The 115,704-nt window shown below is 41.1% G+C and overlaps 4 protein-coding genes, 2 long non-coding RNA genes, 19 other non-coding genes and 1 pseudogene across 27 annotated transcripts; 13 read left to right on the plus strand and 13 right to left on the minus strand.

Moving 5' to 3' along the window:
* Positions 1–10,276: 10,276 nt before the first annotated feature.
* LOC117968371 (DELTA-stichotoxin-Hcr4a-like) lies at positions 10,277–32,153 on the plus strand. 2 transcript variants are annotated; one of them, XM_059007310.1, is made up of 3 exons: positions 10,277–10,342; positions 27,397–27,554; positions 31,301–32,153. In XM_059007310.1, the coding sequence occupies exons 2-3, from the start codon at positions 27,418–27,420 to the stop codon at positions 31,722–31,724; spliced, it is 561 nt and encodes a 186-aa protein (XP_058863293.1). In that variant the 5' UTR covers positions 10,277–10,342; positions 27,397–27,417; the 3' UTR covers positions 31,725–32,153. The 2 variants fall into 2 exon arrangements, with proteins under 2 accessions (XP_058863293.1, XP_058863292.1); XM_059007309.1 differs by lacking the exon at positions 10,277–10,342 and adding an exon at positions 24,132–24,176.
* A 10,126-nt stretch (positions 32,154–42,279) lies between these two features.
* Positions 42,280–42,503, plus strand: LOC131705372 (small nucleolar RNA U3; annotated as a pseudogene).
* Positions 42,504–43,176: 673 nt separating this feature from the next.
* On the plus strand, positions 43,177–43,258 carry trnal-cag (transfer RNA leucine (anticodon CAG)). Its single transcript has one exon. It is a non-coding gene; the product is annotated as a tRNA-Leu (tRNA).
* A 542-nt stretch (positions 43,259–43,800) lies between these two features.
* trnas-uga (transfer RNA serine (anticodon UGA)) lies at positions 43,801–43,882 on the minus strand. The gene has a single exon. It is a non-coding gene; the product is annotated as a tRNA-Ser (tRNA).
* A 1,069-nt stretch (positions 43,883–44,951) lies between these two features.
* LOC131705560 (small nucleolar RNA U3) lies at positions 44,952–45,157 on the plus strand. Its single transcript, XR_009310513.1, has one exon. It is a non-coding gene; the product is annotated as a small nucleolar RNA U3 (small nucleolar RNA).
* A 1,066-nt stretch (positions 45,158–46,223) lies between these two features.
* On the minus strand, positions 46,224–46,296 carry trnak-cuu (transfer RNA lysine (anticodon CUU)). The gene has a single exon. It is a non-coding gene; the product is annotated as a tRNA-Lys (tRNA).
* Positions 46,297–48,438: 2,142 nt separating this feature from the next.
* On the plus strand, positions 48,439–48,644 carry LOC131705561 (small nucleolar RNA U3). Its single transcript, XR_009310514.1, has one exon. It is a non-coding gene; the product is annotated as a small nucleolar RNA U3 (small nucleolar RNA).
* A 716-nt stretch (positions 48,645–49,360) lies between these two features.
* trnal-caa (transfer RNA leucine (anticodon CAA)) lies at positions 49,361–49,471 on the minus strand. The gene is made up of 2 exons: positions 49,434–49,471; positions 49,361–49,406 (listed from the first exon to the last, which is right to left on the minus strand). It is a non-coding gene; the product is annotated as a tRNA-Leu (tRNA).
* A 347-nt stretch (positions 49,472–49,818) lies between these two features.
* Positions 49,819–49,891, minus strand: trnak-cuu (transfer RNA lysine (anticodon CUU)). Its single transcript has one exon. It is a non-coding gene; the product is annotated as a tRNA-Lys (tRNA).
* A 2,824-nt stretch (positions 49,892–52,715) lies between these two features.
* LOC131705562 (small nucleolar RNA U3) lies at positions 52,716–52,921 on the plus strand. Its single transcript, XR_009310515.1, has one exon. It is a non-coding gene; the product is annotated as a small nucleolar RNA U3 (small nucleolar RNA).
* Positions 52,922–53,987: 1,066 nt separating this feature from the next.
* On the minus strand, positions 53,988–54,060 carry trnak-cuu (transfer RNA lysine (anticodon CUU)). The gene has a single exon. It is a non-coding gene; the product is annotated as a tRNA-Lys (tRNA).
* A 2,771-nt stretch (positions 54,061–56,831) lies between these two features.
* On the plus strand, positions 56,832–57,048 carry LOC131705438 (small nucleolar RNA U3). The gene has a single exon (XR_009310394.1). It is a non-coding gene; the product is annotated as a small nucleolar RNA U3 (small nucleolar RNA).
* A 678-nt stretch (positions 57,049–57,726) lies between these two features.
* trnal-cag (transfer RNA leucine (anticodon CAG)) lies at positions 57,727–57,808 on the plus strand. The gene has a single exon. It is a non-coding gene; the product is annotated as a tRNA-Leu (tRNA).
* A 298-nt stretch (positions 57,809–58,106) lies between these two features.
* Positions 58,107–58,180, plus strand: trnai-aau (transfer RNA isoleucine (anticodon AAU)). Its single transcript has one exon. It is a non-coding gene; the product is annotated as a tRNA-Ile (tRNA).
* Positions 58,181–58,350: 170 nt separating this feature from the next.
* trnas-uga (transfer RNA serine (anticodon UGA)) lies at positions 58,351–58,432 on the minus strand. Its single transcript has one exon. It is a non-coding gene; the product is annotated as a tRNA-Ser (tRNA).
* Positions 58,433–65,405: 6,973 nt separating this feature from the next.
* Positions 65,406–71,745, minus strand: LOC117395243 (reticulon-4 receptor-like 2). The gene is made up of 4 exons (XM_059007413.1): positions 71,529–71,745; positions 67,717–67,943; positions 66,980–67,237; positions 65,406–66,250 (listed from the first exon to the last, which is right to left on the minus strand). The coding sequence occupies exons 1-4, from the start codon at positions 71,743–71,745 to the stop codon at positions 65,420–65,422; spliced, it is 1,533 nt and encodes a 510-aa protein (XP_058863396.1). The 3' UTR covers positions 65,406–65,419.
* A 4,935-nt stretch (positions 71,746–76,680) lies between these two features.
* Positions 76,681–80,494, plus strand: LOC131705099 (uncharacterized). 2 transcript variants are annotated; one of them, XM_059007311.1, is made up of 13 exons: positions 76,681–76,802; positions 76,883–76,944; positions 77,036–77,125; positions 77,565–77,692; positions 77,770–77,916; positions 78,029–78,109; positions 78,767–78,937; positions 79,042–79,138; positions 79,232–79,452; positions 79,528–79,679; positions 79,773–79,981; positions 80,097–80,214; positions 80,299–80,494. In XM_059007311.1, exons 1-10 carry the CDS (start codon positions 76,777–76,779, stop codon positions 79,606–79,608), a joined length of 1,104 nt encoding a protein of 367 aa, XP_058863294.1. In that variant the 5' UTR covers positions 76,681–76,776; the 3' UTR covers positions 79,609–79,679; positions 79,773–79,981; positions 80,097–80,214; positions 80,299–80,494. The 2 variants fall into 2 exon arrangements, with proteins under 2 accessions (XP_058863294.1, XP_058863295.1); XM_059007312.1 differs by having other exon boundaries at positions 76,886–76,944.
* An 87-nt stretch (positions 80,495–80,581) lies between these two features.
* On the plus strand, positions 80,582–87,525 carry LOC131705167 (zona pellucida sperm-binding protein 4-like). Its single transcript, XM_059007414.1, has 6 exons — positions 80,582–80,690; positions 80,815–80,984; positions 81,670–81,722; positions 81,798–81,925; positions 82,003–82,186; positions 87,522–87,525. The coding sequence occupies exons 1-6, from the start codon at positions 80,636–80,638 to the stop codon at positions 87,523–87,525; spliced, it is 594 nt and encodes a 197-aa protein (XP_058863397.1). The 5' UTR covers positions 80,582–80,635.
* Positions 87,526–93,840: 6,315 nt separating this feature from the next.
* Positions 93,841–99,286, minus strand: LOC131705100 (uncharacterized). Its single transcript, XR_009310187.1, has 5 exons — positions 98,552–99,286; positions 96,317–96,851; positions 95,136–95,204; positions 94,887–94,916; positions 93,841–94,112 (listed from the first exon to the last, which is right to left on the minus strand). It is a non-coding gene; the product is annotated as an uncharacterized LOC131705100 (long non-coding RNA).
* A 1,215-nt stretch (positions 99,287–100,501) lies between these two features.
* trnam-cau (transfer RNA methionine (anticodon CAU)) lies at positions 100,502–100,573 on the plus strand. The gene has a single exon. It is a non-coding gene; the product is annotated as a tRNA-Met (tRNA).
* Positions 100,574–101,022: 449 nt separating this feature from the next.
* Positions 101,023–101,096, minus strand: trnan-guu (transfer RNA asparagine (anticodon GUU)). Its single transcript has one exon. It is a non-coding gene; the product is annotated as a tRNA-Asn (tRNA).
* A 2,747-nt stretch (positions 101,097–103,843) lies between these two features.
* trnal-caa (transfer RNA leucine (anticodon CAA)) lies at positions 103,844–103,954 on the minus strand. Its single transcript has 2 exons — positions 103,917–103,954; positions 103,844–103,889 (listed from the first exon to the last, which is right to left on the minus strand). It is a non-coding gene; the product is annotated as a tRNA-Leu (tRNA).
* A 1,018-nt stretch (positions 103,955–104,972) lies between these two features.
* Positions 104,973–105,044, minus strand: trnaw-cca (transfer RNA tryptophan (anticodon CCA)). Its single transcript has one exon. It is a non-coding gene; the product is annotated as a tRNA-Trp (tRNA).
* Positions 105,045–105,673: 629 nt separating this feature from the next.
* On the minus strand, positions 105,674–105,746 carry trnav-uac (transfer RNA valine (anticodon UAC)). Its single transcript has one exon. It is a non-coding gene; the product is annotated as a tRNA-Val (tRNA).
* A 139-nt stretch (positions 105,747–105,885) lies between these two features.
* Positions 105,886–106,096, plus strand: LOC131705594 (small nucleolar RNA U3). Its single transcript, XR_009310543.1, has one exon. It is a non-coding gene; the product is annotated as a small nucleolar RNA U3 (small nucleolar RNA).
* Positions 106,097–110,306: 4,210 nt separating this feature from the next.
* Positions 110,307–113,689, minus strand: LOC131705101 (uncharacterized). Its single transcript, XR_009310188.1, has 3 exons — positions 112,148–113,689; positions 111,780–111,851; positions 110,307–111,237 (listed from the first exon to the last, which is right to left on the minus strand). It is a non-coding gene; the product is annotated as an uncharacterized LOC131705101 (long non-coding RNA).
* Positions 113,690–115,704: the final 2,015 nt, after the last annotated feature.

Raw genomic sequence — 115,704 nt, forward strand, 5'->3', positions numbered from 1 at the left:
TATATATATATGGCAGTCCTGACATCTGTAGGAAGGTGTGACAGGCTAGCTGCAGTGATGACGTCAGACCAGAAAAGAATACACAGAGAGACAGTAGTGTAGTTGAACCTGAGCTGCAATGGCTGTGCTCAGCACGTTTTATTAAACAAACAAAAGGTTTTAAACAGAAAACAGGATACGGCACTTGAGGCCAAAATAAATAGACAAACAAAACGGACTAAACCTTAAACAAACAGTGGACGGACAGACAAACACACACGGTGAGTAAAAGAAACTTAAATTTACTTTCTCCTTAGTTTTTAGTTTTTCAAATTCTCTCCTCTCCACACTCGTTCTCCACTCACTGAACACACAACCCAGAGTGAGTAAAACGTGCATCTATATATACTGTTGTGCGGGATTCAAATACTAATTAATTATTCACTTGAATCCCAGCACGTAAACTAATTATGTGCAACCTCGTGCTCATATATTAAATACTTTAAATGCACGTGAAGTGAAGTGCAATCCCTGTGCCTAAATGCAATTATACATTTTAAATAACTCGTGCTGCACACACCCAATTATATCCCGTGTACCAACTACAATACACCAACATTAACACACACAACATACAACATAAAACACAAAAATACACACAGGGGCGGAGTTTATTGCCACATATACCCCCCCCCTTGTGCGCAGCACACATGACCTCAACGGCCACCTCCTCCCTTAAAATCCCAAAAGTCTCTCTCAAAGTCCTGGGCCAAGAACAGGGACTTCAAGGGGTTCACCGGCAGCAATGTTGCCAGTAGCCAGGCTGCTGCTACTGGCAATGCTGACAGCTCCCAGTCTGACTCCTTCAGCCGGGGCAGTCCTGGCAGGGAAAAACTGCTTGGGGGTGGTCTCCTGACCTCCCCCCTTCTTCATAGCTGGCAGCTCCCTTTTGTGGGGCTCTGGCCACAGTACTTCCTGCAGCGCAAGTGCTGCAGTGGGAGTAAGTCTCCTGACCTCCCCCACGATCTCCGGCAGCGAAACTGCTGTTGGCGTTAGTGGTCTCCGGATCTCCTCCCCCTTTTTCAAAGCCGGCAGCTCCCCTTGGTGGGGGTGTATCATGTATAAAGCTAATGTTGTAATCAAAAACAGAATTCAAAATTAAACCAGCTTTGCTAGTTTATTTCATGGCATTGCACATGGTTGAGTATTTTATAGGCAGTCCGTGTGAGTGCTACGTGTCTCTATATATACTGTTGTGCTGGGATTCAATTACTAATTAATTATTCACTTGAATCCCAGCACGTGAATTCATTACGTGCAACCCCGTGCTCACATATTACATTTTAAATGCACGTGAAGCAATCCCGTGCCTAAATATAATTATACAATTTAAATCACACGTGAAACACAGACCCGTTTATATCCCGTGTACCAATCTCTATACACCAACATTAACACACGCAACATACAACATATAACACACAAATGCTCCTGCTGCTCTGCTCCTGGTGGTGTCGGAACCAGCAGGTATTCACCCTCCTCTGGTGGAGGTGGCAGAGGCAGAGGCAGCTCCTGCTGCTCTGTTCCTAGTGGTGGAAGCGGTGGAGGTGGGAGCAGCGTGTAGTCTCCTGGCGATGGAGGTGCGAGCAGCGTGTAGTCTCCTACTGTTGCAGGGGACTGGTGCAGCTCTGCCTCTCTTGCAGGGGACTGGTGTGGCTCTCCCGCTCTTGCAGGGGACTGTGGTGGAGGCAGTGGCGATGGTGCTGATGCTGGCCACTCAGAGGGAGGCTGTGGTGGTGCTGGCTCCCTCTGCTGTGGCGGCTGGGCTGGTGTGCGCCGTGCTCCCTTCAGCAGCATAAATAGAGGCTGCTGGGGGACACCAGCATCCTGCCCTTCTCCCCCCCAGAAAAATTCAGGGGGTTGAGCCTGTAACTCCTCCCCTTCTGGCTTTTGGGGCGGCAGTGATGGCTACTCCCCCTTTAGCTCTCGGGATGGCAGCAGCAGGTGAACCAACAGGCATGCTTCCTCTTCTGGTGGACACTGGGACAGCAGGCCTTGTTCCTCTGCTGGTGTAGATGGGGACAGCAGGCATTGTTCTTCTGCTGGTGGAGGTGGAACCAGCAGGCATTCTCCCTCTGCTGGCAGCTTGGGTCCTAGGGCTGTGGAAGCCCCAACTTCCCTCTCTTTGTGCTGTGGATGCACCGACTCCTCCCTTTTGGGCTGTGGACGCACCGACTCCTCCCTTTTGGGCTGTGGATGCACTGACTCCTCCCTTTTGGGCTGTGGACGCACCGACTCCCCCCTCTTGGGCTGTGGACGTTCGGGCTCCCCCCACTCAGGCGTAGGACGTTCGGGATCCTCCCACTCAGGCGTAGGACGTTCGGGCTCCTCCCGCTTGGGCTGTGGACACTCAGGCTTCTCCCGTTTGGGCTGTGGACGCTCTGGCTCCTCCCACTTGGGCTGTGGACGCTCAGGCTCCTCCCGCTTGGGCTGTGGAGGCAAAACCAGCAGGCATTCTTCCTCTGCTGGTGGAGACGGGGACAGCAGGCATTCTTCCTGTGCTGGTGGTGATGGGGACAGCAGGTACTCCACTGCTGGTGGACCTGCTACCTGGGCTGCTGTTGTGGTTATAGCTGCTTCCAGGTAGCTGAGGACCAACTCCAAACCTTCCTCCAAGGTGTTTGGGGTGTGTTCCCTCTCATAGGTCTCCCATCGCTCCCTGTCCATCAGCCACAGGATCCGGATGGCTACTGGCATAGACTGGGCATCCAGCCAAGCATTTTCCAGGATCCAGTCCCGGTAGTTTCCTGGCGTCTTCTGCCATTGTCATTTTTTTTCCTCCAAAAACACTGCATTTTTCTTTCCGGCCTGTCTGGGGGGCGCTGTTATCCCGCTTCTGACAAACATATGTGGCAAAGTGGTGAATACATGCAGGCCCGGAAGAAACAGACAGACAGAGACAGTGAGGTTGGTGAAGCTGAGCACTTGGTTGTGCTCAGCATTTAATAAACAAAACAAGAGAACACAAAAACAGGAAACGGCACTTGAGGCCAAAATAAATAGATGAACAAAACGCACTAACACACAAAACAAGTGGATGAACGTTAAACAAGTACCGTGCTGGCACTTCCAGCACGCTGTAGCAATTGTTATTTCATCTTAACTGTATTTCTCCTTTCTCTCTCTCCCGTTCTCCACTCTCAAACACCCAACCCGAGTGAGTGCTACGTGTCTCTATATATACTGTTGTGCTGGGATTCAATTACTAATTAATTATTCACTTGAATCCCAGCACGTGAATTCATTACGTGCAACCCCGTGCTCACATATTACATTTTAAATGCACGTGAAGCAATCCTGTGCCTAAATATAATTATACAATTTAAATCACACATGAAACACAGACCCGTTTATATCCCATGTACCAATCTCTATACACCAACATTAACACACGCAACATACAACATATAACACACAAATGCACACAGGGGCGGGGCACATTGCCACAAGGAGCTACAGAGTTCAGTGGCTGGGAGTGGAGTAACTGGTGCACCAGTTTGCCAGAAAGCATGAGAATGACCCAGCTGCGATGTGGGAAAAGGTTTTGTGGTCAGATGAGACCAAGATAGAGCTTTTTGGCCAAAACTCAAAGCGCTATGTGTGGTGCAAACCTAGCACTGCCCATGCCTCAAGACAAACCATCCCTAAAGTGAAGTATGGTGGTGGCAGCATCATGCTGTGGGGATGCTTCTCATCAGCAGGGACTGGGCATCTTGTTAAAATTGAACGAAGAATGGATGGAGCAAAATACAGGGAAATACTGCAAGAGAACCTGCTTCAGTCCGCTAAAAAACTGAAGCTTGGGAGGAAATTCATCTTTCAGCAGGACAATGATCCCAAGCACAAGGCCAAAGCAACATTGGAGTGGCACTATTTGAAAATTGCGGTCCACAAGCGTCGTCCAACCAACCTGAACAACCTGGAGCAAATCTGCCAAGAAGAATGGGCCAAAATCACTTTGACACTGTGTGCATAGCTGGTACATACTTACCCCAAAAGACTTAAAGCTGTTATTGTAGCGAAAGGAGGCTCTACCAAATAGTAATGTGTGGGGGTTGAATACTTATGCAAGCAAGATATTTCAGTTTTTTTTTTTTTTTTTTTTTTCTTAAAAAAATGTGAACCCGGTCAGACAAACCAGCATAAGAGAGAAAAGAACCTCAACGGGCACAAGCCTGGAGTTAAATGGCCAAGAGCTTGTGAGAAAACTGCATGGGACACAGTAAACACAGATCTCTGCGTTGCATTGGAAAGATTAAGTGGAACAGTTGAAAAGAAGCTGGATAAATTTGGGGACATCATCTACGCATATGGAAGTGAGAGGTTTGGAGTTTAAAAAAGGAAGGAAAAAGTACAAACTATTCCTGGAAAGTCTAGACGGCAGCAGGAGATTGAACGCTTAGTTAGAGAAAGGAGACAGCTGAGGAACCAATGGAGAAGAGCAGAACAAAGTCAGAAGGAGGGACTCAATCTCTTACAAAAGGTCATAAAAGATAAGCTTGCAACATTGCGCAGAGCTGAGCGCCTACGGAAACGCTACAAAAAGAAGGAGCGTGCGAGAGCTAACTTTTATAAAGACCCATTCAAATTTGTAAAGAAGTTATTCACCAGTGAGAAGAATGGCACACTAAAAGCATCTAAGGTTGAGCTGGAGAGATATTTGGAGGAAACACATACAGATTCAAAAAGGCAGGAGCCTATGTCAATTCCGTCAGACATCCCACCTATCAATCCACCAGAATACCAAATGGAGGACTGTGCACCTAAGTGGAAAGAAATAGAGCAAGCTGTGAAAAAAGCAAGGGCTTCATCATCTCCAGGGCCTAATGGAGTTCCGTACAGAGTGTACAAGAGTGCTTCAGGAGTTCTACGAATTCTGTGGAAATTGATGAAAGTGGCATGGGAAAAACAGGTTGTACCAAGAACATGGCGCCGAGCAGGTGGAGTCTTTATACCTAAAGAAAAAGATTCTACAAGCATCAGTCAGTTTCGTCCCATTTCCCTATTAAACATAGAAGGCAAGATTTTCTTCAGCATTATTGCTCAGAGATTGTCAGCTTACCTATTAAAGAACTGCTTCATTGACACTTCAATACAAAAAGCGGGCATTCCAGGTTTCCCAGGTTGCTTAGAACACATCAATGTGATCTGGCAACAAATTCAATCAGCTAAAAAGGAGAGGAAGGAGCTCCATGTGACATTCCTGGATTTGGCTAATGCATATGGTTCAGTGCCACATGAACTACTTTGGGCAGCATTTGATTTTTTCAGTGTACCGATGACAATAATAAATTTAGTGAAAGCCTATTTTGGAGATTTGCAATTCAGTTTTTCAACTTCAGAATTCAGCACTACATGGCAATGCCTAGAGGTTGGAATAATGGCAGGATGCACCATTTCTCCACTGGCTTTTACCATGGCAATGGAAGTAATCATTAGGGCATCAAAATGGGTAGTAGGAGGAGAGCGCTTGGCTTCTGGAATGCGACTACCACCAATTCGAGCATACATGGATGACATGACAACCATGACTACAACAGTAGCCTGCACTAATCGATTATTGGGCAAATTAACCAATAACATTGAATGGGCACGAATGCAATTCAAGCCCACTAAATCAAGGAGCATCTCTATAATTAAAGGCAAAGTAGTAGATAAAACATTCTTCATTAATGGTGAGGCAATACCAACAGTGTCTGAGAAGCCAGTGAAGAGTCTTGGGAGATGGTACGACGGGGATCTAAAGGACACAGTTCGTGTGGGAGAAGTTAGACAACAAGCAGTGGAAGGGTTGAAGAGCATAGACAGCTGCGCTCTACCAGGTAAACTAAAACTCTGGTGCTTTCAGTTTGGTCTACTGCCGAGGTTGCTGTGGCCACTGACTGTGTACAAGGCTTCTTTGACAACAGTAGAGAAGCTGGAAGCTTTAATCAGTTCATACATCAGGAAATGGTTGGGAGTTCCACGCTGCCTCAGCAGAGTGGGACTTTATGGTAAAGGAATACTGCAGCTACCAGTCTCTGCTCTAACTGAGGAGTTTAAGTGCGCCAAGGTCAGACTGGAAATGACATTAGTAGAGTCACGCGATAAATGCGTAAGGGAGGCAGCACCTGTGTTGAAAACTGGTAGAAAGTGAGCGGCAAAGAAAGCTGTGGAAGATGCAAAGGCTGCCCTTCGAATTGGTGATATCATGGGGCAAGTTCAGCATGGAAGAGGGGGTCTTGGTTTCAGTTCAACTCCTCCTACATGGCACAAGGCGGCCCCAGCTCAAAGGAGGAAGCTGGTAGTCAACGAGGTGCAAAAGCAGGAGGAGAGGATGAGGTGTATAAAGGCCATTTCCCAGGCCAAACAGGGAGAATGGATGAGATGGGAGAGTGTGGAACAACGCAAGATTGGCTGGCAAGACCTATGGTCAATGGAACAGAGCAGGATCAGTTTCCTCATCAGGTCAACATATGATGTTCTCCCATCACCACAGAACCTAAACCTCTGGGTAGGAGAGGATCCCTCATGTCCTTTGTGTTCATCACCTGCAACATTAAGGCACATTTTGACAGGATGTAAGGTGGCTCTTAGCTAAGGACGGTTTACTTGGCGCCATGACCATGTGCTGCGATGTTTGGCCTTAGCATTGGAAGACAAGCGTAACATGACCAATAAGTTGCCACCTGTTCCATCAAAACATTACACACAAAAGACAACATTCCTCCGCCCAGGAGAGCAACCACCAAGAAAAGGTGTTAAAACCAATCCTCGCCCAGGACAACTGGAAGCTGCTAGAGACTGGAATATGCTGGCAGATGTTGGTCAACGGCTTATTTTTCCACCTGAGATTGCCACCACTAACCTTCGACCAGATATTGTCTTGTGGTCTTGATCAGCACGCCTTGTTCACTTGGTAGAGTTAACAGTGCCATGGGAGGATGCTGTAGATGAGGCGTATGAGAGGAAGAAACTGCGGTATGCTCAACTAGCCACTGAAGCGGAACAGCGAGTATGGAGAGTTCGGGTTTACCCAGTGGAAGTGGGTTGTCGAGGATTTGTGGCACACTCTACAACCCGGTTTCTCAGAGACGTTGGATTCAGTGGCCAAGAGTTGCGTCGCACAGTGAAGAACTTATCTGAAGCAGCAGAGAGGAGCAGCAACTGGCTGTGGTTGAGACGGAAAGATTCTGGCTGGGGACAGGTAAGTAAGCTGGGCTGAGTTGAGTGGGGGACGGAGGGGGGTGATGCTGGGACGCCAGAATCACCGTCGAGCCCTCTTGAGGTGTCGTGGGCTAGTCGACGAAACACTGAGGATGGAAGGTGCCCACTTGAAAACCCCAGAGATGTACCCTACTTAGCTCAATCCAGACGGTTGTCATGCTGATGCGCTGGGGAGGCCGCACTTTGGTTGATCCCCGGAGCCAGCATCGCAGCCGTTGTGTGTGCTGATGCGCCAGGGAGGCAAAATAAGCTGATCCCTGGAGCCAGCATTACACTTCAGCCATTAACACCAGACAGAAGGATATCTACATCATCATATGGAAGGAAACGTAAATGGATGGAGACACATATGGATCACATTAGTTTACTGTAAAGCTACGTCTTAGTTGGTGCTTATCTTGGCGAGAGCCGAGTTCAAATCAGCATGAAGTTTTAACATCTACTCTTGTGTAATGGAAATCATCCCAACATAAAACCAATGTCACCTTACAATAATTGATTTTGAGTTTCAGTGTTTTAAAATAAAATATCAAACAGAACAAAATTTCAATGTACCATTTGTATTCAGTAATATGAGAGAATTGGTCAGGAGTCTGAATACTTTTGCAAGGCACTGTATATATATATATATATATATATATATATATATATATATATATATATATATATATATATATATATATATATATATATATATATTGTAGCGACCTGGCCAAATTGAAGGGATGTGTGTTTGTTGTGCGTCTAGTTCGTGTTCTGTGTATTGTGAGGCGAGCCCATGCCAGGGTGGGGCAGGACTTGTGTATAGTTAGCCAGACCTAGGTTAGGTTGCGCTATGCCAGGTCAGGAGGGCATGCAGGCTGGTAGAGCGCAAGGATTGGTTGGTGTGCATGACGGGGGTGTGTGTCAAGGGGGGGAGAAGAGTAGTGTGTGGTTGAGAGAGAGAGAGCTGGAAGCGGCAGTGTGCGTGGAGAGATAGAGAAACTGAAAGGGAGATACAAGAAACAGAGAGTTTTCATTTTATTGGGGTGGGTCTCAGACGATAGGGACCTTTAGAGTTTGTTCAAAATAAAGAAAATCCGGTTGATTTCACTACCTTTCTGCTGTCTGTTCGTTTGAGAGGAAACGGAGACCACCGCTCGTTACAATATATTATATATATATAATACTATTTTTAATTTCTTCATATTACTGTGATCTCGGGCTGTACAGACACTGTGGTATGTCAAATTCGCGCCACAAAGACGTTTCTCAATAGTCAGTTTCCCAAGTTACTCTGTACTCTGGTTTACAGTGCAACACTAACATGAAACGGAAAAAAAGCATTTCTTTCTAAAGAAGCCAACTCTTGGTAAGAATCAATGTTAAGTGAATTTATCATTTATATTGTTGTTTTTCCCCTGCGCAATGTGATGTTTAGCTGCAATACGTTTTGATAAATCTTTTTTTTTTCATGTAGAATGTTTTGATGCCAGCAGAGCTGTTTTTATGATGACATTAAATGTGTAGCTAAACCAGGGTAGCTGGCTGTATGTTTTTTTTTTTTCTCGTTACTTTAAATGGACAGTCAGCTTGTCCAAGTATCACCCTACCTGCCATAACATAGCGTTTTATTATAGCATAGTGGCTGTGTATTTGCATTTATAGTGACCCGGCCTTTGTGCCAGGCAGCACCAGGACCTCTGCGACCGGTTTCCCCTGCCTGAAGTACTGTACTACTTCCTATCATCGATTTATACAGACAAAAGAATATTAGAATTGAGTGAGAAACTGTGTGCTAAACTCGTTCAAAGCAGGAGTCACAGTGTCAGCACCAGTCCCAGTGTCAGCACCAGTCCCAGCAGTATCAGCACCAGTCTTACCGGTCAGCAGCAGTTACCAGTCCCAGCAGTGTAAGGCAACTTAAGTAGCAGTGAAACAAATGCAAGTCAATAAAGGTATGAACCCATCTACTTATTAATATTGATGTTATATTCTTGTCCTTTTAAAATCACATTTCTGACAGTGTGAATATGGTCATTTTAGGTTGCTGTGGTTTTGCTGGGAGACAATTAGTTAATTAATTCCGAACTTAATTAATTCCAGACTTTGTTTTCACTGCCTTTTGTTAATAAAAGATGATGTTGCTGCTAACAGGTCCCTCTTTAGTCTTTACATGTTTATTTGCACATTGTATGTTTGCTCGTACATATGTGTGCTCATACAAACGTTTACAAGACACTAGGCTTAAGCCTATGTTGGTTTGATGTCGTACCAAGTTGAGTGGCTTACAGTGAGGGGGGGGGCCCTAAAAGGCTAGAAATGGCCCTGACTACTGTAGGTATCAGTCGGGGGCCTGGTTGCAGTTAATAGTAACCACCCTGCATATTGTCTTAGGGAGAGCAATGTGGCTGCTTGCTGATGTCAAATCTCATTTAGAAGTAGTCTGCTCCTGTATGTTGCACTGGAATCAGAGATTGAGGAAAATAATGTATTGAAACTTCTATTTCATTTGTATTTAAAATATAAGATATACAGCAGGCCTACATATTGAGATGCTTGGAACAGAGCTCTCTCACCACTCACAGTACACTCTGCTTTACCACGTGTTCAGATTCCAGAACATTAAGAAGATTTTGTAAATATTAATGTTATATTTTACTGTAGCTGTATTTTACTATAATCATGTTTTACTGTAACTGTTTGCCTTTCATTGACTGCTTTATGGGCTGGCTGGTCACTGTATAGTTACTTCTATTTTCTATGATCACTCACAGATCCAATGTGTTACTCACTGTGAATGTAGTTATATAGTTTGCATAACAATACTGCAACGGTTCTTTGCAAACCACTTGTATTTGACCTAATGTTTAATAATTTACCTGTACTGCTTGTGGCACTTACATTTATCCACATCATTTCTTAGAAGATGAAGTTCTTAATCTGGTGTAGCCTGAGTAAATTTACATGCCCAAATACCAGGGTTATCTTCCTCTGCCGCACCCCTTGCTTGTGTAACAGTATAAAGCTGACAGTTTTGCTTCACATTTTACTCGGCTATGCACACCTGGACTGCGCTGACATCCTCCTAGTTCCAGCTCCTGCTTCCAAAGTACAGGTTAGAAATCTGTTGGGTTTACAACCTAAACTTTGTAATGTTCATTTTAAAACACTATAATAATGAATTGTAATGTGTATAGTGCTGCAGACTAGCAGTTCCCTTTGATTTGTAGCTGATTAAAAGATGTGATTGTGGGTCTGTGGGTTCAGAAAGGAAGAGGAAAGTGGACTGAGTGTCTTTGTTAAACAAACAAATAAAACAAAAACAAAACAAATTGAATGCATAACAAGTCTCGGTGAAGTTAAGCTCCAGGTTTGGTTTGCTGTATTCTGCTACTGCTCTCAATTCTAACTATTTTCTGTATCTATACTTGATTTAACTCCCGTATTCATGTTTTTTGTAATTGCTCTGATTTGAAATCATTCTTATCAATTTATTGCACTGACTACATGCACTTAATGAAATTTACTCTTATAAGCAAATCTTTTTACTGTACGTGGTTAACTGCTGTTAGTCAAAATCGCTCTCAAACGTAATTATTTACTGTATTTCTTCTTATTTGAATTGGCTCCTTTTTATACTAACTTTATTGTATTTAGAACTGCTCTTATCTCTAATGTGATATTTTGTAACAATTGTAAGTCACCCTGGATAAGGGCGTCTGTTAAGAAATAAATTAATTAACAACAACAATAATAATAATAACAATAATAATAATAATAATAATAATAATAATAATAATAATAATAATAATACTCAGTGAACAGGCTACATTATGTTCCGTTGCATTATAAGGCACTGTGGAAGGGTGATGGGTAATTCACTGACACTGGGGAGACAGAAAGGTGAACTTGAAACACCGCAAAGGTGCCCAGTTTTATTGAGGGTGGGTGCTCCCACGTTTTAGCCCGCAGAGGGCGCTGTTGAGCATAGTCTGTCTACCAACGATGGTAGACAGAACCACAGCAATACCAGAGGAGGTACAAAGATCAAGTGCAGGTGAAAGGATAAAGGAAAATAAAACACAGTAATCAAACTACAAATAAAAGGTGCTGCACTCGGCAGCGTTCCCCCGACCGTCGCTACCCGCACGGCCTGGGTCTCCGTCCTACACTCGCTGCTCCCTCAGCCTGCTGTAAAACTACTTATGGGGTCTGCCCAAGGTTTATCCGCTACCACTACTTTTGTTTTATTTTCTTTTGGGATTTCTTTCCCAGGTTTTTCTTTCTCCCGACCGTTCTCGGTCCTGGATCAGAGCTTCTGCATGCTCAGCACGTCTTAGAAGGGCAGAGCTGAGGGAACAGCAGAATGTTATTTTATAGTGCCAGCAGTCCCCCCCAAGACCCGCCTCTCAGAGAGAGGGAAAGCCCACACACCCTCTCTCCCACCTCTCCATGTCATTGCCATGACCAACAGACGGATATTGAACAGCTGCTGCCCTCTTCCTGCAGCACTATGAATACACCAGAAGAGTCAGCACAGATCCGCTTTATTGTTTACATTTTGTGTTGCTTTTCAAATGGATAGAATATAAATATATAAGTTATTAAAGAGTGCAGTCTCGAACAGTTCAATGAACATCAATCTGCACCAGATCAATCTAAACCAGATCAATCTGCACCAGATCAGCAGTGTGGAGTAGTGGTTTGGGCTCTTGACTCTTGCCCGGAGGGTCGTGGGTTGAATCCCCGGTGGGGACACTGCTGCTGTACCCTTGAGCAAGGTACATTACCTTGATTTCTCCAGTAAAAAAAAACAACTGTATAAATGGGTAATTGTATGTAAAAATAAAGTGATATCTTGTAACAATTGTAAGTCGCCCTGGATAAGGGCGTCGGCTAAGAAATAAATAATAATAATAATAATAATAATAATAAATCTGCACCAGATCAATCTGCACCAGGGATCTCCAACCCTGCTCCTGGAGAGCCTCTATCCTGCAGGTTTTCTGGGTGTCTTTAATGGCTAAAGATCTGGAAGACCTATTAATATGACTGATTAAGCCAATAATTGGTGCAAATAAGTAACTTTGAGCTCGGTTGAAACGAAAACCTGAAGACCCAGTAGCTCTCCAGGACCAGAGTTGGAGACCCTTGATCTACACCATTCAATGTCAGGGTTTAAATAAACTCAGAAAAAAACCTGGTTTCAAGAAATGCTAATTACCACAGTGTGACAGGATGAACGCAGTGTGGTGTAAAATAACAGACTCCAGTCCTTTTTCCAAGTAAGTGCTTGGGTTTTATTTCCTGCAAACAGGTTACCAAAACGCACTAAAAAATAATAGAGACAAATAAACAATAGGGAAGCCGGGGTACACAACGATGTGTAACCCGACAAAATAAAGAGAAAACGGGGGTTGCAGTCCCAAATAAACAAACAACAAAACAGTCCGTCTTCCTTTTGTAATCCGGGGGGTAATAAAACCAGCACTTCCGGGTTGTCGCTCCTCCGGCGTAATCCTGGAGCGTCCCGTTAGTGCTCTAAAATACAAAAATAGATGGGTTAGCAGGTAAGTCCACACAACAAAGACGACCCGTCTTCCAAATCCCTTCCTCTGTTTCCCTGCTCATTTCTCTCTCGCTCTCTCGCACTGTACCTTGCCAGAAGGAACATAACCCTGGGCCACGCCCCCCTTTTGTACGCTCCATCCCGACCCCATTGGTCAGCGAGGGCAACCGCCATCAACCAATACATGATTGCCACCGTGCTTCCCGACCGGGTCGATGACGTTGCGCACTGCCGCTCCGCCCCCTTTCCAGGTGGCCGACTTCCACCTCCCCTGGGGATGTCTGCTCCTCCTCCCTAGCGCCCTCACCGGTCAGGAGGGAGATCTAAAACAAGAGTTAATTCTCTCTTTGTCACATATCCCACTGCTCAGAGTGGAGCCGAAGGAACACTCAGCCAAATCTACCATTCCCATTACTCCCCCCTCCCGGGAAAAATAATCCGCATTTTGGTGATCTTTCCCTGCACGATGTACCATATGATACATATAAGGTTGCAATGCCAAATACCACCGAGTTATTCGAGCACTGCTATCCTTCATGGTGCTTAACCATCTGAGTGGGGCGTGGTCCGTGACCAGATCAAATGAATGTCCCAGTAAGTAATATCTGAGGGAGTGGGTAGCCCATTTAATGGCCAGGCACTCTTTCTCCACAACCGAGTAATTGTGCTCCCGAGGAAGCATTTTTTTACTGATGTAGAGAATGGGGTGCTCCACCCCATTAACTTTGAGACAAGACCGCCCCCAAACCAACCTCTGATGCGTCGGTATGGAGGAAGAATCTCTTGCTAAAATCTGGCGATATTTGCGCAGGAGCCTGGCACAGTTTTTGTTTAATGGTCTCAAACGCTCCCTGACACTCCGCTGACCACTTAACTAAATTTGGCGCACATTTCTTAGTGAGGTCTACCAAGGGATTGACCATGGTGGCATACTCGGGGATAAAGCGGCGGTAATAACCAGCCAATCCCAATAGTGACCTCACCTGGGACTTGGTTTTGGGGACTGCCGCGTCCACCAAAGCCTGGACCTTGGTGGCCACGGGTTTCACCCGTCCATTTCCCATGATAAATCCTAGGTACTGGGTCTCTAATTTAGCAACCGCACATTTCCTCAGGTTGGCTGTCAGCCGGGCAGTCCTTAGAGACTGAAAGATGGCTGTGAGTCGACTTACATGCTCTCTCCAGGTGGAGCTATATATAACCACATCGTCAATATACGCTGCTGCATACTCACGATGGGGATGTAGCATTTCGTCCATCAGTCTCTGAAATGCGGTGGGCGCACCATGTAGCCCAAACGGCATGGTTTTAAAATGGAACAGTCCGTCCGGAGTTGAAAATTCTGTTTTCTCACGTGAATTACGGGTCAAACGGATCTGCCAATATCCCTTCGTCAGGTCGAGAGTTGATAAACCTGGCCATCCCCAGTCGGTCAAAGAGTTTGTCGATCCGAGGCATGGGGTAGGCGTCGAACTTGGCGATAACATGGACCTTTCGAAAGTCAACACAGAAACGATTAGTGCCGTCCTTCTTAGCCACTATAACGATGGGACTGCACCACTCGCTTCTGGAAGGCTCAATGACCCCAAGTTCAAGCATCGCCCTCACCTCGTTCTGGACGCCACTCCGCCGGCTTTCTGGGATCTGGTAGGGCCTCTCCCGAACAGTGATCCCTGGCGGAGTAATAACAGCATATTAGGTAAGGTTAGTTCTGCCGGGCACGTCAGAAAACACATCCCCAAATTTCCCGATCAACTTACGCAATTCCACCTGCTGATCCAGAAGTAACTGTTCCCCCATTGAAATATGACTGGGGCTAGGGGTCTCTATGCAGGGTCCTAGGTCATCCTCTATCTCGCCTGGGGCTATGAATAAGACCTACCTTGCCTTCCAGGGCTTTAATAAGTTGACATGGTAAATTTCCGGTTTATTATGGCGATCGGGCTGCCTAATTTCATAATTTACTAGTCCTACGGCCCGTATCACCTCATATGGCCCCTGCCATTTAGCACACAGTTTCGACTCCAATGACGGAAGAAGCAGCATTACTTTATCTCCTGGTCGAAAGGTTCGAATTTGTGGATTAGTATTGTAATGCTGCTGTTGCCGATGTTGAGCCGATCTAAGATTGTCTTGAGCCAAGCGACCAATTAAATCAAGACGATCCCGTAGTAGGAGCACATGCTGCACTACATTTTTAGAGTAGCTTTTGTGTTCTTCCCAACCTTCTCTCAACAGGTTGAGGATGCCCCATGGCTGCCAGCCATATAACAACTCAAAGGGGGAAAATCCCATTGAGCTCTGAGGCACCTCTCTCGGCGGTAAGGAAGAAGAGTAGCCCAATGTTTCCGCTCCTGACTCACAAACCGTCTCAACATTTGCTTCAATGTTTGGTTAAAACGCTCCACTAGACCGTCCGTTTGGGGATGATAAACAGACGTCCTGATGGGACGTATCTTTAGAATTTTGTACACCTGCTGTAGCGTTTTTGATAAAAAGTTTGTTCCGTGATCAGTTAATATTTCTTTGGGAATCCCTACTCTAGCCATAATCTGACTCAATTCTTTCGAAATTGAAGTGGCACTAGTGGACCGCAAAGGAACTGCTTCCGGGTACCGCGTTGCATAATCCACCATCACTAATATGTGCGTGTACCCAGAATCAGAAGGCAGCACTGACCCAACTATGTCCATTGCAACACGTTCGAAGGGAGTGGAGACAATAGGCAGTGGGACCAAAGGGGCGGGGCGCACTCGACCCGGCGCTACTCTCTGGCATACCGGGCAGGTAGCTACATATTTCGCCACCTCGGTGTACAGCCTACCCAATAAAATCGAGCCAGTTTTCGGTCCCTCATTTTGTCAACACCAAGGTATCCTGCAAAGGGAACGTTATGCGCCAGCCTCATGACGTCTGGTCGACAGGAAGGGGGAACCATCAAATGTTTGACAGGCTGTCCTGTGCCCGGGGCTAGATTTACCCTATATAGCAAGTGCCCCTCTACAACAAAGTGGGGATATAACAGCGTCCCGATGCCATCAACATCCTTACCCTCAATAGACCGAACCTGTTCCCAAGCGTGCACCAGTGTGGGGTTGTTGTTCTGCTCCCACACTAGGTCCGCGCTTGAGGCCCACACGTCCGGGATATTGACAAGGGCTGGAGCAGTGTCCACCCTCAAGGGTCCAGTAACCTCGCCCACCCGGTCACACTGTGTTCCCACCCCCTTCGATTGTCGTTTGGGACCATCAAACCCTTCCCCCGCCAGGCCCCAACCATGTCGGATCAATGCGCCTTCCCACTTTTCCCTCCGTCTCTCCTTGTGTGTTTTCCTAGGACGAAAAAGTGGAGAAAACAGTCCTGCATGGAAAGGAAAAATGGTGCCAATTACTTCCATTCCCCGGGGGTCTGCCATGTCTACACGTGTGGTCGAGGCTGCCAATACTTTTACTAAATCCTTATATTGTGGCCAGTCTCGACCCAGAATAATCGGGTGTGGTAACTTTTCGGCCACCCCCACTACCAGGTGGCGCTTTATCGGACCTACCGATAGATATACTTTTAGGGTGGGGTATGTCGCCGTGTCTCCATGGGTTGGTTTTTCCTACCTCTTGTGAGCTCTGTGAGGGGTGTAGCGTGAGTGGGGAACTGTGGTTTAAACCTCCTATAATACCCCGCTAACCCCAGAAATGCTCGAACCTGTTTGAGTTTTGGGCCGTGGGTAACTGTGAAGGACCTCCACCTTCTTTTCTTGTGGCTTCAGCCAGCCCTGCCCCATAGTATACCCCAGTTACTGTGTTTCGGAGAAGGCTAACCTACATTTCTTTGAGTTAGCTGTCAATCCGGCCTCATGTATGGAGTCCAGTACTGCCTGAAGCTTTTGTAGGTGAGTCTGCCAGTCATCACTAAAGATGACGACATCATCCAAATAGGCTCCAGCATATGCAGCGTGAGGACACAGCACCTGATCCATTAACCGCTGAAAAGCAGCAGGGGCTCTGAAGACCAGAATGCAGAACCACAAACTCAAATAAGCCGTCCGTGGTGGAAAACACCGTTTTTTCGAAGGAGCTTGGGGACAACCGTACCTGCCAGTATCCCTTGGTTAAATCCAGGGTAGAGATATAGTGGGCGTCCCCAACCGCTCCATTAGCTCATCCACCCGGGGCATGGGATAAGCATCAAATTTAGATACCACATTCAGTTTCCTGACTATGCAAAATCGAACTGAACCATCTGGTTTATCCACCATGACCACCGGGCTGCACCACTCACTGCGTGACTCCCGGATAACCCCCAAGTCCAGCATTTTACACACCTCATTGCGCATGACTTCCCGTCTAGCCTCTGGTAACCTAATGTACCTTTGCTGTACCTTTACTCCCGGTTCGGTCTCGATCCGGTGCTGGAAGAGGTGTGTTGACCCTGGGAGGTCTGAAAAGACTGCTCCGTTACCCTGTATCAGCCTATCCAGCTCGGCCTGCTGCTGTTTATTCAGTTGGCCGCCGGTGGCTACAGTCAGGGAACCCCCGGGTCGCGCCTCACTTCCAGGTCAGGTTGTCTGAAAAAAGTAAGTCCCGGTCTTTCCAGGGTTTTAAAAGGTTAATATGATATATTTGATAAGGCTTATGCCTCCCTGGTTGATGTACCTTGTAATTAACTGGGCCTACCTTTTCTACAATTTCTACCGGTCCCCTCCATTGTGCCAGAAACTTATAGGGATTGGACGGGATGAGCACCAATACCCTGTCGCCCACCTGAAATTCACGAGCGCAGGCTCCTTTGTTATATTGACGCTGTTGTGCTCCCTGCACTTCCTGGAGATTGCTGGACACCAGATCTGCCATCTCTGCTAGCCTACCCCGCAGTAAGGTTATATCTTCAGGAACCGCTTGTCCCCTAGTTGGATCCGCCTCCCATGCTTCACGTAGCACATCCAGAAGTCCTCTGGGCTGTTGCCCAAACACAAGCTCGAATGGGCTAAACCCAGTGGACGCCTGTGGAACTTCGCAATAGGCAAACATGAGGTAAGGTAAAAAGACATCCCATTCCAGCGATTGGTTAACAGTGACCCTCCGTAACATCTGCTTCAACGTTTGGTTAAAACGTTCCACCAACTCATCAGTTTGTGGGTGGTGAACGGAAGTGCGTAAACTTTTAACCTTCAGGAGGGCACAGAGCTTTTTAAACACCAGAGACATAAAAGGGGTGCCCTGGTCGGTCAGGACCTCCTTGGGTAACCCCACCCTACAAAAAATATGTAACAAGGACTGTGCTATAACTTTGGCCGAGGTGTTCCGTAACGGTACCACCTCGGGGTAGTGTGTGGAATAGTCTACCATGACCAACACATGCTTAAAACCAGACTTAGTTTTAGGAAGGGGCCCTATTAGATCTATCCCAATCCTCTCAAATGGGACCTTTATGATCGGCATGGGGATTAGCGGGGCTTTAGGCGGTTTCTTGCCGGTCACACGCTGACACTCAGGGGCATGCCACGCAAAAGTCAGCCACATCACGCCACACCCCTAACCAGTAAAACCTGTGCAGAATCCTAGCCCTCGTTTTATCTGTTCCCAAATGTCCCCCAAGTAAGTGTACATGTGCCAGGTTTAATACAGTTTTCCGTCCTTCCCTTTCTGAGACCTAGTTTTCTTTTCGCCAGTAGGCGGCATTATAACCTCATTATGGAAAGGAAAAAGCTCCCTCTCTGGTTCAGGATTCTGAAGTGAGGTGGATGGTTGGAGATCAACCATTTCTCCTCTTGACTTGGGCTTGAGGTAGAATGTTGGGGCACCTCCACCTGCCCCAGTAACCCTGCCCCTACCCTAACCAACTCTAAAAACTGCGGACAGTTCTTTCCTATAATCATTGCAACTGGTAGGCTAGGAACTACGCCAACTTTCACTAAAAAATTTTGGCCTGCTATCTCTACCCTGATTACTACTGTGGGGTAAGGCTTAATGTTACCATGGATACATCGGATATACACATCCTTACTCTCCTGCGTATACCTCTCCAAGGGTACTAGGTCCCTTGTGACTAATGTTTCTGAACTACCAGAGTCTATCAAAGCAACCATATCTTGACCCTCCACCCGCACTGAAACAATAAAGGGATCAGTACTCACCGGGCTGGTTTGGAGACAGGGGATGCTCTTTCTGGAGATTTCTTCCTGCACTGTCTGGTGATATGTCCGGTAGTGCCGCATCTAAAACACCTGATGGCTTCCCTGTAGTCTGAGGTAGCGACAGGTTGACCCTGCTTTCCCAGATAGTGCCTTCGAGGTCTCTGCGGCTCTCTCTGGAGATCACCTCGGGGTGACTCTTTCGGGGTCAGGTTGGAGGGCTGCTTGGGTGCCGTGGTCACTCTTCCCTTGGACTGGCTGATCCGGCTGTACCAAAGCCTGCGCTGCGGTATAGTGTTCCAATGTGGCCATGGTGGCATCTAAAGTACTGGGGTCTGCTTCACCCACTCGTTCCCTTGCTACAGCGGGAAGGCTCCGGACAATCTTATCCATCACCAGTAAATCAACAACCCGTCCTGCTGGGTTGAGTTCTGGGTGAAGCCACTTCTTTGCCAGGTGTAGCAGGTCAAACTGGGAGCGACCAGGATGCTCAGGGTAGTAACGCCACTCATAAAACCGCCAGGCTCAGACCACCATGGTCACCCCCAGTCTGGCCAGGATCTCCGTCTTCAGCTTGGGATAGTCGCAAGCGGCTTCTCGGTCCAGATCAAAATAGGCTTTCTGCGCCTCCCCACAGAGGAACGGAGCTAGGATGGTTGCCCACTCCGCTTTTGGCCAGCTCTCTCGTTCAGCGGTACGCTCAAAAACCGTCAGGTAGCTTTCCATATCATCTTCTGGTGTAATTTTAGTTAGCACCTGGTTAGGTCCAGTAGGTCGATAAGACCCTATTTACTTCAGAATAATGTCCTGGAATTGTAGCTGCTGTTGCTGCATGGCTGCTAACAAATGCTCTACAGTAGTGGCTAGTTCCCCTGGCCCTACTACTGCTGGGCCGACTGCTCCCTCTGTCCCCGGGATGTCTTTCCATGACATTGGGGTTAACAGGAAACATGCTGGCTGGCTGGCTGGCTTGATTCTCTGTGTGACATGCCCCACTTCTGGCACCACTTGTGGGCGTGTGGGTGCACACAGACGAAGCAGACAGTAATTTCTAATCCAAGTTTGTTTATTAAACTTCACAAAAGTAAAAAAAAAATAAACTTGCTCGCTTACTTCACAAAAGAAAATAGCATCCTGGTTGCGAGATGAGATGTAAACAAAATAAACAGTTCAAACAGGATTTGTTTAACAAAAAAACAACAATGTAAACTAACTGGACAGTTAGCCACATCCAGTTGAATTAATTGGTTCCTGGGTTTTACCAGGTTGTTTGTTGGCTTCAGCTCGTCTCCAGCATGTGAAAACCAGCGGTGTCTCTTTCCTCATTGCTGTATTCCCTTCCAACAGCGCCAGCCCAGGAAAGAAGATTTCAGTCGCAAAGGCAGTTTTTAAGCTTCTGTTTTATATTCCCATTCAGTCTTGGTTGTAGATAAGCTCACACTGCTCACTGGTTGGAAGCCAACCTTGACTGGATGTGAAGGCTTTCTTTTAAGGGTGCTGATTCTCTGGTAATTGGACGGTTACAGGCTACAGGTGAGGGGCAATTAAGGCTAATGCGAATTAACCATGTTACAACCTTGATCCCCTACCTAACCTCACCTGCAGCCTGTTTACCCGTTAACTCCTTGACGTCATGGCAGGCAAGTATGCTGACCACAGGTCTATCATTGTGTTATCTGCAACACCTGTGGGCTTGTTCCTAGCCTGCCATAAACGCCTCCTGCTGGTGAACCTGTGAGCTGGCTCACAAAACGTATCATGATTCTTTGATCTGGAATTGTGTTCACATTTTCATTTTCTGTGATTTTGTTTTGAAATCTCTGTTTATAATATTTGATTAAATCCATTAGACCTGAGTGTTGCGTTTCTGTTGTGCATCAGTGTATATATATATATATATATATATATATATATATATATATATATATATATATATATATATATATATATATATATATACAGACGTGCTCAAATTTGTTGGTACCCCTCCACAAAAAATGAAGAATGCACAATTTTCTCTGAAATAACTTGAAACTGACAAAAGTAATTGGCATCCACCATTGTTTATTCCATATTTAATAGAAATCAGACTTTGCTTTTGATTTTTTATTCAACATTATATTGTAAATAAGAAAACAAATGAAAATGGCATGGACAAAAATGATGAGACCGCTAACCTAATATTTTGTTGCACAACCTTTAGAGGCAATCACTGCAATCAAACGTTTTCTGTAGCTCTCAATGAGACTTCTGCACCTGTTAACAGGTAGTTTGGCACACTCTTCCTGAGCAAACTGCTCCAGCTGTCTCAGGTTTGATGGATGCCTTCTCCAGACTGCAAGATTCAGCTCTTTCCATGGATGTTCGATAAGATTCAGATCAGGACTCATAGAAGGCCACTTTAGAATAGTCCAATGTTTTGTTCTTATCCATTCTTGGGTGCTTTTAGCTGTGTGTTTTGGGTCATTATCCTGTTGGAGGACCCATGACCTGCGACTGAGACAGAGCTTTCTGACACTGGGCAGTACATTTCGCTCCAGAATGCCCTGATAGTCTTGAGATTTCATTGTGCCCTGCACAGATTCAAGGCACCCTGTGTCAGGCGCAGCAAAGCAGCCCCAAAACATAACTGAGCCTCCTCCATGTTTCACTGTAGGTATGGTGTTCTTTTCTTTGAAAGCTTAATTTTTTCGTCTGTGAACATAGAGCTAATGTGATTTGCCAAAAAGCTCCAGTTTTGACTCATCTGTCCAAAGGACATTCTCCCAGAAGGATTGTGGCTTGTCAACATGCATTTTAGCAAATTCCAGTCTGGCTTTTTTATGTTTTTCTGTCAAAAGTGGGTCTTCTTCCATGGAGCCCACTTTCACTCAAAAAGTGACGGATGGTGCGATCAGAAACTGACGTACCTTCACCTTGGAGTTCAGCTTGTATCTCTTTGGCAGTTATCCTTGGTTCTTTTTCTACCATTTGCACTATCCTTCTGTTCACTCTGGGGTCGATTTTCCTCTTGCGGCCACGCCCAGGGAAGTTGGCTACAGTTCCATGGACCTTAAACTTCTTAAAAATATTTGCAACTGTTGTCACAGGAACATCAAGCTGCTTGGAGATGGTCTTGTAGCCTTTACCTTTACCATGATTGTCTATTATTTTCTTTCTGATCTCCTCAGACAACTCTCTCCTTTGCTTTCTCTGGTACGTGTTCAGTGTGGTGCACACAATGATACCAGACAGCACACTTACTTACTTTTCTCCATTTAAATAGGCTGAATGACTGATTACAAGATTGGAGACATGTGTGATACTAATTAAAGAAACTATTTAGTTTGAAATATCACTATAATCCAATTATTTATTATCTTTTCTAAGGGGTACCAACAAATGTGTCCAGGCCATTTTAGAATAGCTTTGTAGAATAAGCAATAATTCATCTCTTTTCACAGCTTCTTTGCTTTATTCTATGACATATCAAAGGCATGCAAGTATACATGATAAAATAGCTTTTAATTTCATCACTTTTCAGGAGGAATGAAGCATTATTTCAATAAGCTGTAAGGGTACCAACAAATTTGAGCACGTCTGTATATATATATATATATATATATATATATATATATATATATATATATATATATATATATATATACACACTGATGCACAAAAGAAACGCAACACATATTTCTCAGTCAGCCTTGGTCTATCAAAACTGCAGTATACCGTGATACAGTTTAACACAATTAAGCAGGTTGGTGATTCCCAGTCCTTACATAAAATATGCCTTTACCATTAACAGAATGCATTATGCTACATGTATTATTTTACTGAACTAATATGAAATCACGGAAACATCATAACTTATAACTAGGCTTGTACTTTCTATTTTTTATTTTTTTTTTACCAAATCGATGATTAATAGCGACGTTTATTTTTGAAAGAATTTACCGTTTTTTCCGATCTTTATTTTTCAATTCAAGCAGAGCATGAGTGAAATCGACCTTTATGCTTAAACGGTGAGTCATATAGCATTCGTTTGTGCTATGTTTGTACCGGTTTGTGCCGTTGAAACGAATGTTTTTGCAATTATTTTTTTCTGAGATATTAACTGTATTTTTAGGGTAGTGATGTCAGTATTGTTTGTGCTACGTTTGTGCCGGTTTGTGCCGTTCAAACAAACGTTTTTGCTATTATTGTTAATGAGATATTAGCAATATATTTTAAGGCGAGTGACGTCACTGAGCCCCCTTAAAATAACGGAATTCAACCAAACTTGTCCCATTCGTTTGTGCCGTTGAATCTAACGTTAGTGCAGCTATGGTTTTTAATGATTACTTTGTAGGGGAGTTATATTGTCAACAACACACGAGAAATACATATGCATGTATGTGTTTGTTTGTACAGATGTTGGTATACCACCGCAAAATAGAATAGGCTACTTGATGCATTTCATCATACAGAATTATCCCAAAATGCAACAAAACAAGCTTTGGTGTGGTGAAATGTATTCTAAAATGAATCGCTAATTTTGAAACACGTCAGAATGTGATAAGTATTTCACTACTGCATCCCATCTAGCCTATCGCTCATTGTACCTGCCTTTTAGTTTGCAGTTGTGTTAAAAAGTCAAATCATCTATTGCTTTTGCTCTGCTGCTGCTAATAATGACCTTTACGGACAAATAATTGAAAGAGTGCCACTGTGATGATTTATTTAGTTGCAGGAAACCACGCATCTGTACGAGCATAAAGTTTATTAAAAATGAAGTGATTGGTAATGGCTGCGATTACAACAGAAACAAAAATAGTCAAACCTCTGTCTCGTTGCCAAACGTTTGTTTATTTATTTATTTATTTATTTATTTATTTATTTATAATCGAATTGATATCATCATCATCGTGGGGAAATGTGGCAAAGCACCCCGCCCCTGTGTGCATTTGTGTTATGTGTTGTATGTTGCGTGTGTAAATGTTGGTGTATAGATTGGTACACGGGATATAAACGGGTCTGTGTTTCACGTGTATTTAAAGTGTAGATTTGTATTTAGGCACGAGGAGAGCACAAATCACTTCACGTGCTGGTTAAATGTAATATGTGAGCACGGGGTTGCACAGAATTAATTCACGTGCTGGGATTCAAGTGAATAATTAATTAGTAATTGAATCCCAGCACAATAGTATATATAGACGCACATTTCTTGCACTCAGGGTTAGGTGTACGGGAGTGGAGAACGGGTGAGAGAGAGAGGAGTAATTGAAAGTAAGATCGTAAATATAATAGTTGTTTGTACTCACCGTGTTTGTTTGTCTCCGTGCACCGTTTGTTAAGTGTTTAGTCCGTTTTGTTTATATGTTTCTTTTGGCTACCAGTGCCATGTCCTGTTTTGTGCTGTTTACAACCCTTTTATTTGTTAAATAAATGCTGAGTGCAGCCATTGCACTCAGCTCATCATCATCACCACCGTCTGTCTGTGTATTCCTTTTCTGGTCTGACGCCACCCACTCTGGCCGTCTTTGTGACAGGAAAATATGCTCTTCTTCTTCTTCTTCTTCTTCTTCTTCCGTTTGGCACATAACTCTCAGCCACAGGCAATTGTTTATGTTTGCCAATCTAAATACTCTAACTTTATATTTTCAGTTTTTATCTATTTCCTTTGCATTTTATAAACATGTCCCTTTTCAATAAATACAATTTATTTTCTGCTATATGCATACATTCAATTAAACCTTGAAAGTGCTGAAAACATTCCTTTATTTATTACACACTGTTCAATAATATGCATTTTCAATTGGCATTTAATTTTCAATGTGACATGGTTCCATTAATCGGCTGCCTTTATACTAATATAGATGGAAAATGAATACTGCAGCTACCAGCATCAGCTCTAACCGAGGAGTTTAAGTGCACCAAGGTCAGACTGGAAATGACATTAGTAGAGTCACGCGACAAATGTGTAAGGGAGGCAGCACCTGTGCTGAAAACTGGAAGAAAGTGGGTGGCAAAGAAAGCTGTGGAGGACGCAAAGGCTGCCCTTCAAATTGGTGATATCATGGGGCAAGTTCAGCATGGAAGAAGGGGTCTTGGTCTCAGTTCAGCTCCTCCTACATGGCACAAGGCAGCCCCAGCTCAATGGAGGAAGATGGTAGTCAACAAGGTGCAAAAGCAGGAGGAGAGGATGAGGTGTATAAAGGCCATTTCCCAGGCCAAGCAGGGAGAACGGATGAGATGGGAGAGTGTGGAACAACGCAAGATTGGCTGGCAAGACCTATGGTCAATGGAACAGAGCAGGATCAATTTCCTCATCAAGTCAACATATGATGTTCTCCCATCACCACAGAATCTAAACCTCTGGGTAGGAGAGAATCCCTCATGTGCTTTGTGTTCATCACCTGCAACATTAAGGCACATTTTGACAGGATGTAAGGTGGCTCTTAGCCAAGGATGGTTTATTTGGTGCCATGACCATGTGCTGCAATGTTTGGCCTTAGCATTGGAAGACAAGCGTAACATGACCAATAAGTTGCCACCTGTTCCATCAAAACATTACACACAAAAGACAACATTCCTCCGCCCAGGAGAGCAACCACCAAGAAAAGGTGTTAAAACCAATCTTCGCCCAGGACAACTGGAAGCTACTAGAGACTGGAAAATGCTGGCAGATGTTGGTCAATGGCTTATTTCTCCACCTGAGATTGCCACCACTAACCTTCGACCAGATATTGTCTTGTGGTCTGGATCAGCACACCTTGTTCACCTGGTAGAGTTAACAGTGCAATGGGAGGATGCTGTAGATGAGGCGTATGAGAGGAAGAAACTGTGGTACGCTCAACTAGCCACTGAAGTGGAACAGCAAGGATGGAAAATCTGGGTTTACCCAGTGAAGGTGGGTTGTCGAGGATTTGTGGCACACTCTACAACCCGGTTTCTCAGAGATGTCGGATTTGGTGGCCAAGAGTTGAAGAACTTATCTGAAGCAGCAGAGAGGAGCAGCAACTGACTGTGGTTGAGACGGATAGATACTGGCTGGGGATCTCAAGCACAATAGAAAGAAAGAAACGCTGATGTATGGGTAAGTAAGCTGGGCTGAGTTGAGTGGGTGACGGAGGGGGTGATGCTGGGACACCAGAATCGCCGTCGAGCCCTCTTGAGGTGTCGTGGGCTAGTCGACGAAACACAGAGGATGGAAGGTGCCCACTTGAAGACCCCAGAGATGTACCCTACTTTCCTCAATCCAGACAGTTGTCATGCTGATGCACTGGGGAGACCGCACTGTGGTTGATCCCCGGAGCCAGCATCGCAGCTGTTGTGTGTGCTGATGCGCTAAGGAGGCAAAATAAGCTGATCCCTGGAGCCAGCATTACACTTCAGCCATCAACACCTGACAGAAGGATATCTTCATCATCATATGGAAGGAAGCGCAAATGGATGGAGATACCTAATGTGAACTAATGTGACCTATGGATCACGTTAGTTTACTGCAAAGCTACGACTTAGTTGGTGCTTATCCTGGCGAGAGCCGAGTTCAAATCAGCATGAAGTTTTAACATCTACTCTTGTGTAATTGAAATCAAAACAATAAATAAGGAATTCCCAGAAGGGGCAGACCTTTGAGTAAAGCATTAAACACCTGTGAAAATGTGGTGCAGAGGCAGCCGAAGCAATCAAGTGCACACATTGAAAGTTAATCGAACTGTCCACCCTAACTAGTGAATACTAGGAGTTATAATACAGTGTACATGTTACATTTTATCATTTAATAAAAAGGGCTTCTGTTTTAATATTTGGTAGGTGTAGGTGTTCAACAGTTACAAAAGTAACTGAAAAATAGTACATTTTCTTACAGAATAAAACATACATTGTAAAACTGAGTTTTCATCTTCATGTCCTTCAGCCACGTGTTTGTGCTGCTGCTTGGTTCTTGCAGTAATTCAGATGAAAAGTGCCAAGTATTAAACAACACTTTATACACAATACAATGACAGAAACAGTACCTTCTGTAGTAGGACAAGCATTACAAAGGTTTATAAAGCCATACTAAAAAAGTACTACAGTACCACAGAAGTAGGCAATTTTCATAGCACTAGGAAAATTATTCTGAAAATTATTTTATGAAAAATAGTGTGGTGACGTTGACGGAGATGGACATTTTGCAAACGATAACCCATGATATCCTATGTAAAATGTCCACCCCTGCCACTGCCGCCACCGATTCTGAGGCAAAATAAGCTGATCCCTGGAGCCAGCATTACACTTCAGCCATCAACACCAGCCAGAAGGATATCTACATCATCAGATGGAAGGAAATGCAAATGGATGGAGACACAGATGAATCACATTAGATTACTGTAAAGCTACGTCTTAGTTGGTGCTTATCTTGGCAAGAGCCGAGTTCAAATCAGCTTGAAGTTTTAACATCTACTCTCATGTAATGGAAATCATAATATATAAGCTAATAAACTTGCATTTGTTTGAATTTTAGCACGAGTGATACAGCGTGAAGATGGCAGTGTCAGCAGCTATAGCTGGAGCCTCGTTTCTAGGAGTAACAGCAGAGCAAATCTCCAGAAATATACAGACAAACAGAAATGTTACTATTTCAATTCAAAACAACTGTGATTTCTCTCTAACAAACCCAAGGTAAGTGATCATAATCCTACTTTTTGTTGACACCGAAGGCTGTTTGGCATTTTATTTTTTTAATTTCACTGAAGAATTATTTTTATAATAATACAGAATTTTAAAAAAGCTGTTCTGCAGGGAAGCCAAATTGTTTTATTTGTCCTATAATTACACAGAATAAATAACATTGCTTGCTTTGAAAATGAAATCGGTCTATTCTTGATAATGCATTCATTTGATACACAGTGGGATATATGCATGGAATCTTTAGAAATTAACAATTCTAGCTCAGAAGTACACAAACATGATACAAACCAAACACTAACAAACCAGAAAAACAACATTAAACCTATACTATATCTGCACTGTAAGCTTTTGCTTAAGAAGTTCTGTTAGCAAATTGGATAAACTGAGGGTTCCTCTCTGTTGGAACTTAAGAACATGCACGAGTGAGAGGAAGCTATTCAGCACATATACAGGCGTCCAGTTCCTAGTAGCTAGTTGACTTTGTCGAATTGGGTATTGAAGGATCCAAGTGATTCAGCATCAAAAACATGACCACCAGTACAGGGAACCTGGATTATGAGCTGCGCTTCAGAGTATTCGTTAGTGTTAACTTTGTCAACTCGTTTTAAGATTTTATAGACTTCTGCCCATCTTCTAATTCCTCTAAAACATGATGGGATTAGTCTGCTTCTCTTCACTGGACTCTCTCCAGGGCCACAGTGTCCCTCAGGTACTGTGGTGACCAGTACTGGACACAGTCCTCTAAGTGAAAGCTCACTAGTGCATTATACAACCAAATCATAACCTCCTTTGATTTAGTCGTTAGTCACATTTTGTAAAGCTGTCAACTACAATAATATCGATGTAGAGAAAATCTAAAGACTTCAGCTTTTTGAGTGATGTATTGGATTAGCAAATAACTGAATTTATAATGATGTGGGAGCAGACAAAGTTACGCACCTGTATTAATTTTCCCTATTGCCAGCATGCTCTGTACACAGGTACCATTTTTATAGGACTATTAAAGCACTTTGCATTTTGTTTTACTGAGTTTCATCACAATCAGGCCCATATAGTAGATTTAATTCAATCCTGCTAGATTAGCCAGCTGCAGTTTCATTTTTATTGCATTATTTAAAATAAATATGCTATATATTGAAACACATACATGTACTGCAACACAAAGACTGTGTTCTCTTAGACATGGCTGTATTGGGCTCTGCATTGCTTCAGTCTCTCAGGCTCCTGCTTGATATGATATGATGATATGCAAACTGTGAATCTACAAACCAATCCTGAATCGTTCTGTCCATCTATCCAATAGAATTGTGGATTGCATCTGTCCCCAGATCCTACAGCACTTCATCAATCAGTTCTCTGTTAAACCTGTAATCGAATGGCCCACCAGTACCTACAGTGCCGTGAAAAAGTATTTGCCCCCTGTCTGATTTTCTGCATTTTTGCACATTTTCCACATTGTATTTGGTCAGATTTTTTTGTGGGTTGTAGTCGTATATAGAGGGAGTCTGAGAGAAAGAATGACACCAAAGTTTGGTGTTTCTTTCATTTGTTTGGTGTGCAAGGTAATCAAACATGCAATCTTAAGGTGTGAAAAAGTTATTGCCCCCCCCTAGTTAACTCAACCCAATTAAAGGGATAATAAGGGTCAGCTGTTTGAGTACTTTGGTTAACAACCAGGCCTGATTTGGGCCAGCCCTGCCCAATATAAATCTGACTAACTTACCATCAGAGTGAAGTTGTTGATGCCTATCAGTCTGGAATGGGTTACAAAGCCATTTCTAAGGCTCTGGGGCTCCACCAAACCACAGTCAGAGCCATATTGTCCAAATTGAAAAAGTTTGGGACAGTAGTGAATCTTCCCAGGAGTGGCCGTCCTGCCAAAATCTCTCCAAGAGCAAGGCGTAAAATCGTCCAGGAAGTCATAAAGAACCCTAGAACAATATCCAGGGATTTGCAGGCCTCTCTCGCCTCGGCTGAGGTCAAGGTTCATGACTCCACCATCAGATAGACACTGGGCAAAAATGGGATTCATGGCAGAGTAGCAAGGCGGAAACCATTACTCACTAAGAAGAACATGAATGCTCGTCTCAAGTTTGCCAAAAAGCACCTGGATGAGTTCTGGAACAATGTTCTATGGACAGATGAGTCAAAAGTGGAACTTTTTGGCTGACATGGGCCCCGTTATGTCTGGCGAAAACCAAACACTGCATTCCACAGTAAGAACCTCATACCAACGGTCAAGCATTGTGGTGGTAGTGTCATGGTTTGGGGATGCTTTGCTGCAGTTATTGCTGCTAAAGGTGGTGTAACCAGTTATTGAGTCTAAGGGGGTGATTACTTTTTCACACGGGGGCATTGGGTGTTTGTGGCAAAGTGGTTAGTAAGGGGAACAGGTGTAGCGGTGATGCGATGCAGGAGTGAACAGGCAGACAATGGTATACAGTGGAAAAATAGTGCTTTATTTATAATCCAGGTCTGGTGACCGTCAACTAATAAACCCCCGACTATACACACCAATGTGTAAAGTACGGGGATAACAAAACAGGGCACAGTCCCAAACAAAAAGGAACACACGGTCACCAGTCCTGGGTGAGTGCAGTCGTGCTGGTGCTTAGTGCAAACACAAGTATTTCGTGACGGTTAGTGCAGTGGTGCTCCGGATTGTGCTGACCCTCGGCGACAGCTCCGGAGATGTGCTCTAACTGTCTGGTGAAGTAAAACATAAACAATTACAACACAGACAAACACAACACAAAAACACGTAACACGTCTCTCTCTTTTCTTTATTATTGAGAGCTCCTCTCTCAGTCCTTCTCTCTCTCTCGAGCTTTACCCAAACAAAGGAAAAGAACAGCGTTACCCTGGCCCCTATATGTAATCCCGCATGATATCTAGGTAAACGGTTGCAGCTGCCTTATTACTTGCAGCTGCCCCTCGTTTACCTGTCAAATCAATACGGTCTTACAACAGAGTCTCGCTTCCTTCCAGGCTGACCCACTTCCCGGCCCCGGAAACGAACTGTCAGGCCAGCCCTTCCAGATACTTCTCCTCCCGTTCTTTAGCGCCCTCACAGGTCGGGAGGAAGATTTATCACCAGAACTCATTGTATTTCTGTCACAGTGTTGCATAACTTTCTCTCTTTTATCTAATATTCAGTTTTGGTTGAAGATCTAATAACATTCAGTGTTAAAAATATGCAAAAATGCAGAAAATCAGACATCAAACAATTTTTCACAGCACTGTATGTTATGGGCGGGCATTGCTGCAACATACCTTGGAAATGTTGTTACAGTTTTAGTCCAATCAAATTGAATCAGTCATATTTAATACAAGGTCACTCACAGTAACAAGGCAGTTAATATTTAGTCAATGGTACCCATAATATTCCAGCAGCTTTATGCATACATTGCTTAAATAACTTTTTAAAAAGTGCTATTTATAACAAATTAAAGTTAAAAAAAGAAAAATCAGGTAACTAATTGGCATCCAGCAAAATCCAATCATTGCTTGTATCTTTGCTGGCACAGTGAGGACAGAAGTGTGCAGTTACTGTAAACAGCTTGGCCCATTCTTCCTGCCCATTCAGAAATGACTGTTACAGAATGTACCTTTGTTACGAGCTCAGGGTTCCCCAGTAAACAGGGACAGGTACACAGGTACTCTAGCAGTACAGATCTTTGCTTGCTAGATACAGTTCCCTCGTATGATCATTGTAATGCTGTTCTTTTTTTCATCAGGATTTACACGTTCAGTGGATATAACGTAGATCCTCCTCAGCCAACCATCAAAGAAAAAACCACAGCCGTGTGTTCCTTCAGCAAAACCAGTGATACAGCATGTGGAAGTGTGGGTGTCTTAACCTACGATGTCATCAAGAACAATGATCCTGTCGAATGCACTGCCATGATGTTTTCTGTACCATATGATTACAATTTGTATGAAAACTGGTTCGCTATAGGGGCCATTAGTGTAGGAACGTCCTGTGATCATGCCTTATACAATCAAATGTATAACGAGGGGGGGAAGGGTTTCATCAGAAAACAAGCAACAGCTGGGCTCATAGAGTTTACTGGGGAAGCTGTTGAAATAAAAGCCACAATGTCTCCCGCCGGCAGGTCAGTAATGAAGGTTGAAGTGTGGAACAAACGTACACGTGATTGAGACATACTGTGCTTGCTTTTCAATGCCCTGATATTTGCATGCATGAAATCATTCTTCTCACCTATTGCAAAAAAAGTCATATAGTGAGCACTAGATGTGTTTTACTTTTTATACTGTATAAAAGCATTTTCAACATGTATAACAAACTATGGATTGTGTTGATGCTGTTGATATAAATGAACACTGTACTGTACGTACACTTCTAACCTATATGTTCACTTTTAGCCTGTATGTACACTTATAACCTGTCCTTTATTGGACAACTTGAGGTGAGGTGGTATGTGTTTTTTTTTTTAGTAAACTCAGTAAAAGGCATTTTTCTTCCAAAGAGATGAACTCACTAAAATAACAATTGTACAATGCAAATTAATTTTCTACTTAGCTGCTAAGCCTATTTTCATGCAGTTCTTAGTTATTAAAGCTTGTATTAATAAAGCAATGTGTTTGTTTGATTGTTTCATATCTTTGGAGACAACTTCTAAAGGTGTGGTGGGGGGGAGTTAACTGTGTATAAAATAAGTCACCTTGTGAAGTTGTGTTCTCTATCATTTATAAATTGAGAGGTTGAGTAAACTTGAGGATGGTTCCACTGGTTTAAATTCTCGAAAGCTAGATCTCCAATTCCAGATGTGGACAATGTGCTGCTTTAAAATATGAAGAATCCATTGTGCATGTTGAAGTATCTGTAGCAACTGGAATAGAGCTGCATTCTGTATCAATATAATAAATACACGAATCAGTGGGGCAGTGTGAGGAGCTCAGGGCTGATCCTAAATACACGAATCAATGGGGCAGTGTGAGGAGCTCAGGGCTGATCCTAAATACACAAATCAATGGGACAGTGTGAGGAGCTCAGGGCTGATCATGTATAGATGTCTTTGCTCAGCAAGTCCATCTGAATGAAACAAATGGACAGCAGATTGTTCATCATGAGTTAAAGCAGCTGTGATCCCATTCACTGACAGGCAGGATTACCTTGTGGAGGGTTTTCCTGTCCTGTGTGGGAACTGGTTTGCAATGTGTGTCTTTAAACACTGTGTTCCTGGGAAGATTGTTTGCACACAGCCATCCACCCCAGCATGCAAATTTGGCCATATGGTGCTAGATTCTATTTTTTTTATCAGCAACCATAGATGCTGATAGTTTCTCACTGGGTCTGGACTACTCACATGACCATTGAGGTCGGCAGCCACATGCACACTGTGCGTACCATTGGTTTGCAAAAATTCAGCTTCATCAGTGTGTTGAAGTGAAACACACATTTTAAGCATATAGAATCATGCTGTTTATTTAGTGGTAGTAATGAACAAATGGGAGCAGATAAGTTTGGTTGAATCCTTGAAAAAGAGCAACAATCTCTCTTCTCAGAAGGATCAGAGGGGAGTTTTAAGCACCAGAAATACATTGCTGACACTGAATGTTACTACTGCATGATCTGAATGCTGCTCCAATTTTAAAGTTTAATTAGCATTTTCATTTTATCAGTGTTGTTCTTATATTCAAATTAATTATACATGTTTCTAATCATTAACACATAATTTCCAAGTTGTGTTATTATTATTATTATTATTATTATTATTATTATTATTATTATTATTATTATTATTATTAATGTTTTATTTTTTACTGCCTGTGTGGATTTCTCTCTGGGATTTTCAGCTGTGTTGAACTCAGGCAGTGCCCTTGGTTGTGCATGTCATCAGAACAACTTCAACTTTGAAGGCAGTGTATTTTAATGAGATATTTGGTCATTGTTAAGACATTCAAATACAACCACTTGGAATAAATCATTTTTTAGACATACTGGAGCTGCTTTAGAATTGTACCCAGAGCTGATGGGTTGTGCTGCTGGAACTGGATCACTTGTGAATGAAATTCCATTTTACATTCAGTGACTTGCTCTCTTCAAAGGAAAAAAAAACACTATCACATGGTAAAGCTAAAACCTATAGAGGATTATTTACTTCCCAATGTATGTTTTAATTACACTTCTAGACTACCAGGTGCATTAAACGTGAAATAAAAAATGATTTTACATGAGGGACGTGTATGCAGAAAGAAAAGATCCACATGCTTAAAAAAAACTTCTAATATTTTTTATTTAGAAAAATGTTTGCATTTATAACAATCTGCCATTAATCAATTAGCATTGCCCCTTTATGCATGCCTTTAAAATCATTGCTCCAGCACTGGCTTATTGTTCAGCACAAACACCCAGAGGAATCTTAGAAGCAGAACAATTCAAGTTATTTACTATGGATTGAATTCATGAATTCTGATATGCGCCAGAAATGGGGATTTGGTTACTAATTAAGAATTAGACCAAATAACATTAAAATCATACACATTTTCATCCCTGAACCACTGCTTATCCAAGGCAGTGTAGCTTTCAGATTATAAAAATCCCTGCTGTGAGTTTCCTTGTTATGACAAAAGCACAAGTTGATAGGGAATGCTTCACAAAGCTCTGCTCAAAGCACTAATCTGTATGATAGGAAAGTAAAAGAACTTCTGCTCTCACCTGTTGAAGTAACAGGCAGCCACTGCTCCACAATGTCACCACCATGTGATAGCATTGAGGATTCACACATTACTAAAAGCAAAAGTAACATCTTTCATTTAGCTTCTCATGAAGAAATTGGTAATTGTCATAGTGTACAAACAATGGGAGCATATGTAACACTAGTGGATTATAGGGCAGCAGTGTGGAGTAGTGGTTAGGGCTCTGAACTCTTGACTGGAGGGTAGTACAAACTGCTGCTGTACCCTTGAGCAAGGTACTTTACCTAGATTGCTCCAGTAAAAACCCAACTGTATAATGGGTAATTGTATGTAAAAATAATGTGATATCTTGTAACAATTGTAAGTCGCCCTGGATAAGGGTGTCTGCTAAGAAATAAATAATAATAATAATAATAATAATAATAATAATAATAATAATAATAATAATAATAATAATAATAATATGTTACTACAATATTGTTCATTTGTCTCATTCAATCTCTAGCAGGGGCCAATCAAGGCGCCGGAGGGCCACTCCACTGCAGAGGTGCCTTCAATGAAGCAAACATTTGTAACATTCCCCAAAGTTTCTAAACTTTTTTTCTGTTGGTGGTCTGCTGGTGGTTAACATTAGCGACAGAGTGGAACGGCTACGAGAAGATTAGTTTGACTCTGGGGCGATGTGACAGAATGGCTGGGCTGTGACGTCAGGTCAGAAGCAGGAAGGAAACACACCAGTACTGCAGATCAAAGTAAATGATGCGGCGCGCCATTTATTCAAATACAAAAATAAATAAAAGGTTTAAACAAAAAGAAACTTGCTCACAGAGCACAAATAAATATTTTAAATAAAACAAATCACAAACACAAAATATAAATACAGGTCAGGCTGGGCAGTCGCTGTCACTGTTCCTGTATATTTTAAAGCTTGTTTTCTCTCTCCTCGCTCTCTCCAATCTCGCTCCTCATACACCCACCCCGAGGGTAGAGAGCTGCAGGCTCTTATGCAGGTGACCATCTCCCGATTATCAACAAAATTAATCACTTAATTAAATTTGGGAGATGGCCACTTGTCTTGCGTCCTTCTTGACACCACTACAATATTTGCAATTTTAGAAAACCCAATGTGTTGCTCATCAGTTAAAATCACACACATTTGCTGAATTGTGAAAAAAGATATTAAAAATAACTTTGTACCCCATTCAGATGGGCGCTTGTTTGTTTTCTGAGCTAAAATCATTTGCCAGCCCTGGCAAGCACAATGCACAGCGTATCACGTTTTAACGCGTACCGCAAAATATCACCACACCGGTAATTAGTTCAAGGGGTTTTCATTTAATTTCAAAACCCACAGCCTACTTTTTAAATACATTCTTTTTTCAACATCAGTGAATTATTAAACAAAATAAAACCAAATGTAAAAATAACAACAGACACGTACTGTACAGAGCGATCTTTAGCAGATGCTGGAGAGGGGGGAGTTAGGCTACATGGATATTGTTTTTGATAGTGTAACGTGGGGTTGTCTATCACGGGACCTGGTTACAACCATCACGTAAGTGATAATAAGAAATAACTTTTTGTTTAAAGATATCCCCTAAACAGCAGTTTAAAAGAAACCTTAGCTTCACAACTCAACAGCTGTAAACAAAAAAAAACTCTTTATTGCAGCATGAAATCAAATTAAAACTTTGCTTTTTTTTGTGTTACTGTTTTTTCACCAACAGCAATTATTTCCACTTGGGGAGAAAAGCTGGAAGTCTAAATTTGAACACTGAAGACTTTAACATTTCAAGCTACACATCGGTACTCAATCGGCACTTTCACTGCACAAAAAAGTCAATAGCAGTGTAAACAGTTTTTCTAGTACAATTAACACAGTATTTCTTTCATTTACTGTTTCATTTTAACACCTCTTTTTCTCTTTTTTAGAAAAAAATCGACACAAAAAACACTCTTTAGCTCAGTCCAATCCAGTGCCACAATCTGTCTTCAAAAAAAAAAAAAAAGTTCACTGGAAAGGTCTGTTTTAGAATAGTGTTCAGTAGCACAGTTCGTTTTAAATAAAAAAACAAGAAAATCAATAGCAGTTCTGTTGTAAGAAAAAATGAATTAAAAAAAAAAATGTTTGCAGAAAATGTATGCTCTTCAATAAAGTACGTCAGAATGTACAATCTTACACAGTCCCGTTTCAAACAGTTCAAAAGGCAGTATTGAGAGGAACGGTAGTTCCTCGTACAAGTTAGAAAAACTTTGAAACTCTAAACAGCTCAGAGTTTAGCTGTTTTCATCATGTTGCAGCGGCAAAACTAAATCACTTAAAATTACCATCTGTACCAGTATCAAAAGTCTGAAACTTTCTTACCTCAAATGTGAAAAAAACGTACATACCTCTTATACACAATGAGATATAAGTCGTCAAACTAAGGTAAAATTGTTATTCTCCTTCCTCTTCCGTCTGGTTTTTAAGGGTATGTAGCGTCTATTCAAACAGAAAAGCTAAATAACTGGACATCTACCAATCATGTGATTCCACATGTTGGTCAGCGTCAAAACAAACCAGGGTGTGCAGGCAGTTTGATATCTACACCATTTATATTAAACACATTATTTATGTTTTAAAACAGCACATATCGCAGGAGGGAAAAAAATACAGTGGATTGAACTTGCAACATGACGTGTTTGGTGAGCACACGACTTTAGCCGGCTGCGCCACTGCACAGTTGTTAAAATGCATTCATTTTTTAAGCTTACATCCAAGCCTGACCAGCTTTCGCTGAAAACACAAAGGAGCTACTCGATTCTAGAAATTTTCGATTTCCTGTTTGAAAATTTCTAGTTTCCTGTTTGTTTGGTAGATACCATATAATGGAATTTCACACAAGAGTGGCATGTAGCTTCCTTGTCTAAATCTCTGATCTCTGATAAATTGTAGTTCCTCGTTTAATTAAAAATAAATAAAGGAATAATTTATTTGGTAGAAATAAATAAATGATTTAAACAAATGCATAGAGGAATAAATACATTTAGAAATAAATATTTTAAAATAAATAAATGTAGAAATGAATACGTTTATATTATAAGTGTATAAATATATAGCAAAGAAAGTCACCGAGTTTGAAACATTTAATGGTAGCTACTGAGTCAACATTTACATAGTAACGTTTACAAACAATCTTTTAAAATGTAACAAACAAACAAGCACCCCCTCTGCAAGCTACACTTGTATTTAGATACATAAAGAGCAAATAAGAAGCTGAGCGATTGGCATATGCGGGAAGTGTACTCGCTGTTCTGCCCTAGTAAACCACGCTGAGCCAGGCTAAATACAGGTGTAGCTTGCAGAGGGGGTGCCCCTCGCTGGGTATCTGCAGAGAAATTGGTGGCCCAACGTGATTTAACCCGTTAAATGCAAGGCTACTTATTCAATGTAGATACATAAAGAGCAAATAAGAAGCTGAGCGATTGGCATATGTAGCATGTTTGCCCGCTGTTCTTCCCCAGTAAACCACGTTGGGCCGTGCTAAATATAAGTGTGGCTTGCAGAGGGGTTGCCCCTTGTCAGGTATGGCCAGAGAAATCAGCGGCCCAATGTGATTTAACTAGTTAAATTCAAGGCTACTTCTTCAAGGTAGACAAATACATTTATACACTAAAAGCCAGCGAATAAGAAGCTGAGCGAATGAGAAGCCAACTTCATCCTCGTCTGTAAAACCACAGACGTGTGAAACGTTTGTATGTAAATGGAATGTGTGTATAGTAAAAAAAAGTGCTCTATTCCAAAACAGCAGTGTTTCTACCTCATTATACCTGGACTCTTGACCGGAAGGTTGTGGGTTCAATCACGGGTGAGGGACACTGCTGTTGTACCCTTGAGCAAGGTATTTTACCTAATACAGATAACCTGGATAAATTGGTAATTGTATGTAAACATAATGTGATATAATTGTGACTATTGTAAGTTGCCCTGGATAAGGGTGTCTGCTAAAAGATAAATAATAATAACTTAAATGCAATCTGTTGAACTATTTGCACTTGACTTGGTATTTGTATATTCTAAAATATAAGAATTTGCATTTGAATTTCAATTCATGGGAAAGCTTCAAAAATATTTCAATTTTAAACACTTTTCAATAATAATGCTCATAATAAAGTAGGGAGACTTCAGTATTGCTGGTAAAGTTGATCAACCTGAAAGATGCAAACTAAAGGACACTTTATAGAACTTCATGTTTATTAAACATAACAAACAAAACAAGTAAAAATAATAATTGTGCAATACACACATATATAAATATATATATATATATATATATATATATATATACAGTGCCTTGCGAAAGTATTCGGCCCCCTTGAACTTTGCGACCTTTTGCCACATTTCAGGCTTCAAACATAAAGATATGAAACTGTAATTTTTGTGAAGAATCAACAACAAGTGGGACACAATCATGAAGTGGAACGAAATTTATTGGATATTTCAAACTTTTTTAACAAATAAAAAACTGAAAAATTGGGAGTGCAAAATTATTCAGCCCCTTTACTTTCAGTGCAGCAAACTCTCTCCAGAAGTTCAGTGAGGATCTCTGAATGATCCAATGTTGACCTAAATGACTAATGATGATAAATAGAATCCACCTGTGTGTAATCAAGTCTCCGTATAAATGCACCTGCACTGTGATAGTCTCAGAGGTCCGTTTAAAGCGCAGAGAGCATCATGAAGAACAAGGAACACACCAGGCAGGTCCGAGATACTGTTGTGGAGAAGTTTAAAGCCGGATTTGGATACAAAAAGATTTCCCAAGCTTTAAACATCCCAAGGAGCACTGTGCAAGCGATAATATTGAAATGGAAGGAGTATCAGACCACTGCAAATCTACCAAGACCTGGCCGTCCCTCTAAACTTTCAGCTCATACAAGGAGAAGACTGATCAGAGATGCAGCCAAGAGGACCATGATCACTCTGGATGAACTGCAGAGATCTACAGCTGAGGTGGGAGACTCTGTCCATAGGACAACAATCAGTCGTATACTGCACAAATCTGGCCTTTATGGAAGAGTGGCAAGAAGAAAGCCATTTCTTAAAGATATCCATAAAAAGTGTCATTTACAGTTTGCCACAAGCCACCTGGGAGACACACCAAACATGTGGAAGAAGGTGCTCTGGTCAGATGAAACCAAAATCAAACTTTTTGGCAACAATGCAAAACGTTATGTTTGGCGTAAAAGCAACACAGCTCATCACCCTGAACACACCATCCCCACTGTCAAACATGGTGGTGGCAGCATCATGGTTTGGGCCTGCTTTTCTTCAGCAGGGACAGGGAAGATGGTTAAAATTGATGGGAAGATGGATGGAGCCAAATACAGGACCATTCTGGAAGAAAACCTGATGGAGTCTGCAAAAGACCTGAGACTGGGACGGAGATTTGTCTTCCAACAAGACAATGATCCAAAACATAAAGCAAAATCTACAATGGAATGGTTCACAAATAAACATATCCAGGTGTTAGAATGGCCAAGTCAAAGTCCAGACCTGAATCCAATCGAGAATCTGTGGAAGAACTGAAAACTGCTGTTCACAAATGCTCTCCATCCAACCTCACTGAGCTCGAGCTGTTTTGCAAGGAGGAATGGGCAAAAATTTCAGTCTCTCGATGTGCAAAACTGATAGAGATATACCCCAAGCGACTTACAGCTGTAATCGCAGCAAAAGGTGGCGCTACAAAGTATTAACTTAAGGGGGCTGAATAATTTTGCACGCCCAATTTTTCAATTTTTTATTTGTTAAAAAAGTTTGAAATATCCAATGAATTTCGTTCCACTTCATGATTGTGTCCCACTTGTTGATTCTTCACAAAAAATTAGAGTTTCATATCTTTATGTTTGAAGCCTAAAATGTGGAAAAAGTTCGCAAAGTTCAAGGGGGCCGAATACTTTCGCAAGGCACTGTATATATATATCATCATCATTTATGTCTGTTTTTCACAAACCTGGTCCTGCGGGGCCACTGTGTCTGCTGTTTGTGTTCCAACTGAGTTCTCATTTATTAAATTGATCCCCCAATTGAACTAACAATTAGTGACTTAATACAATGTTAGAAATAACTTGAAATATCCAACGCTTTTGGCTGCTTTCACAAACCATGATCAGCACTAATCTTGGACTACCTTACCTGAGTTAACATTAGGTAGTCCTAGATTAGTGTTAATTGAGACCTGTGCAGCCAGCCATTACTACAAATAATTCAAATGCTCTGATTAGACATTTTATTCATTCAATTGAGGGTTGAATTCGTAATTTAAAGCTCAGTTGGAACACAAATCAACAAACACTGGGTCCTCAGGACCAAGATTGGGAAACACTGTTTTATGTAATTTGCATCCTATATTGGTACATACCTGTTAATTATTATGAACTACGTGATTACTGTGTTTATGTTTATGTTGTTATTATATAAACTGCTTTCCTTGTATGTCACCTTGGATAAAGGCCTCTGCCAAATTCATGTTAATAAATTAACATTTGTTGTATGGGAAAGTATTTGAAGTCCATTTAGCACTTGTCAAATATTTAGTTTGGTAGTAAATGTATCACATTTGCATTTGTATTAAGCAAATTCGCAAGAACATTGACATTGTCACTGGTCTCATCAATTTCCTACTATCTGGAAAACACAAGTATGCTCAAAACCATAACCATCACATTCAACAATGGAGTCACCCATACCTTTCAACATTTATGCTCAAAGTTTGAAATCATGGATAGAGTCTACATTGTTCGAGAGCAGTTCCCAGTCATTGGTGCTCATGCAATCACCATTCTCAAATGTCAGGGGCTGACTCTAAAAACAGTTATGATGGATCTTGGTAATTCCATTTTCTCCTATGGACAAAGTTTCATTGCACATTCCACAGTTACTTCCTTCCAGAATACTTCCATATTCTAGTGTGCTTGTTCAGAATATGCGTGAATCGTGAAAACGTCTTGCCAATATGTGAACAAAGCCAGCATTCACTTTATTGATCACCATGTGGATTAACCGCTATTGGAACACAGATGATTGTGTTAAAGATGTTAATAGACTTTTAATGTACACGTTTTAGAGCTAAACGTTTGTTGAGACAGTTCAAGCGCTGTAGCAGTGTTTAACTATTTCCTGGATGTTTGCCTTTTGGTCTTACTCTGGAAAAAGTAATAATAATAATAAAAAAGTAGGCAAAACCATTTTTTGAGAAACCGCATTTGGGAGAACAACTAACAGTTTGGAAACACATTTGCAAAGGCATTGGATTATATTGTGGTGTTTCCGAACTGTTGAACGTTTCTCATTACATGCAGGTTTACTGGCTTGACAAAAAGGCGATTGACGAAAAGAATGCTGTCTCGATAGCAACATCGCGTCAAGCTGAAATAGCTCAGTTGGGAGAGCGTTAGACTGTAACGGTCCCTGCTTCGATTCCGGGTTTTTGTAAACAGCACGACTAGGGTTATTTGTTCTTAATTAATTTTTTGAATTAAAAAAACAGCACACTTTTTCTTTAGTGTAATTGGAGGAAATAAAAACGTATTATAGTGCAATTTTCTAATGCGATATAGAAAGGCAAAAAGCATCATCTCTGCGTGAGCTTGAAACACCAAAATTTCGATTAACAGCCGAACGTGCTAACCGATTATGGTGTTTTATTAGATAACACCCTGGGAGCTCAACAGAACAGTGTGTATGCATATTGCTAAAATGGAAACCAAATATACACGATTCAAATGGGAATCGTAATCAGATTTTAAGCACAAATTTGATAGACTTCACAGTGCAAAGGAGGAAGGCAGACAATGCAAATGAGGCAACTGGCTCCTACTTTTTAAATCATACGAGAAACTTGAACCCAATTAAGCTTTTAACCGCCTGCAGTTTGGAATGAGTTTGAAATGTTGTTGTAACACCTCACTGGGCAACAGCAATTGCATTATATGAAAGCTCCTGTTTATTTGTCAGTGGCACAGCTACCGGTGCCACTCAGAGTTGGAGGGAGACGGTCGGCCACTTGCCCATAAAACAATACTTTCCGGGATCATTTCTATAGTGATTTGCCAGCGAAATGCGTTTATTAAGTGTTTGGACTCGCTATCCACGAGGAAGAGTGAGAGTGTTCGTTTTTGAGCGTGAAGGAGACAGCGAGTGTTTTTTTTTTTTTTTTTGGCCAACTGCTCCCTGTTATTGATGACCGCTCCAGTGTTCCTTAGGGGGCTGGAGGAAGCGGACACGTTCTGAGTGGGTATCTTACCAAAAGGTACGCAAGACGAACTACAGTTGCAAAGCACTGCTGCTTTTTCGATGATTGATTAAAACTATCAATCTGACTGAAAACAGGGATCACATTAATTGTGATCGGTTTGATACCAATAGGCTTACATGGCAGGTATTGTGTATAGACAATGTCATATACACAGAAATGAACACGGACAGTGTTTATTAAGGGCTGACTCATTGAAACGTTCGAGAGATCTCGGTGTACTGGACAAATATACTGGATTTTTTCCATGTCGTAATTGTGCCGCCTGTGATAATGCGTTTGAAACTAGAGATAATGTGAGATAATGTCTGTTACTGGCGGATAGTTTACAAATGTACTCAATTATGTTACAACTTTTGTGTCTACGAAAAATATCTGTAACATTTATGTAATGCCTGTGTGGTTTTTTCATGAAGTTAATTTGCTAACAGACTGTTCTGATTTGTTTCTAACCGTGAAGCGACTGTTTGCCGTATATTTTCTGTCCGTAAGAGGAGTGTCCTTGTGATCCCATATAGAATGTGACGAAACAGGTCGCCCTCCTTAATATAAACAGATAAAGAATAAGTTCACGCACACACCAGGTGATTTACTGTAGCGTCAGACATTGGAGGTTCAGCAGTGTACTGCAGTGTTGTGCAAAGTCGTCAGTGTAAGTCAGGATGGCCGAGCGGTCTAAGGCGCTGCGTTCAGGTCGCAGTCTCTCTGGAGGCGTGGGTTCGAATCCCACTTCTGACAAATCTGTTTGTTTATTTATTTCTTAAAACGTCCACCGAATGCTTGGTAATTTGATTTGTTTTTCTTGTTAGTATTCAAATCGCAAGGTCGTTAAATGAGAGAAAGTCACCGCAAGCCTGCACCTCACCACATCCTTCACACTGTTAAACTGCCTCATTATGACGAGGCCTCTAATTATGCCTTTCCAATACTTTGAATGTGTTATTGTTCAGTTTAACATGAGAACATCTTGGTAGAACAATCATAATGTCCGCAGGACTTATTTTCCTCGGGTTCTAGTATCAAGTTTTGAGTGTGTGGCCGGATAGCTCAGTTGGTTAGAGCGTGGTGCTAATAACGTCAAGGTCGCGGGATCGATCCCCGTACGGGCCACGGCTTTTCTTATTTAAAGAAACCACAGCATTTGTAATGGTGCCAAAATGAACATTCTTTAACAAAATGAACCGAAGCGATATGAAGTACAACCAGTAATATTTCAGACTTCCTGAGCTTTAAACATGTATTAAGAATGAACACATACAATCAATTAAAAACAAAGCTTAAGTAGTCGTCAGGATTCGAACCTGCGCGGGGAAACCCCAATGGATTTCAAGTCCATCGCCTTAACCACTCAGCCACGGCTACATGCTCTCACGGTTTTCCGTGAAAACAGCCGTATTATTGTCAAAAGAAGCAAACGACACCCGCAGTAATGCTGTAGATGTCAGTATAGGCTAAATAATGAACCCAAGTCAAATGCCTTTGTTGAAACTCTATCAGATTTGTACAAGTCAAGCACACGTGGGAAATAATAATACAATATCCTTTCTGCCAACGTTCATAATAATGAATACATCCTTTTTTCAAAATACGTAGCTATTTAACTGATCTTTTCAAAACACCCATACACAAAAGCCTTATTTCTACTGAAAAACTAACTTGCTTCATGGCTGCTGCTACAGCACTCGGTCACGTTGTGCCTAGCGTTAGCGGACAGGAGATAAGAAGACATACAAAATATCACGCGCTGCAGTTTTTCAGTCCGGGGATTATTACAAATGAGCAGACTGTGCATTAAAATACACATGCATGGTGGGCGTCTCTGTTACAAAGAATTGTCACACTTTGTATTTATCTCCATAATGCGCCGGGACAAAATACGCAGATACTTTAAAATTATTTGGAGAATGCGGGCATCGATCCCGCTACTTCTCGCATGCTAAGCGAGCGCTCTACCATTTGAGCTAATTCCCCTTCAATGGTGCCAGGAATTCTCATAGGCTTCATCGCAGCTTGATACGAGCAAATCAGATTGTCAGTTGTTTTTTATTTTTATTTTGGCAATGTAGTCTGTGATTGCAAATTTAAAAAAAATAATTTAATTAACTAAATAGCAAATATTTCGACTAGAGGTATGTTTTCAATTTCTTTCAAAAGTAGTCTCAGCTCGTTTATTCAGTCGCTTATAAATCCACAATCTGTGTCCCGATGCAGCAGCGCTGTGTGCTGTGGCTCGAGCTTGTTTGACGAGGCAGACGATGCAAAAATGCCAATACTTGCTTTTGTATCACGCGACAAACTTAAGGTATGCTTTAACGGCTTGGCTGTCTCGAGTTAGTTTGTATTGTTAATGTAACACCTCGTTGTTGCCCAGTCATTGTTTCATATGAAGTAGAGCTTGCCAGTTGGGGGCGACGGTCTGCTAATAAAAGTTAAGACTATATTTGCAAGGATCATTTCTAGAATGAAACACGTTTTGAAGGGATTGGTCTCGGTATCCACCAGGAGGAGTGGCAGTGTTTTCTTCTCAGCACCGAGCTGACAATGAGTGTTGTTATCGGGAACCTACTCGCTGCAAGGAATGACCACTTCAATCTTCAGTCGGGGGTTGCTGAAGGAAGGGGACACATTTTGAGTGTGTATCTCATTCCGGTAGAAACGTAGAAAAAAGAAAGCATCAAGCCCACAATTGTTCAGTTGTTTAAATCAATAACCACATTTAAATTGATCATTGCTAATGTCAAAACAATTTATGAACACTTTAAATAGGGCTTGACTAATATAAAAATATAGCAATGTCTTTTGCACTACGCAGGACTAGATTGAGTTTAAAATAGACATTACATCTGAAAATAACTTGTGCTTACCCCCACTTACATGGATGCTGTCAACCTTTGTATTCGTCCTCATAACGTGTTAGAAAATGTAAACAGCAGTTGGAGAATACCAAAGTCGATCATCCTAGCATGTTAAACGAGGGCATTTCTCATGTAAGCTACTTCCACTAATAGATCGTTTGTACTGTTCTCAATGGTCCTCATCCCAGCCCGAGACCACGATCCAGTGGCAGTCGGAGATGTTTTTCAAAGTAATGCATTATTTGAAATATTAAAACAATCTTTAGTTAAATAACACATGTTTCTACACAAAATATTTTTCAGTGACTTCGACAAGTAGCCAATTTACAACAAAAATGCAATCTGTGTTAGGAACGCTATTTTAGTCCGATTTAAAATGGAAATGAAAATGGTATTGAGTGCTGACAAGAGTTTGGTATCAGCTGTTGATTTCCTTGAAACAATCTATAGTAAAATGAACATATTTATTCATTTAAAAAATAAGTAAAAGTGAACTGCAGAAGTGGGATTTGAACCAACGCCTCCATTCGGAGACCAGAACACACAATCGTCCTTGAGTCTGGCGCCTTAGACCACCCGATTGGGTTTATTACGCACATACTAACTTGCTCCATGAATGATGTAATGACAAGTGTAAAAAAAGAAACAGATTGAAGCCAACCCACGAAAGTAAGATTCTTTATTTCAATATCGGTATAGCTTTAAAGGATGCACGCATTTTACAATAGCAATTGCTATATGACAATGACCAATAAGTAATTGTGTTGCAATACTTTATACAATGTGAACAGAATCAGACATTGCTCCGTTGCCTCGAAGAAACATCTACAATTTGTATTTAAAAAGGACGCCCAACGTGGGGCTCGAACCCACGACCCTGAGATTAAGTGTCTCATGCTCTACCGACTGAGCTAGCCGGGCTGTCGGGAGAAAGTTTCTTTCTTTGAGGCGGGGTGAGAGAGGAAGTACCGACAGGTGCGTGGGACCTGAGATTCGGTGTGCTGCTGCTGTAGATGAGTGTTCTGGAGACGCGCTGTGTCTGTGTCTGCGGTGTTACAGCCGTGTGAGTATATTCCAAAAGTAAAGTGTTGGATAATTCGAGAGCTAGTCTGTTGAATAAAGCTCTGAGACGTGTGGTTAAATCCCGGTCTCATCAATTTTGTTTTGTTAGATTAAAAGTGTTCCAGCAGCAGGTAAATGTCCCCACACCTTTTGGTTCTGTTTACTTATGCTACACCGCTGCTAAACCTGAACGTTGCTGCTAATTATCTTAACTAAACTTGTATTGTTGTTGAATTGCTCTATTATAGCTAAACCTGTAATGTTGCAGCTAACGTTCCCTAATACTGTTAAAACGTGTGTGTATTAACAATCTGGCTTTTTTTGTTGTACCCTTGCTGCGAAGAGCTGTTTCCAATCACCTAGCACTCTTAAAGAAAAGTGTAATCGCTGCTATATGTTGGTCTAATACCCCATGCTTTTAAAATGTGGCTATTGGCTGGCTTTATTCCATTTCCCCTCCTTGTTTTTAGTACAACTTTAATACATTTTATTGTTAGTTATTTGAACTGATTTATGTGAATCATGGATCATTGTAATAAAGCGTTGTGAATTGTTATTCTGCCTTTGTCATTCTGTTGTCATTCCTATTCCAAACCTTTTAATTAATTTTTAGTAGTGTCGGTATTAGGACTCTCACTGGGTGTCACTGGGTGTGGCTGCTACAATCCCATATAGAATGCGACAAATCAGGTCGCCCTCCTTCATATAAACAGAAAAAGAATAAGTACACACACACACACGAGTTGATTTACTGCAGCGTCAGACATCGGAGGTTCAGCAGTGTACTGCAATGTTGTAAAAAGACGTGTCTAATTCAGGATGGTTGAGCGAGCTATGGCGCTGCGTTCAGATCACAGTTACCCTGGAAGCGTGGTTTCGAATTCCATTTCTGATAGCTCTGTTTGTTCATTAACCACTCAGCCACGGCTACATGCTCTCACGGTTTTCCGCGAAAACAGCCGTATTATTGTCAAAAGAAGCAAACGACACCCGCAGTAATGCTGTAGATGTCAGTATAGGCTAAATAATGAACCCAAGTCAAATGCCTTTGTTGAAACTCTATCAGATTTGTACAAGTCAAGCACACGTGGGAAATAATAATACAATATCCTTTCTGCCAACGTTCATAATAATGAATACATCCTTTTTTCAAAATACGTAGCTATTTAACTGATCTTTTCAAAACACCCATACACAAAAGCCTTATTTCTACTGAAAAACTAACTTGCTTCATGGCTGCTGCTACAGCACTCGGTCACGTTGTGCCTAGCGTTAGTGACATAGGAGATAAGAAGACCTACAAAATATCACACGGTGCAGTTTTTCAGTCCGGGGATTATTACAAATTAGCAGACTGTGCATTAAAATACACATGCATGGTGGGCGTCTCTGTTACAAAGAATTGTCACACTTTGTATTTATCTCCATAATGCGCCGGGACAAAATACGCAGATACTTTAAAATTATTTGGAGAATGCGGGCATCGATCCCGCTACTTCTCGCATGCTAAGCGAGCGCTCTACCATTTGAGCTAATCCCCCTTTAACGGTGCCAGGGATTCTCATAGGCTTCATCGCAGCTTGATACGAGCAAATCAGATTGTCAGTTGTTTTTTATTTTTATTTTGGCAATGTAGTCTGTGATTGCAAATTTAAAAAAAATAATTTAATTAACTAAATAGCAAATATTTCGACTAGAGGTATGTTTTCAATTTCTTTCAAAAGTAGTCTCAGCTCGTTTATTCAGTCGCTTATAAATCCACAATCTGTGTCCCGATGCAGCAGCGCTGTGTGCTGTGGCTCGAGCTTGTTTGACGAGGCAGACGATGCAAAAATGCCAATACTTGCTTTTGTATCACGCGACAAACTTAAGGTATGCTTTAACGGCTTGGCTGTCTCGAGTTAGTTTGTATTGTTAATGTAACACCTCGTTGTTGCCCAGTCATTGTTTCATATGAAGTAGAGCTTGCCAGTTGGGGGCGACGGTCTGCTAATAAAAGTTAAGACTATATTTGCAAGGATCATTTCTAGAATGAAACACGTTTTGAAGGGATTGGTCTCGGTATCCACCAGGAGGAGTGGCAGTGTTTTCTTCTCAGCACCGAGCTGACAATGAGTGTTGTTATCGGGAACCTACTCGCTGCAAGGAATGACCACTTCAATCTTCAGTCGGGGGTTGCTGAAGGAAGGGGACACATTTTGAGTGTGTATCTCATTCCGGTAGAAACGTAGAAAAAAGAAACCATCAATCCCACAATTGTTCAGTTGTTTAAATCAATAACCACATTTAAATTGATCATTGCTAATGTTAAAACAATTTAAGAACACTTTAAATAGGGCTTGACTAATATAAAAATATAGCAATGTCTTTTGCACTACGCAGGACTAGATTGAGTTTAAAATAGACATTACATCTGAAAATAACTTGTGCTTACCCCCACTTACAAGGAAGCTGTCAACCTTTGTATTCGTCCTCATAACGTGTTAGAAAATGTAAACAGCAGTTGGAGAATACCGAAGTCGATCATCCTAGCATGTTAAACGAGGGCATTTCTCATGTAAGCTACTTCCACTAATAGATCGTTTATAGTGTTCTCAAAGGTCCGCATCCCAGCCTGAGACCACGATCCAGTGGCAGTCGGAGATGTTTTTCAAAGTAATATGTTATTTGAAATATTAAAACAATCTTTAGTTAAATTACACATGTTTCTACACTAAATATTTTTCAGTGACTTCGACAAGTAGCCAGTTTACAACAAAAATGCAATCTGTGTTAGGAACGCTATTTTAGTCCGATTTAAAATGGAAATGAAAATGGTATTGAGTGCTGACAAGAGTTTGGTAGCAGCTGTTGATTTCCTTGAAACAATCCTTTATAGTAAAATGAACAAATTGATTCATTTAAAAAATAAGTAAAAGTGAACTGTCAGAAGAGGGATTTGAACCCAAGCCTCCATTCGGAGACCAGAACACACAATTCTTTGGAAAGACAGCGTCCTTGAGTCTGGCGCCTTAGACCACTCGGCCATTCTGACAAGCTGCGTTTGCTTTAGTAGAAAACCGCATTATTTCATTTCAGCACGGACTAGGGTTGTCTATTGTATCAAGGCCCGATTGGGTTTATTACGCACATACTAACTTGCTCCATGAATGATGTAATGACAAGTGTAAAAAAAGAAACAGATTGAAGCCAACCCACGAAAGTAAGATTCTTTATTTCAATATCGGTATAGCTTTAAAGGATGCACGCATTTTACAATAGCAATTGTTATATGACAATGACCAATAAGTAATTGTGTTGCAATACTTTATACAGTGTGAACAGAATCAGACATTGCTCCGTTGCCTCGAAGAAATATCTACAATTTGTATTTAAAAAGGACGCCCAACGTGGGGCTCGAACCCACGCCCCTGAGATTAAGAGTCTCATGCTCTACCGACTGAGCTAGCCGGGCTGATGGGAGAAAGTTTATTTCTCTGAGGCGGGGTGAGAGAGGAAGTACCGACAGGTGCGTGGGAGCTGAGATTCGGTGTGCTGCTGCTGTAGATGAGTGTTCTGGAGACGCGCTGTTTCTGTGTCTGCGGTGTTACAGCCGTGTGAGTATATTCCAAAAGTAAAGTGTTGGATAATTCGAGAGCTAGTCTGTTGAATAAAGCTCTGAGACGTGTGGTTAAATCCCGGTCTCATCAATTTTGTTTTGTTAGATTAAAAGTGTTCCAGCAGCAGGTAAATGTCCCCACACCTTTTGGTTGTGTTTACTTATGCTACACCGCTGCTAAACCTGAACGTTGCTGCTAATTATATTAACTAAACTTGTATTGTTGTTGAATTGCTCTAATATAGTTAAACCTGTAATGTTGCAGCTAACGTTCCCTAATACTGTTAAAACTTGTGTGTATTAACAATCTGGCTTTTGTTGTTGAACCCTTGCTGGGAAGAGCTGTTTCCAATCACCTAGCACTCTTAAAGAGAAGTGTAATCGCTGCTATATGTTGGTCTAATACCCCATGCTTTTAAAATATGGCTATTGGCTGGCTTTATTCAATTTCCCCCTCCTTGTTTCTAGTCCATCGCCTTAACCACTCGGCCACGACTACATGCTTGCACGAGTATTTGTGAAAATATCCAAAAGAAGTAAACGAAACCAGTAGTAATGCTGTAGATGGCAGTATAGGCTAACTAATGAACCGAAGTCAAATGCCTTTGTTGAAACTGTCAGATTTGTAGAAGGCAAGCACACGTGGGAAATGTAAATACAATATAATTTTTGTTAACGTTCATAATAATGAATACATCTTTATTTCAAAATACGTAGCTATTTAACTGATCTTTTCAAAAAACACCCCCATCCACAAAAACAAAGTAGTTATTCATTTGAACTGAAAAATTGACTTGCTTCATGGCTGTTGCCAGAGCACTCGAGCACGTTCTGGCTAGCGTGAGCGGACTTAGCAGATAACAAGATCTACAAAATATTTCATGCTAATAAAACATACCATAATTATGTTCGTTTTTATTATACATGGCGACTTACAGAGACTAGGGTGTGTGAACTATGCATCAGCTGCAGAGTCACTTACAGTTACATCTCACCCGAAAACGGAGCACAAGAAAGTTAAGTGACTTGCTCAGGGTCACACAATGAGTCAGTGGCTGAGGTGGGATTTGTACAGGGGGACCTCCTGGTTACAAGCCCTTTATCTTTAACCACTGGACCACGCAGCCTCCTATAACAAAATCACACCTCAGATTTGACTCGAACCCACAATTCCTGGCTTAGGAGGCCAGTGCCTTAGCCATTAGGCCACAAGGGCTGACACGCATCACACATTTGGTAGTACTAAAGAAAGTGGGAACAATAGTATCGTGGTTTAATACATCAAATCCAAGCCATCATTGGTGTTCAAACACAGCAGAGTGTTACATTGGGAAAGGGCCGTACTTGTCAGTACGTATTTGACATTCATGTGGGAAGATTTAAGATTGTGAAGAAGTTTAAATATGCTGCGTATTTGCGCATTGGGAACCTTACATAATTAGGTTTCTGATTAATGCCACTTCTTACGGACAGTAATCAAGGTGACGATACAAGACCAGAGCCAATAAAACAGTTATTTTCCTGTGTGCTTGTTCAGAATATGCGTGAATCGTGAAAACGTCTTGCTAATATGTGAACAAAGCCAGCATTCACTTTATTGATCACCATGTGGATTAACCGCTATTGGAACACAGATGATTGTGTTAAAGATGTTAATAGACTTTTAATGTACACGTTTTAGAGCTAAACGTTTGTTGAGACAGTTCAAGCACTGTAGCAGTGTTTAATTATTTCCTGGATGTTTGCCTTTTGGTCTTACTCTGGAAAAAGTAATAATAATAATAAAAAGTAGGCAAAACCATTTTTTGAGAAACCGCATTTGGGAGAAAAACTAAGAGTTTTTCTTTAACTGATCTTTTCAAAACACCCATACACAAAAGCCTTATTTCTACTGAAAAACTAACGTGCTTCATGGCTGCTGCTACAGCACTCGGGCACGTTGTGCCTAGCGTTAGTGACATAGGAGATAAGAAGACCTACAAAATATCACACGGTGCATTTTTTCAGTCCGGGGATTATTACAAATTAGCAGACTGTGCATTAAAATACACATGCATGGTGGGCGTCTCTGTTACAAAGAATTGTCACACTTTGTATTTATCTCCATAATGCGCCGGGACAAAATACGCAGATACTTTAAAATTATTTGGAGAATGCGGGCATCGATCCCGCTACTTCTCGCATGCTAAGCGAGCGCTCTACCATTTGTGCTAATTCCCTTTTAATGGTGCCAGGGATTCTCATAGGCTTCATCGCAGCTTGATACGAGCAAATCAGATTGTCAGTTGTTGTTTATTTTTATTTTGGCAATGTAGTCTGTGATTGCAAATTAAACAAAAATAATTTAATTAACTAAATAGCAAATATTTCGACTAGAGGTATGTTTTCAATTTCTTTCAAAAGTAGTCTCAGCTCGTTTATTCAGTCGCTTATAAATCCACAATCTGTGTCCCGATGCAGCAGCGCTGTGTGCTGTGGCTCGAGCTTGTTTGACGAGGCAGACGATGCAAAAATGCCAATACTTGCTTTTGTATCACGCGACAAACTTAAGGTATGCTTTAACGGCTTGGCTGTCTCGAGTTAGTTTGTATTGTTAATGTAACACCTCGTTGTTGCCCAGTCATTGTTTCATATGAAGTAGAGCTTGCCAGTTGGGGGCGACGGTCTGCTAATAAAAGTTAAGACTATATTTGCAAGGATCATTTCTAGAATGAAACACGTTTTGAAGGGATTGGTCTCGGTATCCACCAGGAGGAGTGGCAGTGTTTTCTTCTCAGCACCGAGCTGACAATGAGTGTTGTTATCGGGAACCTACTCGCTGCAAGGAATGACCACTTCAATCTTCAGTCGGGGGTTGCTGAAGGAAGGGGACACATTTTGAGTGTGTATCTCATTCCGGTAGAAACGTAGAAAAAAGAAAGCATCAAGCCCACAATTGTTCAGTTGTTTAAATCAATAACCACATTTAAATTGATCATTGCTAATGTCAAAACAATTTATGAACACTTTAAATAGGGCTTGACTAATATAAAAATATAGCAATGTCTTTTGCACTACGCAGGACTAGATTGAGTTTAAAATAGACATTACATCTGAAAATAACTTGTGCTTACCCCCACTTACATGGATGCTGTCAACCTTTGTATTCGTCCTCATAACGTGTTAGAAAATGTAAACAGCAGTTGGAGAATACCAAAGTCGATCATCCTAGCATGTTAAACGAGGGCATTTCTCATGTAAGCTACTTCCACTAATAGATCGTTTGTACTGTTCTCAATGGTCCTCATCCCAGCCCGAGACCACGATCCAGTGGCAGTCGGAGATGTTTTTCAAAGTAATGCATTATTTGAAATATTAAAACAATCTTTAGTTAAATAACACATGTTTCTACACAAAATATTTTTCAGTGACTTCGACAAGTAGCCAATTTACAACAAAAATGCAATCTGTGTTAGGAACGCTATTTTAGTCCGATTTAAAATGGAAATGAAAATGGTATTGAGTGCTGACAAGAGTTTGGTATCAGCTGTTGATTTCCTTGAAACAATCTATAGTAAAATGAACATATTTATTCATTTAAAAAATAAGTAAAAGTGAACTGCAGAAGTGGGATTTGAACCAACGCCTCCATTCGGAGACCAGAACACACAATCGTCCTTGAGTCTGGCGCCTTAGACCACCCGATTGGGTTTATTACGCACATACTAACTTGCTCCATGAATGATGTAATGACAAGTGTAAAAAAAGAAACAGATTGAAGCCAACCCACGAAAGTAAGATTCTTTATTTCAATATCGGTATAGCTTTAAAGGATGCACGCATTTTACAATAGCAATTGTTATATGACAATGACCAATAAGTAATTGTGTTGCAATACTTTATACAGTGTGAACAGAATCAGACATTGCTCCGTTGCCTCGAAGAAATATCTACAATTTGTATTTAAAAAGGACGCCCAACGTGGGGCTCGAACCCACGACCCTGAGATTAAGAGTCTCATGCTCTACCGACTGAGCTAGCCGGGCTGATGGGAGAAAGTTTATTTCTCTGAGGCGGGGTGAGAGAGGAAGTACCGACAGGTGCGTGGGACCTGAGAGTCGGTGTGCTGCTGCTGTAGATGAGTGTTCTGGAGACGCGCTGTTTCTGTGTCTGCGGTGTTACAGCCGTGTGAGTATATTCCAAAAGTAAAGTGTTGGATAATTCGAGAGCTAGTCTGTTGAATAAAGCTCTGAGACGTGTGGTTAAATCCCGGTCTCATCAATTTTGTTTTGTTAGATTAAAAGTGTTCCAGCAGCAGGTAAATGTCCCCACACCTTTTGGTTGTGTTTACTTATGCTACACCGCTGCTAAACCTGAACGTTGCTGCTAATTATATTAACTAAACTTGTATTGTTGTTGAATTGCTCTAATATAGTTAAACCTGTAATGTTGCAGCTAACGTTCCCTAATACTGTTAAAACTTGTGTGTATTAACAATCTGGCTTTTGTTGTTGAACCCTTGCTGGGAAGAGCTGTTTCCAATCACCTAGCACTCTTAAAGAGAAGTGTAATCGCTGCTATATGTTGGTCTAATACCCCATGCTTTTAAAATATGGCTATTGGCTGGCTTTATTCAATTTCCCCCTCCTTGTTTCTAGTCCATCGCCTTAACCACTCGGCCACGACTACATGCTTGCACGAGTATTTGTGAAAATATCCAAAAGAAGTAAACGAAACCAGTAGTAATGCTGTAGATGGCAGTATAGGCTAACTAATGAACCGAAGTCAAATGCCTTTGTTGAAACTGTCAGATTTGTAGAAGGCAAGCACACGTGGGAAATGTAAATACAATATAATTTTTGTTAACGTTCATAATAATGAATACATCTTTATTTCAAAATACGTAGCTATTTAACTGATCTTTTCAAAAAACACCCCCATCCACAAAAACAAAGTAGTTATTCATTTGAACTGAAAAATTGACTTGCTTCATGGCTGTTGCCAGAGCACTCGAGCACGTTCTGGCTAGCGTGAGCGGACTTAGCAGATAACAAGATCTACAAAATATTTCATGCTAATAAAACATACCATAATTATGTTCGTTTTTATTATACATGGCGACTTACAGAGACTAGGGTGTGTGAACTATGCATCAGCTGCAGAGTCACTTACAGTTACATCTCACCCAAAAACGGAGCACAAGAAAGTTAAGTGACTTGCTCAGGGTCACACAATGAGTCAGTGGCTGAGGTGGGATTTGTACAGGGGGACCTCCTGGTTACAAGCCCTTTATCTTTAACCACTGGACCACGCAGCCTCCTATAACAAAATCACACCTCAGATTTGACTCGAACCCACAATTCCTGGCTTAGGAGGCCAGTGCCTTAGCCATTAGGCCACAAGGGCTGACACGCATCACACATTTGGTAGTACTAAAGAAAGTGGGAACAATAGTATCGTGGTTTAATACATCAAATCCAAGCCATCATTGGTGTTCAAACACAGCAGAGTGTTACATTGGGAAAGGGCCGTACTTGTCAGTACGTATTTGACATTCATGTGGGAAGATTTAAGATTGTGAAGAAGTTTAAATATGCTGCGTATTTGCGCATTGGGAACCTTACATAATTAGGTTTCTGATTAATGCCACTTCTTACGGACAGTAATCAAGGTGACGATACAAGACCAGAGCCAATAAAACAGTTATTTTCCTGTGTGCTTGTTCAGAATATGCGTGAATCGTGAAAACGTCTTGCTAATATGTGAACAAAGCCAGCATTCACTTTATTGATCACCATGTGGATTAACCGCTATTGGAACACAGATGATTGTGTTAAAGATGTTAATAGACTTTTAATGTACACGTTTTAGAGCTAAACGTTTGTTGAGACAGTTCAAGCACTGTAGCAGTGTTTAATTATTTCCTGGATGTTTGCCTTTTGGTCTTACTCTGGAAAAAGTAATAATAATAATAAAAAGTAGGCAAAACCATTTTTTGAGAAACCGCATTTGGGAGAAAAACTAAGAGTTTGGAAACACATTTGCAAAGGCATTGGATTCTATTGTGGTGTTTCCGTACTGTTGAACGTTTCTCATTACATGCAGGTTTACTGGCTTGACAAAAAGGCGATTGACGAAAAGAATGCTGTCTCGATAAGAAACTCGCGTCAAGCTGAAATAGCTCAGTTGGGAGAGCGTTAGACTGTAACGGTCCCTGCTTCGATACCGGGTTTTTGTAAACAGCACGACTAGGGTTATTTGTTCTTAATTAATTTTTTGAATTAAAAAAACAGCACACTTTTTCTTTAGTGTAATTGTAGGAAATAAAAACGTATTACAGTGCCATTTTCTAATGCGATAAAGAAATGCAAAAAGCATCATCTCTGCGTGGGCTTGAAACACCAAAATTTCGATTAACAGCCGAACGTGCTAATCGATTATGGTGTTTTATTACATAACACCCTGGGAGCTCAACAGAACAGTGTGTATGCATATTGCTAAAATGGAAACCAAATATACACAATTCAAATGGGAATCGTATTCAGATTTTAAGCACAAATTTGATAGACTTCACAGTGCAAAGGAGGAAGGCAGACAATGCAAATGAGGCAACTGGCTCCTAATTTTTAAATCATACGAGAAACTTGAACCCAATTAAGCTTTTAACCGCCTGCAGTTTGGAATGAGTTTGAAATGTTGTTGTAACACCTCACTGGGCAACAGCAATTGCATTATATGAAAGTCCCTGTTAATTTCTCAGCGGCACAGCTGCCGGTGCCACTCAGAGTTGGAGGGAGACGGTCGGCCACTTGCCCATAAAACAATACTTTCAGAGATCATTTCTATAGCGATTTGCTAGCGAAATGCGTTTTTAAAGTGTTTGGACTCGCTATCCACGAGGAAGAGTGAGAGTGTTCACTTTTGAGCGTGAAGGAGGCAGTGAGTGTTGTTTTTTTGGCCAAATGCTCCCTGTTATTGATGACCCCTCCAGTGTTCCTTAGGGGGCTGGAGGAAGCGGACACGTTCTGAGTGGGTATCTTGCCTAAAGGTACGCAAGACGAACTACAGTTGCAAAGCACTGCTGCTTTTTCGACGATTGATTAAAACTATCAATCTGACTGAAAACACGGATCACATTAATTGTGATCGGTTTGATACCAATAGGCTTACATGGCAGGTATTGTGTATAGACAATGTCATATACACAGAAATGAACACGGAGTGTGTTTATTAAGGGCTGACTCATTGAAACGTTCGAGAGATCTCGGTGTACTGGACAAATATACTGGATTTATTCCATGTCGTAATTGTGCCGCCTGTGATAATGCGTTTGAAACTAGAGATAATGTGAGATAATGTCTGTTACTGGCGGATAGTTTACAAATGTACTCAATTATGTTACAACTTTTGTGTCTACGAAACATATCTGTAACATTTATGTAAGTCCTGTGTGGTTTTTTCATGAAGTTAATTTGCTAACAGACTGTTCTGATTTGTTTCTAACCGTGAAGCGATCGCTCTGTTTGCCGTATATTTTCTGTCTGTAAGAGGAGTGTCCTTGTGATCCCATATAGAATGCGACGAAACAGGTCGCCCTCCTTAATATAAACAGAAAAAGAATAAGTTCACGCACACACCAGGTGATTTATTGTAGCGTCAGACATTGGAGGTACAGCAGTGTACTGCAGTGTTGTGCAAAGTCGTCGGTGTAAGTCAGGATGGCCGAGCGGTCTAAGGCGCTGCGTTCAGGTCGCAGTCTCTCTGGAGGCGTGGGTTCGAATCCCACTTCTGACAAATCTTTTTGTTTATTTATTTCTTAAAACGTCCATCGAATGCTTGGTAATTTGATTTGTTTTTCTTGTTAGTATTCAAATCACAAGGTCGTTAAATGAGAGAAAGTCACCGCAAGCCTGCACCTCACCACATCCTTCACACTGTTAAACTGCCTCATTATGACGAGGCCTCTAATTATGCCTTTCCAATACTTTGAATGTGTTATTGTTCAGTTTAACATGAGAACATCTTGGTAGAACAATCATAATGTCCGCAGGACTTATTTTCCTCGGGTTCTAGTATCAAGTTTTGAGTGTGTGGCCGGTTAGCTCAGTTGGTTAGAGCGTGGTGCTAATAACGCCAAGGTTGCGGGTTTGATCCCCGTACGGGCCATGGCTTTTCTTCTTTAAAGAAACCACAGCATTTGTAATGGTGCCAAAATGAACAATCTTTAACAAAATGAACTGAAGCGATATGAAGTACAACCAGTAATATTTCAGACTTCCTGTGCTTTAAACATGTATTAACAATGAACACATACAATCAATTAAAAAGAAAGCTTACGTAGTCGGCAGGATTCGAACCTGCGCGAGGAAACCCCAATGGATTTCAAGTCCATCGCCTTAACCACTCGGCCACGACTACATGCTCGCACGGTTAGTTGTGAAAATATCCAAAAGAAGTAAACGGCTCCCGCAGTAATGCTGTAGATGGCAGTATAGGATAACTAATGAACCCAAGTCAAATGCCTTTGTTGAAACTCTGTCAGATTTGTACAAGGCAAGCACACATGGGAAAAGTAAATACAATATACTTTCTGTTAACGTTCATAATAATGAATACATCTTTATTTCAAAATACGTAGCTATTTAATCCTAACAGAAACAATAGGCTTCCCAGCCATCAGCTTGGAAGCAGAATGGAGATCAAATCGGACGAATAACGAGTGCAAAATGGAATGTGGAAATCAATGTAAAGGCAGTTTAAATAAGAGCAGCTGCAATACATTAAATAGAGTTATATTTAAGAGCAAGCAGTAACTGCAGTAGAGTATTTAATTATGGATGGACCAAACTTGCAGGTCGCCACTGTCACATTTTCCAGGAAATCACGGCTAATACTGAGAAAGAAAACAGATGATAACCTAACAGAAAACTAGTGAAAAACACTGCACTGATTAACTGAACGGGTCAAACGTAGCCTACTGAATTGCTGAATTGCTGAATTGTTGGGGGGAGCGTGGCGCATCCAGCTGAGGCGCTTCATCTGAATTGCAGGGTGTGCCTTATAGCCTGGAGATCGCTGGTTCCAATCCAGACTATGCCATCGCCGACAGGAACGCCGAGGGGGCGGCGCACAGTTGGCAGAGTGCCACCCGGGTTGGGAGGGTTTAGGTCAGCTTGGTAATCATTGTCTCAACAAGCTCCAGCAACTCCTGTGGCGACCGGTCGCCTGCGAGTTGTGGGCAGAACTGCGTTTCCTCCAACACCGCTACAGCCAGGTGCGGCTGGCTTTGCTGTTGCAGTGTGACAAGAGGAGGGTGGCTGACGGCGTTTCTTTCAGAGGATGCGCATGATGAGTCTTCGTTCTCCCGAGTCGATACGGGAAGCTGCAGCAGCGCCATAAAAAAAAACAATTGGATATTCCAAATTGGGAGATTTTTTTAAAATATTACAAAAAAATAAATTAAATAGTTAAGCTTCAAAAAATCTATTTTTGACTGAGCGAGTTAAGTGTGTACGGTATCCTGACAACACAACACGTTGAAAACACAGAAAAGACGCTGAGAAAAAAAAAAAAAAAGTTTTCTATTTCCTGTTTAATTAAGAAAATGCAATAAAAAAAGATTATTCTCTTACTTGTCTTCCTGCCATATCCCCTCTTTTTTGGTCAAATATTGAATATATTCGTATTCAATTTCAAACGACTGTTCTTTGTTCCCATGATGCATCTGTGATGGGCTGGGTTTTAGCGATCACGATAATTTCTGATATTTTACAGTGGCTGGACTTTATAATAATAAAAAAATGAAAAAGGGTAACGAGCGACAAATGCATTAATTTCTGTCGATTTGTTCTATTTTAATGGGTTATAATTTTACAAATTTAAAAGACATTCATTAAGAAAAGATAAAACTAATTTAATCACCTTTAAGGATTATGTTTTTATTGACAGAAATATATTTGATGTATGTGTGTTTGGCATGAAATCAAATAAAGTCCCATTGGATTTTGCTTGAAAAGAGGAAACACAAAAGATGTTTTTTTATGTTTTTTTTTTTTTTTTTTAAATAAAGCATTTATTCAACATGTTTTTTTTTTTTTTTTTACAAAAATACAACACAATACAACACGGAATGTTTTTATTTTTTTGTTAAAAGAATGACAAAAGTTAAAATATTTTCTCGTTTTTTTTCTGTTTGTTGTTGGGCTGCCATCTTGGTAAGAGCTTGTCAATTGTCGCATGTGAACACAGCCCCTACCAAAATGTCCAGTACAGTACAGTACCGTGCTGTTAGATTAGACTGGACTGTATTGAATTAGCTGGCTCTCAGATCACCAGTACAGTACCGTGCTATTAGATTAGACTGGACTGTATTGAATTAGCTGGCTCTCAGATCCCCAGTACAGTACCGTGCTGTTAGATTAGACTGGACTGTATTGAATTAGATGGCTCTCAGATCCCCAGTACAGTACAGTGCTGTTAGATTAGACTGGACTGTATTGAATTAGCTGGCTCTCAGATCCCCAGTACAGTACCGTGCTGTTAGATTAGACTGGACTGTATTGAATTAGCTGGCTCTCAGATCACCAGTACAGTACCGTGCTGTTAGATTAGACTGGACTGTATTGAATTAGCTGGCACTCAGATCACCAGTACAGTACCATGCTGTTAGATTAGACTGGACTGTATTGAATTAGCTGGCTCTCATATCTCCAGTACAGTACCGTGCTGTTAGATTCGACTGGACTGTATTGCATTAGCTGGCTCTCATATCTCCAGTACAGTGCTGTTAGATTAGACTGGACTGTATTGAATTAGCTGGCTCTCAGATCCCCAGTACAGTACAGTGCTGTTAGATTAGACTGGAATGTATTGAATTAGCTGGCTCTCAGATCATGAGTACAGTACAGTGCTGTTAGATTAGACTGGACTGTATTGAATAAACTGGCTCTCAGATCTCCAGTACAGTGCTGTTAGATAAGACTGGACTGTACTGAATTAGCTGGCTCTCAGATCCCCAGTACAGTGCTGTTAGATTAGACTGGACTGTATTGAATTAGCTGGCTCTCAAATCTCCAGTACAGTACAGTGCTGTTAGATTAGACTGGACTGTATTGAATTAGCTGGCTCTCAGATCCCCAGTACAGTACAGTGCTGTTAGATTAGACTGGACTGTATTGAATTAGCTGGCTCTCTGATCCCCAGTACAGCACAGTGCTGTTAGATTCGACTGGACTGTATTGAATTAGCTGGCTCTCAGATCCCCAGTACAGTACCGTGCTGTTAGATTAGACTGGACTGTATTGAATTAGCTGGCTCTCAGATCCCCAGTACAGTGCTGTTAGATTAGACTGGACTGTATTGAATTAGCTGGCTCTCAGATCCCCAGTACAGTACCGTGCTGTTAGATTCGACTGGACTGGATTGAATTAGCTGGCTCTCAGATCCCCAGTACAGTACAGTGCTGTTAGATTAGATTGGACTGTATTGAATTAGCTGGCTCTCAGATCCCCAGTACAGTACAGTGCTGTTAGATTAGACTGGACTGTATTGAATTAGCTGGCTCTCAGATCCCCAGTACAGTACCGTGCTGTTAGATTAGACTGGACTGTATTGAATTAGCTGGCTCTCAGATCATGAGTACAGTACAGTGCTGTTAGATTAGACTGGACTGTATTGAATAAACAGGCTCTCAGATCTCCAGTACAGTGCTGTTAGATAAGACTGGACTGTACTGAATTAGCTGGCTCTCAGATCCCAGTACAGTGCTGTTAGATTAGACTGGACTGTATTGAATTAGCTGGCTCTCATATCTCCAGTACAGTACAGTGCTGTTAGATTAGACTGGACTGTATTGAATTAGCTGGCTCTCAGATCCCCAGTACAGTACAGTGCTGTTAGATTAGACTGGACTGTATTGAATTAGCTGGCTCTCAGTTCCCCAGTACAGTACCGTGCTGTTAGATTAGACTGGACTGTATTGAATTAGCTGGCTCTCAGATCCCCTGTACAGTATAGTGCTGTTAGATTAGACTGGACTGTATTGAATTAGCTGGCTCTCAGATCCCCAGTACAGCACAGTGCTGTTAGATTCGACTGGACTGTATTGAATTAGCTGTCTCCCAGATCCCCAGTACAGTACAGTGCTGTTAGATTAGACTGGACTGTATTGAATTAGCTGGCTATCAGATCCCCAGTACAGTACATTGCTGTTAGATTAGACTGGACTGTATTGAATTAGCTGGCTCTCAGATCCCCAGTACAGTACCGTGCTGTCAGGTTAGACTGGACTGTATTGAATTAGCTGGCTCTCAGATCCCCAGTACAGTACAGTGCTGTTAGATTAGACTGGAATGTATTGAATTAGCTGGCTCTCAGATCCCCAGTACAGTGCCGTGCTGTTAGATTAGACTGGACTGTATTGAATTAGCTGGCTCTCAGATCCCCAGTGCAGTACAGTGCTGTTTTTAAAATCCATAAAAATGTTGTAAATCTTAAATTCCTGAGATCTAACACTTATGAAAATGAATGAACAAAATAAACAAATAAATACATAAATGAAAAAATCAATACACAACTTTATAAACAAATTCCTAAAATTACACAAATTCAGGCAATCCAACACCTTTAAAAAAAAAAAAAAAAAGTACAAAGTAACACGGAACAGTCCATTATAGTTAGTATAGGGGGGTGATTGGTCTAAGGCTATTGTGCATAGTATTATCATTATTATTATTATTATTATTATTATTATTATTATTATTATTACAGTATTATTACTAGTCCAAACTCCCTCACCCCTCTCTTTGACTGCACCTAAATGGATCAGTCCCTTCAAAAAAAAAAAAAAATAGTCATTTTGCACTGAAATTAAATAAAATACATGCAATTTCAAAGTAAAAAGAAAACAGTTTCAAATTGTAACATCTGAAACACATTTTGTATATATATATATATATATATATATATAATCTTTAAACATCTTAAAACAGTTGCAGAATATTTTGTAGTGATTTTCATAGCAATTAAGAAAGTCAAAGAGAGAGAGAGAGAGAGAGAGAGAGAGAGAGAGAGAGAGAGAGAGAGAGAGAGAGAGAGAGAGACATAAAACTGGGAAAAAAAGGCAAAACACTTTAAAAGAAGTGTAATTTGTAATTCATTATGAACAGAGCTGCACAGAGCAGGTCTGTAGGAAACTCAACACTGCAGAGCTGCACAGAGCAGTTCTATAGGAAACTCAACACTGCAGAGCTGCACAGAGCAGGTCTATAGGAAACTCAAGACGGCAGAGCTGCACAGAGCAGGTCTATAGGAAACTCAACACTGCAGAGCTGCACAGAGCAGGTCTATAGGAAACTCAACACTGCAGAGCTGCACAGAGCAGTTCTATAGGAAACTCAACACTGCAGAGCTGCACAGAGCAGGTCTATAGGAAACTCAAGACGGCAGAGCTGCACAGAGCAGGTCTATAGGAAACTCAACACTGCAGAGCTGCACAGAGCAGGTCTATAGGAAACTCAACACTGCAGAGCTGCACAGAGCAGGTCTATAGGAAACTCAAGACGGCAGAGCTGCACAGAGTAGGTCTATAGGAAACTCAACACTGCAGAGCTGCACAGAGCAGGTCTATAGGAAACTCAACACTGCAGAGCAGCACAGTGCAGGTCTATAGGAAACTCAACACTGCAGAGCTGCACAGAGCAGGTCTATAGGAAACTCAACACTGCAGAGCTGCACAGAGCAGGTCTATAGGAAACTCAACACTGCAGAGCTGCACAGAGCAGGTCTATAGGAAACTCAACACTGCAGAGCTGCACAGAGCAGGTCTATAGGAAACTCAACACTGCAGAGCTGCACAGTGCAGGTCTATAGGAAACTCAACACTGCAGAGCTGCACAGAGCAGGTCTATAGGAAACTCAACACTGCAGAGCTGCACAGAGCAGGTCTATAGGAAACTCAACACTGCAGAGCTGCACAGAGCAGGTCTATAGGAAACTCAACACTGCAGAGCTGCACAGAGCAGGTCTATAGGAAACTCAACACTGCAGAGCTGTACAGAGCAGGTTAAAAGGAAAGACAGATCAACACTGCAGAGCTGTACAGAGCGAGTCTATAGGAAAGACAACATTTCATTTTTTTATATAACTTATTAGATTAGTTCCTTTTAAAACAGTGCTTTCCCTGGGTCTCTCAAACACTTTCAATGAGACTCCCTATCGCACAGCAGTTTCAATGAGGCTCCCTATTACACAGCATTTTCAATAAGACTCCCTATCACACAGCAGTTTCAATAAGACTCCCTATCACACAGCAGTTTCAATGAGACTCCCTATTTCACAGCAGTTTCAATAAGACTCCCTATTGCACAGCAGTTTCAATAAGACTCCCTATCGCACAGCAGTTTCAATAAGACTCCCTATCACACAGCAGTTTCAATGAGACTCCCTATTGCACAGCAGTTTCAATAAGACTCCCTATCACACAGCAGTTTCAATGAGACTCATCCTATTTCACAGCAGTTTCAATGAGACTCCCTATTGCACAGCAGTTTCAATAAGACTCCCTAATACACAGCAGTTTTAATGAGACTCCCTATCACACAGCAGTTCAATAAGACTCCCTATTGCACAGCAGTTTCAATAAGACTCCCTATCACACAGCAGTTTCAATAAGACTCCCTATCACACAGCAGTTTCAATAAGACTCCCTATCACACAGCAGTTTCAATGAGACTCATCCTATTTCACAGCAGTTTCAATAAGACTCCCTATCGCACAGCAGTTTCAATAAGACTCCCTATCACACAGCAGTTTTAATGAGACTCATTATCACACAGCAGTTTTAATAAGACTCATTTTCGCACAGCAGTTTCAATAAGACTCCCTATCGCACAGCAGTTTCAATAAGACTCCCTATCGCACAGCAGTTTCAATAAGACTCCCTATCGCACAGCAGTTTCAATGATACTCCCTATCGCACAGCAGTTTCAATAAGGCTCCCTATTACAGAGCAGTTTTAATAAGACTCCCTTTTGCACAGCTGTTTTAATGAGACTCCCTATTGCACAGCAGTTTCAATGAGACTCCCTATCGCACAGCAGTTTCAATAAGACTCCCTATCGCACAGCAGTTTCAATTAGACTCCCTATCGCACAGCAGTTTCAATAAGACTCCCTATCACACAGCAGTTTCAATGAGACTCCCTATTGCACAGCAGTTTCAATAAGACTCATTATCGCACAGCAGTTTTAATAAGACTCATTATCGCACAGCAGTTTTAATAAGACTCATTATCGCACAGCAGTTTCAGAGCAGAGCTGGTCTATAGGAAACTCAACACTGCAGAGCAGTAATTGAATCGTAATATCTTTTCAATATAGACTTTAAGGGGAAATTCACAAATGCTCTTCACATGGTTTCAGGAAAAAGAAAGTGAAGGGTGAGAGAGAGGGAGAGGGTGAGAGTGAGGGAGAGAGAGAGGAGAAAGAGGGACGCGTCTGGACAAACGCCTCTGGACTTCCCGTTTGCTTCTTTCAAACAATCCAACTTGTAACAACGAATAGTGGAGTCTTCGTTTTCATATTTCTCCCAGTAGTCTTGCTCTTTAACTTTCGTCAATGTGGACTCAGCTTCGTAACTTTTGGTTTGACTTTTATCTGGACTGATGTAACTGTTGTCTTGCTGTTGTCCTTTCTTTCCATCCAAGCCTTTAGATTTGTCCGAATTCCCCCCGCTTGCCTTGCCCGATTTGGGGAACCACCATCTCGTTCTGGTGCTGAAGGTGTAAGTGACGCGGGCTCTCGGATAGTAAGGCATCATGGGGCAGGGAGCGAAATCGATTTCTCTCAAGAACCTCAAATCTAGACCTTTCCTCTCCTCGGGACCGGCGCAGAGGAGCACGGAGCTGGAGATCCGGACCTGACGGAACCATTCCCAGAGAAGGCGGGCCTGGCAGGAGCAGCTCCAGGGGTTTCCGTTGAGTCTGAGGAACTGCAGGGATGAGAGATGAGAGAGGGCCGAAGCAGGGAGGTCTGTTAGGGCGTTGTTGAAGAGGAAGAGGGTGGTGAGGTGACCCAGGTCCCTGAAGGCTTTGCGGTTGACCTGTCGCACTCGGTTCTCGTGGAGGAGGAGCCTGTCCAGGTTGACCAGCCCTCTGAAGACATTTTCAGACAGGACTCGGATTTGGTTGCCGTGGAGGAAGAGGTGAGTGAGATTCACCAGGTCTGAGAAGAGATTGTCCTGAGAGGGGGAGAGAGAGGGAGGGGGAAGGGGCGGGACAGAGATTGATATTTGGCACATGAAAATTCAGTACTACCAAAAAGTTGTATGTTAAATTATATAATTAAAATTATTTGTGTTATAGCTCTCCTGTATGTATCTGCCTCCTGTCACCCCTTCCCCCCCAGGAGCAGGGTTGAGACAGACTGTATTAGATAGGATATAGGGGGCTCTCCAGGAGCAGGATTGAGACACACTGTATTAGATAGGATAGAGGGGGGCTCTCCAGGAGCAGGGTTGAGACACACTGTATTAGATAGGATAGAGGGGGCTCTCCAGGAGCAGGATTGAGACACACTGTATTAGATAGGATAGAGGGGGCTCTCCAGGAGCAGGGTTGAGACACACTCTATTAGATAGGATAGAGGGGGCTCTCCAGGAGCAGGATTGAGACACACTGTATTAGATAGGATAGAGGGGGCTCTCCGGGAGCAGGGTTGGAGACACACTGTATTAGATAGGATGGGGGGGGATGGGGGGGGGCTCCAGAGCAGGGTTGGAGATGCACTGTATTAGATAGGATGGGGGTGGGGGGTGGGGGGGGCTCCAGGAGCAGGGTTGGAGGTGCACTGTATTAGATAGGAGGTCTCTCTCTCTCTCTCTCTCTCTCTCTCTCTCTCTCTCTCTCTCTCTCTCTCTCTCTCTCTCTCTCTCTCTCTCTCTCTCTCTCTCTCTCTCTCTCTCTCTCACCTGGATGTGTTGCAGCAGGTTGTCCTGCAGGTAAAGGAACTGCAGGCTGTAGAGTTTTTTGAAGATGTTTCCGGGCAGGGTCCCCAGCTGGCAGTGGTATATGTGCAGGCTCTGCAGCTTGTCCAGCCCCCGGAAGGAGTCAGGATGGAGGGTGCGCAGGGAGGGGTTATCCCCCAGGTCCAGCTCCTCCAGATCTCGCATGTCGCTGAAAGAATCGGGTTTGATGGAGCTGATGTTGTTGGAGTAGAGCCACAGGACCTGATGAGAGGGAGAGAGAGAGAGGTGGGGGAGAGAGAGGAAGATCATTTTCAAGCTCAATTTCAAGTTACAGTCAAACATGTATTAAGAGACCTGCACTCAAGGGACAGTCAAATAGTGTCTCTTAAAAGATGGACCCCCCCATACATTTTCTATTTGTCTCCAACATCCTACCTTCCTGTAATTATATATGTATGTTTAAAAAACTCTGTAAAAGACTACATATATGAACAAAATAAGTATGTAATTGAATTACATTTAGATTATTGTGTGGGCTTGCACGTTGTTGTTTCGGAGGACAAAAGCTTGAGTGCGTTTGTCTATCTCCAGCCTCTCCCAGCCGAGAAGGAGTCACTGCGGGGGAGATCGCAGCAGCAGCAGCAGTGGTGAGGCAGACATAGTCTTAAAAACAATTTATAAATTGGGGGAGAAAAGGGGGTTACCCATAAATGTGAAGTGTGAACAGGGCAAGACGGTACCTGTGTCTGGAAGCCGAAGGACTCTGCCTGCAGCTCTGTGATGCGGTTGTTTTGGAGGAATACTCTCTGGCTGTCATAGGGAATGCCGGCCGGCACCGCCGAGAAGTTCTGAGACTGGCAGCTGACCATCATCGGGGAGGGGTAACAGACACACAGCCTGGGGCAGGAATAGGCAGGGCTAGGGGAGCAGACTGCCAGCCAGAGCAACAGCCAGACAGACACCAAGCCTGCGTGGGGAGAGAGAGGAGAGAGTGTGAGAGAGCAGAAGGGAGGGGAGAGAGATAGACTGATAGATAAACAGAATGACAGACAAGACAGAAAGGCAGATAAACCAATATACAGACAGATTTGAAGTCATGTCTCAATGAACATTTATTCAGTTGTCTGTCATAGATCTCTCTAAGAGTGACCCCTGACCCCGATTGACCCAATGATATAATATTCTCAGCACATAACAGAACTGACTGGGCGAACAGTCACTCAGAGAGAGGCTCGGAAACTTTGGTGACATTTATAGAGGAACCCGAATACTCGGAAAAACAGGAACGCCTTCTATAATTCAGGGAAGACAATGAATGGAGAAGAACACTGTCAATGAGTGTGTGTGTGTGTGTGTGTGTGTGTGTGTGTATGTCTCTCAATGTGTGTCTGTGTCTCGGTGTGTTTCTATCTCAATGTGTGTGTATATGTGTGTGTGTGTGTGTGTGTGTCTCAGTGTGTGTCTCTCTCAATGTGTGTGTGTGTCTCTCAATGTGTGTGTGTGTCTCAGTGTGTGTCTATCTCAATGTGTGTGTGTGTCTCTCCCAATGTGTGTGTGTGAGTGTGTGTCTCGGTGTGTTTCTCTGTGTGTGTGTGTCTCAGTGTGTGTCTCTCTCAATGTGTGTGTGTGTGTCTCTCTCTCAATGTGTGTGTCTCAGTGTGTGTCTCTATCAATGTGTGTGTGTGTCTCAGTGTGTTTCTCTCTCAGTGTGTGTGTGTGTCTCAGTGTGTTTCTCTTGCAATGTGTGTGTGCTCCAGTGTGCGTATGTGTGTCTCTCAATGTGTGTGTCTCTCTCAATGTGTGTGTGTGAAAGCCTGAACACATTTCACTCCAGATTAGCACTCTCACACAGCAGCACATCAGCAGCACGGTGGAAATGACTTCATCAGGAACAAGAAGCCGCTTTATTTATGGTGGATCTGTTGACCTACAAATCTGATTATAATATTTTATTATCTTTAACAATAATAGGGGACTCCCGAGTGGTGCATCCTGTAAAGGCACACCCTGGAGTGCAGAATGCACTGTTTCGAATCCGGGCCTATGCCACCGCCAGCTGTGGCCAGGAGCTCCTAGGAGGTACCTAGGGGATTCCTAGAGGATTTCCAAGGGGCTCCCAGGGGACAGTGCACAATTAGCAGAATGCCACCCAGGCAGGGGGGCTCAAGTCAGCTGGGTAATCACGGTCTCACCGCACACCAGTGACTCCTGTGGGTGGCCGCCTGCCTGCCTGCCTGCCTGCCTGTGAGCCGGCTGTGTTACACTGGGCTTGCAGTGTGAAAGAAAGAAAAAAAAAACAAAGAAAGAAGAAAGTGGACAGCTTGACTTGACAGTTTGAAGTACGGTGTTGTTTCAGAGGACTAAAGCTTGAGTGCGCTTGTCTTTCTCCAGCCTCTCCCAGCCGAGAAAGAGTCAATGCGGGGGTGGGGGGGGGGGAGGAGGGGAGGTGTGGAGGTGGGGGGGGGGGGGTTGTAGAAGCAGTGAGACAGGGGCTGTCTTAAAAACAATTGGGCATTCCAAATTGGGGAGAAATCACGGGGTAAAAATAATTGACGATTCCAAAAAAAAAAAGAAATTAAACTTTGATATGCTTTGATGTTAACATTTGAGGGGGTGACTGCTTGAAAAGGCATTTGTGACGGGGGACTGCCCCGTCTTTAAGAACGTGGTTGGGACTGGCAGGGAGGGGGTTAAATTCCTCCGTGCCAGGAAAACATGTGAGAATGTGGCTGGAGCCCTAATTGAATAATCAGCAATTATTTATTAATTGGGCTCCAGCCACAGGGGATAAAAGCTAGGGGAGAGGCCCTGGCTAGGGGGAGTGTTCTAGAAGGAGAAGAAACAAGAGTGTTTTGTGTGTGCTGGGTTTCTGTTTGTTTGTTTTTGAATCCAGTGAAGGCAAAGCCCAGCCTGGAAACCTTTATTTTTGTAAGTTTTGCTTTTTTTGTTTTGTGTTTATTTTATGTTTAACCTTTTTGTTTGGCCCTTGTGCCGGTTTATTTTGTATTTTTGTTTATTAAAAACTTTATTTTTGAACATTTAAACTGTCTCTGAGTCTCAACCTCGGTCATTTTATTATTATTATTTATTTCTTAGCAGACGCCCTTATCCAGGGCGACTTACAATTCTTACAAGATATCACATTATACGATATTTCACATTATACAGATATCACATTATTTTTACATACAATTACCCATTTATACAGTTGGGTTTTTACTGGAGCAATCTAGGTAAAGTATCTGCCCAAGGGTACAACAGCAGTGTCCCCCACTGGGGATTGAACCCACAACCCTCCGGTCAAGAGTCCAGAGCCCTAACCACTACTCCACATTTCCTGTCACAGCATCCCTCAGACAAACGGTTATAAACTTCTATCTATCTTTCAGTCTCCAGAATTCCAGGGAGTAATTTGTTGATTCATTCATTAGTTCATCCCTTTACACTTCCAAACGAGTCACTCGTTCTCGCTTTCCCTCTTGCTGTTCTTTCTCTCACTTCCTTTTCCTCCCTCCCTCTCCCTCCCACTCTCTCATTAGTTTGTTTAATTTATTTATTTACACATTCATTCACAATTTGAGTGATTCACTATTGCCCTGCAAGCTGTTTGAAAACCAGAATGATTGGTTTACATCATAGACACGCAGAGACACAGGTGCACATTCTGAAACACGCACACAGTGACACATGCACAGAGAAATACGCACACTGACACACAGAGAGACATGAACACACATACACACAGGGAAACACACACACACTCACTGAGACATGACCACACACACACACACAGGGTATACAACTTAATAATTAGCTTGTCAGCTTGTAACCTGCTGATGAAGCCCTATGCCATAAACTTCAGTTAAAAAAGACTATGCCAGTTTCAATAAGACTCCCTATTGCACAACAGTTTTAATGAGACTCCCTATTTCACAGCAGTTTCAATGAGACTCCTATGGCACAGCAGTTTCAATAAGACTCCCTATGGCACAGCAGTTTCAATGAGACTCCTATGGCACAGCAGTTTCAATGAGAATCCTATGACACAGCAGTTTCAATTATTATTATTATTATTTATTTCTTAGCAGACGCCCTTATCCAGGGCGGCTTACAATTGTTACAAGATATCACATTATTTTTACATACAATTACCCATTTATACAGCTGGGTTTTTAATGGAGCAATCTAGGTAAAGCACCTTGCTCAAGGGTACAGCAGCAGTGTCCCCACCTAGGATTGAACCAACGACCCTCCGGTCCAGAGTCCAGAGCCCTAACCACTACTCTACACTGCTGCCCCAATGAGACTCCTATGGCACAGCATACATTCTACTGTTTAGCAGACTCTGATATTTTATTTCTTAGCAGACACCCGTATCCAGGGTGACTTACAATTGTGATATTATTATTTACATTTATGTTATTAGTTGCTCCTCACTGCGTGTTAAACTTAACAAAGACTTAAAATAAATGACAATAAATAAATAAATCAAACACGTCATTGTCAATGTAAATCCATACTGCTATAAGAATCAGTATTTATTTTTACTTACCTTTGACATTTCGAGTACGGGAACCGCTTCGTAAATTCGACCGAGTCCCCATTTCTACTCTGTGCCGGGTGTATTCGTGTGCGGCGCTGCTGCTGCTATCTCTCCGCTGGAGTCTGGTGATCTCTTTCGGCTCGACTGCGCCTATTATAGAGGGCCACTGCCTACGAAGCACTTGGGGGGCTGCGACGGGAAACCCACACGGGCCAAGCCGGGGCATTGTGCGTAAAGGCGGGGGACAAAACCCGGCACTGTGCCCGCTGACGGAGCTCAGAAGCGAGGGAGGGGGAGGAGACTCCGAGGAGGTCTATAAAAAGTTCAATTTCTCCGCTAAATATCAAAAGAAAAGAGGAAGGGATGAATGAAGAAAGGATGAAAAGAAGACGTCTCGTCAATTTTTAATGCTATTCCAAATTAATACGGATCTTATTTTTTTTTTACTTTGAAGGTTCTGCGCTCTAAGACACGGCTCACACCGCCGTTCACTCGCAGACTGACAGGCGCTCCGATACGGCAGGAAAGTTATAGGGGAGCCGCTGCAGGATTGAGGCTCTCTTTAGGACCATGGGTTAACAACTCCTGCACTAGATGGATGGACAGACAGACAGCTAGCAAGTACTTTACCTCCTAGATTGTTCCAGTAAAAACCCAACTGTGTAAAAGGGTGGCAGAATTTGTATACATTTGTGATTCTTGAAATGTGTATTATTATTATTATTATTATTTTATGTAGGCTGTGTGTGACAACTGTAAAATAAATAATAGGCTACTAATGTAAAAATAATGTGATATCGTCATCTCAACACTTAATGTGTCATGAGTATATATTGTTATTTTCCTTGTATAACACTGTACAACTGCTGCCTCTGTGTGTGTGTGTGTGTGTGTGTGTGTGTGTGTGTGTGTGTGTGTGTGTGTGTGTGTTTGTTTTACTGGTAATAGACAGGACTGTTTCTCGCCTTTTGGGGGCCCTAAGCAGGATTTGGTTTGAACCCCCCCCCAAAAAAAAAAACAGTTGAACAAACCTCTTGCAGATCCTGTTCATGTTACAAAGGTAAAAGTTATCATCTTTCAAAGCCTGGAGACTGTTCGTGTAAACTGCAAAGCAATATTAAGTCTCTTGGATGATGATTTTAATGTTAAAATTTGATGACCCATATTATTTCAAAGATCAAAACTAATTGTCTCCCAGCAAAACCACAGCAACCTACAATGACCATATTCACACTGTCAGAAATATGTGATTTTAAAAGGACAAGAATATAACATCACTATTAATAAGTAGATGGGTTCATACCTTTATTGACTTGCATTTGGTTCACTGCTACTTAAGTTGCCTTACACTGCTGGGACTGGTAACTGCTGCTGACCGGTAAGACTGGTGCTGATACTGCTGGGACTGGTGCTGACACTGTGACTCCTGCTTTGAAAGAGTTTAGCACACAGTTTCTCACTCAACTTTAATATTCTTTTGTCTGTATAAATCGACGATAGGAAGTAGTACAGTACTTCAGGCGGGAGAAACCGGTCGCAGAGGTCCCGGTGCTGCCTGGCGCACAGGCCGGGTCGCTATAGATGCAAATACACAGCCCGAGATTATAGTAATGTGAAGAAATAAAAAATAACATTTATATATATATATATATATATATATATATATATATATATATATATATATATATATATATATATATCAATTTTACACTCTTAAAAAAGAAAGTGGGTACATTTTTTATTATTATTTTGGTCTTCACAATTAAGAATTGAGTCGATTTTTACCGAGGGCCTCGGCTGCCTCAATGTGTACACTGTGACTACGCGCCTGGGCACAGCCAGCATGCAAGCAAGCTACAGCAATAAAAACGGAGCTAAATCAAATAATACAATACCTTTCTCATGTTGTTTTTCTTCCTCAGTTTTTTTCTTTTTACGTTTCTTCGCGCCAGATTGGTACATTCTTGATCTTTTTTCAGTCACAATTTGTTCGCAATCCTCAAAGAAGCCACCGGAGGCAGATATCACCGTGTAACAATTATTATTATTATAATTTTTTTTTTTTTTGGTTCCTGGGTAGTAAGTGTTATTTTCTAATTGCTTATGCCTCAAAAGTATAGAAAATGGCTATTATTCCCCACAAACTTTGCTTTTGTGACCAGGACAGTGATATTTTGAAATTTACCTATTTTCCAGAACATTCCAGATAGATTCAGTGCTGAGTAAACTTGGAGTAACTTCTAGAACTTTCTAGAACTTTCCAGTAATATAAATAGTAGTATAAATACAGGGGCCTTAAGCCCACCAGTTCAGTTTAGTTCCAGCTGCCTAAGTGGATACATATCTGCATTTTTCTGAGATGGCATCAAGAGGCTGCAAGCATCCGGCAGACGCATTTTGCTATGTCTGCGGCAAATTTATCAAGACAAGAGTGAAAAAGTACTCCGTGGAAGCATCTGCTAAGATGTGTGAGGCCTACAAGGCATATTTTGGCATGCCTGTCGGGGATCAAGACAAACCCTGGGCACCTCATTTCACCTGCGAGCACTGCAAAAAAAACTCTGGAAGGTAAGATGGACAATTATTGCTCGGAATTTTATGTTATAAAATTTGTTAAAATTTTTAAAATTGTAAAAGTTTTTAATTTTAAAATGTTTTACAATTTTCAATGTTATTGAATAAATATATCATATATGAAAAATGTTGCGAGAATCTCTTACACATTAGTCATGGGTGAAATAAATGTATTTTTGTAGGATGGTACAGAGGGGAAAAGAGAGCCATGAAGTTCGCTATCCCAAGAATTTGGCGGGAACCCACTGACCACTCAAGCAACTGCTACTTCTGCATGATGGACCCTTCCAAATGTCGGACTGGCAAGAATGCACCTGCTATCACGTATCCGGACCTTCCTTCATCCATCGCCCCGGTGCCACACTGCCATGAGCTCCCCGTACCCACTCCTCCGGAGAGAGAGAGCAGCCGTCTTTAGAAGTAAAGAGAAGGGTCTTTCAGGTACCTTCAAGACTTCTTCCCTAAGCTGTCTGAGGCAAAGTTCAAAGCCGGTGTCTTCGTCGTACCACAGATAAAGAAGATCCTGGAGTGCATTGAATTCCCCAAGAAGCTCATTAGTAAGGAGAAATCGGCTTGGAACAGCTTTGCCGCAGTGGTTCGGGGCTTCCTGGGCAATCACAAGGCCGAAAACTATGTGGAGCTGGTTGAGACTCTGGTGAAGAACTACGGCACAATGGGCTGAAGGATGTCCCTCAAAGTCCATATCCTTGATGCTCATCTTGATAAATTCAAGGAGAACATGGGAGCGTACTCGGAGGAGCAAGGTGAGCGCTTCCACCAGGATATAATGGACTTTGAACGCCGCTACCAAGGACAGTATAACGAGAACATGATGGGAGACTACATTTGGGGGCTGATTCGTGAAAGTGATTTACAGTATAATCTTAAATCTCGAAAAACTACTCACTTCTAAATCTTTTGTAGTCATTTTTGTATTACTTTAGTATAAATACATGTTAATTTGGATTCATATGTTGTTTTATTCTGACTTTATGTGAACCAAAAGACACAAATTCGTCCGTTTTCTCATTGGAAAAAGGTAAATTTCAAAATATCACTGTCCTGGTAACAAAAGCAAAGTTTGTGGGGAATAGTAGCCATTTTCTATACTTTTGAGGCATAAGCAATTAGGAAATAACACCTACTACCCAGGAACAAAAATTGTGTTACATAGTGATATCAAGACGACGGAACAAGCCTGCTTGCTGCTACAAAAGCGGCACTATACTGAACTTTACCGATGCGTTAGGAATAGACACCATTCATTTATTCATGCTTTTACATATCAACTAATTGCATTCCGCATTTACAGAACATACATGATTATCGTGAACATTTGATAAAATCAAACAATCAAAAAATTCCACTGACTTACACTGCTTTCACTTTTTACCATTTACTTCTTAGCCCTTAGCTTGCGTCTCAAAGCGTGATGATGTTGGTTTTGTTGACTCAGTTGCCATGGGAACGTTTAAAACTCCGCGACAAACTTTACTCAAATGCACAGCTGTACAGAACACACCCCCTCAGGCATGTGCTGTCTATTCACGGGAGCAGACTACTGAACCAGTTAGTTCAGATGATCGCTGGATACACAAGAAACAATCTGACAATTTCACAAATAAACCCGTTTGTGTTCAAACCTATGAGAGGTGGAATGTAACAAAAATGTGAACTGCAAAAGCCGGAGCGTCAAACATCAACGACAAAGTTCAACATTTGAATTGAAGTAACAGCTGTCAAATAGACAAAACTCAACATTCGAAGATAATATATCAAATTGAAAATGTTCAACACACTAATTGAATTAATTATACATAAAATAATGAATGTAATTAAGCTCAATAATTGAAATGGGAACTTCAAATCTTAAATAAATTGATTACAATTCAAATTTCCAACACGCCATCCGATTTGTGTTGATTCTGTTCTAAATCAATACTGCGCGTTGCATTTCAGGTTAAGCGCTGTGCTTTCCATTTGCCACTTGGTCATTCTATTCCCCGGGACTGCCCCTGTCATGGCAAATCTGACATGCTAAAGAGATGCTTTGCACTGTTTCTTAAATCAAGTGGCCTCAAATAAATTGTCTACTTTAATATATGCTTAGCCTACCTATCAGTCTGGGGAAATTGTAAAAATGGGTAATTGACTTGTGAATGTTAACATCAGAACTCGAGCTGTCATTCTCGTCCCCTCAATCTGGCGCAGGCAACACATCTGCCTGGATTCCTGCATGATATAAATGTGTTTCTTCATTTGCGCGGCCTGCTTTTTATTATTCATTGGGGTTTGTTTACTACATGCCTCCATAGCTGAGCCTTTAATCAGACAGTCCTTGTCGGTGACAGTCCAGTTTGTTCCGCACGTACTTCTGCCAAACTTAAATTCAAAGTACAATCTTCTGAATGGGTTATTATTATTATTATTATTATTATTATTATTATTATTATTATTATTATTATTATTTATTTTAATTAACGTACTGATTGAAAATTAGAGGACTAATATGAAAGAGGTGCGCGCATCAATTGCAGCTAATTAGCTCCCATTAGCACCTGAACCTCTTTATAAACCCATTGGGCTCTAAGGAACACCAAACTTAACTACTGACGGGTTTGTTTTTATTATTGTTTCTTTATAACGGTGAAAGAAGTTCACGGTTGGGGCTGCCTTGGATTTAATGATGCCGTGTTGTCTTAGATTTGGGTAATTGTTGATCTTTTCTCTACTTTTAGAAACGTTCATTTTATTGTGTGTTTCTCACTTGCGTGTTTTTTTTTCCAAAGCAGAATAACATTGCTGTTAGCAGTGTTAGTCACTGAAGTTTGGACGCAGAACCCCCCTCTAGGTACGATAACGGTCGCTTCTGCAGAGCTGTTCTTTCAGCTTCCTGTTTATTTGCCGGTTGTGTGTTTTTCATGTATCGTTGTCTTCTGCAGGCTCGGTGAGGACAGAATGTCAAGGGAGCGTTATGATGATGATGTTGGATAAGTCTTTTGTTGGAAAGTATTTTCGTATCATTGTGATTGGTGAGTGATCAATTTTCTTGAATGGAAAGCTTTTGATGTATGTTTTTGAAGCGTGTTGACTCGTAATTTAATAACCTGAATTAAGTACAGAGCACTCCTGCGCTGTATGGCATCAACCAGGCTTCGTTTTTTTTTTTTCAAATACAGGGTATGAAACTCTTGCGTTGGCTTTAAAAGCATGTTGCTGATCACACTAAATAGACCTGTGCTGCTACAACCTTAGTCAGATTTGTTGACTGCAAGTGTGCAGAATTAGAAATAATTTACTCTAAACCTATTGTTCCGAATGGGCGTATAACTCTACAAATATAAATAGTTTTTAAAAAAATTGCAAAAAGTAGATGGGACGGGGCGGTGGGGGTGTTCACGTTGTTATATCTCTACGTTGTTTGATCATGTGTACAGTTTCTTAAAAGGCCAACTTAATTTCTTTCCATAGACAATAAGGGGGCGCTTGTGTCCCTCTCTCCAAGACTGGCTGCACAGTGTGGATATAGCTTAACTGTTGACTTCTTTGGAAATGCCAAGTTCCTTGCTTCTGTGCTGAGCTGCTTTGCTCAGAACACAGTGAGTCATCATTTTATTTCTTGTAAACTTGTTTCTAATGGTGACATGCTGGGACTAACTTTAGCCTTTGTTTCCAGAATGATGAGACCTATAAACTGACAGTACAAATCAGTGTCTTCTCAAACAGTGCTATGACTTCAGCTTCCTCCTATGTTCAGAGCATGACATGCCGCTATTCTCCATGGGTGGAGAGGGAGATTCTGTGTGAAAGAAACTACATGGAGGTAAGGGCTATCAGGATGTGATAATGCTGTTCAGTATAACTTGTTGTGTTGTGTGGGTATTTTAATTGTCATTACAGAAGTGATTGTCATGACTAATGTGAATTCTCTTTAGGTTTCTGTGAGAAGAGGTGTGCCACTTATTGAGCCAAACTTTGTTCAAGATGATCCTGATTGGTCCCTTGCATACCCTGAGGTAGAATCATGTGACTTTGCATTTGCTTCATTCACATCCCCTTGGTCTTGCCTAATTGAGGTCTAATCTACTGTCTCATCTAGTTGAAGCAAAATCTAACGGCCCCCTTAACTTTAACCTGTCTCCCAAGAGGGTGGTCATATTGGAATTGTGTAACATTTAAGGCATTGGCTTTGTATACATATTCTGTGATTTGTTGTGGTAAAACATGATTGTGGTGAAGTTAACACTTTCTTGTCAGTGTGTAAGCTTTGTATTTCAACCACTTAGGTAGTGGCTTCATATGTGCAGGGTTACAAACCCTTCATGATATACCTTTTTGAAGTCTGTTGTATAGGAGCAATTAAGTATTGTCCTAAAGATTGGTACACGGATATTAAGGTCCAGTACAAATGAATGGCTACAAACTCTGCCTGTATCCGATCCAGACCACATGCTTTCACGTAGGCTCTTTCGTACGCAGTTGTATTTGAGGATTTACTCTGTTCCTTTAGAGACGTTTGATCATATAACGGTTTCAGTGATACATTGTCAAAATTTCACCCTTCAGTTTTAGTTCATGTTTTATTAAACAAGCCATCTGCTGTGACAAATCCTTTAGACTGGGGATGCTTTGTGTTCAAACTCCCTATTCTAATGGGGTTTTCTCTTTGCTAGGCAACTGCTGCTGACAACAGCATCTGGAAAATTGTGTTCCATCTCCCAGCAAATAGAAAGACAACCATGACTGTTGCTCAGGCCATGACAAATGGCTATGGCATAAACACTACACCAAGTCGAATTCTGGTTAGAGCTGCATACAACTCCACAGAAAGCCAGCCTCAGGTGGTAAGTAGTCTAGGCTTCATTGTTCTCTAGTACAGTATATCCAGACTATGAAGGTAGAAAAGTCTTGCTTTTGTTTTAGTAAAATTCCCCCTTCCCTCTAACAGATCCAAACTGTACCAATGGCTGTGCTAAGGTCAACCACCTTTTATAAGCAAAGATGGATGGTCATGATGGTGGACACTGCAGTTACATGTCCTACTGGTGAGTAAGCTTATTGAGGGTAATGGTGCTCAAGAACTGTTCTATGTTTTAAGTATGAATTTTCTATACCAAGTCTATGTTACTTTCTGTCAGATGGAACAGCCTTCACAGAACAGATGATTACATGGAATGTTTCCCGTGTTCTACCTCCTCTTGTTCCGACACCACAAATTACTTCCCTTGATGTTCAAATGGGAGTTGATGGTCGCAAGCTTGACCCTGCAACGATTCATAATAGAGATTATAAACTGGATGTCGGTCCCCAGCTAATCACTGTAAAAATTCCTGTGGGAGCTGATGGTGGATATTACAAGGTATGTAGAAGTTCAACAACTTCTAAATCCTTCTCATTTTAAAGCTTGCTTCCTAAGATGCTTCTGTGCTTTCAGAGCCATGTATTGGACAACACCTATGTGATCTCTTACTCTATTGAACCAATTGCTGGAGCATACCTGGCAAGATGGGCCTGAGAAGACCAAGTACACAGTACTTCATCCAATAACCACTCCTTTCATGCCTCGGCCTCCAGTTGTCACAAACGGTATGTAGAACTTGTCCACATGCAGTAAATCAAAGGGATTTGTTGCAGTGCTCCACTTCATAGCCTTCATTTAACTGCATGCTTTAATTTCAGACACTGTTCCTAAAGCCAGAGTGTTCAATGTGACCCTGGGGACATTCCTGCCTGATGTGGAGCTGGTCAAAATTATAGTTGGATCAGAGACGTTAACTGTGCCAGAAGCCAACCTAAAAGGTTACAATGTCCAGGAGCATGTCTTTCCCAATGGATCCAAGACCTACACTCTCCAGGTGCCATTTGAGGACCCCAATGTGAAGCAAAAGGTAACATCCCACCTGTTCAACCATCCAATTGCCCTTTGAAAACACTTGCTTCCTGTGGATGTGTTGCTTGCTGTCTGACTTTGGGTTTAATCCTACAAACCCATGTTTCTTTCAGGTAACTCCTCCAGATACCAGAACCTACATTCTGCCCCTGACCTACTTGCTGAATATAGTGCCAGAGAATACACCCTTTACTCATCCTGCTGTAGTCGAAGCCATTCTCAAAGACATCAGTAAGTGCCTGACTGTTTGGTCTACAATTACCCTTTTCTGACCAATCCAGTCCATTGCCCTGACAACTGCTCTTCCTCTTGCAGTTCTACCTATAGTAACTGGCTACTGTGATGGTGCTGCATTCTATACCATGGTAACATATGGTAACATGGGTCGCAACTGGGTTCCTTTTGTGGGCTCAAGAGAACTTGGTGGAAGTCTGCTTGCCCTGTACAAGTATAATGCCAATGCTACCAATTTCTGGATGACTGTGCCATACAATTCAGTTGATGCCACATATGAAGTAAGTGATGGAGCTTTAATGTGTTTTTAGTTGTCTTGGGTTCAACACATTACTGACCTGATGTATTGTCTCTGTAGGTGATCAGTTCTTCAGGCATCAGAAGCAGACTTGACTTGACCTTGAAGGATATTGGGACCATGGTTGTGGTGGCTGACTTCTCCCTGTCCTGCAGTTTCCCTACAAAGATGATTGGTAACTCTCCTGCAGACCAAGCATTCTTTAGAATAGCTGTTTTTGAGATTGGCCAAAGGATGCATGAAGTGGTATTGAAGCTATAATCTGTTTCCTTAACCTGGATCCAAATGCTGTGTTTCAGATTGCTTCACCAATGGAACTATGGCAGCTCTTGCTGTGAAAGTGGAATCTGTCCCCAGCTTGTCTCCAAGTCAACTAACTCTAAGGGATCCGAGTTGCCGGCCTCTTCAGTCTGATGCTATCAATGCAGTTTTCTACTTCAATGTCAACTCCTGTGGCACCACTAGAAGGGTTAGTATTGACACATTTAAAACCATATTTTGAGGAGGTTCAACATATTGACAAGTTGGCCACAACACCCATGGATCAATCTGGGGAGCCATGGTGACTGGTGTTTCCATCAGCTGAATTACTTGCATGAATTGTGTACATCTGAAGGATGCCACCTTTTGTATTGAACTGCTTGTCCAGTTGACAAAGGTGCTGCGACACATGACTCTTGGTTTATGGCATTGCATGTGCTGCCTATAGACCTTTTTGGGTCAATGGCAGTGAACTGGAAGGAGCGTACTAACTGGGGAAGATCCAGTGGTTAGTACGTAGGATGGGACTAAACTAGTACAAGAGTTGATACCAATTGCAGCTCAAGAGTCGCCAGCTGTGTATTCAAATGTATATTTGCATCAAATCCAAAATAACTGCTGTTGCCCTCCTAGAGGTTACTAAAACAATACCAAATTAGTCTAGCAGTTTCTGTAGACAGACTTGTGGTATCATACTAACTGTAACAAACATAAGGTCCCAAAAGTGTTCATAATCAATGCTTTTTATTTTTAAATTGTGAAATTGGTACAAAGTTAGTACACAGCTGGGGATGATCCCGAGTACCATATTAGCTAGTCTGCAACTTGGTATGCAGCTCCATACTAAATCTACAAGTTCATTGCAACCTGAGCCTTTTGTGATTCTCTTCCAGTTTGACAACAACCTCCTGACTTATGAGAATGAAGTGCTGTTCACATCTTACCGGTAAGGATTGCAATCAAAGTGAGTATCCTTTGTGGTTGAGCCTGAAACTCTCTTAACCCCATCTCCTCTTTCCAGGTTGAGAGTTGCCTGTCACTATCTGGTCAATGACACCAAGGTAGTACAGTTCTTGTACCAGAATAATCCTGCACCTGTAGTCCAGCCTGGCTTGGGGGACCTTGCAGTCAACATGCGGCTTGCATTGGGTAGGACTGGGCAATTGAAATAATATAGATGCTCTAGTGTGTTTCCACCTATAAAATTCTCCCTTGCATCTCTGCAGATTCAACCTACAATGACTTCTATGGCGCTCGGGATTACCCTGTTGTGAAGTACTTGCGAAGACCCTTGTATTTTGAGGTAGAGCTCCTGTACAGCAGGGATCCACAGGCTGAATTGTTTTTGGAGAACTGCTGGGCAACCTATTCTGCTGACAGGAATAGCTCTCCAAAGTGGGATGTTGTTGTGGACAGGTAAGATGCTGGAATATGATATTGCTGCTACAAAACCTAGGAAATGGAGTTGTGGCTGATGTGCTCCTGACCTACTTTCTCTTTCTAGTTGTGAGAACTCTGCAGATGAGTACTTGACCATCTTTCACCCAGTCTCCAGCAATGCAAGAGTGCTGTTCCCTTCCCATCTGAAGAGGTTTGAAGTGAAAATGTTTTCCTTCACAAGCGGCCAGGATGCACTGAAAGGACAGGTAAAGTGGAGTGTTGGGATGGGGATCTTGTACCACAATGCATGGTTTGGATTGCTTTGCAAGCAGTAAATAGTCGCTGTTCTCAAATCTTTGAGTTGGAATGAAAACATGTAACTGCACTTTTGCAAGAAACACTTATGATGCAATATATTTGTTTTTTTCAATTCAGTAATCCTCATTGGATGATGGTACTGCCTGATCTATTGATGCTAGTTTTGCTTGACAAGGTGTGCTGTCTTTCAGATTTACTTCCACTACGGTGTTGTGATATGTGATTCAACCCGGCCATCAGACAGCCTCTGTAGCAGACGGTGCATTCCAGGGAAACAGAGGCTTGGTAAGAGCTCTGTTTGAGAGGAGGGGACATTTTGCATGCTTTTGTCCATTTGTTTTGATGGACTCCTCCTAATTCCTCCTGTAGGTCGCAGTGCTGAAGGGATGGATGGTGGTGCAGTAAAGGTGTTTGTGTCTTCTGGCCCAATTGAGCTGAAGAGAGATGGATCCCTTCACTTTATGCCTAGAAGTGGTAATATGCATGATGTGAACACAATTGCAGTTCAAGTAAAGTATAACTCCTTCATTCCTCTAATTATTTCTTTCTTCTCTTGCAGCCCAATTCAATGTGTGGTCCCTTCTGGGAGCTGCAATGGGTGTGTGTTCAGTGGTTATCTTCATAGCTGGAGTTGTATCTTTCTGGAAACTGCCAAAAATTGTGTATTGATAAATAAAAAATCTTGCTTGTAAAAGCTTATTTTTTTTGTGCTTGACTAATTCTACACTTGATGTCAGAATGGCCATGTCAATGGGATTTCCTCCTCCTTGCTGTATCAAATGCTTTGATTTTCCCTGATCAGGCCATTCTCAATATGGTGTGTTACTCAAGGACCCTTCACTAATTCACTGTGTGAACCTGGGGGCAAAGACTTTCCTCCTCCATTGAGCTGTAACCCTATTTTTATATTGAACAGTAACAGGGCAATTACTATACCTTCAGATATTTAGCATGATAAAATTTAAGGAAGAAACCCCCCTTCATTTGTCCCTTTTATTAAATATGTATTAGGTAACAATTTTCATACATAAATTCTATTTCAGTATACAATTTAGTGTCATGAACCAGGCTTCAACAAGAAACAAACTAGAGCCATGCTTCACTGATTTAAGAATATATGTTTAACTGTTAATTATTTTGAAGCCTTGTGTGTAGAAATAGTAATGGAGGGGGGGGTTCATTTGAAAACAAAAGCTGGTGTAAAGTTAAAAGCTGTCCACCAAAGCCAGGCTTGTCCACTTTCCCTTAGGTTGGGCCCTTCTCCCTGACGGATTCTCTTGTCTTTTTTAAATTTACATTGTGGTGGCTTCATAAATGATTTTCCCACTTGTTGGTTTTTGTAGGCTAGGTATCCTCTACATTACGACTCATCATACAGTCACTGTGCTTCACATCACTCCCAGCTCTTAACTTCTAGAATAATTCCAGGTGTGTAAACTTCCCAATCTTCAGAATACAGTAAGCTTTTATTAACTTATATCCAATAATAAAACTAGTGGAAAATCCTTCCAATACAGCAATATGTTCCATACCAGGAACTCCTTTCAAAAGTAGAAACCAATTGTCTTCAGTTGAACTGTATTTGCTGCTGCTCCTCCTCACTGTGTCATCTGTGTTCTTTAGTGTTTACTTTCCACACTGAGTTCTATAGTTCATTAGCTATAAAGAAAACTACCACTTGAGGGTGCAGTGCATAGAAAAGGAGCACATACCAATCCATAAACCATAATAATTACACATACCTAAATAAACTAAAATAAGAATACATTCCTGTGACGAGATAAAGTGATCCTGTGCTGTAAGCCATCCTCCCAGCCGCCAGCGGGCTGTGAGCCAGCCTAGAAGGCCCCAACAGAGATGGTGTGACGTGGCAGTTATACCTTTGGGGCGGAAGTCCCGAAAGGACGGTCACCATCTTTGTTGAGGGCAACAACACGGAATGTCCTGTAATGTCCCAGAATTGGGAGGAGATTAAAATGCCAATTGCTGATTGGTGTTCTGCTGATTAGGGGGCGTTCCGCGGCACATAAAAAGGGGCCATGTTGTAGTAGTCGAGGGTGGTATCTGAAAGCACAAAGGAGTGTGGGAGAGGTACTGAGGGATAAAACCAAACAAATGCTCACTGACTTTTTTGACAGACATAAACAAACTAATTCAAAAGAGAGACAGCCAACCAGGAGGGTGGACACCAGAAAGGCAAGGACAGCCACCCACAGTCTGGATAATTTTACTTTGTTGTTTGTTTTGTCTCTCCACATTTCAGTTAGCGTTTCTCTTTTGTTTGGACATTTTCTTTTGTTTGTTGTCCTGATTACCACTGTTTGCAGACACTAATAAAGGAAAAGAAAACAACTTGTGTCATATCATACCATTGCCTGGACTTGATTATTTTTACACCTCCACCCAACTCTGCTATCCGTGACAATTCCTTTTTTTAATAATCAAAATTCCAGTTCAGCTCCTACATACGTTTTTGCAAAAGCAATTATTTTTGCTAACATTTCAGGTTCTAAAATCACTATTTCCAGCAGTGCAGTTCCTTCCTGTCTGTATTGGTCATACTTTAGGGCCCATGGGAAGCCTGTGGCAGGCATGCATTCTGGTTACCATGTGTCTCCTTGTTCATTGGGACAATTCAGGCTTTTCCAATTGCAATGCATTGTGGTACATTCTACACCTCTTGGTCACTGTTCACAGCAGGACTACACTTCCCACAATCTTTTGGCGTGTGAGTTGAAGAGCCTAAACTATCCCAGTGTGTTCTAGTGTGCATGAAGTCATATGGTAACTCTGCCTGTGAAGGCCTGTTTCAGAGTCCTGCCCCATGCAGTCTCCCTTATTTTGAAAGCTCAGTGCTGACAGGTATACATATTATAAAACACACACATGCAAAGAACAGAATTCTAGAAACAAACTTTATTATACAGTTCTGTGGGTGATCGTGTTCAAAAAAACTAAGTATATTAAGTATTAATCCAAATACATGCAAAATATAAAACATTAATATATCTCTTACATTTTTGCTTAGTGTAGTTTGTATTACTCCCGTTAGATAAAAAAAAAATCGAATACAGTGGCTAATGCAGCCTCCATCGTTCAGCCACAAAACGGTAAAACTGCAAACAAACTACAATTCCCAGAATCCCGTACCAGTTTCTGTAGTCCCATGTGTGATGCCGTAGGTCTGGCTGCCTCTGAGTTGTGATTACACAGGCATAATCTACTTATTAGATTCCTTCTTGCTTTGACATGCTACTTTCAATATGCAAGTTTAGGGTGAAATTATCAACACTCCTTATATATATACCTTGTTTTAGCATCACAAAAAAGTGCTACTTAACAACATGTTGTTCTCTTCATGTTTGAGTGTGTGAGTTATTGGAACTGAATTCACTACACTGGAAACCCCGTGTGTAGTACGGGGGGTGTAATGTGTTTATATTATACAGAGGACGGAGAGTTTGATGCGAGACTCGATCAGACACAGGCACATTCATATTATTAAACCTGCTACCTGCCTGACTCTCCGGCGCCGTCACTCTGAGTGCTCTTTGAAACACACTGAGTTCGTATTTATATTCATGTTGGGTTAATCAGAGATGACTATCGGCGGACCGTCTGTAGTACTACCGGAGATTTTAATTGCACAGTTTGTACCGCTCTGTGCAGCGCCGTCCCGTTTGTAACACGGTACGTGAACTGCAGTCTGCTAAACAAAACATCACAACAGCAGCAGCAGCGCCATCTACTGGACAAAACCCAGACATGCACGTTGAAACAATGATCCAGTCCAATATCTACAAAGACTAAACAAGAAGCTATTAGCGAAGCCCCGAAAAAGAAAATATTATACAAAACGGTTTAAAATCAAATGTTTTAGATATTCGGGTTGGATTCCTCGGAAGCCAGCGGAACTCCAGCGTTTCTCTGACAACCACTGATAACCACTCCCGTGATGATCGGCGCTGCCATGACAACCCGTGACATCACCCGCACAACAAGTTACAACACGTCGAGTCATTTTTTGTAGCACAGTATTAACGTGTTATTGTTTTCACAAAATAACATCAATAAGATCATCAGATCACCTGCTAGTGTGTACTAAACAAAACCTCAAATATCAGTGAATTGATACAGAGACAAGCCGTGACACCAGCAAGGGGTTACAATGAAATTAATAAATAAATTACGACATGAAACAAAAATACATGTGGGTGTATTTTAATCAAAAATCCATGCATCCACAATTCTGATTATAATGTCAGAGCTAATTCTTTACAAATGATCAATTTCTATATTTCTCGGAGTGCTAATGTGGTGTTATACTTTAACATATTAATGGATTTTAGAAATCATCTATGCTAGTCTGCCGCTCAAACAGTTTTAAATATAATTTAGATTTAAATGGCAGGTAGTATATAAATCAATTTCTAAAACAGGTCGCATTTTGTAATTTAAATAGGCCTACGTATGAGCTACCAAAACGTATTTTTGTTTCATGTCGTTATTAATGTATTTACTTATTTATTTGGTTAAACTTTAATCCAGCCTTACATTTGAACTTCTAGTATGAATTACTGACGAGTAATATTTGTGATTTGATTACTCTAGCAGATGAACTGATAATGTATGGATGTTATTTTGTGAAAACAATACAATATGAAAAAAATAAATACTACAACATTTAATAAATAAATAAATAAATTATACACCAAACTGTAGCACATTTCTTTAGTCTTAATATCATAACAAATATACTTATTATAAATACATATCACCTTTTATTTGTTGGAAAACGGTCTGGAACTTCTAGTAAAGTATTTTTTTTAATACAGTGTTATTTGAGTTAAAATATTGTTTTCTTCAAAATTAAAATGCCAGCAACGGTGTGTTAATTTAACGAAGCGCCTAACGCCGCTCGGAACGTTCGCATTTTTAAATCCTAACGGTCTCTGCTCAGCTGAGTGGAATGTTCACGAGCCGGTTGCCTAGCAGCGTCTCCCCCGCCTTCTCTGCCCCGCCCTCTCGCCCTCTCTCGTTGCTCCAGCTAGGAGTTCAAATTTAACTTCGTTATATCTGTGCAATTCTTTCCTAATTTTTACAAATTAGCTTATTAGGGGCTTCGTGTTTTTAAAATGGTTCAGGTGCAGTCCGGGCAGACTGACTGCATCATTACAGTCTACCGCACTGCGCTCAGCTTTGTGTGGCGGCTGATACACAAAATAATGAACGACTGTTAAATAAATCACATGTATTGCTTTTTAATGCTAAATATGTATTTGGTATTCTAAGTATTATCTACAATGAATAATTCAGCTGTATTCATATTCATAATGTAATACAGTATTACGACAGGGTCCAGTATTAGAAATAAATAAACACGCTTTAAGAGAAACAGCAGTGATGTTTATTGACCATTCCCATACATTCTCTATATGTTTCTACATTGTGGTTGCACAGGGACAAGGGACTCAGTGATGTTAAAAAAAGAAAATAGAGACCACAATTAACCAATATAGAAAGGAAGGGGGGAGAAATGTATTGCCTGTGTGCAGTACCTTACACTTTTCTCTATTAAATGTCATTTGAAATGTGTCTGCCCAGTTCTGAATGCTGTCTAGATCACTTTGAATGTCCTCTGCTGCTGCAACAGTGTTTGCCACTCCTCCTATTTGGAACTGCAAACACAAGTCAAAAAGGAAGTTAGAAAGGCCAAGAGAGATAGATATAAATGAACATTGCTAAGGGGGCTAAAACCAATTCCAAAATGTTTTTCCGATATTATAACAGCAAGAGAACATTCAAAGAGGAGGTTAAATGTCTAAGAGATACAAATGGCAAAATCATAGATGAAAAAATTAAAAATAGCAAATATATTAAATGATTACTTTCATAAGTTTTTACAAAGGAGGATACGGACAACATGCCCCACATGTCAACCTGTTCCTATCCAGTTTTAAATAACTTTAGCATAACAGAGGCAGAAGTGTTAAAGGGACTAAGAGCTCTTAAAATAAACAAATCCCCTGGGCCGGATGAGATCCTCCCAATAGTACTCAAAGAAATGAAAGAAGTTATTTACAAACTGCTAACCGAGATCATGCAACAGTCTCTTGACACAGGGGTTGTACCGACAGACTGGAAAATTGCAAACGTAATACCGATCCACAAAAAGGGAGACAAAACCGAGCCAGGTAACTACAGACCAATAAGCCTGACTTCTATTATATGTAAACTTATGGAAACTGTAATAAGATCCAAAATGGAAAATTACCTATATGGTAAAAGTATCCTGGGAGACAGTCAGCATGGTTTTAGGAAAGGGAGATCGTGTCTAACTAACCTGCTTGACTTTTTTTGAGGATGCAACATCGACAATGGATAATTGCAAAGCATATGGCATGGTTTATTTAGATTTTCAGAAAGCTTTTGACAAAGTCCTGCTAAAAGATTAATTCTCAAATTGAATGCAGGTGGGATTCAAGGAAATGCATGCACATGGATTAGGGAGTGGTTAACATGTAGAAAACAGATTAGAGGAGAAAACTCAAAATGGAGCGAGGTAACCAGTGGTGTACCACAGGGATCAGTATTAGGTCCTCTGCTATTCGTAATCTACACTAAGGATTTAGATTCTGGTATAGTAAGCAAGCTTGTTATTTACAACAACACAAAAATAGGAGAAGTGGCAAACACTGTTGCAGCAGCAAAGGTCATTCAAAATGATCTAGACAGCATTCAGAACTGGGCAAACACATGGCAACTGACATTTAATACAGAAAAGTGTAAGGTACTGCACGCAGGCAATAAAAATGTGCATTATAAATATCATAATATGACACCTATTGAAACAGAAGTGCAGCGCTTAGAACACATATACAAATAGAACTAATCCACTCTTCTATTAAACTGTGAACTTAGTGTTTGATTGAATCCATCTCTGTGTTTGTATAGCCTGGAAGCAGGCATCAGTGCCTTGCATAGCTGACACACTGCCATAATTCACACTGACCACAAGAGGGAGCCAGAGCACCACTGCTGTTTATAATGTATTAACACAGTAATAAGACAATTGACATAGGCATCAGTTACCTCCCCAGTCAGCCCAGTTCTCCCATTGTTAACACAAACCTCCTCACATCCAGTCATCTAAACACTACAGTGTGGTCTGTGTCTGTATATGAGCAATACTGAAATTGAAGAAGGAATTTATGAAAAATACCAAGGAGTTTATGTTGACTCAGAAATGTCGTCATCTAGACAATGTGGGGAAGCTATAAAAAAGGCCAACAAGATGCTCGGATATATTGTGAGAAGTGTTGAATTTAAATCAAGGGAAGTATTGTTGAAACTTTACAATGCATTAGTAAGACCTCACCTTGAATATTGTGTTCATTTCTGGTCACCACATTACAAAAAGGATATTGCTGCTCTAGAAAGAGTGCAAAGAAGAGTGACCAAAATTATCCCGGGTTTAAAAGGCATGTTGTATGCAGACAGGCCAAAAGAATTTAATCTATTCAGTCTTGAACAAAGAAGACTACGCGGCGATCTGATTCAAGCATTAAAAATCCTAAAAGGTATTGACAATGTCGACCAAAGGGACTTTTTCGGCCTGAAAAAAGAAACAAGGACCAAGGGTCACACGTGGAGATTAGATAAAGAAGCATTCAGAACAGAAAATAGGAGGCACTTTTTTACACAGAGAAGTGTGAGGGTCTGGAACCAACTCCCCAGTAATATTTTTGAAGCTGACACCCTGGGATCCTTCAAGAAGCTGCTTGATGAGATTCTGGGATCAATACGCTACTAACAACTAAATAAGCAAGATGGGCCGAATGGCCTCCTCTTGTTTGTAAACTTTCTTATGTTCTAGAAGCGGGAGTATTTAAATGCTGTCCGAATGCTCACTGACATTAATCGATAAACTTGACCTTGTTATAATACAAGTTAATACAGACAGCACAGTGAGTCTTTAGAGCAAGGTCAATTCTAGCACATCATGATAATACAATACACCCATTTGTGATTTGTTTCCCCAAAGTTGGAGAGTAATTCATTAGTAGAAGTGAAAGATGAGAGATGGTCCAGGTTCAATAACCAGTTTAATGTAGGGAGCACACAGTAAAGTAAAAGCAGGGTTTGCCATAATGCCTCCAGCATCTCATCATGCCTCTTGGTTTACCCACAATATGCAAGTAACAATTACCTGGGAAAGAGCAGCGTGCTTCTGAACGGCTAAACCGATGACATTATAGAAACAATCAGGCACTTTCTCCTTTACTAAATATGCAGAAGAAAGAAGAAATACATGAATCCTCCCTTGCCTGTTAAGAGTTCTTTGTTGTCAATAAAGAGTGCTTTTTGAATGATTTCAGTGGTGGCAGTTTGACAAGAATACATGTCATGTGAAATAAACCAGTCCAAAACGAGACATTGATGCTAATAGTTTTATTGCTTAAAAAGCTTTACAGAAAGAGACAGGCTTTTACCCAGTTTCATGTAACAGCAGATAGTGTTGTTTTGGCAGGACAGCATTTATACTGGTCAACAGTTGGAGCATTTGTTGTCATGAATGCAAATAAAGAGATTTTTAAATAATTGAGAGATGAAGAAAATCTCTATATAAACACAATGTTTTTGTCAGTCTGTGAACAAGGCCTGTCACGGGTCACTTGTGACATCACAGGGTGGCTGTGAGGAGCTGGGAGAAGAAAGGAGTCTACTGGTCAAACCTGACTCGGTGCAGTGATTATGAGCTGGGGCAAATCAATCAAGCACGCTCTCCAAGTAACGCTTTGTATATGTGCCCATGTGGAGTTGTATTTCTATTCAAACATGTGTGAGCATGTGATCTCACTGAGAATCTGAGACTACATGTTAAATAAGGACACCTTTCCATACTTTCCATATTATATATCCTTGAAGAGATTGACCAAATGCACAACAGGGAGCAGCTGTTTTAAACAAACTGGGAATGGCCTGATAGAAATAAGTATGGGTGCTGTAGCTGTGTGTTTGGAGAGGGACCACAACAGAAAGGTTACAGCCATGCTACAAAAGAAGGTTGCTGGTGTGTTTAAGCTTTGCTTGCAGGTCTGCTGTCAGGTAAACTCCAGCACTGTGATCACTGGGCGCTGCTGCAGCTCAGTAGTGCTGGCATCGCCTGCAGCGGTAGGTAAGCCAGTCTAAAACCAATTGAAGACATTATCAGCAACCTGGGCAGAAAAGCTATTGTTTTGATCCATACCCTACAGAGCATTGCACAGCTAGGTAATGAGATTGTGGGGTGGTAATGGTCAGCATTGTCTAATAATATAGGCAATCAGTGTCACACTGAGCTGCAGAATTGAACTCCCTCCCATGTGTAGACAGCATCCTCCACACTCTTTGTATTGCACTCCTTTGAATTACAAATTTGAAAAAAAAGCTTTGTGTAATTTAGCATGCAATTTCACAATCCCAAAGGGTATGGAATCAACTGCTAAACTGTGGAGCCACCACAACCTCTCAATACAATCCTATCAATAAAAAACACGGAAACCCTCTATACTAGTTCAAATGCCAAACATGCTTCTGAGGTTTTATTCAGAGCAATCCTAGATCAAAGCTCCTCTGTTTTGTCCCCTGCTTTTATATTTTGTTTCACTGAAATGACAAAAGTTCCACATGAGATTGAGGTCAGTGGACCCTTCTTCTCAACTCAAAGCCAACCCTGACATAATGACCTCCCACAGAGAACTACTGTACGCACACCATAAAACAGCAGCAATCCCATTCATCAGATCTCCTGGGATTATTTGTGGAGTTGGTTACTCCGGCATGAGATCACACACATGTAATAAGTTTAAGTATACATTTTAGGATTGCAGGAGACAGGTTAGACTTTCCTCTTTCCAATAAGTTACGAATGACCTCAATCGATCAATAGTTGGAGACAATGCAGTAGAAAGATGAATCATAAACTCATCTTGATATTTCCAGTTGAAGGATTATGATGGATGGCATCTGTTATAAAACTTATTCCAACAATTCTGTGTCTCTCTTGGAGTTCCATCCATATTTGACCTGGTCGACCTCATGTTCTAAACTGATATGGAATGACACTTGGTGTTCTATTTCAAATTGTTCTAATATATCCCTCAACCAATGTATACAGAAATAATAAGGCATACTCACAGCGAGTGCAGCGGTACCCATGATGGTAGTAGAAATAGTAGTGATAGTGATGAGCTACACAAAAAAAGAAAAGATAATTAGGAACAGTCTATTTTTAACACAGAGCTTCTTAAACCCACTGCCTTCCACACTGTAGCCCAGAACTCAACCCCCTGAGCTACTCAGGGACAGTGGCCCAGTGGTTAAAGAAAAGGGCTTGATACCAGGAGGTTCACATCCCGGCTCAGCCACTCACTCACTGTGTGTGACCCTGAGCAAGTCAAAACGTAAAACTGGAGTCCTATTGTAAGTGACTGCAGCAGCAGTTGTTGATGCATAGTACACCCCCTAGTCTCGAAGGCACTTTGGAGAAAAGCAACTGCTAAAAGACTAATGAATAAAAAAGTAATACTCAGATCCACAAGCATGCACATTGCCTTCCACTGTGCAAGGCAACACTTTCTCTAAACACTGAGCTATCAAACCCACTAACTCCTATACTACAGCCCAGCACTAACCACTATACTGCTCAAACCCACTACCTTCCACACTGCAGCTCTGCACTCTAGTCACTGTGTCACTGAAGCCTCTCAGCAAAGCTACACTGATAAACAATTCATGCCCTGATTGAAAATAATAAATAAAACCCACTGATTGCTGCATAAAATAAAGTAGAATCCATTTACTTACCATAGTAGCATCTGTACCTTACTGTGAAAGATACAAGTGATATATTGAGTTCAGTCCATTTGAAGTCACTGCAGTGGCTGCTTTATACAAGAATGGGGCCTCAGTAGCGTATTAGAGAGCTATATATTTCAAAGGAGTGTCTCTCTATTTGTACATTTCTATTATTGGCAAAATCCAAAGACAGGGCTCCTTCTTTATATCCCCTCCCAGAGTATACAGAACACCTCACTATGTGAGTATGTATTAAATAAAGATGGCATTTCATATTAAGAGCAGCTAATTCATACTATTATACAATAATACCCCATTCCATATTCTCAACATCAGCTGTAGGAGGCCCCATTGTTAACATGTATTCATTTCTTGTGACGCGCACAGTACATGTGTATTGTATTGTGGTGTACAGTCACATTTTTATTAAAATATCAGATGCTATAATCTGGAAATGAAATAAACATACACCATTAAATACAATTTAAAAATATATATACAATTCATTTCTACATATTAATGTACCATAATAAAATAAAATACTTACAACAGTAAGCTGTTCCAAAGAAAAAGAAAAACAGAAACAGTGGTTATTGGATTTAATAGTTCACTTTATATTCATGTTTGAGTTCCATTTACTGGAATGTCTTCAATCAATTGACCTTCAGTCTACAATCCATGCAGTTCACCCAAACCAGGAGCCAGCTCCAGAGAGACACACACTTACTTCTGTAGTATCTTTTGGACAGGGCATCCTTCTTCACTACCATGGACTGTGTCAGGACCACTTCAGAATCCACTTCAGGAGACAGAAAGCATGTGAAGATCATTAAACAAACAGTAGGTTGCATCCCTTCTATTTAAACACAGACCATGTTGAGGAACTCTCCAAATTTGGATTAGGATTTCAATGTACATTAAAGAATATTGCTGAACAGTAAGGAGCTTCAGATTTCATTTTGTTAGAGTGTGTGTTACAATGTTTTCACCTGAGTTCAGGAGCTGCTCTTCAGTTCTAGTTGCCTGTCTTAGATATATGTACATAATGTAGGCTGGATCAGTCAAAGTGTCTTTATAGAAGAGCCAGTGACTGGATCACGCTTCCTTCTGCTTTCAATTCACTGCTATGCACTAGATGGTGATGGCACTTACTAACAGAAAGATATTTCAGTCTGCATTACATATGAAAAGAATCACACAGAACAATCGCACAAAACAACTGTGGTCAACTATGAAAGGCGCTATATAAAATAAACATTGATTGATAAAAAGGTAAGGGAACAGGACAACCTTTTAGTCAAGTTATTATATCTCAGTTGGGTGATCCTTCTTACTGACATTTAAGGTGATCAATTAATACAATACGTCTTATTAAAGGTGCTGCATCAACACATTTAAATGCACATGTTAAATGCAAACAGGTGAAATATTTTCAAAGTGTATATCCCTCAAGCTTTGTGTTTTCCTCTTCTGCTTCAGTGTAACAGACAGACGGGCAGACAGACAGACAGACAGACAGACAGGCAGGCAGAAACACACTCAACAGAAGAAGCTATAGGCCATCTGTACTCACTGTCAGCTCTTTTCTCCATCATATTGTCTCCTATCAGGTAAAACAGAAATAGGTTTATACAGTTAGAAGTACATTAGGAAACAGATCTGGGCACTTTGTGTTAGTGCCAGTAGAGAAACAGCAGCTAAATGTGCTCAGATTCACTGGGGTTTGGCCTTAAGTCTATCATCTGTAATTCACAATGTGTTCCTCTTGAAGGTTTAACGTTGTACCCACACACTACCCAGACGTGCTTTTCAAAGGACTCACCCAACTCCCGCTCTCCTTTGAGTCCATCACTGTCCAGCTCAGCATCACTGTCGCCTGAATCCTCTGCCTCTGGAACAGGGAGAAGAGAGCTTCATGAAGCAATGAAGGATTCCCTCGACTGCAGTGCACAGCTTCATAGGACACTCAACACAGGGAGGCAGAGAGTTCCCCATTACATTGCAATGCAGAGCTGTGAGGTTTAACCAGGAGATTTCTGGATATACAGTAGCCCTTGATGTTATGCATGATTAGCGATGATTAGTCAGGTTGAGTTTCTAAACAAATTGTGTGGTCTGTGCAGGACTGTGCTTTTTTGTCATTGCTTAACTTAAATCCTGCAAATAAGAAACTTTCTTTCTTTCTTTCTTTCTTTCTTTCTTTCTTTCTTTCTTTCTTTGTTTGTTTCTTTCTCTCTTTCTTTCTCTCTATTTTTTTCTCTCTTTCTCTCTTTCTTTCTTTGTTTGTTTCTTTCTCTCTTTTTTTCTTTCTCTCTCTTTCTTTCTTTCTCTTCTTTCTTTCTTTCTTTCTTTCTTTCTTTCTTTCTTTCTCTCTCTTTCTTTCTTTCTTTGTTTGTTTCTTTCTCTCTTTCTCTCTCTTTTGCTCTTTCTTTCTCTCTCTTTCTTTCTCTCTTTCTTTCTTTGTTTGTTTCTTTCTCTCTTTCTCTCTCTTGCTCTTTCTTTCTCTCTCTTTCTTTCTTTCTTTTTTCTCTCTTTCTTTCTTTCTCTCTTTCTTTCTCTCTTTCTTTCTCTCTTTCTTTCTTTGTTTGTTTCTTTCTTTCTCTCTCTTTTGCTCTTTCTTTCTTTCTCTCTTTCTTTCTCTTTCTTTCTTTCTTTCTTTCTTTCTCTTTCTTTCTTTCTTTCTTTCTTTCTCTTTCTTTCTTTCTTTCTCTCTCTTTCTTTTTTTCTCTCTTTCTTTCTTTCTCTCTTTCTTTCTCTCTTTCTTTCTTTCTTTCTTTCTCTCTCTTTCTTTCTCTCTCTCTCTTTTGCTCTTTCTTTCTTTCTTTCTCTCTTTCTTTCTTTCTTTTTTTCTCTTTCTTTCTCTTTCTTTCTTTCTTTCTCTCTTTCTTTTTCTCTTTTGCTCTTTCTTTCTTTCTTTCTTTTTTTCTCTCTCTTTCTTTCTTTCTTTCTCTCTCTTTTGCTCTTTCTTTCTTTCTTTCTTTCTTTCATTCTTTCATTCCTTACCCAGCGGAATGGCCTCCAGGAGCGTGATTGGACACCGCTGATCTCACAGCATTCTCAAGAGACGTGGCAGCGGCAGCACATCTAGCAGGTGCCTCAGGAGCAAGCACAGTGATGTCCTTGTTGACATAATGGTTGGGCAGCTCCCCTTGGTTAAAATATGAATCTCAAGCACACTGCTGGTGTTCAGTACCAGGTTCTGCAGGATGAACAGGCAGCTCAATGCTGCTTGTTTTGTAGGATTACCTCTAAATCCCAGTTCACATTCAGATGGAGAGTCACCACACAGGTTGGATCCCAGCTTCTTGTTCTCCTCAAGTGTACAGACATGATTTTCATGAGGAAGTTCCTCTGCGATGGGGACACATTCCTGCTCTATGAATTCCTCTTTAATAGGAACACATTCCTGTTGAGGGACCTCTTCATCTTTAACACATGCCAGCTTTGTAACCTGCATTAGACTTGCACACCACTCCTGCTTCTATCTTTGGCCCTTCCTGTGCTTCAGATTCAGGGATAGCGTGGCTCTCTTTGGGATCTGTGGGAAACAAAACTGTATACAATTAGATCTCTTACTTACCAGCTAGGTTTGTTAGTTGCTTTGATCAGGGATTTAAAGTTACTGTTCCTCAGTTATTTCATATAGGGGTGAGCCGGTATAATAGTTTGGTGGTTTAGGTACATGATGGCATTGATACCATTCCTGTTATTCTACATTGCAATTATCGGTTAACGCTGTGTTTGTGTTCCTATGAACAAAGTGAAGGAAAAGGCATTTTCATATGAACATCTTTTTATTCTACGTCCTGTACAAGACTCAGTGCTGCTGGTCTTTCTCACCTCCTGTAGCCTCACACTGGAGCATTGCATCCACTTCTACCTCCCTGTCAATCACCATCATGACTGCCGTTCTGCCTTTGCATTGTTCTAATGCAAACATCCATTTCTCTACTGCAAACATGCTTAGAAACCAAGCCTGGAGACTTGCAGTCTTAGCAAAGTGTCTGAGGAATGTCTTTTTGTTACCTGATCCTGTATTGTGAGAACGGTTTTGAAGGAAACGGTCAACGCAGAATACAAGTTTCAATGTGTCAAATACAATGAGCAGACAAGCGACTGCAGCAGGATAACCTGCTTATTCTCAAAGCAGTTTCACTTAAACAGGTGATTTACACAACTCAAACTTTTTCAAGTGCCGCAATATGTTTTTTGTACAAACTCCACCTGTGTAATAATCATTAAGCAGAACATTGGAAGCTTACTTGAGCAACATCACATGACCTGTAGATATAAATCCAATAACATCCCTTGTAGTATTAAAATACATTTGTAATGGTGTGGCTCTCCCTATTGTATGTATCCTGTGCAAACTCATCTCTGCTCTTAAATAATAACCTGGATTAGTAAATGTTTATAAGCAATATGAGCGATCGTTTCCTAATTCTGCTTACCATCAGCTGAACAAAGTACTTTATTTAGAGACTCAATCTAGAGACTCAATAAAATGATACAATTCAGTTGACACCTTACTGTGTTGTATTTACTTCCTCCAACTTCAACCCTTAATTGAACTTGTGGAACCACTCGGGTCCAAAATCTTACAGCGGATTGGTGCAGGCAGGGTGCTGCTGCTGCCCCCTTTATTCACACAGTGAGGTCTGGAAAGATCGTGTAAATGTGTGTGTGTGGAACAAGAAGGAAACAGGACTAAAGCACAAGAACGAGCAGCGAATGAGCCGCGACTGTACCAAAGACAAACTCAACAGCACTGGAGCGGAATACAATGAAACCATTTATCTAACAATAGATTCGCAGTCAAACAGTTCAATCAAACACTGAAACCCGATGTGCTGCTGCCTGTATGTTGATATTAAATCACAAATCATTATTCTAACCCTCTGCAATATGGTCTGTGACTGTCTCAGTGGGACTCTATACAAGACATCACTTTACCAGAAGGATACCATTGAAGGCTCTTAAATTAGACTGGCTAAGATTTACCAATCTAGTACTTTATTAATTTCTAGACTACCTATTTAAATATATAAAATAATACAATGTCTTGATTAGACTCCTTATAGCCAATATTAGGACAGAACTGTGTTATTAACAACGCTTATAATAATCAAACACTTTAAAACGTGTCCGAAGAGAAATTCTAACCAAGATCTTTCCAACAGAAGGTAGTTTAAGGTGCTGGATTGACCAAGCAATACCACACAATAAAATCAATCTTACCTTGAAATATTAAAGGCTGTTTAATGTCTGCATCTGCAGCGTTTATACACGCTCGCACAGCTTTCAGCTCGTTCTCTGATATTTCCAATCTCAGCTTCAGACTTTCATTCTCTTTCTCCTTTTTGTTACATTTCCACTCTGAATTCAGTGAATTTGCTGACGACAGCTTTAGTAATCGCGCACAAGACGGTGTGTAGAGCCGCTTTCACTGCGTGCTCGATGGTAGAGGCGAGCTCGTCTTGAAAGAGCGACACGGACACGCTGACGCGTCCATCTTCACTGGTTTGAGTTTCACACTGGTCTAGCGGAATCCTCTTTTCAAACAGAAACACCGGCTGCGGTTTGTATTTAGTAATATTTATTTTTTACTGTAGCCTTCCCATTCAAATATATTCATCACTTCTTCTGGTGTGATAAAGAAAGAACACAAACAACATGCTTTGCAAGGAGTAACTTTACTTTGGTCTTTCAGAATCGCGCAGAGCTCTGCTGGAGCTTCAACGCGTTTGTTTCTCAGTAAATCATCTCATTGAAAAGCTCGACTTGTCTGTAGCTGCGACTGACGCGCTCCGCTCTGTGTGTGAAATTCAACACAGAAAAGGGATGCTTTCCTTTTCACGGAACTCCGTGCAGGTAATAAACAAACACAAAAATCACTAATTATTAGAAAACATTTCATCCCAGCCTAAATACTTTAAACAGCAGGAGACAGCGTGTTGTAAAATCATCACTGACTGCAGCAACCTCTCCACACATGAACAAAACAAACCTCTCTATTTCCTGTACTGAAATGAAAGCGTCACCAGCAGAAGGCGGGTCTGGTTGGAACCATCGCGTATTATTGGCTGTAGAAGCACTCTATCCCCAGCATGTGAGCCTGATTGGCTGTAGAAACACTCTATCCCCAGCATGTGAGCCTGATTGGCTGTAGAAACACTCTATCCCAGCATGTGAGCCTGATTGGCTGGCCTCCCTGTCGGAGGCGGTTATGAAACTGGATGCCAGAGTTCGCCATGTTGGCTCTTTCAGCGCTGTGTTCAATGCGATGCATTCAGGCGCGTTAAGTAAGTGAGCCGCTCAGAAAGCACACGGAGCTGAATTTAAATGACTTAACGCTCTGCTACAGGAGAGCGCTGAGCGACTTTTAAAAATGGAGAATAATAATGATTTGCTTGTTTGTGTTTCTGAGGTGATGGTAGATGAAATGGCCCCGTGTGAAGTTACTGTCCCCTGCTGGACCTCGCTGAGTTCGGCGCTCTGTTTGGACTGAACCTCATATCTGTCTGTGTTTAATACCGACAATACCGACGTTAATAATGAACATTATGAATAATATTAATACTACAAGCCTAATAATAATACATTAATAACTATAAAACAGCTCTACATTTAAAAAGAAAAATGAAATTAAATGATACAAATTCGAAAACAACCCTTTTTACATTATTGTCTACATGCATCATCTCAAATAATTACAGTGTCATTTATCAGACCCTTCGGCGTTGTCTTTTGAAAAATTAAACCTGCCAGACCGAACGCAGGCTAACATTCAATCAGTCAATCAATCAATTATTAATATATATTTTCTATAGCGCCCGATATGCGCTTCACAAACTCTACTTAAAAACAACAAAATATCTAATTGTAAGGCTGGTCGAACAAAATAAGTCTTCAGTGTAATTTTAAACAAAGAGCGCTTTCCACGATTTAAGATGCTTTAGATAGACTGAATATTAGAATTGGCAGCCGAAACTGGGGGATAAAACTGCCTGTGATCAAAGTGGGCAGAAAAGTTGCATACTTTGCATACCGTATTTGGTAGAAAAGAAAACGGATCATCTCTGATTTGCAACGTTTCCCTGGTTCGGCCCGGCCACTGCCGTGTGGCTGGTTAAAACGATGAGTTCAGTTTTTTTCTGTTGCTTGGTAATTCAGTGATGAGGCAGTTGTAGCAGAGTGGCGCAGCGGAAGCGTGCTGGGCCCATAACCCAGAGGTCGATGGATCGAAACCATCCTCTGCTAGCTTGTTTTTCTTCTGTTAGCAAAGTAGTTTTTCTAAAATATTAACTGAAGGCAATTAATTAATATTACATTTCGCAATCAACGATCATATAATGCGCAAGGATACTTGTCCATCATAAGAGCTGAAATAAATTATAGCGCTTTGAGATTATATGTTACTAGCGGATTGTTTAGAAATGTACCCAATTATATTATAACTGTTCTAAAAAAGAATGTTATCTCGAAAAATGAGCCTTGTCAAGCTGAAATAGCTCAGCTGGGAGAACGTTAGACTGAAGATCTAAAGGTTCCTGGTTCGATCCCGGGTTTCGGCAAACAGCAAGAATTTTTTTGTTTTGTATTATTTTGAACTTAAAAACAGAGCACATTTTTTTCTTCAGTGTAATTGGAAGAAATAACAACGTATCAGAGTGCCATTTTCTAATGTAATTAAGAAATGCAAAAAGCATCGTCCCTGGGTGGGCTTGAACCACCAACCTTTCGGTTAACAGCCGAACGCGCTAACCGATTGCGCCACAGAGACCATCCTGCTCATCCAAAACTGAGACCACATCTAAGAAGAAAGCAACACTGGACGAAAGTCTAATCTCAATTACATGTATACAAACCAATGCAAGCAAACTTCAAGCCATTTATATTTATTCCCAAATAACACAAACTCTTCAATTGCTAAAAAATATTTAAAAATCTCCCTTTGTGCTTCTCGGAAGGCATACGATGGAGGGCGCACTGCAGTTTTTCAGTATGGGGAATATTACAAATTAGGAGACTGTGCTTTAAAATACACATGTAGGGCGGGCGTCTCTGTTACAAAGAATTGGCACACTTTGTATTTATCTCCATAATGCGTTGGGACTAAATACGCAGAAACATTAAAACTATTTGGAGAATGCGGGCATCGATCCCGCTACTTCTCGCATGCTAAGCGAGCGCTCTACCATTTGAGCTAATTCCCCTTGAATCGAGCATGTGATTCTCTTAGGCTACATCGCAGCTTGATACGAGCAATTCAGATTGACTAGTCTGCCAATTGCAAATTCAAAAAATAAATAAATAAAATAAAAAGCAAATATTTCAACGAGAGGTATGCTTTCAATTTCTTCAAAAAGTAGTCTCAGCTCGTTTATTCAGTCGCTTATAAATCCACAATCTGTGTCCCGATGCAGCAGCGCTGTGTGCTGTGGCTCGAGCTTGTTTGACGAGGCAGACAGTGCAAAAATGCCAAAACTTGCTTTTGTATCACATGACAAACTTAAGGTATGCTTTAACGGCTTGGCTGTCTCAAGTTAGTTTGTATTGTTAATGTAACACCTCGTTGTTGCCCAGTCATTGTTTCATATGAAGTAGAGTTTGCCAGTTGGGGGCGACGGTCTGCAAATAAAAGTTAAGACTATATTTGCAAGGATCATTTCTAGAATGAAACACGTTTTGAAGGGATTGGTCTCGGTATCCTATAGCGCCCCATATGCGCTTCACAAACTCTACTTAAAAACAAGAACATATCTAATTGTAAGCCTGGTCGAACAAAATAAGTCTTCAGTGTAATTTTAAACAAAGAGCGCTTTCCACGATTTAAGATGCTTTAGAGACAGAATATTGGAATTGGCAGCCGAAACTGGGGGATAAAACTGCCTGTGATCAAAGTGGGCAGCAAAGTTGCATACTTTGCATACCTTTTTTGGGAGAAAAGAAAACGGATCATCTCTGATTTGCGACTCTTCCATTGCTAAAAAAATATATAAAAAAATATCCCTTTGTGCTTCTCGGAAGGCATACGATGGAGGGCGCACTGCAGTTTTTCAGTCGGGAATATTACAAATTAGGAGACTGGTTTAAAATACACATGTAGGGTGGGCGTCTCTGTTACAAAGAATTGTCACACTGTATGTATCTCCATAATGCGTTGGGACTAAATACGCAGATATATTAAAAGTACTTGGTGAATGCGGGCATCGATCCCGCTAGTTCTCGCATGCTAAGCAAATGCTCTACCATTTGAGCTAATTCCCCCTGATTTATGTCAGCGATTCTCATAGGCTACATCACAGCTTGATACGAGCAATTCAGATTGTCAGATTTTTTATTGGCAATGTAGTCTCTGCCATTTGCGAATTCAAAAAATAAATTGATTAACTAAATATTAGAGGTATGTTTTCAATTTCTTTAAAAAGTAGTCTCAGCTCGTTGATTCAGTCGCTTTAAAATCCGCCTCTGTGTCCCGATGCAGCAGCGCTGAGTGCTGTGCCTCGAGCTTGTTGGACGAGGCAGGCAATGCAAAAATGCCAAAACTTGCTTTTGTATCACATGACACACTTAAGGTCTGCTTTAACGACTTGGCTGTCTCAAGTTAGTTTGTATTGTTAATGGAACACCTCGTTTATGGAAAACATGTTTTGAAGGGATTGGTCTCGGTATCCACCAGGAGGAGTGGGGGTGTGTTCTCCTCAGCACCGAGCTGACAATGAGTGTTGTTTTCGGGCACCTGCTCGCTGCTAGTGATGACACTCCAATCTTCAGTCGGGGGTTGTTGAAGGAAGGGGACACATTTTGAGTGCGTATCTCATACTGGTAGAAACGCAGAAAAAAGAAACCATCAAGCCTACAATTGTTCAGTTGCTTAAATCAATAAGCAAATTTCAAATTGATCAAAGCTAATGTTAAAACTATTTAAGAACACTTTAAATAGGTCTTGACTGATATAAAAATATAGTAATGTGATTTGCATTACGCAGGACTAGATGAGCTTAAATAAAGACATTACATCTGAAAATAACTTGTGCTTACCCCCACTTACAAGGAAAGTGTCAAACTTTGTATTCGTTCTCATAACGTGTTAGAAAATGTAAACAGCAGTTGGAGAATGCCGAAGTCGATCATCCTAGCATGTTAAATGAGGGCATTTCTCATGTAAGCTACTTCCACTAATAGATCGTTTATACTGTTCTCAATGGTCCGCATCCCAGCCTGAGACCACGATCCAGTGGTAGACGGAGATGTTTTTAAAAGTAATATGTTATTTGGAATATTAAAACAATCTTAAGTTAAATAACATGTTTGGACACAAAATATTTTTCAGTGACTTCAACAAGTAGTCTGTTTACAACAAAATGCAATCTGTGTTAGGAACACTATTTTAGTCGGATTTAAAATGGAAATTAAAATGGTATTGAGTGCTGACAAGAGTTTGGTGTCAGCTGTTGATTTCATTGAAACAATCTTTTATAGTAAAATGAACACATTTATTCCTTTTAAAAATAAGTAAAAGTGAACTGTCAGAAGTGGGATTTGAACCCACGCCTCCATCTGGAGACCAGAACACACATTTCGTTGGAAAGACGGAGTCCTTGAGTCTGGCGCCTTAGACCGCTCGGCCATCCTGACAAGCTGCGTTTGTTACAGCAGAAAACCGCATTATTTATTTCAGCACACACTAGGGTTCTCGTATCAAGGCCAGAATGGGTTTATTACGCACATACCAACTGTTGCTCCATGAATGATGTAATGACAAGTGTAAAAAAGAAACGGATTGAAGCCAACCCAAAAAAGTAAGATTATTTATTTCAATATCGTTATAGTTACAAACAATGCACACGTTTTACAATAGCAATTGCTATATGACAATGACCAATTAGTAATTTTGTTGCAATTGAGAGGAACGGTAGTGCCTCGCACAAGTTAGAAAAACTTGTTTGAAACTACCGAGAGTCTCTATACAGCTCAAAGAGTTCAGCTGTTTTTACCATGTTGCAGCAGCAAGGGTGTGTAGCGACTATTCAAACAGAAAAGCTAAATAACTGGACATCTACCAATCCTGTGAAACATACCAGGGTGTGCAAGCAGTTTGATATCCACACAATTTATATTAAACACATTATTTATGTTTTAAAACAGCACATATCGAAGGAGGGAAAAAAATAATACAGTGGTTTGGACTTGAAACATGACGTTCTTGAAGAGCACACGACCTTGAAATGCGTTCATTTTTTAAGCTTACATCCAAACCTGACCAGCTTTCGCTAACATGTTTGGACACAAAATATTTTTCAGTGACTTCACCAAGTAGTCTGTTTACAACAAAAATACAATCTGTGCTAGGAACGCTATTTTAGTCCGATTTAAAATGTTATTAAAAACGAAGTGTGTGTATTTGTTCTTGGTCTGTGATATATATGGTCTGTGTTTATAGATCTTGGGACGTTGCACCAAGTAGTCGTGGCCAAGTGGTTAAGGTGATGGGCTTGAACACTGCTGGTGTCGTGTCCCTTTTTATGTCTTCGTTGTTAATTCTTAAAGGTCTGTTAAGCTTAAAGGTATCAATTATTACTTGCTGTACTTTAAATTTCTTCCAAACTAGTATTTGCAAACACGTTAAAAAATGAAATAGAGATAAAGAAAGCTTTGACCTCGACGTGATTTGAACACGCAACCTTCTGATCTGGAGTCAGACGCGCTACCGTTGCGCCACGAAGTCCTGGCATAGTGTAGATTTGTTATTCAATGCTAGATTGTACAGCAAGCATGCCAAACACATGGTAATGCCGACGCTGATACTATTAAAACACTCGGTATCACCAGGGTCATGGGAAACAGCCGACTCAATACGTGTTCGTAGCCAGCAGGGCTATGAAGTTAAAGGAAGTGTGTTTGATTCTCAGCTTTAAATGTAAAGAAAACATAAAACAATGCGATTTGCTTTTATAATGTTCATTATTTGAAACGTGGGCATAAACACAGTTATACTGGCTGGGAATCGTCTCGGGTCAATTACTTGGAAAGCAGCTGTGCTGACCAATATATCACCAATAGGGAAAAGCTGGCAGTACTGAGTGACACAGAAGACGGATTTTCTCAGCGCGTCTCCTCTGAATGCGCACTGGCACAAAGGGGCTTTGCTCATCTAATGACGTGACAGAATGCAATAATGTATTGGGTTAATTTACCAACAAAAGAAACATAAATACATGTGTATGTATTTTTTGTGAATAAACTATCTTGCTTCTACGATGGGACCAGAGACCTTACATCCGCAATCTAATGATCGGCCAAACCCAGAACTACCTTGTCTTGACCAGGGAGTCATATTGTAAAAACAAACTGCAAAGGTTCCACTGGGGATCGAACCCAGGACCTTCTGCGTGTAAAGCAGACGTGATAACCACTACACTATGGAACCTTGTCAGAACGTGAGTTTTGTGTTTGAAACGCATTGGCAATTATTAACATTACTATGAACAAGTGTGATACTAGAAAGGAAACCGAATCAGACACCATCATGCCGGGAGTAGGGAAGTTGTTTTACCCACATATTTGTTAAGACTATACTTTCAGGGATCATTTCTATAGTTTGATTCTTGTGAAATGCGTGTCTAAAGTGTCTGGTCTCGCTAACCATGATGAGGAGTTACAGTGTTTTCTTCTGAGCGTGAAGCGGGTCTTGAATGCTGCTTCACTGTAGCTGTTCTTGATCATTGATGAACATTCCGCTCTCTTTTGAGGGTCGAGGAAGAAAACAGGCTGAGTGGTTCGCGACATTTTATAAATGGTAAACAAAAGATAAAAAGGCGTTTTATATTTGTTAGCATCGTGATATGTATTACAAAATAAAGTTTCATAAAGATAGAATATATTATCTAGTTTATTATTATTATTATTTGTTTATTTAGCAGACGCCTTTATCCAAGGCGACTTACAGAGACTAGGGTGTGTGAACTATGCATCAGCTGCAGAGTCACTTACAATTACGTCTTAACCGAAAGACAGAGCACAAGGAGGTTAAATGACTTGCTCAGAGTCACACAATGAGTCAAAGGCTGAGGTGGGATTTGAACCGGGGACCTCCTGGTTACAAGCCCTTTTCTTTAACCACTGGACCACACAGCCTCCTAGTTTAAGTGTGTAGTGTTTGGAAAGCGGGTTATTAATATTAAATAACAGTGGATTCTTGTGTTTTAAGCGACGCCTACTGGAAGAGAAGTTCATTACATGCATTTGCAGTCCGAAACTGGAGCAGAATAATCTAGGTTACACTCACATTTTGGTACATGTGTCGGTTTAGCTGGAAACAGTATTTTCTCATTAGAAATGACTGTTAGTATAACAAGGAAACTGCAAGCAAGGACTAAAAACACCAGAATGAGTATGAGCTGGCTGAGGTTGAAGATGAAGGGCGTCCTTTGTTGAGGGTAAAGTGGATAAATATCATTGTAGAATGTCATCTTTCAATGAGTTGAAAACAAACACGGAACAGTGCAAACAGTTATTCAGTACTTCTCGCTGACCAGAACACTAACGCTGTCTGCAAACGTCATTGTCTTTGTTAAAAATAGACAGGAAAATCAAATAATGTTTTTTAGCTGGTTGACTAGTCATTAAAATGTGCGTCCTTGAACAGCTTCTAATGTGTTTAAACTGTATACTACTTTATCAATATGATTAAACCATCATGTTGTGGAAATCACGTGGATATATATATATATATATATATATATATATATATATATATATATATATATACACGCACATACATATATATATATATATATATATATATATATATATATATATATATATATATATATATATATATATAACAAAACTAAAAACTTACCTACCTTTTAACCAGTGATCTCGATATATTGAGCAATTGGAATTTATTAAGATCTCTCCGGGGAGCAGTGATGTGCATGAAAAGATGGTGAGTTTTGATCCTTTCTCTTTTTATAGCCCCCTCCAAGATATCATAAAGGATGATGTTATATTTACTTAGCTTGTCAGGAAATATCTGGGGAATATCTGGGGAATTTTGGTGGCAAGATTTATGTACCCCACCCAGTGTCTCTGTACCCGCTTCTTCAGGAAATCCACGATTCACTCTGAAGCAAGAACTCTGCTCAAAGTGTTCTTTGTCTTCTTCTCGGTGGGAGCTGAAGGCTCGTCTCCATATAAATCCTATTGGTATGCATTGTGCTGTAGTGTCTGGTGCTGTTTTATCCAGTTGTCTTAAAGCAATACTGTATTCCTGAATAGATGAAGTATATTTTTACGATTTACTAAAAAAATAAATAAAAAAAAACTCAATTTTGACTCCATTAACCAACCAGCCAGAGCAACGCACTTAAAGGTATTTTATTTAATTTATAAATGCTGTTTGCTAATAATTTGCATTAAATGCAAAAGTAATGATAGGTATGTTTTCAAATAGGAATTACAATCTGATACTGGCGTGCTATTTTTGGGCTGCAGGCCGACTCGGGGAGGCTAAAGAGTGTGGAGTTTAGTGAAACACCAGCTGATTGAAAGAAGGAACTTGCCACGGGTTGGGGTCTGCTTCTGGGACCGGGCTTTGAAACTTGCGGACCATCACACAACCTCCACCATGGCAGCAGTGTGGAGTAGTGGTTAGGGCTCTGGACTCTTGACCAGAGGGTTGTGGGTTCAATCCCCAGTGGGGGACACTGCTGTTGTACCCTTGAGCAAGGTACTTTACCTAGATTGCTCCAGTAAAAACCCAACTGTATAAATGGGTAATTATATGTAAAATAATGTGATGTCTGTATAATGTGAAATAATGTGATATCTTGTAACAATTGTAAGTCGCCCTGGATAAGGGCGTCTGCTAAGAAATAAATAATAATAATAATAATGTTTAACACTGGGCATGGTTAACTTTTTTTTACTGCAAGGTGTAGTATTCTGTAGTAAAATTACTACAGCCAGCGAAAGTCCAGTATCCGGGTGCACGGAATGGTTCACAAGACCTCATCGTTGAAATGGCTTAACGCTCCGAGTCTCTCCATTGTATTCCCCTTGATGTCCTGGTAACTCTTGCTTTTTTCTATTTATTTATTTTTTAAACGGTAAATCACTGGTGTTGTCATGGTAAGTTCACAGGGTGCACTATGTTCCTTCAGGAGTCCTGCAGAGGAAGTGCTTCACAAGAGCAGTTAAACATAGTACTTCCATGGTCAGGTCATTGAATAGACAGAGCAGCCTTTTCTGAGGGTAGAGATTAAAGAGTGAAGGATGTAGTGGCCTCAGTAGTGTATTAGAGAGCTGTATATTTCAAAGGAGTGTCTCTCTATTTGTACATTTCTATTATTGGCAAAATCCAAAGCCAGGGCTCCTTCTTTATATCCCCTCCCACAGGATACAGAACACCTCACTATGTGAGTATGTATTAAATGAAGATGGCATTTCTTATTAAGAGCAGCTAATTCATACTATTATACAATAATACCCCATTCCATATTCTCAACATCATCTGTAGGAGGCCCCATTGTTAACATGTATTCATTTCTTGTGACGCGCACAGTACATGTGTATTGTATTGTAGTGTACAGTCACATTTTTATTAAAATATCAGATTCACACTTACCACGAGCACAGATGCTATAATCTGGAAATGAAATAAACATACACCATTAAATACAATTTAAAAATATATATACAATTCATTTCTACATATTAATGTACCATAATAAAATAAAATACTTACAACAGTAAGCTGTTCCAAAGAAAAAGAAAAACAGAAACAGTGGTTATTGGATTTAATAGTTCACTTTATATTCATATTTGAGTTCCATTTACTGGAATGTTTTCTGTTCCTCTGAGAATATCAGTTGATTTTGATAGCTGTTACTGGCTTAATGAAGACACCAAGGGGCACATTTCAAAGTGTTTCCTCCAGTCTGTCCAGAACTATGAAACCACTCCATGGTAGAATATGTTGTAATACTGAAGTGTTTCTCAATGTCTTCAATCAATTGACCTTCAGTCTACAATCCATGCAGTTCACCCAAACCAGGAGCCAGCTCCAGAGAGACACACACTTACTTCTGTAGTATCTTTTGGACAGGGCATCCTTCTTCACTACCATGGACTGTGTCAGGACCACTTCAGAGTCCACTTCAGGAGACAGAAAGCACGTGAAGATCATTAAACAAACAGTAGGTTGCATCCCTTCTATTTAAACACAGACCATGTTGAGGAACTCTCCAAATTTGGATTAGGATTTCAATGTACATTAAAGAAGATTGCTGAACAGTAAGGAGCTTCAGATTTCATTTTGTTAGAGTGTGTGTTACAATGTTTTCACCTGAGTTCAGGAGCTGCTCTTCAGTTCTAGTTGCCTGTCTTAGATATATGTACATAATGTAGGCTGGATCAGTCAAAGTGTCTTTATAGAAAGACTGCTATGCACTAGATGGTGATGGCACTTACTAACAGAAAGATATTTCAGTCTGCATTACATATGAAAAGAATCACACAGACTTATGCACAAAACAACTGTGGTGAACTATGAAAGGCGCTATATAAAATAAATATTGATTGATAAAAAGGTAAGGGAACAGGACAACCTTTTAGTCAAGTTATTATATCTCAGTTGGGCGATCCTTCTTACTGACATTTAAGGTGATCGATTAATACAATACGTCTTATTAAAGGTGCTACATCAACACATTTAAATGCACATGTTAAATGCAAACAGGTGAAATATTTTCAAAGTGTATATCCCTCAAGCTTTGTGTTTTCCTCTTCCGCATCAGTGTGACAGACAGACAGACAGACAGACAGACAGACAGACACTCAACAGAAGAAGCTACAGGCCATCTGTACTCACTGTCAGCTCTTTTCTCCATCATATTGTCTCCTATCAGGTAAAACAGAAATAGGTTTATACAGTTAGACGTACATTAGGAAACAGATCTGGGCACTTTGTGTTAGTGCCAGTAGAGAAACAGCAGCTAAATGTGCTCAGATTCACTGGGGTTTGGCCTTAAGTCTATCATCTGTAATTCACAATGTGTTCCTCTTGAAGGTTTAACGTTGTACCCACACACTACCCAGACGTGCTTTTCAAAGGACTCACCCAACTCCCGCTCTCCTTTGAGTCCATCACTGTCCAGTTCAGCATCACTGTCACCTGAATCCTCTGCCTCTGGAACAGGGAGAAGAGAGCTTCTTGAAGCAATGAAGGATTCCCTCGACTGCAGTGCACAGCTTCATAGGACACTCAACACAGGGAGGCAGAGAGTTCCCCATTACATTGCAATGCAGAGCTGTGAGGTTTAACCAGGAGATTCCTGGATATACAGTAGCCCTTGATGTTATGCATGATTAGCGATGATTAGTCAGATTGGGTTTCTAAACAAATTGTGTGGTCTGTGCAAGACTGTGCTTTTTTGTCATTGCTTAACTTAAATCCTGCAAATAAGAAACTTTCTTTCTTTCTTTCTCTTTCTTTCTGTTTCTTTCTTTCTGTTTGTTTCTCTTTTTTCTTTCTTTCTGTTTCTTTCTTTTTTTCTGTTTGTTTCTCTTTCTTTCATTCTTTCTTTCTTTCTTTGTTTGTTTCTCTTTCTTTGTTTCATTCTTTCTTTCTTTCTTTCTGTTTGTTTCTCTTTTTTTCTTTCTTTCTGTTTCTTTCTTTCTTTCTGTTTGTTTCTCTTTCTTTCATTCTTTCTTTCTTTCTTTCTGTTTGTTTCTCTTTGTTTCTTTGTTTCATTCTTTTTCTTTCTTTCTGTTTGTTTCTCTTTCTTTCTTTCTTTCTTTCTTTCTTTCTTTCTTTCTTACTTTCTTTCTTTCTTTCTTTCTTTCCTTACCCAGCGCTCTCTTATTCTCCAGTGCTCCTTCCTGCTCCTCTGAGTCTTCCAAAGTGTTGCTGAGATCTGTAAACACAGGCTGTGGTTACATTTTTAATGAGAACAGTCCTGTGTTGTATCCAGTGCTATGAAAGGAATGACAGCATGGAATGGAGAATGCAAACGGACCGATTAGGAAAACTGGGATTTTTTTTAAATTGTATTAAGATTTTTGTATCTGTATTGAAAACATGTAATTATGGTCATAAAATTCTGCACTTTTGTTAATAACTGCAACAGTGTAGAATAGTTTAATTAATATTATATAAATAAACCACTTTAAAGTGCCACATATTATATAAGGCAAGGAACTGTAATAAATCAACTTGCAGTAAACAGTTTGCATTTTTAATATCTCTTAAATAAATTATTATATTAAATCTGCTGTATAAAAAGTGGTTTGAATATTAGCACAATAAATGAAAGAGCAGGTCTATATGTTTCAAGGATATGTATATTTTGTGAAAAAGGTAAATCAAACTGAATGAACATTTTAAAATCTCAGTGTATTTTATTCACACCCTGCAATGGTTTATTATGGGATTGAGTTCTGGAAGAATGGATCTTACCCAGTTCTCTCTTGCTGGCCTGGTAATCATCATCTCCCAGCTCTTCAGAGTCCTCAAGGAGGCTCCTTGCATCTGCACACAGAGGAAATGGAGGGGGTGAAATCATTCTTTTAAATGGCAATGTACAAATTAAGAACAAAGAATGATATTCTTATGATAAATTGATTATTCAATGATGCAGCATTGAGGAAAAGCCTGCCTTCTCCACTATGTTATCTCATGGAAGACTGTCTGCTATCTCCCTACCCTTCTGTTATTCTGATGAAAGTCAGTCAATGCCATCTCTTCCCCCATTTATTTTAGGCTGAAGGCAATCAATGCAATCCCTCCCTCCCTCCCCATGTTACTCAGGAGAAAGGCAGTCTTACCAGCCCCTGACAGAAGACATGCTGTCAGGACCGAGAGGAGAATGGCTCTTGTAGTCCAGGGTTTCATCTTGACAAGGTGCTGATGCTGCTTTTCCACTCTTCAGCTGCTCTGGTCCCTGCACCCTGCTCTGTTTTATACCCTCTCCCTGGCAAATGCACTCCTTCACCACTAAACCCTCATCAAGGACCCTTTCTTTCTCTACACTGTGATACTGTGTGATGCCCTCCTCTTCCAAATTTCCATACTTCACTTGAAAACTATTTCCTCTATACCCTATGATCCAAATCTATTGACACAGTGTCAGTGATCTCCATTGTTCTCTTAACACAGAGCAGGATCAGTGCTGGGATCAGCAGGTGCAGACAGGTGGCCCCATATACAGTATTAAAGGCAATAGAATGATTAGTTATCAGTCATGCAAAATGAAGCATTCTCTGGAATTTCATATCTACAGTACAGTACTGCAAACACCTGGCTCACAAACATGTTCATTATACCAGGTGTTGTGGTTGAGCTGCTTCTTTCATTAGCAAATCAGTCAGCTGCTGTACAGTGTGGAGTGCATGTTTCTTATTGAAACATTTTACAAATGTATTACCAAGTCTCTTTTTAGAAGGAAAAAAGTAGGATTGAAATACACAGTGGGTGTGAGAGAAAGACCTTGGTGTTGTGATAGACTTATTTCTACCAGCAACAGGGATGCAATCATAAAGATGAAGACTAATCCCGGGGCTTAAAGGAACGAGCTGTGAAGAGGGTAATGAATTTGTTTAGCTTGAACACAGAACAATTAGGCGGACTTGACTGAAGTCTTCAAAAACTTGAAAGGTGTTGACAAAGTTCACCCAAACTAATACCTCAAGCATAGCACTGACACCAGGGTCAGAGGGCACTGTTGGAAATTAAGTGTGGATAGCTATAGGATGGAGGGTAGGAGACACCTTCTCACAGAGTGTGGTGAGGGGATGGAATGGGTTACCAAGTCATGTTGTTAGGGCTGGGATCCTTTAAGACCCGACTTAACAGGTTTGAGATTAATCAGCTGCTGCACTGATGGGCCGAATGTCCTCCCTGGTTCTGTGTTCTGAATTCTGGATCTCCAGTGTGCTGGCATTGATTGGTAACTCCTCTCCAGAGTCAGTTGTTTTCCTTGTACACTCAACCAACCCTAAATATGCTGAGAGAACAGTTGAGGGAACTAAATCTATTCAGTCTGGACCAAAAAAAAGACTAGAGGAGACTAAAAAGCTTTTAAAAAGTTGGAGTTAACTGTAGTCACTCTTTTAAGCACAGCAGAGAGACCAGGACTAGAGTACACAGTTATAAACTGAGTGGAGACAGACTTAGGACAGAGGTTAGGAGACACATCTTCTCACAGTAAGTTACTTAACCTCCTTGTTCTCCGTCCATCGGATGAGATGTAAAACCGAGGTCCTATTGGAAGTGACTCTGCAGCAGAAATTGTTGGTGTATAGTTCATTCCCTAGTCTGTGTAGTTGCTTTGGATAACAGCGTCTGCTAATTGACACATTTATTATTACACCCAGAGTCAAAAAGGGCTCGGGTTGACGTGCTCCTCCGACTGGGCAACATCCCTTGCAGTGGAGTTAACAGACAATCAACAGACAAGGGAACTGAATCTATTTAGCCTGGAACAAAGAAGGATTAGAGAAGACACTTCTCACAGAGTTGGGAGTGTTTGAAATGGGTCACTAGAATGGTGCTGCTGCAGAGTCATTAGGATGTCTTTAAAAGCCAACTAGATGAAAGCCAGGGATCAGTCAGCTACTAGAAAAGTATTGATGCATTAAATTCCCTGATTTTGTTCATAACTTTTCTTATATTATTAAATCAATGCCCTATTGTAAGTGACTCTGCATATAATGCACAGTTCACAGCCTACCTCTGTAAAGCACTGTGAGATGGTGGTCCACTATGAAAGGTGCTATATAAAAATAAAGATATTATTATTATATTATTACAAGCTAAAAAGATTATTATTTATTTATTTCTTAGCAGACACCCTTATCCGTCTTACAACATTTGGAATTCAAAGAGAAAGAATAAATATGGTGTTTAACTTGTAATGCAATATATGAACATGTGAGCCTCCACACCTTGCATTACACTCAAATGCAGGTGCATAAGCTTCTATATGAAACCAAAGGAGTAACTGCACCTGCACAGAAAACAGCACATACTCAAGTATAAGCGCATGCGTCAATTCCTAGTGAGTATACGGTAATAAAACTAAACCTGATCTCACTGCTAAACATTACTACAGTACTAGCTTCAATAGTTCCTTTAAACAAACCACTCCCAATTCCAGTAATATGACATTATTAGTACATAAATAGGTTACCTTTTAATTAACCAACCATTAAGAACACAATGAACAATGTTTGATAGTTTTAATGAGCTCGTTGCTCACAGTTACTAGACTAAACAAGCAGCACTTCAAATAAAGCGTGACCACTGCTCACACTGAACACCTGATTGTGCATTTCAAAGGAACTTTGATGGATATCACATCACTGATGCATGTGCTGAAATATGGAAATATAAAAAGCAAATGTGTCACCAGTAGTTCAATTGCTTTTTGAGTAATGGCTTCTTTCTTTCCACCCATCCATACAGGCCAGCTTTGTGTAGGGACTGGCTTATTGTTGATGTGTGAATGCTGACTCCCACCTTAGACACAGAACTTTGCAGATCTCTCAAGGTCATTGGTGGCTTCAGTGACATCCCGAACCAGTTTCCTGCTTGTCCAGCTGCTCAGTTTGGGAGGGCGACCTGATCTGGGTAGTGTCTGGGTGGTATGATGCATCTTCCACTTCTTAATGATGGCCTTCACTGTGCTGAGAGGGATAATCAGAGCCTTTGAAATGTTCTTGTACCCTTCTCTGTGCCTCTCTACCACTTTATCCCTGACTTGTATCAAAAGCTCCTTGGTCTTCATGGTTGCTTTGTTGGTTCACTATGTGAGTTGCAGCTTGAAAGTCTTTATATGCCTGAATGTAATTATCTACAAGTTAAACCACTTTGAGTACATACAGGCTAAAACTATTTCACTAATTTTGTGACCTTTAACTTTATCAATGTGGAGTAGTTTGTGTAGATTCTACATGTAAAGTCTAATTTGAAAGCGTCGTGGAGTACGCTCAGGTGCCAACAAAATGTGAAAACTTTGCAGGGGGGTGAATACTTCTGCAAACCACTGGAATTGCTTAATAAAAATGTCTTGCACAAAATGCTTTTTCGGGTTCCCATTCGCTCAGTTTATTTTACTTGAGAAAACCTGGCTTTCACACAACGTCATGCAAATGAAGGGGAAAGGTGGGGGTTGCTATATAAATTAGCCATGTGTAAAGTTCTTGTGCTGTTTTCACAGATGGCTCATGAAAATGTTGTTTCCATGCACAGAGAACTGGTACACGAGAGAATCTAAGCTGATGTAATAAAGCTGTGATTTCTAAATACCTTGTGCCTGTTTGTTTAATAGAGTCCCCCAGAGAGAGAGGGGAGTATTCAACACATCAGGAGCAGAAATCACCTT

Source organism: Acipenser ruthenus, chromosome 35, assembly GCF_902713425.1.
Source record: "Acipenser ruthenus chromosome 35, fAciRut3.2 maternal haplotype, whole genome shotgun sequence".
In the NCBI taxonomy this organism is placed as follows: Eukaryota; Metazoa; Chordata; class Actinopteri; order Acipenseriformes; family Acipenseridae; genus Acipenser; species Acipenser ruthenus.

What these genes read in the sequence shown, in the direction of transcription:
- LOC131705099 (XM_059007311.1), top strand. Translation starts at nt 76,777, where the DNA reads ATGATGCCGTGTTGTCTTAGATTTGG. An exon ending in CCGTGTTGTCTTAGATTTGG is followed by an intron (nt 76,803 to 76,882) that starts GTAATTGTTGAT and finishes TTTTTTCCAAAG; the next exon opens with CAGAATAACATTGCTGTTAG. An exon ending in GGTCCCTTGCATACCCTGAG is followed by an intron (nt 78,110 to 78,766) that starts GTAGAATCATGT and finishes TCTCTTTGCTAG; the next exon opens with GCAACTGCTGCTGACAACAG.
- LOC117395243 (XM_059007413.1), bottom strand. Translation starts at nt 71,745, where the DNA reads ATGCCCCGGCTTGGCCCGTGTGGGTTTCCCGTCGCAGCCCCCCAAGTG. An exon ending in CCGTACTCGAAATGTCAAAG is followed by an intron (nt 67,944 to 71,528) that starts GTAAGTAAAAAT and finishes CTCCCCACGCAG; the next exon opens with GCTTGGTGTCTGTCTGGCTG. An exon ending in CCTTCGGCTTCCAGACACAG is followed by an intron (nt 67,238 to 67,716) that starts GTACCGTCTTGC and finishes CCCTCTCATCAG; the next exon opens with GTCCTGTGGCTCTACTCCAA.
- LOC117968371 (XM_059007310.1), top strand. Translation starts at nt 27,418, where the DNA reads ATGGCAGTGTCAGCAGCTATAGCTGGAGCCTCGTTTCTAGGAGTAACA. An exon ending in TTCTCTCTAACAAACCCAAG is followed by an intron (nt 27,555 to 31,300) that starts GTAAGTGATCAT and finishes TTTTTTCATCAG; the next exon opens with GATTTACACGTTCAGTGGAT.
- LOC131705167 (XM_059007414.1), top strand. Translation starts at nt 80,636, where the DNA reads ATGGTTGTGGTGGCTGACTTCTCCCTGTCCTGCAGTTTCCCTACAAAG. An exon ending in TTTCCCTACAAAGATGATTG is followed by an intron (nt 80,691 to 80,814) that starts GTAACTCTCCTG and finishes GCTGTGTTTCAG; the next exon opens with ATTGCTTCACCAATGGAACT. An exon ending in GTGCTGTTCACATCTTACCG is followed by an intron (nt 81,723 to 81,797) that starts GTAAGGATTGCA and finishes TCCTCTTTCCAG; the next exon opens with GTTGAGAGTTGCCTGTCACT.